The sequence below is a fragment of the Oryctolagus cuniculus genome, chromosome 2, assembly GCF_964237555.1.
Source record: "Oryctolagus cuniculus chromosome 2, mOryCun1.1, whole genome shotgun sequence".
Lineage (NCBI taxonomy): Eukaryota > Metazoa > Chordata > Mammalia > Lagomorpha > Leporidae > Oryctolagus > Oryctolagus cuniculus.
In genome coordinates, this window is record NC_091433.1 from 78606667 (window position 1) to 78735470 (window position 128804).

Sequence of the window (128804 nt, forward strand, 5' to 3'; positions counted from 1 at the left end):
AACAGGCTGCTCTCCCCTTCCCCCTCACTTTTCTTCCCAGGAGCCGGTCCTAAAGCCTGACCTGCCCCTGGAGCACATCATTAAACTCTGTTGGAGAGATGCTATCTCCTAGGGACGGAACAAGCTTATCTCTAAAGACAGAGTGACAGGGAGGGGTGAGGGAGAATTTGAACATTGAGGCTTTGCTAGTGCCCCTGGTTTGTCAACAGTGGGTCACAGCCCTTTGTCCAGTCATGCTTCGCCACAACTATCCATTTCTTCATGCAACCTTGTATGACAAATGTACAAGTTGACTCATTTCTTCAGATCTTCACTCTGTGTGAGGGCTCTGTGTCATGGAAAACCATGTTCAATCTGCTTGCTTTTCTCTGATGAATCTGTCTTTTGTTACAGGGGCCTCAGCCATGAGACTAAGACGGGAAGGAGGGATATGTCTCTTATTCCACATTGCCAAGCACAGGTGCAGTAACCAGGTCACAGTGTTGCACAGACCCTCGAGATATGTCGGCACTTCTTGGTATCTCAGTTCTTCTGGAACCAGAACCTTGTGTGGACATGGACAGTTGCCCATCCATCATCTTTTCCCATTTTCTAACATATTTACCTCTTGCCCATGCAGCCCAGGTACTTCAGGGAAAACTGACCATGCCCCCAACTCAAGAGGTGTGCTCTGGTCAGCTCAAAGCCACCAGTTACTGCATTCCTGGGTCACTTCCTCAACTCGGGAATGTGCAAGGGACCGAGGCGATGCAATTAGGTAGATCTGTCTCTTGCTTAGAATTCGAGGACCGTGGCTCTGTGCTTCTCATGGGGATTTGGTTACCATGGCAGCTGGCAAGCACCAGCTAAAAGTTCACCATGTGTCCCTTTATGTCCTGGTATTTCTCAGCTCTCTTGAAATGAATGACCGTGTGACTGAGTTCTAGCCAGGGACGGTGGCTGATCTGATGTCCTCATTCAAGCCTGACCCCTTGTAAAGGATCTTCCATTTGCTTTCCCTGTCTGCTGGCTGAATGGAGGGGACACCCAGGGTTGAGAGACAGAAACACAATGGAAGAAGCCTGAGGAGCCCCCGGGAGGGCAACTTCCCAGGATCATTGCTTGGCCAGGAACGTGGGACTGAATTGTTGCCTGGACAAGTAAACTTATGTGGTGTTAATTCACCAAAATTTTGAAATTATTGGCTATAGTGTTAGTCTCTTCTGATTAATTCACTTCCTTACTCTTGAATTTTCCTTTTTAGGATCCCACAAATCCCTTGTTTAAAGATGTCTAAGTTGAATTTTGCTATTACCACTTAGAATGTGAAACCGGATCCAGATCCTGCCCTGCACCCTACTTTGTAACTGTGCTGTGGTTTTTTTCAGGTGTACTGTTGATGCTTGTTTGATTCAGCTTATTTCTGGTATCCAATATCACCATGCTTAGGGAGAGTGGATCTCGTTTCGTTAATGCTTAACTAGCAATTGCGATTAGGAGCTTTGCTATTTCTCCCGTTCACTACAATAATACTTTTTTTTTTTTTTTTCACTGAAAATTTCTCTTTGTTTAGGGATAGAATATAATCACCATTGGGTCTGTGCTGCTCCTGGTGAATTACTTGATTATTCCTAATTACTTACTCTGGAGCCTAGCAGCCAAACAGTTTAAATATAGGTAAGGAAAAGCTGTAAATTTACACAGGAGTCATTACTACTTTTATGGGGGTTAAATTTTTCTACGATCAGATCAAGGCTTTACATGCCACGTTCTCATAATTTTACCAGAAACTGAGAGAAGAAGCTGGGAAGAAAATGACAAGGATCTACGGAACAATAACATACTCTGGCTTTATCCTCTGCAGAATGTGTTCTCTAGAGCAAGCAGCCTCTTGTTTTCAGGGTCACACCCTTGTTGCACTACTCATGCACAGAATCTGCAAGCCACTATTGAGAAAGTGCCAGGATTATTCATGCGCAAGCTCCTTCTTTGCACCAACATTTTGCCCAACATTTCTACTATTCTGCCTACTGTGCTACCTGCTTCACCAGTCTACTTAAGTAAAATCAGTACCATAGTCAACACTTTGCAAAAATTTCTTTATGTATTTGAGATGCAGAGACACAGAGAAAGAGAGCTCCCATCAGTTGGTTCACTCTCAACATGTCCACAATAACCAAGGCTGGGCTGAACTGGAGCCAGGAACTTAATCCAGGTCTCCCATGTGGATGGCAGAAATCCAGTTAATTCACCCACCACTGCTGCCTCTGATGGTTCATATTAGCAAGAAGCTGGAATCAGGAGCTGGGATTTGTTTTTTGCTTTTTACAGTAGTTGTTTTTAGATTTACTTATTTATTTGAAAGGCAGAATTATGGGGCCAGTGCTGTGGTACAGCAGTTTAAAGCCATGGTCAGCAGTGTCAGCACCCATATGGCTGCTGGTTCAAGTCCCAGCTATTCCACTTCCCATCCAGCTCCCTACTAATGTGCCTGGGAAAGCAGCAGAGCATGGCCCAACTTCTTGGGCCCTTGCACCCACTGGAGAGCTGGAGGAGCCTCCCGGCTCTTGGCTTTGGCCTGGCCCAGCTTGGTCGTTGTAGACATTTGGAGAGTGAACCAGCAGAGGCAAAATCTCTCCTTCTCTTTGTAACTCTTTTAAAATAATAAATAAATAAACCTTTTTTTTAAAGGCAGAGTTACAGAGAAAGAGAGAGAGAGAGAGAGAGAGAGAGATTTGCCAATTGCAGGTTCACTCTCCAAATGGCCACAATGACCAAGCTGGGCCAGGTGGAAGCCAGGACATGGATTTCCATCTAAGTCTCCTATGTGGGTGGCAGGGGTCCAAACACTTGGGCCATCTTCTGCTGATTTCTAGGTACATTAGCAGGGAGCTAGATCAGAAATGGAGAAGCTGGGACTTGAACTGGTGTCCATGTGGGATGCTGGTGTCACAGGCTGCAGCTTAACCCAATTTGCCACAATGCTGGCCCCAGGACTTGGGATTCTTAACCAATGTTTAACCTAGCTAGGCCAAATGCCCATTGTGCCAACCCTTTTTTTTTTTAAAAAAAAGGGGGGATTTATTAAAAACTTTTCGATACATAAAAACTGTACATATTCATGGACTACAATGTGATGTTTCGATATGTATAGATACTGTATAATATCCAGTCAGGATAAATCTATATATCTCATCAAACATTTAATATTATCTTTATAATGAAACATTCAAAATCCTATCTTCTAGGACTTCTTTTTAAGATTTATTTATTTTAAAGGCAGAGTTAGAGAGAGAGAGCAAGAGAGAGAGAGAGAAAGAGAGAGGTGTCTTCCAGCATTGGCTCACTTCTCAAATTACCACAATGGCTGAGACTGGGCCTGAAGCCAGGAGCCTGGAACTCCATCCAGGTTTTCCACATGGGTGACAGGAGCCAAAGCACTTGGTCATCTTCTGCTGCCTTCTCGGGTGCATCAGCAGGGAGCTGGATCGGAGATGGAGCAGCTGGGATTGAACTGATGCTCACATGGGATACCAGCATCACAGGCAGCAGTTTAACCCACTGTGCCACGACACCGGTCCCTCTTCTAGGATTTTTTAAATAGAGAAATATGCAGTGCATTAAGATTATCTACAGAAAAAACTTTTTAACCTAACTCTGTTTCCTATCTTTTTTGCTCTATTGCATTAAGCATTGAAGTGCAAAAAAATGATTAAGATAAAGTCAGCTTCCTCAAAGAACTCAGAGTCTCATAAAGGAGACAAACATACAGACATTTGATTTTAATAAGAAGTGGGAAATGTTGTGAGAGGATTAAGTATATGGTCACACCACCCTGAACGCACCGGATCTCATCTGATCTCGGAAACTAGGCAGGGTCTGGTCTGGGGAGTACTTGGATGGGACAGGATTAAATACAGAGTGCTTGGGAACACGGAGAAGGGCCATGAGGCTAAAATGAACTTCATATAGGCTTGCAGGGGAAAAGATGCCTAAACTGAACCACAGAAAGCTGAATGTTATTTGAAAGTAAATCCTGTCAAAAAATATAATAAAAAAAATAAAAAAAAAAAAAAGAAAGTAAATCCTGGGCCAGCTCACTAGGCTAATCCTCTGCCTTGCGGCGCTGGCACACCGGGTTCTAGTCGCGGTCGGGGCGCCGGATTCTGTCCTGGTTGCCCCTCTTCCAGGTCAGCTCTCTGCTGTGGCCAGGGAGTGCAGTGGAGGATGGCCCAAGTCCTTGGGCCCTGCACCCCATGGGAGACCAGGAGAAGCACCTGGCTCCTGCCTTCAGATCAGCGCAGCGGCCATTGGAGGGTGAACCAATGGCAAAGGAAGACCTTTCTCTCTGTCTCTCTCTCTCACTGTCCACTCTGCCTGTCAAAAAAAAAAAAAAAAAAAGAAAAAAAGAAAAAGAAAAAAAAAGGAAAAAAGAAAGTAAATCCTTGGGGCTGGCGCCGTGGCTCACTTGGTTAATCCTCCGCCTGCGGTGCTGGCATCCCATATGGGTGCTGGGTTCTAGTCCCGGCTGCTCCTCTTCCAGTCCAGCTCTCTGCTGTGGCCTGGAAGGGCAGTGGAGGATGGCCCAAGTGCTTGGGTCCCTGCACCCGCATGGCAGACCTGCAAGAAGCTCCTGGATCCTGGCTCCTGGCATCAGATCAGCACAGCTCCGGCTGAAGCGGCCATTTGGGGAGTGAACCAATGGAAAGGAAGACTTCTCTCTGAAGCGCCGCGGCTCAACGGAAAAGGAAGACCTTTCTCTGTCTCTCTCTCTCATTGTCCACTCTGCCTGTCCAAAAAAGAGAGAGAGAGAGAGAGAGAGAGAGAGAGAGAGAAGATTGGAATTAAAAGAAAAAAGTAAATCCTTGAGCAGGAAATGCTGCAATCTGATGGTGGAAGCATATGGACAGGCAGGATGGTCGGAGGCATGGGAGGCCGGAGAATAGGAGGGACATCCAAGCTCGACTTTGAATTACTTTTTCCTATTAGAATTTAAATTTCTTGAGTTTAGGAACTTGATCTGTCATGCTCATTGCAGCATATTCAACACCTAAACTGTGCCTCTCTTCCCGGTTTCCTTCTCTTCATATTGCTGAAGCTGTGATTTCATGTTCTAAATTATTGGTAATATATCCTGAACTACTTTCAGCTCACTCATCCTCGTCTGCTGTGCCCAATGTGCTCTCAAATGTATATATTTAATTTTATACAATTTATAATAAAGATATATACATTCTGTTTGGTTCCTTAGGCAATTAGCTACTTTTGCAGTTTCCTGCAAATACATGAAAGAGTGCCATTCATTGAATTGTTTAAACCTGGCGAGTGACGTGGGTTTCTAATCTGAGACGAGAATTCCGATTCTCTACCTGCGCAGCCTTTTTCTTCTGTCTGCTGTTTGTCCAGGCTCTCCCCTGTGCTGCCCTTCTTTCTGGTGATCTTAATGACCTGTCACTGCTTGTTTGCCAGTGCCCTGGAAACTGCATGTGAGGCTTCCTGAGGCCTGGGTTGGAGAACCTCTTGCCGGGGGCTTCACACTGGCTGCTGTCAGACTCTTTCAAGCACCAATGCCTGAGAACCACCTGAAACCCAAGCAAAAGCACAGATCTCCCTAGGACTACACAAGTGTGTACCCAGAGTGCAAATTCACATGAAGACTGGCCTTTGACCAATGCTTCTTTTTCTTTTAAGAATTATTTATTTAGTTGAAAGGCAGAGTGACAAAGAGAGGAGAGACAGAGAGAGCAAGATAGATCACCCATCTATTGACACATTCCACAAATGACCACACAGCCAGGCTGGGCCAGGCTGAAGCTGGGAGCCTAGAACTTCATCCAGGTCTCCCATGTGGGTGTAGGGGCCCAAGCACTAGGGCCATCTTCCACTGCTTTCCCAGGCACAACAGCAGGGCATGCAATTGGAAGTAGAGCCGCTGGGATTAGAACAATTGCCAGCATCACAGGTGGCGGCCTTACCCACTGCACCACAATGTGGCCAGTATTTATAAGGGATAATTTTTCCTCCTGTTCTACTCCGCTCCAAGGTAGCATTGTCTGGGGTATTTTGGCTGTGAGGCGCCAGAATGTGTTTAGTTCTGCTTCCTTTCTGCTGAGGATGCTATGCTTGGTGGTTAAGGGCTACAGGATCATCTTCTGTGACTGCCCCTCCCTGCCCCCACCCTGCTGGACTTTGATGCCCATCCTCTTTATGCCATAATGCTAACAACCTTGGTGAACTTGGTGCTGCCCTCGTTCCTTTAGTGCACATGCAGTTTTGATGCTCCTCTGTTCCCTATACAGTAGTACTCTTGTATCTGAGATCTTGCGTTCCACAACCTGTGTTCGACTGTGGTCCAAATATATTAGAAACAAACAATTCATAAGTTTTAATTTGTACATGTCATTTTCAGTAGTGTGGTGAAATCTTGAGCCATCCCACTCATTCTTGCCTGAGAGATGAATCATCCCTTTGTCCAGAGGTCCACACTATATAAACACCGCCCACCCACCAGTCATATCACCAAGAGTCTGGTCCTTGCCAATGGTGCTGAATCAGAATAATGAAGACAAAGTTTGAAGACAAGAGAATGAGACAGTGTTTTCTACCAGTGAAATGAGGAGGCAGCAGATGGATGTCGAGTGTTGCCATATTCCTGGTGAGGACAGTTTTTAACGGGTTCAGAATGGGAAGCTGTGCTTGGGAGGACATGACTAAGAACAAGTCAGGAATCAGCAACAGGGGCTCAGGAGTAAACAGCCAAACACCTAAACTGGTTGCAGGCCCCAAAACAGGATGTTTTTTATAGCCCTCAAATGTCAGTGCAGTTTCTTGAGAAACATGCCGGAGGAGCACTGATGGCCTGATCTTAATGTGGGTGAAACGTAACAGCGTGTTCTGCATGAGTGAGAAACATTATTTGCTGCAAAACATTATTTGGCTGGAATCTGAAAGAGGTGAAGTATTGCGTTAAGAGATTCTAGTGTTTTATTATTAACCAAATTGAGGCCCATTTTCCTAAAGTCTACAACGAGTAAGGTGTATTGTGCCCTTAGTCACATGCACCCCACTCCACCCTAAGACCGTCACATAGTAGCTGTCTTGGTTATCAGAGGGTATTTTGATACCACAATGCTTGTGTTCAGTTTATACTCCTTTTGGTTAATAATGACCCCAAAGCAAAAGAGTAATGATGGCAGTGATTCAGATGTGACAGAGAGAAACCATGAAGAGCAGGTATTTGACAAAGTAGTTAAAATGCTGTTTGGGATACCACATCTCCTACCAGAGGGCATGGACTCAAGGTCTGACTCTGCTTCTAATTCCAGCTTCCTGCTAATGCACACCCTGGGAGGCAGCAGAGGACAGCTCAAGTGATTGGGTCCCTGCCACCCACCTGAGTGACCTGGATTGAGTTCCCAGCTCCCTATTTCAGCCTGGTCTAGCTTTGGCCGTTGCATGCATTCGGGGAGTGAACCAGCAGATGGAAGATACCTCTCAATCTCTTTCTCTCTCTGTCTCTTTACTTGAGCCATCACCTCTTCCTCCCAGAGCCTGCATTAACTGGAAACTGAAGTCAGGAATCAAACCCTGATACTCTGATGTGAAATGTGGGCATCCTAACCAGCATATTTTTAGAATAAAGATTATCTACTTATTTAAAAGACAGAGTTAGAGAAAGAGAGAAAGAAAGATCTTCCATCTACTGGTTCACTCCCTGGATAGCTAAAAGAGCCAGGGCTGGGCCAGGCAAGAAGCCAGGAGCTAGGAGCTTCTTCTGGGTCTCCTGTGTGGGTAGTAGCAGGGGCCCAGATACTTGGGCCATCTTTCACTGCTTTTCCAGGCCATTAGTAGGGAGCTGGCTTGAAAGTGGAGCAAACCAGGACATGAACTGGTGCCTATATGGGATGCCAGCACTATAGGCAGCAGCTTAACCAGCTGCACCACAATTCTAGCCCCCTAACCAACATCTTAGTCATTAAGCTAAACACCAGTCCCAACTTCTCAATTTTTTCAAGTGATCCGAAAAACCTAGTCCCAATTTCTGGAAATAAGAATTCTTCTGTTAGAAATGTTTGACTTCATAATTATCACAAGGTAGAATAACTTAAGATTTTTTTGCTTTGGGAATCTGACAATAAAAACTTAGATGAGTGGGGCCTGCACTGTGGCGCTGCGGGTTAGCGCCCTGGCCTGAAGCTCCGGCATCCCATATGGTCACCGGTTCAAGACCCGGCTGCTCCTCTTCCAATCCAGCTCTCTGCTGTGGCCTGGGAAAGCAGTAGAAGATGGCCCAGGTCCTTGGACCCCTGCACCCATGTGGGAAACCAAGAGGAAGCTCCTGGCTCCTGGCTTCAGATCAGCACAGCTCCGACCATTGCAGCCATCTGGGGAGTGAACAGTGGATGGAAGACCTCTCTCTCTCTCTCTCTCTGCCTCTCCTTCTCTCTCTGTGTAACTCTGCCTTTCAAGTAAAATAAATAAAATCTTAAAAAAAAAAAACTGTAGATGAGTAAGTGCCTAATTTTACCAAAGGATAAAATTTGTATTATAGTTAACAACATGAATAATTTCCATTTGCATCACCGCCTGTAACACTTTGTGTAACACTCGTGCTGCCTCCCTTCTCCACAGTGATACTCAATGGGCAAGGTGTTCTCAGTAATCATAGACAAGGGCAACACAGATGGGGACAGCTGGTATAGAATCACGTGACCTTGGGCTTCCGTTTTCTGAAGTCTAAAATGAGGAGGTTGAACTTTGACCTCTGAAAGGAGAAGGTCATTTCAGTTCAGAGAGCAATCTGCCTCTCGAAGAGCTGATAATCTGAGCTAATCACATTTCAGCTCTTTTCTAACTATAGAACAGTGACAAAGACAGGTGTGTCCACTTACAACTTCTCCTCAGTCACGACTTCTCCGCAGTCCAAAAAGTAATCGTGGCCACATAAAAAAATAAATCAATATAATGGTGCAGAAAAATTTATCTAAATTTTAAATCAGATGAAAAGGAAAGAGATGAACACACATAAATTTAACCCATAACACCCTATAGTTAGGTTCAATGTTGATGCCAAACTTTCTGATGGCCCAGGCACAAAAAAAATCAAACGAACGTTGATTATTACTAAATTCACATTGTCCCTTGGCCACAGGACACAAGCTCTGGCTGGCTCTGACAAGAATGAGTGACCTCTCTCCCTCGGCCCCTAAACAGCATCAGGGGTATCGTACCCAGACAGAAGAAAATGGAAATGAACCTCTCCTGTCTGCTGATTACCAAGAGAGTGGGTAGCAAGGAACAAGCTCCTTCTATCTTATTGGAATTCTGACTTTGCTGTATGGGAATAGGTCCTATCCTATCTAACTGGATGAAATTTATGAGATTATACTTGCTTGTGTTTTACCAATAATTGCAGAGAATTTCATAAATACATTATTGAAATTTTGGCCCATGTGACTGACAGACTATTGAGAGGATGTGATTTATGTGGAGAATGGACACAGCTGCAGGGCTATTGACTTTAATGACTTATTATTACTTTATTACTCTCTCAGCAAATGAAAAGCGTGCAGATGTGAAAGCACCAATCGTTTCTAATTATTTGAGATACTTTTATGTTGCTATCCAACCCCTTTCCCCAGTTTTATTGCCAAGTTGAAGGGAAAATGACCAGATTATTGTATAGAATTTAAAGTGAACAAATGGGCTTTAAAAATGCTTCATACAACAATTAAGTGGTTGAAATATGATCCTCAGAAATAGCTTCAGAATTCAATTAGGATGGGAAGTCATGTATCATAGCTCCAATGCCCAATGAATATTAAATAACAACATAAATAGACACATAAACAATACGACATACTTTTACAACTAATAGTTTACTGTCACAACTAAATATGTAAAGCCTACTTGACAGATGTATATAACAAGAGAAAAACCATAAAACTTTTTTGTGAAATAATTTTCTCTCTTGATCAAAAAGAAAGCATAAGAAATAAAATAAAATTAAAGTATTCTCTACTTACCAGTCTATGTCCTTCCAATGTGCACAGAAATTTAATATGCATTTGGTTGGTTGCAGTAGTCTATCTATAGAAGGAGAAGAGTTTGATTTTGTTCATATGATCTGGTATGAATACAGGAGTGCTAGCATTCTTACATCTGAAGACATTTTAAAATAAGAAACGGCAATAAATCTTTAAGCTACTCTTGCATGTTAAATTGAATGGGGCACTCTGAGCTCAGAGGAGCTGGCCAGCTGTTCCTTTAGACAGCCTGCACTGAGTGGGAAAATTCAACAGTCCTGTGAATCTCAGGATCGGGGAATATCTTCTATGTCAATGTGCAGAATAGCCTGTGTAATGGATAATCTGTTGAGTGGTCTGGGTTCTTGTTTAATGATTATATCAAAACAAAGTCTAAGTAGTGACATAGAGATTGGACAAGCAATTCATGGTGTTTAGTGATTTACCTGCAGGACACTTGGCCCTGGGAAATAGTCACCTTTAACTCATCTGACTTTAGGAATCAAGATTCTAAGAAAACTATGTGATTACATGTGGATTTGGCTTTGCGCCCCTGTCGCCTACCACTTCCACTGGCCCTGATCGTTATGGTATGTGTGGGTTTAGGGATTTTATAGATAGAAGAGACATGTTGCTATTTTCTCCCACATTTTTATCTTTACATTACACATTTCTGATCAGAAATAGAGCAAAATGTGACCATTTTCTGATAACAGTGCTAAATGATAGAAAAAATTATCCCTAACCTCGCCTAGCTGTATGCACTTATCTATATAATTTAGATAAGTTCATTAGTAATGTTCCATTAGCATCAAATGAAACCCATCATCCTTACCATTACTGTTAAGTTCCTGGAGAGTTTATAATTCCTAATGCCTTTTTGGTTTTCTTCTACTCTCATTCCCACTCTATAGACCTAAATATAGATCAGTAAGAACTGAATGCAGTTTCTTAGGTAGAAATTTCTTATTTAAGGGGTTACACACTAAACCATGAGTTTTGCTCATAGCCTAATCATAAAGTGAGCACAGTGCATTCTGAGAAAAGCACCTGCCAATGAATTTGCCCAAGAGCACATGAATATATTCATTTATTTTCTCAGAGTGGACATGGAGAACTGATTCTCTTCCTGATGTAGTCTAATAATACAGTGATTTTCATACTGGAGTAATTGAGGTTTTTATTTTTTAAGATTAATTTTTATTTATTCGAAAGGCAGAGTTACAGAGAGAGAGGGAGAGAAAGAGAGAGAATATGATTTTGATCTGCTAGTTCACGCCCCAATGGCCACAACAGCTGGAGCTGGTCAGGCTGAAGCCAGGAGCCTACAGCTGCATCTGGGTCTCCCAGGTGGATAGCAGGGGGCCAAGTACTTGAGCATCTTGCACTACTTTCCCAGGTGCATTAACAGGGAGCTCGATTGGAAGTAGAGCAGACAGGACTCTAACGGGCTATCTGATATGTGATGTTGATGTTGCAGGCAGTGGCTTCACCCACTGTACCACTCACCAGTCCCAACAAGATGTTTCAAAGGGACTGGAGCGGAAGTGTAGCAAATTAAGCAGATTAAGTGACTGCCTGCAGCACAGCATCCCATAGGAGTGCTAGTTGGAGACCTGGCTGCAAATGGCCTGGGCACACAGCAGAAGATGGCCCAGGTGTTTGGGCCCCTGCCACACACGCGGGAGACCTGGATGGAGTTTCAGGCTCTTAGTTTCACACTAGGCCAGCCCAGGAGCTCACTGTGGCCATTTGGGGAGTGACCCAGAAGATGGAAGATCTCTGTGTCTTTGTCTCTCCTTCTCTTTCTGTCATTCTGCCTTTCAAATAAACAAATCTTTTAATAAGCCATGTCTTTAAAAGGATAAAAATTCTTTAATGGCTCAAAGAGCCAACGTAGAGAGTAGTATTCTATTTTATAATAAGACTTTTCAGCCGTGAATTACCACCACAAAAGCAACCCCTAGTAAGAGGGAATGATTTTTGCAACTGGACCTTTCCTATGGAAATGTGGTTATGCTTCGAACCTCTCTTATGGTTACTATCTATCCTAAAGTGGCTTAGGAACTTTTAAAATTTCCCATTCCCATTTTCTGGAGCACTGCAGTTGCGCTTGACAGGAAAAAAATGAAAAAACAGCCTTTGTGCTACCAGTACAGGGGAAAATTAAAGTGTACTCCATGCCCCCCCCCCCAAAAAAAAGGTTTATTCTGCTGAATTATGTCAGAAACTCTGAGTGAAACTTTGGAAGACACAGCTGCCTTCTCAGGATGTGGGACATCACCAAGAATATTGTGAGAAAAAGAGTTTACAATCAATGGCTGATGTTAAGAATTGGCAATACAGGTTGAGATGAATCATGTCACCGCCTCAACTCTGATCCTTCAGGAATGACAGCAGCATCTTCTTACTTACAGAGTTCTAGGCAGGGTAGAACTGCATCATGTTTGGAGCAAAAGAGTCAAAAGTCTCTCTCTTGGGGCTGGCGTCGTGGCACAGTGGGTTACGCTGCGATGCCAGTATTCTATTTGGTCCTGTTGCAGCCATTCAGGAAGTGAACCAGTGGATGGAAGATCTCTCTCCCTCTCTCCTTCTGTAACTCTGCCTTTCAAACAAATAAATAAATATTTTTTAAAAAGGAATGCATAAGATGATGTTGAAGATCAAGCCCACAGTGGCAGACAAGAAAAAATAAAAAATCAAGTGTTCCATTTGATTTTACTTTCAACTGTGCTCTCTTAAAAACAAAACATTTTCTTTAGGAATTATGAATATATATCTATTCCAGTAGATGTGTGTGTGTGTGTGTGTGTGTGTACTTAACTCAAGAAAGGAAAAATGGTGAAAGACACATATACTTGTTTGTAAGAGGAAATCAATATGAGGACAACTATAAGAATGCTATAAGTAGTTACAGTTGGGAATGGGAATATGACAGGGGACTGGTGTGGGAGTCATTGCTTCCCAATGTACACGTTCCATGCTTGAAAAATATTCAGCAGAATTGACAAGACTTTTTATAATGATTAAACTTCACTAAGCATTTCCCTGTGGATCTGATGTGTGCACACAGGGAATGCAGAGGAGGGTTGAACAGTGGGACAGGGACACACTGCTCGGCTAATACATAAGATGTCAAAGGTTCCTTCTGATTTGTAATCTCTTAATCACAGATACATCTTAAAAATCAGTAATTGATCACCAGAAGTTAGAAGCAATCAAGACACCCTTCTGTAGGTGAATGGATCAATAAAATGCAGCACATCCAGACAGTATTATTCAGTAATAAAAATACACTATCAGGCCACAAGGACATGGAGGAAGCTTAAATGGATGTGGCTAAGTGAAAAGTCAACCTGAAAAGGCAACATACTGTATGATTGCAAGTGTAGGACACCCAAGAAAAGGCAGAACTATGGAGACAGGAAAAGGCTGGTGTTTGCCAGGATTGGGGAGGGGGGCATGAGGGAGGGACTGATGAACGGGGGGGGATGTTGGGGGCAGGGAAATTATTCTGTAGGACGCTGTAATGATGGATACATGACATGATCATTTGTCAAAATCCATGACTGTTCGATACAATGAGCACATCCTAATTGAGACAATGGATTGAGTTCATAATTATCAACTTGTAACAAGTGGGCTACACTGCTGCAAAGTGGTAATAATAGGGAAACTGTGTGGAGGGAGGAAGGGTTCACTCTCTGGATTTTCTGCACAGTTTTTCTGTTCTCCTAAGTGCTGCCCTTAAAAAGTCCGTTAGTTTCAGAAAAAACATACTATTATTTGTAGATAATAAAAAGAGCAGGTCAGTAATGTAAGATGAAAACTTGGCGTTTCACAACCAAGTCAGAACTGTGATGTCCTAAGGCAGGCTTTAGTCTCACCCTGGCTCTCGGGGAGGGACTCGGTGGACCAGGGTTCTGGTCCTCCGCCGGCTGGACCTGGCGCGCTCTCCACTGCCAGGATCCCTTTGGTTCCCAGCAGGATGCAATGGCACCACTGGGAAGACCCCGCGTGCTGGCGTTTGCCTCGTGCCTGGCACCACCAGCATGCTGGCCTGGTCCCCGGCGTCGCCAAAGCGCCAGGTTCACCTCACCAGAGCCGGGAGGCACCAGGGCTGGCCCTGCCCAGTGCGAGCTGGGGTGCGCTCCCGCACAGGGGGCAGCCCTAGACCCTTGTTGCTGTAGCGGCCAGAACTCAGCAGACAGCCCAAGTCGGTGGGGGCAGCCGGGAGTAGAAGCAGGGTAGGGCCGCTGTGTGCTTCTCCACCTGCCTGGCTCAGCCAATGGCCTTCAACTCACAGTGCACCAGACACACACACAGACCTCGCAGGGCGTCCTGTTCGCCACTCCTAAATGCTGGCTGCGGTGCTTTTAAAGCCTAAAAATAACACCCACTTCCCCGGGGGAAGGTGGGGGGTGGGTATCAGGACTTGTTCTATTTAAGTCGCACAGATTGCTTCCATGCCTCCGTGTCTGAAGTACCGCAGGCTGAAATCTGCTTCTCAGCTATGCACGTGTTGGGAGAGAGATGGAGCTGCCCTGCAAGGCCGTTTGCTCCTATAGCAACTGCAGCAAACACGGTCGGGCCGCCAGGCTGCACAGAGCAACCCTCTGCAGGAAGCCTGGTGTGCCCGCCTGTCACCGTCTCCATCACTGGAGGATCTCCTTTTAGGGCCTGGGAAGGGAGTGCCTGGTTAGAAGGCCTTGAAGAAAAGCCAGTCTGACAAGGGTGTCTCATGAAGACATTAGGCATAGTGGTAACTCAGCTGAAAATTCTTTAAAGCAAGCCATTTTCTTTGGGCTAGAAGCAAGTACTGGAATTCAGAGTTAACCTGAATGTCAGACAGTTGTATGGAAGGGGAAGTACAAGTATTCCCTCTTCCCTTATTTCCATACAGCTACATTACACTTGAACGTATGTGTAATGCCTATGATATAGAATGCATATGTAAGTGTGCATGTATGTCATTATATAAGATCCCACTTTTTCAGACACTTTGCAAAACGCATGCACACTTTATACTGTGAAGTTTATCTTTTTTTTTTTTATTTTATTTTTTGACAGGCAGAGTGGACAGTGAGAGAGACAGAGAGAAAGGTCTTCCTTTGCCGTTGGTTCACCCTGCAATGGCCGCCCCGGCCGGCGCACTGGGGCCGGCGCACCGTGCTGATCCAATGGCAGGAGCCAGGTACTTATCCTGGTCTCCCATGGGGTGCAGGGCCCAAGTACTTGGGCCATCCTCCACTGTACTCCCAGGCCACAGCAGAGAGCTGGCCTGGAAGAGAGGCAACCGGGACAGAATCCGGCGCCCCGACCGGGACTAGAACCTGCTGTGCCAACGCCGCAAGGCGGAGGATTAGCCTAGTGAGCCGTGGTGCCGGCCATGAAGTTTATCTTAAATTCTAATATTACATATAGTGTGGATTCCTCAGGATCCAACCTAAAACAGAAGGCTTAATTTCCTTCTAAACGTAAGGGTTCTCAAGCCTATCAGACTCAATGCTCACTTTTTATAACAAATTTTTTTCAGTGACACATATTATGATACTTTGAAAAACAGTCTATTTTTTAGAGCACTTTTAGGTTCATGGCAAAATTAAGGGGAAGGAACAGCAATCTCCCACACCGCACACCCCACCCCACCTTGACACATGGGCAGCTTCCTCATTATCAACATGCTCCACACCAGAATGGTACACGTTTGTCACTGATGAACCTACATTGACACACTATTATCACCCAAAGTCCATGGCTTCCATAAGACATCGCCCTTCGGGGCAGGTGTTGTGGTCCAGTAGATTACGTTGTTGCTTGCAAGGCTGGCATCCCATATCACAGTGCTGGTTCAAGTCTCAGCTACTCTGCTTCTATCTAGTTTTCTTTTAATGTGCCTGGGAAGGCAGCAGATGATGGCCTAACTACTTGAATTCCTGCCACCCACATGGGAGACCAGGATGGACTTCCTGGCTCCTGGCTTTGACTTAGCCCTGCCCCAGCTGTTGCAGGCATTTGGGGAGTAACCCAATGGATTGAAGATCGAGAATTAGATAGCAGTAGATGATCTGGAATTTCAACCAGCCCTACATTGCAACTTCACCCCTTTCCCTGTCAGTTTGTTAGCGCACCTTCCCAGAATGCACTGGTGTCTCATCAGGGACAGGAAGGAGGAAATGCCATGATGGCCATATGGAAGTTAAACTCCACATGGAGGCACCATGAAAACCCCAGAAAGCTTCGCGCAGTCTTAAACTCTACCCTGTTTGTTTATTCAATTAAAGCAGCATCCCCTATCTCATAGGAGAGACTGACAATGGGAGAAGGGTCCTATTTTACCCTTGCTCACGCCTGGGGATCCTTCTGAGGCCTCCTCCCCCTCTCTCTTCTCATAGGCAACTCTTTGGCCTACTTGTGACAAGTGTCTTTCCATGTGAGGTGGCCACATTCATGCACAAGAGTATGTTTCCTCTCTTTTTTAAATAAATCATGCCCTCACTTGTGCACTACACAGATGCCTCTGCTTTGAATTCTTATCTCTGTAGAGGCAAGAATAAAGATTAAGATATCTAGGCCTAGGCCGGCGCCGCGGCTCACTAGGCTAATCCTCCGCCTAGCGGCGCCGGCACATCGGGTTCTAGTCCCGGTCGGGGCGCCGGATTCTGTCCCGGTTGCCCCTCTTCCAGGCCAGCCCTCTGCTGTGGCCAGGGAGTGCAGTGGAGGATGGCCCAGGTGCTTGGGCCCTGCACCCCATGGGAGACCAGGAAAAGCACCTGGCTCCTGGCTCCTGCCATCGGATCAGCGCGGTGCTCCGGCCGCAGCGCACCAGCCGCGGCGGCCATTGGAGGGTGAAGCAACGGCAAAGGAAGACCTTTCTCTCTGTCTCTCTCTCTCACTGTCCACTCTGCCTGTCAAAAAAAAAAAAAATGAATACGAAGATATCTAGGCCTATAACATAAAGTTCTGCCTTTCAAATAGATAATTTTTTAAAAAAAAAAGAGTTCACCCTTTGTGCTGTATATTCTTTCATTTAGACAAATGTATAATGGAATGTATCTACCATTATGGTATCATACAGAGTAGTTTCACTGCCCTAAAAATCCCCCTGAGCACCACCATTCATTCCTTCCTCCCCTCTAACCTCTATGAACCACTGATCTGTTCACTGTCTTCATAGCTTTGCCTTTCCCAGAACGTCCCAGTCAGGACCATGTGGTATGCAGCCTTTTCAGTTGATTTCTTTCTCTTAGTCATATGCACTTGAATTTCCTCCATGTCATTTCATGCTCATTTCATTTTAGGACTAAATAATATTTCATTGTCTGGATCTACACATATTCATTTGCCTATTCACTTACTAAAGGATATCTTGGTGTGTCTAAGTTTTGGCAAGCACAGACAAATGTGCTATAAACATCCACATGCACATTTTTGTGTGGGCATAAATGTTCAACTCATTTGGATAAATAAAGGAGTATGTTACTGGATCATACAGCAAGTGTGATTAGTATTTCAGCCAACTTTTTGTTGGTATAAATGAAATGCCAGACAGAGGCTACTTATGGTAGAAAGAGATTTCTTTGGGCCCATGCTTCTGGAGGTTCACACTGAAGACTGATCAGGCTCCACTGGTTCAGAATCTTATGGTGGCCTTCTTACTGGTACTGTCCCAAGGTGGTTCAGAGCATCATGTAGAAAAAGATAGGAAGTGTGCATGTTTGTGTATCTCTATCCTTGCAGTCACAGGAATTTAATCATGGGGCTCCACCCCAATGATGCAATCCAATCAAGTTACCTCCCAACGTCCTCACCCTCGAATGCCATAATCGGATTAAGTTTCCAGCTTTTTAGTACTATTAACATAAGACTTTGAAATTTCAACGTCTGCATGAGTTTAGGAATCAAATCATATTCAAACATAGCAATCAGATATATAATAAACTGCCAAAGTGTCTGAACCTTTTGCATTCCCATCAGCGTGAAATGACAGACAATTGCCGTCGCCTCACACCCTTGCTAGTGTTTGATGTTGACAGTGTTTTGGAGCTTGGTCATTCTAATAGGTGTATAGTGGTGTCTTAGTTTTGTTTTACTTGCATTTCTCTGGTGATGCATGATATGGAGTATTTTTGCCTATGCTTATTTGCCATATAGCAAATATACTGTAACAACTTCTTAAATATCCTGAAATGCAATTCATAGTTAATATTATTTACCTATAGTATCATTTTAAAAATCATACAATGCTCCATCCAAAATATAAAGGAGATAGAAAATTAAAGTGATTAATAATGATGTAATATAGGAACTCAAGAGAAGACATAATGAAGTAGGCTTATGTGTACCCTTTTAAGTAGAGTCACCATGGAAATGAAACCTGCAAATGAAGACTGATATAGATGTCTCATTTTGGCAGGTAAAATAACCCAAACCAAGGAGGAAATATTTGCTGAAATGACAAATGACTCTTAGTAAATCAAGCTGTTAACACAAGTATAATCTCCCCCCTTTTTACATTGCTGTTCCATTCGTGGAAATTCAGTGTGTACTGAAGTCACACAAAAGATATTTTCTGTTTATATGTAAAGTGGAAGTGAGTTCTAGTCTCAGACCACCACAAATAGGGTTTTCAATTTGTTTTTCTTGCATAAACATTTGGTGAGATAATCAGAGCTTTAGTGTCTCATGCTAACAGTGCTACCCAAAACATCATGAATTTTACTCATTGACAAGATTTGATCAAAGAAAGGAAGGCAAAGTTGCTGAAAATCAGGCAGGCTGACTTAAAAATCAAAAAGTGCGAAATTGGGATGGAAGGAGGCCTTCCTTGGCACTTAGGGAGAGCAATGAAGTGACCAGTTTATTCACAAAGAGCAAGGTCTCCAGCAACAGCTTTGTGAGCATTTTATAACTGCAGCCGGCCCCTAGGCCAGGTGATGCCTTGGGAGCTCATTCATGGGGAAAACGCGTGATGCAAATACGTGATCCGAATGAACTGAGGGGAATGTGATGTGTTCTCAGCCTATCCATCTCCAAACGCCTGCCTGTCTGCGGAAGCCATGTCGAGCTGGCTTCAGCACAGCAACCCTTCTGGAGGGCGAGGTGCTGCCGGTCGCTTGTCTGTAAGTACAGGCAGATCCTACGTGCCACACCCCAAGTAGCAAAGCGGGGTGTAGGGTAGGAAGGATGAATTGAGAAGTGGGTGGGATAATAATTCTCAATCCTGGCTGTATCTTGGAATTTCCTGGATAGCCTTTAAATCATAATGCTGCCTGGGCCCATCCCATGGCATTCTTTGTTTTTCCTGAGAAATGTTGGCTGACTTACCAGTTTTGTGTGATTGCTTTTATAAGCTATTTGTCTCCAGTAAGACTAAGATTATTTTTTAGAGCTACCTTCTATTGTTTTCTCTTCCACATTCAGGGCTCAGGGTACAGATGGTGACACATCATGTTATGGAACAGAAACTAGGTGACTGCATTTGTCTCTTGATTCTTTATCCCCTCTCACTCACTGCAGATAAAAGGCATTGTTTGTAGTCCATCGCTTTCTCTCTCTAATTTACACTCTCCTAACCTTGCATTTACCATCACAATGCAAGGCTAGTTTCCTATTCCTTTTCCATCTTCAACCCATGTACTATGAAAGTTGTCAGAACCAAAATGGCGTTACTTTTGCCAAGCTCTAAACAAAATGAATAAAATAAGCAAAGCCTAGTGGTTATGAAAGAGGGACTCTCACACATGCATACCTGATAAAAAGGATTATTTACAAAAACTGCTAGAATCACTATCTGGCACGATGGCCATGACAACCTTACACAACAAATACTTCTGCAAGGACATCTGCCCAACAAATGGCTGTTTGATGTTGGATTGGTGCCACCCTTGTTATCGATCCTTGTAGCCAAGGATTATTGTTTCATAATATCTTATGTAACCCTCCTCATTTCCCCTTGAGAAACTTCCCCTTACCTCAGCCTCTTTGAATATTCTTGTAGTTCTCTATGCATGCATATTTACATTGCAATGCTCTGCTATTCCTAAATAAACTTAATTCATCTTTAGAGAATCTTCTCTCTGATTGCCATTTAGTTTAACAGCAATTAGCTTAACTTAATATCTACCCCTGGTGATCTCACTTAATTGGCTAATAGAATGACCTCGGCATCAGTAATTGTTAAAAGCTCATCAAGTGGGACCAGCACTGTAACATAGTAGGTTAAGCCTCCACCCGAGGCCCTGGCATCCCATATGGATGCCTGTTGGTGTCCTGGTTGCTCCACTTCTCATCCAGCTCTCTGCTGTGGCCTGGGAAAGCAGTAGAAGATGGCCCAAGTGCTGCCTCTGCCCCCATATGGGAGACCCGGAAGAAGCTCCTGGCTTCAGATCAGCCCAGCTCCAGCCATTGTGGCCTTTTGTGGAGTGAACCAGTGGATAGAAGACCTTTCTCCCTGTCTCTCCCTCTCTGTAACTCTCTCAAATAGATAAATAAAATCTTTAAAAAAAAAGGCTCATCAGGGATCCTAACGTGTATTTGGCATGGAGAACATCTATCTGGCAACTAGACTCAGAAGAATGAAACATTTTCCCTTTTGTCTATCTGCTGCTTTCACAGGTAATTAAACACATATGGATGCTGAAAAATAGGAGGTTGGGGCCACAATATTATATTAGTTCTGAAATATTGACTAGTTATATGACCTTGAGCTGGTTACTTTATCTCTCTAAGAATTTGGTGTCATTATAGAAAGAGGTTATACTAAATGAAAGATCTCTGTGAGTGAGATCCCAGTGGAAAGAACGGACCATCAAAGAAGGAGGTACCTTTCTCTGAAGAAAGGAGAGAACTTTCACTTTGACTATGACCTTGTCTAAATAAGGTCAGAGTTTGTGAACTCAAGAGGCTTCCATACCCTTGGCAGCTCATGACAAGAGCCTCGGGTGATTACTGACGTCATAAATGAGAGTGTTAAATGTTAAATCAACAATGGGAGTCACTATGCACTTACTCCCCATGTAGGACCTCTGTCCTTAATGTGTTCTACTATGTGAATTAACAGTAAAACTAGTACTCAAACTGTACTTTATACTTTGTGTATCTGTGTGGGTGCAAACTGGTGAAATCTTTACTTAGTATATACTAAGTTGATCTTCTGTATATAAATATAATTAAAAATGAATCTTAGGGGCCAGCGCTGTGGCTCACTTGGCTAATCCTCTGCCTGCGGCGCCGGCACCCCATATGGGCTCAGGGTTCTAGTCCCAGTTGCCCCTCTTCCAGTCCAGCTCTCTGCTGTGGCCCGGGAGGGCAGTGGAGGATGGCCTGGGTGTCTGGGCTCCTGCACCTACATGGGAGACCAGGAAGAAGCACCTGGCTCCTGGCTTCGGATCAGTGTAGTTCTGGCCATGGCAGCCATTTTGGGGGTGAACCAATGGAAGGAAGACCTTTCTCTCTGTCTCTCTCTCTCACTGTCTATAACTCTACCTGCCAAAAAAAAGAATCTTTACGAAGAATGTGATGGGAGATGGAGTAGGAAATGGAATGGTTTGTGGGTGGGAGGGTGGTTATGGGAGGAAAAACCACTATAATCCAAAAGATATACTTTTGAAATTTATATTTATTAAATAAAATTTTTTTTTAAAGAAAGGTTGGACAACACCTTAAAAAAAAGAGGTTATAGTTTAAACCTCTTCCTGCAGCACTGGCATCCCATATGGGCACTGGTTCATGTCTTCTACAGATGTGGGCATTAAAGGAACTGAAGTATGAAAATCACTCAGAGTTTGATAAAAAGTACTCAATAAATGACTGCTATTCCATCATCATCATCATCATCACCACTTTTTAATGGAATAAAAACTTTGAATTGAAGATTGCTACACAACATATTGGACTCCATGAAGTACACATTCAAAAACGTAAATAAGAAGTATTTTAAAATAATTTCACCAGTTTTTTGTTACTACAACTAAAATATCTGAAAGAAGCATCTTAGGAAGGAAGAAGGTTTACTTTGGCTTACACTGTTGGGGTTCATAGTCCAAGATCAGTCAGCCATTAGTTTGGCATCTGATCAGGGAAGTGGATGCAGAACACATGCAGACAGAGGATCACATGATGAGGCAGGAAGCAGAGAGCCACAGGGAGGGCCAACACAGGCTTTATAACCAACTGTCTCTTAAGAGCTACCCTCTGGGGGCAGGGCTGTAGTACACCAAGCCGGTAAAGTTGCCACCTGGGGCACTGGCATCCAATACAGGCATTGGTTCAAGTCTCAACTACTCTGCTCCTGATCCAGCTCCCTGCTGGTGCAGCTCAGGGGCAGGGAAGATGGCCCAAGGGTTTGGGACCCCTGCACCAATGTGGGAGACCCAGAGGAAGCTCCTGGCTCCTGGCTTTAGATAGGCCTAGCTCTGGCCATTGCAGGAGTGGGCCAGCAGAAAGATCTGTCTCCTCTCTCTCTAACTGTGCCTTTCAGATATATATATATATATATATATATATATATATATATATATATATATTACAACAACAACAAAGAAAGCCAGAGTGACCTTCCAAGGGTGAGTTCCAATGACCTAAAGACCTCACCGGGCCCACCTCCCAGACACTATGAATAGCTCAAGCCTCCACCCTTAATCCATTGACCATACACATTCATCTATTAACCATTAACATGAGACTTTTGGGGACCAAGCCTTCAATACCTGGGCCTTAGTGAGACACCCAAACTATCATCCAACCATAACAATGTTTTTTCTTTGAACGTGTGTTGGTGAAGGAGGCACTTGAGATTTTCAATGTTCAAAACGGAGTTTATCCCTAGTCTTCTTTTCCATCCCCAGTCTTGTACCTCTGTCTTCTTAATCCCCTTTCACAAAGCCCATACTCAGATTTATTCTCTTCTAATATCCCATGTCTATGCCTGCTGTCCATTTATGCTCCATAAATGCTAATTCCAGATTATGTAGCCAGCACTCTCGGGCCCTTAGAGGTTTCCACAGAAAGGGTTAGAACCTTCGTGTCTAATGCCCAATCTCCCAGGCTTGTGTAAGGGGATAAAATGCTCTGGGATACTGAGATTGAAGGGATAGGCTGGAACAGTCAGGCTCCTAATCCTTTAAGTCATTTCCTACAGAGGGAGGAAGAAGAACAGTGGACAGCGCTGGCTGTCCTTATTATATCTCTTGAGAGTTGTGCACTGGGCTAAATGACCTGAAATGCTCCTGTGGCCCAGGCTTGACAGACTTGCAGGATTCCTGCATTAACCAAGGGCTGGGTAGACTCAGGGGCTGGCTCCCTCTCCTCCACGCCCAGTCCCAGCTACAACCTCCTCAGCAACCCGATGTGACGAGGCAAATCAAAGGAGAAAGGGGACTCTGTGCTCCCTTCTGAGAGCTAGACCAGAGCAAGTGTCTAATCCCCCTGAACTATCTGTTAGGAACATAATCTGCATGCATTAGAATCCAATAGCAATAAGGTAGGAAGGAACCAATCTTGTAGAAACATACTGGGAGCGGCCGGCGCCACAGCTCACTAGGCTAATCCTCCACCTTGCGGCGCCGGCACACCGGGTTCTAGTCCCGGTCGGGGCACCGGATTCTGTCCCGGTTGCCCCTCTTCCAGGACAGCTCTCTGCTGTGGCCAGGGAGTGCAGTGGAGGATGGCCCAAGTGCTTGGGCCCTGCACCCACATGGGAGACCAGGAGAAGCACCTGCCTCCTGCCTTCGGATCAGCGCGATGTGCCCGCCGCGGCGGCCACTGGAGGGTGAACCAACGGCAAAAAGGAAGACCTTTCTCTCTGTCTCTCTCTCTCTCGCTGTCCACTCTGCCTGTCAAAAAAAAAAAAAAAAAAAAAAAAAAAAAAACATACTGGGAGCTTTTACTCAATGCTAAAAAGACTGAAGAATCAGGCTTAATGCAGAGTCAAAGGAGGGTAGGCAGCAGGCATAGCCACAAAACAGTCCAGCGAGGACACTGTGTCGCTGGACACAAGGCACCATACAATTTGGCCAGGGCTGATGCTGGCATGAGGCAGTGGATATGCTGTGCAGACATGACTGCCTCTGCCTCTGGGACTTGCCGTGGCCCCCCAGCTGCCGCCGCCCACCCATCTACTTCATTCTGCTTCTCGAGGTGCGTAGCCCCGACACTGAGGCAGCTTCACACCAGCCTCATGGAAGAGGAAGCAAATCCCCAAATTACTGAGTCTTAAAACAGAGATCTTGCCCCTATTACAGTGGAAATAAATGCCCTGATCTCTGACACACACAGGTAAGTGTAGAGGATGCTGTGAGGAGTGCTGAGGGTGGAGAAAAGGAGAACATGGTACACCCTCTGGGTGTCAGCATTGGCACCCATGTCACCAGTGTAGGGCAACATTTCCCAGCTAGAGGTTTGTGGGTACTCAGAGTTTTAAGAAGGCATGGTAGGGGCTGCTGTTTTGGTGCAGCAGATTAAGCTGCCAACTGCAAAGCCAGCATCCCATATGGGTGCCAGTTCATGTCCTGGCTGCTCCACTTCCAATCCAAATCCCTGCTAATTCCTGGGAAGGAAGCAGAAGATGATCCAAGTACTTGGGACCCTCCCACCCATGTGGGAGAACCCAATGAAGTTCCAGGTTCCTGGCTTTGGCCTGGCCCATCCCCAGTCATTAAAGCCATTTGCGGAATAAACTAGCAGGTTGAAGATTCTCTCTCTCTCTCTCTCTCTCTCTCTCTCTCTCTCTCGCTTTCTCCTTTCTCTGTAACTCTGCTTTTCAAATAAATAAATACACCTTAAAAAAAAAAAAAAGGAAGACATTCTAGCAACTGTTTCTCTGTCTAGTTTTAGAAGTGATCCATGACAAATACCCCTGTCTAATTTGAGAGATTTTGAATACACATCAACTGAGCATCTGAGGCAACAAGTACAGATCAAATAGAACTGCTGATAGCACAGTCACACCATTGAGCTACTATCCACCGAGCACAGTGAGCCACCATGCTGCTCTTGAACACTGCATAGAATGGCAGATGGCTGATTGTCACCCCAAATCCATTTTCCCTTCTTCTGGGGAAATGGCAAACCAGCTGAAAACTACTTTCAAGCCTTCCTGGCAGCTTATTGTGGCCATGGAGCTAAGTTTTTCTTAATGGAATGCAAGAAGAAATGATGCATCTGGGCCGGCTCCGTGGCTCACTTGGTTAATCCTCTGCCTGTGGCGCCGGCATCCCATATAGGCACCGGGTTCTAGTCCCGGTTGCTCCTCTTCCAGTCCAGTTCTCTGCTGTGGCCTGGGAGGTCAGTGGCGGATGGCCCAAGTGCTTGGGCCCTGCACCCATATGGGAGACCAGGAGGAAGCACCTGGCTCCTGGCTTCAGATCGGCATGGTTCCAGCAGTATTGGCCATTTGGGGGGTGAACCTTCAGAAGGAAGACCTGTCTGTCTCTCTCTCACTGTCTAACTCTATCTGTCAAATAAATAAATTTTAAAAATTTAAAAAAAGGAAATGATGCATGAAAGTTTGGTCTTACTTCCTTAAAACATCCCCCCCACACACAAGTTTTGTGTTTTATTTTTTCTAAAATTGTTTTAGTGGATTTTCATCTCCCCCCATCTTTTTTTAAAAAAGATTTTATTTATTTATTTGAGAGGTAGAATTACAGACAGTGAGAGGAAAAGGCAAAGAGAGAGGTCTTCCATCTGCTGGTTCATTCCCCAAATGGCCACAATGGCTGGAGCTGATCCAATCTGAAGCCGGGAGCTTCTTCCAGGTTTCCCATGTGGGTGCAGGGGCTCAAGTGCTTGAGCCATCTTCTGCTATCCCAGGCCATGGCAGGGAGCTGGATTAGAAGAGGAGCAACAAGGACTAGAACCGGTGTCTATATGGAATGCTGCACCATGGGCAGAGGATCAACATACTGTGCCAAAGTGCCGCCCCCCCCCCCTTTTTTCACATCAGAAAATGTCTGTGTTTGCTGCTCAGTTTTTTTCATATAAGTCATAGCTATAGGTCAGGAGTTCTTAATTGAAGCTTAATGAATACTCAAGAAATTTATGGATCTAATCCAAGTGAGTCTATTAACTTACCAGAGGAAAATTATTTTAATTGCGCTCTAATTAAAATCCAGCATATCCTTGGGTTATGAATGTAGGAAAGTAATATATTCTTCGTGTCACATTTCAGTTGTTGAAGATATCTCAGAATATCATATCAGAATACATGTGCCCTTCATTAGTTTGAATTGTGATGTCCAATGCTCTGAGCCTACATTAGACCTTTCTATCAAATGCATTAGAAGAAGTGCATACAAGTTGGTCTCTGTACCTGCAGGTTTTGCATCTATGAATCAACCATCTGTAGGTTGAAAATATTTGTGAGAAAAATTGTGTCATATCATTAAACAACACAGTATCACATGTATTATAAGTAACCTATATATATAATTAAAGTATATGAGAGGATGTATGTAGGTTTTAAGCAAATACTACATGATTTTGTACAGATTTTGGAGTCTAAGGGTGGTCTGAGGACCAATTCCCTGTGGATATTGAGGGGGGCTGTATATTAGGAATTACACATTTGCTTTTTAAGTATCTTGCTAAGTATTTCAATGACTACCTTTCAATATAACATACCTTTTATAATCCTATGCATTTTCTTTTAGGTATTCTTTTTAAAGTACTCTAAGTGGGGTCCATAACCTGCACCAGAAAAAAAAAAAAAAAAAAAAAAAAAACCATGCACCAAACTGTCAAGAGCACTCTGTTACAACAAAGTTAAGTGCACATGCATTTTGTGCTTAACAATATTTTAACTACACATACAACTTTGTTATTTTATTATTTTTAAAAAATATATATCAATACCATTACTTCAGGAAGCATAAGGTGCTGAAACCCAACAACTTGTTGAGAGGCATTAAAATGATAATTATGCAGATTCCCTTCAAAGAGATCTTTGCAGGTCCATGCATGTATTCAATCACAACAAAGTATTATGTAGCAAACCACATGCAGGTAGTACTTCCAAATGGATCTTAAAACAGAAAGTATAGCATCTATTAAATCTAGTTTGACTATTTACTTATCAAAACTAAACACTACTATCCTTTGAAATATGTTTGTACAGAAATACCTATATTTAGAAGCCTGAAATATTTTTCTTAATTGAGAACTTAGAAATAAAACATGAAATTATAAGACATCAATTTCATTTCTAATATGCTAGAGGCAAGAATTCCGAACCTCAGCTTATTAAAGATATAGCATAAAATTTGCTTATGTGGTAACATACAATTTTAAATTTTAAACCAACTCTATTACATTAATACTTAACCTGAAATCTAAATACCACATGCTTGTTCTTTAATTAATTTTTATAAATTATGTTTTAAAGACACACTAATTTAAATCGTAGCATGTATTAGTTATTAAATGACAAATATCTAGGAGCTGCTGTTGCAGCATGGCATTTTGAGGTATCAGTTGTGCCACCAACACCCTGTATGGGTGTTGATTTGAGTCCCAGCTGCTCTGATTTTGATCCAGTTCCTTGCTAATGGCCTGGGAGGGACAGCGAAGGATGGCCCAAATACTTGGGCCCCTGCCACCCATGTGGGAGACCTGGAGAAAGCTCCTGGTTCCTGGCTTCAGCCTGGCCCAGCCCAGGCCATTGCAGTTATCCGGGAAGTGAATAGCAGATGGAAGATTCTCTCTCTCTCTCTCTCTCTGTATAACTCTGACTTTCAAATAAATAAAATCTTTTAAAAAAAAGAAAATTGTCTAAATGGTTTTCAATATTTTAAATGTTACTAAAGATTATGGAAAAGTGAACTCTAATAATACACTAATTAAAGTATATTTCATACTTGAATTTACTACTGTATGCTTGCAAAAGCAATGGTGTTATTTTAAAAACTCTCTTTGTGCATTCCTGGGGTATGCTACAAAAGAGTCTTGAGGATCAAACAGAGAACTCTAGAGTAATGAAAAGGCCATCACGTTGGGAGGCCAAAGATCAGGTGTGCATTCAGTTGTGCCCACAGGGAGGTCTGGCCTTTGTCCTTGGTTTCTAAGAGGTAATCTCTAGGTCCTTGAAATATCCTGGCCGGAAAGAGTACCTTTGTTTACCTGGGAGCATTGAGCCAAGCTCCATAGCCTATGCTAAGATTGTCATTTATGGTGCAGGTTTTGGGTCACATGGTATCAGATCAACCTCTGGAGTGGCAGAACTAAGTTCAGCTATGCACGTGGTCAGCCATGTCTATGTGACACAGCCCCAGGAAAAGCTCTGGACGTCGAGGCTCATGGGAGCTTTGTTGTTTGGCAGTTCTCCATGTACACTGTCATGCATCAGTGCCAGGAGGATTGAGTGCTCTCCGTGCCTCCACTGGGGAAGGTCAGCTGAAAACTTTATTCTTGCAATTCTCTTCTGGACTCTGACCCATGGCACTTTTTCTTTGGCTGATTTTTATCTGTGTTCTTTAGTGGTTATATAACATCGCGGTGATTATAACAGCTTTTGATGAGTTCTGTAAGCCTGCAAAGAAATTATTGAAACTGTGGGTGGTCATAAGGACCCCCTGAAGGACCTTCCAACACGTTGGTGTCAGAAGCAAGGATAGTCTTGAGGACTTCTGAACTTCACACTTGACTGCCACCAGCCTGCGTAATCACCAAATCTCCACCTCCACAACAGACCGTGCATGTTGGTTCTTCGCCTCGCTCCCACCCTTCTGCCTTCCTTTGTGTCATTTCCCATATTTCCTCCCTCTGAGGAAAGATGAGCATCTGGGAGAGAGGGAGAAGCTGTTCTTCCAGCTCTGTCAGCGGCAGTCCCAGTGACTGAAGGCGCTGGTGGCAGAGCAGTAGCCGGGGCTCCAGCAGTAGCGCAGGTGTGGCTTCTGTTCACCAGTGCTGGGGGCCTGCCCAGCCCAGAGATTGCAGCAGCTTCTAGTCTCGAGGTAACTCCCCCTCCCCTGTTTCACTCTTCCAACTCCTCCAAAACCTCTGTCAACACCACCTGAATTAATTTTCTCTCTGCTTTCAGTTTTCCTGAAAGGACATGACTAATACAAAATTTTCCATCTGTATTATGGGAATAATAGCAATAAAAGCAATATCTGTTGTCTTTATCATACAGACCTATTAAGAGCATTCATTTTTAATGGTTGCTAAGTTAGGTTGTTTTAGGGTTTATAAAGAACCACATATTTTCAAAATATGATGATCATGCACATAAGGGCATTTTCATAAGGACATAAGTGTAGAATAATGATGACTTTTTTTCTGGAACATAGAATAAAACAGAAGATAGATTACACAATGTTCTCACTGTGTCACGATGCATATTACCAGACCAGATTGCCTCTCTTTGAAGATATTTAGACTCTGCTGTCATTACGCAGCAGCCTGGGATGATGGTCAAGAGCTTAAGCCTTACAGTTAAATCATAGCTCCATTATTTATTGGCTTTGTGGCCTTTGGCAAGTAACTTCAACATTCTTGCATTTCCTTATCTTTAAAATGGGAATGACATAGTCTACTCCTGGAATGTTTGTTCCTACAGACTTGAAGATTAGTGCAAGCTGACCTTAATGCAGAAGCAACTCTCCTTCAGCGTTCATGCCATTTTTAGTCCACCCTTCTCTCTGGGCCTCTAGTTTCTCCCCATATAGGTCAGTCAGCTGTCCACAGCCTCTGTATTACAGGGTACATGCCAAGCTCTAGATGGTCCCAGTGGAGTCTTTTTTTTTCCTTTGTTGAAGATTTATTTATTTATTTGAAAGGCAGAGTTAGAGAAAGAGAGAGAGAGAGAGAGAGAGAGGAGAGATCTTCCATCCACTAGTTCCTTCCCAAATGGCCACAATGGCCGGGGGCTGGGCCAGGCTGAAGCCAGGAACTAGGAGTTCTTCTGGGTCTCCCACATGGATGCAGGGGTCCAAGGACCCGGGCCATCCTCCACTGCTTTCCCAGACACTCTAGCAGGGAGCTGCTGGGACTTGAACTGGTGCCCTTATGGGATGCTGGCACTGCAGATAGCAGCTTAATCCATTAGGCCACAACTCCGGCCCCATCTTCGCTTGAGGTGCAGAAGTACACTCTCCTGCCACAGCTGTTTGGTGCACGTGGGAAAGGTCTCACAGAGCACATCTTTCTCAGAACATTTCTTTCAAAAGCTTTTCTATTTCAGCTCTTTTATATTTTGACCTGGCTGAAAGCCAAAAGTTGTGTAACTGGTTTTCAACCAAATCTTCCTTTGCAAATCCTGTGCAGTTGTCTGCCTTACAACTTTGGCCTTCAATATCTATTGTCTTTATGCCTCAGCCAGAACTGGGAGAGGAAGAAGCCCTTTTTTAATACCTTTTTACTTGCAAAAAACTTAATATAATAAATGCTATCAATTATTGACTATAACACAGGACATACAGGTAGGTAAAATAAACAAGTGAAACCCCAACAAAAGAACTACTCACAGTGTCCCCTCTCACAAGTAGCTTCAATCAATCTCATGCTGTGGAACATCTTGCCCAGTTTATTTTCAGAGTAGAAGAGGATTTCATTTGGGATGAATTAGCTGCAGTTTAGCTTAAGCAGAGCAACAGGCTTATGACCTCTTATTCCATATCAATGATGCTTTGAAATTGAGCCCCATGGTGCAAAGGTTTGTGAGGCAGAAGTTTGCCCTCAATGGAGCTGGTGAGTAGGGCCACAGTGCCTCTTAGAAAGCAGGAAGAAAGGTGAGCATCCAGCCCACTCAGCAATACAATGACTACCACTTCCTTCAGCAAATGTAGTAGCTGAGTTGAAGGGTATGGGTCACACTCGTGGAATTATTCTACCATGACTGATTTTTCTAAGTGTCATAGTCTGTTTTGCATTGCTACAACAAAATGCTTGAGGCTGAATATTGTTAAGAATAGAAGCTTATTGGGGCCAGTGCTGTGGCGTAGCAGGTTAAGCTGCCGCCTGCAGTGCTGGCATCCCAAATGGGCATCGGTTCAAGTCCCAGCTGCTCCACTTCTGATCCAACTCTCTGCTATGGCCTGGGAAAGCAGCAGAAGATGGACCAAGTCCTTGGGCCCCTGCACCTGCATAGGAGACACAGAGGAAGCTCCTGGCTCCTGGCTCCTGGCTTTGGATCAGCTCAGCTCTGGCCGTTCAGCCAACTGGGGAGTGAACTAACAGATGGAAGACCTCTCTCTCTCTCTCTCTCTCTCTGCCTCTCCTTCTCTCTGTGTGTAACTCTTTCAAATAAATAAATAAATCTTAAAGAAGAAGAAGAAAAGCTTATTAGCTCACTGTTTTAGAGGTTGAAAGTCCTTGGTTGGGCAACCCAATTTGTTTGGCCTCTGGTGAGGGACCCCTGGCTGTGTCACAACACGGCAGAGATGTGGAAAGGAAAACTGCCATGTGCAGAAGAGATCAGGTATATGGAGGGAACTCACTTGATAACAAACACTCTCATGAGAACTAATTCACTCCATGAGACCAGCATTCATTCCTCTTGAGCACAGTGCCTCTATGATCTGATCATCTTCCACTAAGCTCCATCTCTTAAAGGTTCCACAGTCTCTCAACATGGGCACACCAAGAACCAAGCTCTAGATCATGAAACCTTGCAACACACTTAAACCACAGCCAAACCACAGCACTAGGGAACAGGGCTTTTTAAACCTCAAAATTTTTTATGGACTGGGAAAGACATAAGTTTTTGTTACATAAGTGAGTAACTCTGTTTTTTTTTTTTTTTTTTTAAAGATTTATTTACTGGCCGGCGCTGCAGCTCAATAGGCTAATCCTCCACCTGTGGAGCCGGCACCCTGGGTTCTAGTCCCGGTCAGGGTGCCGGATTCTGTCCCGGTTGCTCCTCTTCCAGTCCAGCTCTCTGTTGTGGCCAGGGAGTGCACTGGAGGATGGCCCAGGTCCTTGGGCCCTGCACCAGCATGGGAGACCAGGAGAAGCACCTGGCTCCTGGCTTTGGACCAGCGCAGCGGGCCAGCTGCAACACGCCAGCCATGGCGGCCACAACACACCAGCCGTAGCAGCCACTTGGGGTATGAACTAACGGAAAAAGGAAGACCTTTCTCTCTGTGTGTGTCTCTCTCTCTATGTCTAACTCTGCCTTTCAAAAAAAATTATTTACTTATTTGAAAGGCAGAGATAGAGAGAGGCAGAGGCAAAGAGAAGTCTTCCATCTGCTGGTTCACTCCCCAATTGGCTGCAACGGCCGGAGTTGAGCTGATCCAAAGCCAGGAGCCAGGAACTTCTTCTAGGTTTCCCACATGTGTGCAGGGGCCCGAGTGCTTGGTCCATCTTCTGCTGCCTTCCCAGGTCACATCAGAGAGCTGGATCAGAAGTGGAGCAACTGGGACTTGAACAGGCAGCTTTTCCTGCTATGCCACAGCACTGGCCCCATGCGTTTTCTTTAGAAAAGGAAATGTTTGCTGGATTTGGAGTAGGAAATGCAGTTGTGGTTATATGCGTAAACTCCCAGCTATAGGAGCCTGGACTGAACACTCGCAGAATCTCTGGGAGCCTCACTTTCCCACTCCGTAAATGGAGATAACAGCCCCTAATCTGTGGGAGCTTGCAGAGCCATTTAAAGGGCTTGGTTGGCAAATACGTGTAAAAATCATAACACTATTATGTCACTCTTATGGAAGGACTTGATGAGGGCACCAAAGTCACCAGTTTTCCTGTATGTTTACATATATCATTTATGAGGGTATATTTCTTTTCCCTTTTTTTCTTAAATTTGAGAGGCAGAGGGACACACACACACACACAGTGTTCCTATGTGCTGGTACACTCCCTAAATGTGTGCAACAGCCAGGAAGTGAATCCGGGTTTCACACATAGGTGGCAGGAACCTCATTTACTTGAGCCATCAATGCTGCTTCCTAGTTCTGCACAGCAGGAAGCTGGAATCAGAAGCTAGATCCAGAACTTGAGTCTAAGCACTACCTGAGGTGGGATGCAGCCGTCCCAGTATCTTAACTGCTAGGCCAAAAGCTCACCCCTAAAGACACATTTTATATTGAGCAAACCAAAAGAGAAACAAAACCCCCAGAAAAGCTGGAGTTTTGTGGCCAAAGAAGAACCTATATAATCACCTAACCATAAGTCTGCTGATTTCATTTACTTTAGTAAACAAATTCTTATTTTTTCAATTAATATGTATTGTAGAACAAATAATTCACTGTTTTATAACAGCATGACCAGCCAGTGCTGTGGCTCACTTGGTTAATCCTCCGCCTGCAGCGCTGGCACCCCGGGTTCTAGTCCCAGTCGGAGCGCCAGATTCTGTCCCGGTTGCCCCTCTTCCAGTCCAGCTCTCTGCTGTTGCCAGGGAAGGCAGTGGAGGATGGCCCAAGTGCTTGGGCCCTGCACCCCATGGGAGACCAGGAAGAAGCACCTGGCTCCTGGCTTCGGATCGGCACAGCGCAACAGCCGTAGCAGCCTTTTGGGGAGTGAACCAACAGAAGGAAGACCTTTCTCTCTGTCTGTCTCTCTCTCACTGTCTAACTCTGCCTGTAAAAAAAATAAATAAATAAGAGCATGACCATCCCTTATTTTGTAAATCAAAGTAATATTTCCAGGAGATGGAATGTGAGCTAAGTTTTCCACAGTTGAGTATCCTATGATTGATCCTGAGAAATTTATTCCTTTCCAATAATGGAACAAATTGTGGGTCCTGCATAGATTTGAATTTAAATATTATGGTTGGTGAGGAGACAGCAAGGGACCTTGGGGACTGAGATAGAATAATAGGAACAACTATTGAGAATAATGAGAGCCAAGTCTTTGGTTGTTTTTTGTTTGTTTATGTATTGTGGAAGAAGAAACTACAGTATGAGAGGAGTTGTTGGGTTGAAACTGATAATGCCTATGAGAACTCAGTTTATTAAGACAGAAATAGTTACATATGAATAGAGTATGTACACTCACACACCTCCTGGCTCTGTGGATCACAGGACTCAGAAGCAGTGACACTCAAGAGCAATGAGTCCCATGGTGCCTAAATATTATTCTTCACTGAAAGGAACCAGGGCTTCTTAGGATCTGACTGATTCTAGGACCAAGACAGGGAAAACAAAGGTGAGCTTGAAACATCTTATTGAACAAGAAAGTAAGAAAATACCCAAAAAATAATGGAAACACGTCGAAAAGACATGGGCACCTGGTGAAAGAGATGCATTTGATCACATCTAGGTCAATTTGAACATCCCAAAATAATTATAGGAAGAGATTACAACCCCTTGAATAAAACATGAAGTTGTGAGTCCATATTGATATAAACAAGAAATATAGAAATATATATAAATAAATGCAATAGGAAAGCATGTGTTTTTAGTAGAATTGCAAGTATAAAACAAATGACAGAAAGCAAAAAAAAAATCCTTTAATGACAGACAGTTAATGATTGTTTATTTGATGATGGTAATGGTGGTTGATTCAGACAGAAATTCACAATAGATGCCAAAGCCTGCAGGTGGGGCTTAGTAAGGTGCAGCATATTGACAGTTTCAGTACACTGCTCCGCAACACAATTATCAATTATAAGGATACATAAGGCTATACAGTGACAGTACTAATTAGAGACACTTGATAGATACCATTCTGACAGTGTGATTAAGGTTGATGTTATGGGTTGAACTGAGTCCCCCGAAACTTGTAAGTTGAAGTCTTAACCCCAGAACCTCAGAATGTGACTATATTTGGAGAGAAGGTCTATAAAGAGATGGTCTAGTTAAAATGAGGTCTTTAGGGTGGGCTCTAATTCAATATGACTGGTGAATTTACAAAAAGAGGAAATTTGGACACAAACGTGCACAGAAGGAAGACCATGTGAAGACACATGGAGAAGTCAGCCAAGGAGAAAGACCTCAAACCTGTGGACACCTGGATCTCAGATTTCCAGCCTCCAGCATGGTGAGAAAATACATTAGTCATTTAAGCCTCCCACTGTGTGGTACTTCATTCTAGCATCCATAGTTGTCATCACTGTGTTGAGATGGGAGAACATCATATTCCTTCTGACGTGATGCAGGAAGAAAACCACAGAAGAATTTCTATGGTCTTTCAACCAGGGATGGATGAGAAGAGTCTATTCAAGAGGAAACATCTGACAGATACACATTGAGGACATCCTCCATAGGAAAGGCTTGTAGTAATTAAAACTGTCAAGATGATGAAAGATCAAGAACAGCTGAGAAATGTTCCAAATTGAAGGAGGCCAATGTGACATGACAACAAAGTGCAATATGTGTTTCTGAAATGAATCCTAAACCAAAAAAGAAGAGATGTTGCTGTGGATTGGATGGTGATTGACGATTGTACTAGTGTCGATGTCCTGACTGAAAGGGTTGTATGCTGATCATGGAGAAAGTATCCTTGTTTTGGGGAGGTTAGCATTGAAGTGTGCAGAAGGCATGGAGCACCTATGTGAAGCTTGCACTCAGTGGTTCAAAAGAGGGTGAGACTAATGAAAGATTAAAGATGAGAAAGGAGAGAGGGAATGAACAGGAGACACACATCCACAACACACAGACACACAGAGCACAAAGTAGTAAAACTGCGGAATCCTGGTGAAGTTGATAGATAAATTCCTTACACTGTTTTGCAACTTTTCTAGAAAGTTTGAAATTATTTTCAAATAAACGTACTAAAGTACTAATAATTTATTTTTATTTTTTTATTTTTTGACAGGCAGAGTTAGACAGTGAGAGACAGACAGAAAGGTTTTCCTTTTTCCGTTGGTTCACCCCCAAAGTGGCTGCTATGGCTGGCACGCTGCTCCGATCCGAAGCCGAGAGCCAGGTGCTTCCTCCTGGTCTCCCATGTGGGTGCAGGACCCAAGCACTTGGGCCATCCTCCACTGCCTTCCCGAGCCACAGCAGAGAGCTGGACTGGAAGAGGAGCAACCAGGACAGAATCCAGTGCCCCAACCGGGACCAGAACCTGGGGTGCCAATGCCGCAGGTGGAGGATTAGCCTAGTGAGCCGCAGCGCCGGCCAAGGTACTAATAATTTAAACAAGCTCATTTTACATTTGTCTACTCTCCTATCACTAATCTAGATGCACAGTGCTCCAGTGATTTCGTATTCTAATAGTCTTTAAATTTTTCTTCCTTTTCTTAACATTGACAAGTCTGAAGCCTTTCTATTTCCAAATACTATGTATGGCATTTCTTTTTCCATTATGGAAGTGTGTAATAGGAGAGTACTTCAAAAAGTTTATGTAAAATATACTTAAAGATGTTTAATTTTGTGCAAAAATTAAAATCAATGCCTGTTTTATCCATGGAGTTTGTGAGGACGCTCTCATTATCTTCTTTTTATGTCTGGTGCTCTAAAATTTAATAAGATATGGCTCAGAGCGGATCTACTGAGCAAAGCACTCAGCAGTCTCTTTTGATTTGACAATTTATATACTTTGGTTCCAGGAGGTTTTCTGGAATTCCTTATCTCCTTCCTTTATTTTCGTTCTTCTTTCTGGAATTCCTAGTATTGAGCTGTTTGATCTTCTAGATGGTCTTACAATTTTTCCATTGACCCTAACTCTTTGTTTTCTTATTCTGCTTTCCAAGAGAATTCCTCCAATAGATCTTCTAGATTTCTACCCATAGAGCTTCCTGCAATGATGGAAGTGTTACTCATCTTTGCTGTCCAATACCTTAGTCACGTGTGACTTTTGAGCATTTGAAATGTAACTAGTGCAACTGAGAGCTAAATTTTTAATTTTATCAATTTTAAACAATTTAGATTTGTGCACATGAGACAACATAAGTATTTGTTTTCTGTTATCATATTCTGGATTTCCACCTGCTCTGTTTATTCCATATTTGTGGTCTGGGTTATTATTTCATGGATGCAATAGTCCCTCATCTGAGAATGTGAGTATAACTGATGCTTGTAAGTCTTGAATAATTTGTTTCCTCCAAGGTGCTTCTTTTGTTTGTGCTTGTTAGTTTTGGCTTCCATCAGATGACTGATAATCCTTGGTAGTTTGCTCAAAACTAAGAGTGGGATATTTTAAAACTTCCTAGAAATTTTGAGCACATGAGTGTCACTCTGGAGTGATGCCATGAGGAAGGCTGGTAGGGAAACCTTGGTTTCCTGTCTTCATGTCTTCAGATTATGATTTTTCTGATTTTACCATCGTGTGAGATTGTATCTGTACAACCACTCTGTTTTTCAGTTTGACAGCATGTTAACAAATTGCATGAGACATTTAATACTTTATTATAAAAGTCTTTGTATTAGGATATTTTGCCCAACTGTATGCTGATGTAAGTGTTCTTAGCACATTTAAGGTAAACTAAGCTAAATTAGGAAATTTAGTAGGGTATGTGTATTAAATGCATTTTTAAACTTTTATTTAATAAATATAAATTTCCAAAGTACAACTTTTGAATTATGGCAGCTTTTTCCCCCCATAACCTCCCTCCCTCCCACAACCATCCCATCTCCCACTCCCTCTCCCATCCCATTCTTCATCAAGATTCATTTTCAATTATCTTTATATACAGAAGATCCACTTAGTATTTACTAAGTAAAGATTTCAACAGTTTGCACTCACACAGACACACAAAGTACAGAGTACTTTTTAGTAGTAGTTTTACTGTTAATTCACATAGTACAACACATTAAGGACAGAGATCCTACATGGGGAGTAAGTGCACAGTGACTCCTGTTGTTGATTTAACAATTGACACTCTTATTTATGACTTTAGTAATCACCTGAGGCTCTTGTCATGAGTTGCCAAGGGTATGGAAGCCTCTTGAGTTCACAAACTCCAATCTTATTTAGATAAGGCCATAGTCAAAGTAGAAGTTCTCTCCTCCCTTCAGAGAAAGGTACCTCCTTCTTTGATGGCCCATTCTTTCGGCTGGGATCTCACTTGTAGCGATCTTTCATTTAGGTCATTTTTTTCTTTTTGCCACAGAATCTTAGCTTTCCATGCCTGAGAAACTCTCATGTGCTTTTTAGCCAGATCTGAATGCCTTAAGGGCTGATTCTGAGGCCAGAGTGCTGTTTAGAACATCTGCCATTCTATGAGTCTGCTGTGTATCCCACTTCCAATGTTGGATTGTTCTCTCTTTTTTAATTTTTTCAGTTAGTATTAGCAGACACTAGTCTTGTTTATGTGATCCCTTTGACACTTAATCCTATCATTATGATCAATTATGAACTGAAACTGATCACTTTGACTAGTGAGATGGCATTGGTACATGCTACCTTGATGGGATTGAATTGGAATCCCCAACACGTTTCTATATCATTAGGGGTAAGTCCGAGTGAGCATGTGCTGAACTGTACATCTCCTCCCTCTCTTATTCCCACTCTTGCATTTAACAGGGATCACTTTTCAGTTAAATTTAAATGCCTAAGAATAATTGTGTGTTAATTAAAGAGTTCAACCAATGCTATTAAGTAGAAAAAAAAAAAACACTAAAAGGAATAAAACAGTGAGTCGTTCCTCAACAGTCAGGAAAAGGGCTGATCAAGTCATTGTTTCTCATAGTGTCCTAAATGCATTTTTGACTTAAGAATATTTTCTATTTACAATGGATTTACCAGGATATAAACCCACTGCAAGTTGGTGAGCATCTGTATTTTCTTTGTGAATGGCCAGATACCCCCAGGGAAGTCTTTCAGTCTCCCACCTACAGGGTAAATGTCCAGCTGCATCCTGGGCTCAGGTGGAGGGTAGTCTCTTAATCCCTTTCCTTTGGAACAAACATCCAGATTCTGCCAGGATGAGGGAGGGTCTAGGGCTCCAATTTCTGCTCAAACTTTTTTTCTCCCAGTCCACCTTATTAACCCTCCCTTTACCTGCAGTCCTGGTTATGCACTGTAGATACCCAAAGAGTCCAGATATTTTTTCCCTTTGAAGATTTTGCTGTGCAAATATGGTTGGCTCTCAGTGTTCGCACCTGCAGTTTGAGATTCTATTTTCTGAGGTCTGTTAAGTCACTTGCCTTTGAACCATCGATTTTCAGCTTCCAAAATGTGTTTGCTGCTCTTTCCATTCCTATTCTCTTCGTTCTTGTGGGCTTACTCTTAAAGCAAAACACGACTTATTTTTGTGGGATTTAAGAGAGAGGAAAATTACTTGCACTTGTTTAATGTCCGTAAGTCCAGACATATCTACCTCTCTGGTCAGGTCCAGTTCCTCTGAGGATGCCGTCCTTCAGGGAATTTTGATGTGACACACATAAGTTGGATACCCTTGTTTACACATGCTTCTTTTCCTGGAGAAAATATGCATTCCAAAATATCAGGACCAAGTTCTTTTCTGATTTTATCCACAGCATCTATCACAACACATACAGTAAGAAGTCTTTATTGAGGAAGTTTGCTGTATACAGAAATGTGTAATCAGCTTCCAAGAAGAGTAGTAATGAGTCTTTTCAAAGGCTGGACACTTATTCACATGTGGTTTATACTGACAAAGAATTTAAAATCAATTGGTATCTTCCAGAACTAAAACCTATAAGCTCCTTCAACAGCATAGAAGCCTGCACATCAGAAAGAGCAATTTGGGGACTGACTGCCCTCTAGTGGTACTTTAAGAAACTAACTTCTTGTACAACCTCGTATCTGGAGTTATGGGTATTTTCTGAAAATTTCCAACTGTACATAAATGACTTCTGCAGTAATCTTAGAAAAGTCCTAATTTACAAATTTACTTTGAGTTTCAGATACCATATAAGACATTAGGAAGATGAACAAAAACACAAATTACATGTGCTGTTAAAATACAATCTACTTATAATGCTTGCTTTATCTATCTTCTCTCTTAATATGACTCAATTAGATTATGACAACCACAAATGAATTAGTTATAATTCACATGGTTAGCAAATATTTGAATTTCTTTATAATAGAAAGCTCATTTTCTTTTATATTGGCAAATCCCAAATTGAGTTTCTGCTCAACTTCAAAACTAATCTGAAACACAACACAGATTTAAGTATGTTTATTTAAAAAATGTACAATGTGAAATAAATTTTCTTGGATATTACTTTAAATTTTAAACATTTTTTTAGAGGTAGAAAGAGAAACAGAGACACAGCTTTCCTGTCTATTGGTTCATCTCCCAAATGCTTGCAACAGCCAGGATTGGTAAAGGTTGAATCTGGAATCAGAATCTCAATCTAGGTCTCTCTAATCAGTGGCAGGAGTCCAATCACTTAAGTTATCACTATGGCCTCCCAGGGTATGCATTAGCAAGAAGCTGGAGTCAGAAGCAGAGCCAGGACTCAAACCCAGGTACTCCAATACAGACTGCCAGAGTCTCATATTTTATTCTTAAGAAGTTTGTTGTCTTTGTCAGCAAGGTTACAAATTCCCTACTGTGAGTAGAACAGAGGACCTTGTTTGTTTTTTGTGATCAAAAGTAGATAGGATATGGTTTGCATCAGGTCATATAATAGTTCCTAAGCCATTGCATAATACTGTAAAGTAAGAAAAACTATTAGAATGAGGAATTATTTTACCTCCAGATTATATATAACTATCTGAACTGAATAAATTAAGCCTCCAAATGCTTTGCATAGCAAAGGAGTCCGTGAAAAGAAAATATAAGAGAAATGAATATTATTAGATGTAAGTCATAGAAGAAAAAGATGGGAGACAGGTCCCCTTCCTGTCACCCAACAGCAGAAACATTGTGCATCACATCAGTCAACCAATTTGGCCCTCACATCTTCTAAGTTCCTGTCCCGCAGGAAATAGTCACTTCTATATGCTCCCCTGTGCTCTTGCCCTCCTCATCCTTCCTATACAGGTATTCTTGTTGCAGTCTTCCTGCTCCTGCTTCTATTGTTTTATACTGAGAATATCATAGGCAGATAATTTTGTTTTGGGCTTGTAAGTGCCTAGACCAAGAAGAGTCCTATTTGAACCTGATGGCAAAGCTGGAACATCACCCAGAGATTGTAGACACTGAAGTGTATGCAACAGCAGGAGGGGACCTGGGGGTTGTCTCCAATGGGGTATGGATGAGTTTGCTTTAAGAAAGAAGGGTGTGTACAGACAAATGGGTTCATCAGGAGTGTGGCAGAAACTGTTAGTTGTCCTAATATTTGGCCCCCTTTTAGGAACAACAATGGGTTTTCAACTGTCCATAGTTCATTGTTCACAGAGCTGAGAAAACATTTTCCCTGGCCTCTTGGGTAACTAATGTGTGGTCATGTTACTAAATTCTAACACCTAAGATATAAACAGAAATAATATGTATGATTTGAGGTTCTGTTTTCCAATGTTCCCATCTTTCCACAGACACATAACCTGGAGCTGTCCTGAGCATGAGGACAAGGACAGCACTAGCAATGGTGGAATGATAAGATAGAAGAACCCTAAACCTTTGACATTTTTGTACTTCAGAGTCAAACATTAACTTCAGAGAGAAATAAACTTTTATCTCATTTAAGTCATTGACATTTATGGCCTTTTTAAACACAGAGTTAGATCTTTATTCTAAAACACAGGCTTAGGGAAAGGGTTTGGTGTAATGGTGAAGACACCGCTTTGGATGTCCATGTCTCATACTGGAGTGCTTGGGTTTGAATCCTGACTCTATTCCCAATTCCAGCTTCCTGATAACACGCACTCTGAGAAGCACAAGTGATAGCACAAGTACTTGGGTCCCTGCCACCCTGCGGAAGACCCAGATTGAGTTTTGGGTCCTAGCTTCTACTTGGCCAAGCTGTTTGGACATTTAGGGAGTGAACCAGTAGATGGGAGAATCCTGCCTTTCAAATAATAAAATAAATACTAAAATAGAAAAAAAACAATAAACATATGCCAAGGAAAGAGGCAAATCCCATTAAGGGTGGAATCTAACAAAATTTGGGAGTTGAGGGGGAAGACTTCTCTGGAGGAGAAGTTTAGTCTTCTCTATAAACAATGAGAGAACTTAGCTTGGAAAAGGCCTGAAGTGAGAACTAGTATGTCACGTGAAGATGTTAACGGTAGAATAAGAAAAATGGTTCAATCACCACAGACAGGCACAACCCATGTCATTCTGGGCCTTCTTGGCACTAAGAGAAGTGAAGAAGGTGAAAAGTCAAAAGTTTCCATTTTTGGTCCTGATCAATTGTATGGAAATGGATGAAAAGCCCATTTTTTTGAGAAAAGAGACAGCAGAGATGTGGCAGGTTTGGGCGGAAGGTAAGATTTCACTTTGAGTGTGTCGAGTTTGAGGTGTTTCTGAGTAGACAGTTCTGTGGATCCAGTGCTCAGCATTAATAAACTTTGGAATCTTTTGGCAAGTAGATGGTAAATAAAGCCAGAGGAATGGATAAAATCACCCAAGGAGAAAGAATGTAAGAGTAAAGAACAGGCCTAAGATCCAGCCCTTAAAGAATTCCTGGCCATTGCGGCCAGTTGGGGAATGAACTAGTAGATAGAAGATCTCTCTCTCCTTCTCTCTCTCTGCTTCTCCTTCTCTGTGTAACTCTGATTTCCAAGTAAATAAATAAATCTTCAAAAAAAATGAGTGAATATAAGAAGGGGGACTGACCAGGAAGATGGAGGAGGAATGGCCAGACAGAAAGGAGGGAAGCTAGGCGAGTGTGCTGTCATGGAGACCATGGGAGGAGAGTATCAATAAATAGACTGGCCAATACGGTTGGATGCTGCTGAAGGGTCAAGTAGGATGAGCCCTAAGAAGAGCCTACTTAATTAACCACATGGAGACAAATGTGACCTTGATAGAGAAGCAAATACCAATAGACTGTGGGGGTAGAATCACATTTAGGCAGGTTGTATAGTGGTTGGCTGTGTGGAAAAAGGGGTATTTTTTTTTTCAAGAGATTTATCTCCAAAGAGGAAAAAAGAGATAGTCCAGTAGCTGTAGGAGATCTGAAGCTAAGGGAGGTGCTTGGTTGAGCTTTTTTTTTTAAAGGTTTATTTATTTATTTGAAAGTCAGAGTTACACAAAGGGAGGAGAGGCAGAGAGAGAGAGAGAGAGTGTGTGTCTTCCATCCGATGGTTCACTCCCCAATTGGCTGCCAGCGGCCGGAGTTGCGCTGATCCAAGGCCAGGAGCCAGGAGCTTCTTCCAGGTCTCCCACATGGGCGCAGGGGCCCAAGGACTTGGGCTGTCTTCTACTGCTTTCCCAGGCCATAGCAGAGAGCTGGATCAGAAGTGGAGCAGCCAGGTCTTGAACCGGCACCCATATGGGATGCTAACGCTTCACAGCCACAGCATTGACCCCCTTGTTGGGCTTTTTAAACCATAAAATTTGGAGCCGTCACCATGATGTAGCGGGTAAAACCACTGCCTGCAGTGCCGGCATCCCATATGGACGCCAGTTCGAGTTCTGGCTGCTCCACTTCCAATCCAGCTCTCTCCTATGGCCTGGGAAAGCAGTGGAGGATGGCCCAGGTCCTTGGACCCTTGCACCCACGTGGGAGACTGGAGGAGGCTCCTCCGGCCATTGTGGCCAATTGGGGAGTGAACCATCGGATGGACCTCTCTCTCTTTCTCTCTCCTCTCTCTGTGTAACTCTGACTTTCAAAACAAATAAAAAAAAATTTTGAGTAAACATCAATAAGACCAAAGAGAAAGATCCAGTTGCAACAAAAAGATTGAAGACACAGAATACAGAAGGGGCGATACTAATTCGAGATTCCTGAGAAGGTAGAGGGCACTCAGGGAACATTTGCTCATATTCGATTCAAAATGAAGATGGGTAAAGAGTGGCAGGTGCTCTCATGTACCCCAGAAATCATTAAATAAGATAAACATACTACTGTATCTCTCAGTAAACCAAACTTAACACACAAAAAAAATCCATGATTAACAATATCAAAATTTTAAACAAACATGAGATCAGGTTTGGTCTAGACAGATTAGGACAAGAAAGCTAACAGTTTTCTTTTGAATTTTTTTTCCTTTAAAGCAGGAGGTGAGGTTGTCTGGTGAGAGTAAGCAGGGAGGAAGATCCAAGGTTGGAGGTAAGAGGAGATGAAGTTTGCTGAAGGCAGGAAGGGAGAGAAACACTGGAGTTTCCGGGAGAGAGCGGCACCCAAGTCAGGCTGATGACCATTAGTTCGTTGTGGCACTGATCTGCCTGTTATGTGATCTCTAAGGTCCCTCTCAGAACCCTAGATAAGAATTAGGGAGGGGCCGGCGCCGCGGCTCACTAGGCTAATCCTCCGCCTTGCGGCGCCGGCACACCGGGTTCTAGTCCCGGTCGGGGTGCCGGATTCTGTCCTGGTTGCCCCTCTTCCAGGCCAGCTCTCTGCTGTGGCCAGGGAGTGCAGTGGAGGATGGCCCAAGTGCTTGGGCCCTGCACCCCATGGGAGACCAGGATAAGTACCTGGCTCCTGCCATCGGATCAGCGCGGTGTTCTGGCTGCAGCGCACTGGCCGCGGCGGCCATTGGAGGGTGAACCAACGGCAAAGGAAGACCTTTCTCTCTGTCTCTCTCTCTCTCACTGTCCACTCTGCCTGTCAAAAAAAAAAAAAAAAAGAATTGGGGAGGAAGACCGATTTGTTATAATGGGGAATTTTGGCAGGGAAAGAGGTTTAGGATACTTGCAAGACTAACCTGGTGAGAGAGAACATCAAAACATGAATGAAATATAAGCTAAATCACATGTGAAATTACAGCTCCAGAGTGAACACAAGTGCTTCAGGCTATGGGCTGGGTTATGTCACCCCCAAGATTTTTTTGTTAAAGATCCAATTCCCTGTATCTCATGATAAAACCATATTCAGATATTGGGCCTTTAGAGGTAATTTATTTTAGTTCATTAGGGTAGGTCCTGATTCAATATGAGTGTTGCTGTAAGATTTTTGAACAGTTACAAAAGCAAGACCACATGAAGACACAGAAGAAACATGGCCGTCTACAAGCCAAGGGGAGGACCCTCGGAAGAAACCACCTTGATCTCAACTCCTATCATCCAAAATTGCAAGAAAAGAAGTTTCTGTCATTGAAGCCACCCACTCTGTGCTACTTTATTATGGCTTCTCTAGCATACAAATGCACTATTTCTCTTAATTTCATAGGAATAATAATGTAGCTGCAGGGTTTATTGGCTACTTCTGTTTCCCATGAACTCTGGAGAAACTGGAATTAAGAGAAAACATGGATTTAAGAAATTGACGGCAAAATGACAAACTTCTTGAGAGTTTGAGGCAGTTCTGAAAAATTGTGAAAGGTGCATGTTGGAGAAGGGGGCCTCATGCTGGGTTAGTGTGCAGCTAGAAGCAGCGTGAGAAGGCCTGAAAGAAAGCCAGAATCTGTAGCAATGTTCCAAGCCTGCTGGTGTCTTACCTAAAAGTGGAAGCATCAGGACACATAATGGGGAGGGGTTACCACAGTCATAGGAAAGTACTGACACTGATATCTCTTGAATATTCCAAGCATCTTCACAGCTCAAAACTTTTTCACATGTTGCTTGATCTTCCCGAACTTTTCTCCTAGACATTCTCACAGTTTGCTCCCTCACCTCTTCAGGTCTTTGCTATTTAAAATTGCAACTTCCTTCATACCTGGGCACTACCCATTCCCCTTCTTTGTTATACTTTAATCCATATATAAACATTTTACTTCTTTTGTTTATTGTCTGTATTCCACTTTTTTTTTTATTCATGTAAGCTTTTTTTTTTTTTTTTTTTTTTGACAGGCAGAGTGGACAGTGAGAGAGAGAGACAGAGAGAAAGGTCTTCCTTTGCCATTGGTTCACCCTCCAATGGCCGCCGCGGCCAGCGCACCGCGCTGATCCGATGGCAGGAGCCAGCTACTTATCCTGGTCTCCCATGGGGTGCAAGGCCCAAGTACTTGGGCCATCCTCCACTGCACTTCCCTGGCCACAGCAGAGAGCTAGCTTGGAAGAGGGGCAACTGGGACAGAATCCGGCACCCCGACCGGGACTAGAACCCGGTGTGCCGGCGCCGCTAGGTGGAGGATTAGCCTAGTGAGCCGCGGCGCCCACCATTTCTTAAATATAAAGTTATCCCTCAATGGTTCAGGGTACTCACCCTCCTATCCCATGGGTACAAAACTCCCTGGGTGCTTAAGTTCCTTAAATAAACTGACATAATACTTACATATAATCCATGCACAACCCTCCATATACATTTCTAGTTTACTTATTATGCCTAATACAATGTAAATCCTATGTAAACAGTTGTTATATTGTATTTTAAGGAAGTAATGGCAAGAAAAAGTCTGTAAATGGTCAGCACAGATGCAATTTTACTTCTAATATTTTTGAGCTGAGGTTGAATTTGCTGACGCAGAACTGTAGGATATAGACGATTGTCTATAAAGTCCACTAGGCAGAGTTTTTGTTGTTTTTCACACTGCTCATTCTTGGCACAAAGAAGGTGCTCAATAAATATTTGTTTAATAAATGAATGTTTTGTATTTTAGCATTCTTGTAGATACAAGCAACGGCACTAAGGCATAAACTCATCATTTTCAATGTAGATTTTCAGTCCTTTTAAATTTATTTATTTAAGAAGTAGGGAGAGAGAAAACAAGATAGGAACTCAATCCAGGTCTCCCACTGGATAGCAGGAACCCAACTGCTTGAGCCATCACTACTTGTCTCCCAGGTCTGAATTAACAGGGAGCTGGAATCAGTAGGCAGAGCAGGTTATCAAACCCATGTACTTCAACATTGGACATTAGCATCTTACCTGCTAGGCTAAATGTCTGCCCCTAATTATCAGTCCTTAATAGTGTATCTTCTTGGCCAGTGCCGTGGCTCAATAGGCTAATCCTCCACCTGAAGCATCGGCACACCAGGTTCTAGTCCTGGTCGGGGCACCGGATTCTGTCCCAGTTGCCCCTTTTCCAGGCCAGCTCTCTGCTGTGGCCAGGGAGTGCAGTGGAGGATGGCCCAAGTCCTTGGGCTCCTGCACCTGCATGGGAGACCAGGAGAAGCACCTGGCTCCTGGCTTCAGATCAGCGTGGTACGCCGGCCGCAGCGGCCATTGGAGGGTGAACCAACGGCAAAAAGGAAGACCTTTCTCTCTGTCTCTCTCTCTCTCACTGTCCACTCTGCCTGTCAAAAAAAAAAAAAAAGTATATCTTCTTTATCTAAAAGTTCAGATATATGTAGCAGACCAAAAAGCTCAGGATCAACTTTTTTACTTTGTAAAGTGACTCTTACTAACCTGTGTGATATGGCAATTGAGGGAAAAAGTATCCTCCAAGAAAGAGAGATGTAATAAGTAATTCTCAGTAATTATGTGTCAGGACTCAAAGTCTAATTGTATGAAGAAAAAGTGAATAAATCTTGCCCTGGCAGTTCAAGAATTGTGCCTTAAAAAATCTTTATAACAATTTGAAAATTTAAATTTTTTAGTTTATAAACACAAAGACTGTACTTATGCTAGAAAAATATAGTTCATCTTAGAAGGAACAGGTCATATCAGAAAATATCTGTGGTGGATTTCCAATCATGTCACTTTTTCTTGAAGGGAATTATATGTCCTCACCTACTGCCATGCAACTTGAAGTGACCCTTTATGAGTTAACTATTCCTATAATAAAGCTGAATAACAAACCACCCAATGGCTTACCATAATAAGCATTTCTTTTTCTTCCTCACAGATCTACAGGTCAGTTGTTTAAATGAGGAAGTTTCTTCAGTCCTCCTAGGGTTCCTGGCTAGGTCTGAAATAAAAATTGACAAAGACAGACAACAGGAGAAAGCATTACATATTTATTTAATCAAGACTTTATAAAAACATGGAAGATTTTAGAAATGAAGACCCAAAGACCCTGGGAAAACTCCATTTCATGCTTAGATTTGATGAAAATGGAGTCTTGTAGAGATGTGATTGGACAAAAAAGGTATGATCTAGTAGTAATAGATTGTGAGGGAAAACACAGCAAGGCTTGTCCAGATTCTTCTTGGCCTCTCTATTGGGCATTCCTTCCTCTTTGGTGTAAGGTATGACCCCTTCTGGAATAAGGGTCTTATATATGATTTATTATCTGACAAGGTAGCTTTGAGAATTTTTTTAGGACCAGCTCTGACACAGAAAGGCGAGGGAAGGTTAGAGTAATATTTCAAGGGAGAGAGAGGTAGAGAGGTTCTAGTTTCTATGACTCACTTTGGGGATAGAGATTCTGATTTCCATGGCTTGCTTCCACAGAGAGAGGAGCAAAATGGGTCACAAAGATCTTGCTTTTGAGCCTCTTTCCTTCAGTTCAAAGTATGCAACATGTCAAGCACCATACTTTGGGGTCCTGTTTTCTGAGCCCTGACAGCTGGGATGGTACTATTTCAAAAAGTGGGCTTTCTGGGCTTATCTGCCTGAGTACCAGATTGATAGTATTTTTGATTTTTTTGGTTTGGGCTTTTTCTCTTAAAGTTGTCATTTCATTATGTGCAGGGCTTGCATATTTTCTAATGAGAAGTCTATGAAAACTCTTATTATTGTTTCTACAGAATGTGCCTACTCCCACACCCTAGCCCCAACTGCTTTGAAGATTTTCCTTTTTATCACTTTTTTCCACCAATATGGCTATGACATGCCCTAGTAGTTTTGATATTTATCCTATTTGGATTTCTTTGACTTTCTTGGGTTTCTAGTTTACAGGTTTCATCAAATTTAGAACACTTTTGTTCATTACTTCTTCAAATAATTTTTTGTCTCACCTCACTCCCTTTCTTAGGTTGCAAGTACATGGCAAACAATAGGCATCTTTGTGTTGTCCCATGGATCTCTGAAACTATTTATTCATTTTTAAGTCTTCTTTCTCTGGGTTATTTGGATTTTCTACTGCCGTCTTCAAATTCATTAATCTCCCTCCCCCATTCCACCATGGTGCTTAATGTTCTATCAATCCCATGTGGAGAATATATCCATTTTGTCTGATATATTTTTCATCTCCAGAAATTCCATTTGCTTCTTTCATTTTAATTTCTCCAGATTTTTCTCATATTTCCCCCTAAATCCTTGAGCATACTGAACACATTTATTAGGAGTATTTATAGTCTTTCTCTGTTCATCCTATTACTCTCACCATTTCTGGTTATGTTTCCATTGACTGTATGAGCTAGTTCTCTACCTGTTGGCACACCTGCTGATTTTTGATAGGATGCCTCACATTTTAGTATACTGTTGAGTCCTGGATTTTGTTGTAGTCCTTTATAGAGTATCAGGCTGAGGGGTGGCAGGAAGTTGGGTTATCTACTGAACACTGATCCTTTTAGGGCTTGTTCCCAGCTTCTGAAGAGTTACAGCAGTTTGTACTCTGGATCCCGCAGCCGAGGGCCAGTTTACCCACTACTGAGGCGAAACTGCTGCTGAGGTCTCTACTGCAGGTTCAACAGTCTCTCCACTCTGGTTACCATGAACGCAAATGATTCCCAGCCCTCTGTGCGCGCTGGTCATTGTTTGCCTTACTGCTCCCCTCTAATTACTCTTGCCTCGCCAGTTTCACATGACATTCGTGCTGATTTGTAGTCAATTAAAGATTCAAATGTACTCCCAAGCAGATTTCGGAGGCTCTTTTTCCAATAACTTCCCTCCTCTCCAGAATCCTGCTCCCATGCTCCCACCAACTGGGTCTCCCCAATTCCCTGAAGTCCAAACTGGCTCATCAGTGATCCTCGCCGAGTTTCTCTTCCCTGCATTACAGACTGGAGGCTGCCTCACAAAGCCAAGGCTCCTCTTGTTCCTACCCCACGCCGGCAAAACAAGCCAGCGCTGCCCGTTGTCCAAGGTCTGAAAAACTGTTTCAAACTGCGTTACTTTGTTCAGCTTTCTGATCGCTTGTTACATCACACCAAGTCCCACTCTAGTTCCTCTTGCCCAGAGTGCAAGTCTTCAGTGCGTTATGAAAAACAGGAATTGTTTCGTGAATGCTCCTTGTTATGGTGGAAAGGCACCTTCCTCTACGATATTGCCTCTTTTTTCCTTATCAAGGAACGCCGGCTACATAATCTCCGACTACCTCAGCCTGCGCCACCTCAGCGCCCGCAGTCCACGCCCGCCCGTCTCCCGCCCGCGCCTCTCCCGCCTTCTCCCTCCCTCCCGGCGCTTGTGCGCTCGCGCCGCCCAGCCGGCTCACTGCGCCTGCGCGGCGTGGGGACGCCAGACGCTCCCGGAAGTGGGAGGTGGCCGCGGGAGTTTGTGTGGCTGCCGCCGCGGGAACTAGAGCCCCGTAATTTTTCAACAGAGAAAGGCGGGGTGTTTCGGGCTTGGCGGCCTGAGCGTGAGAGACTGTCCGGCTCCGGCCAGCTTTCTTCTGGCGTGAGGGTCGGCATGGAGGACCCACAGAGCGAAGAGCCTGGCGGCGAGGCCGTGACTCCCGCGCGGCCGGAGTACGGGCAGGAGCCGCAGCGTCGGAACCTGGAGGTGAGGAGGAGTCGGCCGCGCCAGCAGCCCCGGACTCCGGTTTCCCTTTCTGAACGGGGGTTCCTCAGAAGCGACACCTGCGTCCCCTGGGGCCCCAGCCCCGGCTCCGGGAGCCTGCGGCAGGGTGGTTGTCATGGAGCCCCCTGGGGCCCGCATTACCCTCCGTGCCAGCGTCCATAGGGCGAGAAGTTCCGAGAACGGGGGTTTTTCCTAAGTTCCGAGTGGGAATTCTACCCTGAGCATTCCATAGATCCGCCGTTCCCGTTGTCCTCCTGTCGGGCCCTTCCCGGGAACTGGTGGGGTCGGGGTTTGAAACGTGGCGCCGCGCGCCCCGGCGCGGTCGTCTTCCCGCACACGCGCAGGCACGCGCACCCCGGGCTACCCGCTTCCTCCCAGCGTCGGCTCAAGGGGGCTGTTGGCGCTTCCATTCAGATCTTGCCCCTTTGCCACGGTCTCACGTAGACATGCCATCCGAGCACCATGGGGTTGGTAAATAAATGTTTTTTGGCCTGGCCCTGGTGGACTACCCTGCTTGCTGTAAGAGAATTGCGAAACGGTCCGCAAACTTGCGTATTGTGATTGTTACTGAGCGGCGCTGCGGGTTGTCAACACTGCTGCTGCTGCCGCCGCCGCCTCTCCGACTGTGCCACTACTACTGGTGTTTGCTACTCTAGCACCAAGAGGCTTCCTGCCTTCGCTCCTTCCATCCTAGGGTGATGTTTTTAATGATGACATGGCTTTGGCCCACCCCTCCTCCCTCGAAGTCCATTGGCCGCCCCCGCAGGATCTAGCTCCTGCCTTTGTTGCTAGGAATGGCATCTCACACAATTCTTCCCTTCGGCTTTCAGTGCCCCTTGGCCTCCTCCTCCTAGTCCCTTAAGGTGGTCGAGGGGTCTTTGCGTGTTGCCTTTGCCCTCTGTGCTTCGCTCTTCCTCCATGCCTTTGTTGTCTTCAAAGAGGCCTTCCATGTCCTTTATTAAAAACAAACAAAAAGAAACACTCTTCCACATCACCTCCCTCTTTAGTCTGAGATTTTGTGAGTAATATGTAAATCAGTTTTCAAAGATTTATAAAGAGAAATGTGTTTGATGATGCCTCATTACATTTGAAAGTCTTGAAGCTTTGAGAGATAGTGACTCAAGGCCTGAGACTGGGACTGTACTGTGTTCCAGATGGGTTTCAGTGACTGTCATATTTGTTAAAAACTCATTAAGGGGAGGGCGTTTGCTTCAGACACTCTATCCCTAGGGTTGGAATCTTGGCTCTGGTTCCTAGTCCAGCTTCCTGCTAATGCCCACCCTGGGAAGCAGGACACGATGGCTCAAGTACTTGTCCCTGCACTGACACGTGAGACTGGGATTGAGTTCCTGGCTCATGGCTTTGGCCTGGCTCAGCTCTGACTATTGTGGACATTAGGGGACTGACCCAGTAAATGGAAGGTATGTTTTCTCTCTCTCTCATTTGCCTTTCAAGTAAATAAAAATTAACAAAAACTGAATATTAAAAAAAATAAAAACTTTTTGTTAGATGCTCTTAGTAAATGATGATACAATTGGATTTTCCATCCTGATTATGATTTTTTTTTTTTGTTGGAGTTCAGATAGTAAATTTCCATCATATCTAATGTCAGTTGTTTCTGTAAACTGATAAAAGCTATTGCATTTTTATATCTTTTAACAATTAGTTCAAATTTCATCAGAGATCTTCTTTTGGAAGAATATTAATCGAGATAAATCTTAAGTTTCTTTCACTGCAAATACAGAGGTTTTGTGTTTCTTTTTAATAACTAATGTATAGTGGGGTTTTTTTGGCAATGAAATAATGGAAGCATTTAAAACATTTTTTTCAAGATGTTCTCCACACAGATAAGTGGTTACTCGGTAGCTTATTGTTAGAACATGTTTCTTCTATCTTTGAAACAACAGATTGTGTTCCTTAAAAATAAATAAATAATATCTTCAAAAGGTCAAGCTGCATTCCCTTTCTCAGTAAGAAAAGGACAGCAATTTTGGAATACCTCTATATTTGTAGCAGAAAATATGCAGCTCATCTTTAAGTTCAGCAGCACTTTAATGTACTTTACCACAAGATAAGCGGCAGACCTCAGGTGTCAAACATTTTCATGGTCAAGTCCTATAAGGTAAAAGATTCTCTTATTTAAGATAATTATAAATCTGTGCAGCTGGATTCATGAAAACTGCAAAATGTCACAGTCTGTGGAGGTGAATATTCCTCTCTGTATTATGGAATCTGTTTCCACTTTTTCTCAATATGTGGCCATCACGTATAGGGCATTTTAACAGATGGACATGGAAATGGGGTAGATGCCACTGTCATAAATTAATTTAGGAAATTGATTTTGTGTTTTTGCAGATTAATAATATATGTGGATTTTGATGAGCATCCTTCTTTGGGAGTGTTAGTATAGACCTGAAATTTGGGAGGAGATACTGATTATAGGGCATCATGGCTGTGCCCAGAGCTTCTCTGAAGGATGAGGGTAGAGTTGGACCCAGGAGCAGAAGCAGATTTTTCTTTTTACGAGTCATGTATACATCATATCAAGAATAGTTAGAAGTGTTACCACGGGCAATTTTTGTAGCTATAATTTTATATAACAATTAACCAGGTGAATCAGAGAATTGATCCAAAAAGTTGCCTAAATGAAGAGAGAAATGTTTTGATGGAAAGACTGTTCCTTAATATTGTCCTAAATTTTAACCTGACTGAACATTCAATGTAAGTTTAGAAATAAAAGATAAATTACTATGATCAAATTCTAATGATAAACAGCCATTTATTTATAGCCATTCTGGGAATGGTATTAAGAGCCTGAAATACATATTTCATTCTTACAGTGATTCCACCCAAATAGCATTACCATTGCCAAATACCATATGAGGCAGTTATCATTTGTTTCATAGACAAGAAACTGAAGATCAGAGGCTAATAAGGAACTATCATGGGATATGCTACTAGAATATGGTCAGCTGGAGCTGTATGCAGAGTTGACTTTGACTCTATCACTAGTCCTCCTTTTAGTTAAGTGCATTTGAGGAACCTGAGACTCAGAATAGAGTGGGGTCATAGTATCTGCGGTGGGCACTGTTTATCATGTAGCATGAATAGGCCTCAGGAGTTAAAATGTCTGTACTATATAAACTATATTGTGCCCCCCCCCCTTTTTCTTGTAGAAAAAGCAACGGTGTAGATTTGATGGCCAAGAAACAAAAGGATCTAAGTTCATTACCTCCAGTGCAAGTGATTTCAGTGACCCAGTTTACAAAGAGATTGCTATCACGAATGGTTGTATTAATAGAATGAGTAAAGAAGAACTCAGAGCTAAACTTTCAGAATTCAAGCTTGAAACAAGGTAATTAAAAGCAACTTTTTAAATTATAAAAGTAGTACATGCTCATCTTAGAAAATTTAGAAAACACTGAGAAGTTAAGTTCATCTGTAATCCTACCATAAAGAGCCATTATTATTACAATTCAAATAACCATTATTTACATTGTTGTATGTTAATCTTTGTGTGCAGCTCTGATTATTTGTCAGGATTTTAGATGGTAAAGTAGGATTGCTATAGTTAAGAATATTTTAATGGTCTACCATTATATATAATGGTATATTATAGAGAGTATAGGGTTATCTAGCTCATTGTAACAAGTGTGTTTGAATAATTATATCTTATTAATGAGATTGAATGTTTTTAAGTTTTCTTTTTTTTTTTTTTTTTTTATTTTATTTTTTTATTTTTTTGACAGGCAGAGTGGACAGTGAGAGAGAGAGACAGAGAGAAAGGTCTTCCTTTGCCGTTGGTTCACCCTCCAATGGCCGCCGCGGCCGGCGCGCTGCGGCCGGCGCACCGCGCTGATCCGATGGCAGGAGCCAGGAGCCAGGTGCTTTTCCTGGTCTCCCATGGGGTGCAGGGCCCAAGCACCTGGGCCATCCTCCACTGCACTCCCTGGCCACAGCAGAGGGCTGGCCTGGAAGAGGGGCAACCGGGACAGAATCCGGCGCCCCGACCGGGACTAGAACCTGGTGTGCCGGCGCCGCTAGGCGGAGGATTAGCCTAGTGAGCCGCGGCGCCGGCCTGTTTTTAAGTTTTCTTTTGACCATTTGTATTTTTTTTATAGAGGGTTTGTTTGAAACCAGATAAGTTAAAAAAAGAATTTTTTTGACCAGGAAATTTGGCCAGGGTGGGGGGATTTGCTTTTAAAAATAATGCAGAGTGACAGTATGATAATAAGCAGATGTTTAACTGTGTTGAATGAAAAAACAATAGAGCTTAGTCAACTGTGTGTATCATTAAAGAAATGTACATATACTTAAATTTTTAATATTTTTTGTGAAAGAAATTTTTTTAACTTAGGCATGTAGCAGAAATGACTTGGAACCCAGAAAAATACATACATAGATTTCTGATAAATAGTGGAACTGCCAGCCAGACTGTGTAGGAAAACCATTATTGTTTCAGAGCATTCTCTAATCTTCATTGTCTTATAAAAGTATTTTTCCTCTTCTAAAGCTTTAAAATAGAGCTTCACTACTTCTCAGAAGAACATATGCATACTTTTTCCCTTCTCGATTGTCTACATCATAACTTTTTTTTTTGTTAATATTTATTTATTTGAAAGTCAGAGTTACACAGAGAGAGAGGTCTTCCATCCGCTGGTTCACTCCCCAATTGGCCTCAATGGCCGGAGCTGCGCTGATCCAAAGCCAGGAGCCAGGAGTTTGTTCCGGATCTCACACGCGGGTACAGGGGCCCAAGCACCCTGGGCCACCTTCTGCTGCTTTCCCAGGCCATAGCAGAGAGCTGGATCTGAAGTGGAGCAGTCAGGACCTGAACTGGCGCCCACATGGGATGCTGGCACTGCAGGCGGTAGCTCTACATGCCACACCACAGTGCCAGCCCCTACATCGTAACTTTTAACAAAAATTTTGACCTCATTTTCCCCTGCCATTTTTTATTATAAAGGTACAATCTGTAGCATACAGAAAATTCTCTGAGCAAAATTTGTGTCCTTCCCAGGTGTGAAGATCAGTTGCTTGCTGGCTTGCATGGGAGCTAGTGATCTAGATGTATGATTGTGTATTTATTGAGCAAGCCTGTGTTGAATTCTAAGCACTACTTTAGGCATTGAAGTTATAAAGGTAAATACAGATGTGTTCCCCACTTTGGAAATCTCACAGTCTTACAGATAATCAATATAGAGTGGCTGGTGCTATATTGGAAGTCTGGCCATGTGCAGCATAAGAAGAGACTGTGTCTCAGGAATATAGGAAAGTTACATTAGAATTGTGCCAAACTGAAAAGTCAAAAGAACCTAGAAACTTTTTTGTTTTTTAAAAAGATTGATTTGATTTTTTTGAAAGGCAGACAGGGTGAGGTGGGGCTGGGGTGGGAATCAGTCTGCCATCTGCTGGTTCACTCCCAGTTAGCTGCAATGGCCAGGGCTGGGCTGGGCAAAGCCAGATGCCTAGAAGTCTATCTGGGTCTCCCATGTGGGTGGCAGGGGCCTAGCATTTGGGCCATCTTCCACTGCTTTCTCAAGTGCATTAAAAGGAAGCTGATCTCAAGCAGAACTGCCAGGACTCGAACTGCTGCCTGGCGTTGTAGGTTTCGGCTTAACCCACTTTGCCACAGTGCTGGCCCCAAGAACTCAAACTTCCAAAATTTCTGTATGTTTTCTGCTTCATGATCTTGCCTTTTTCTCAGCTGTTGTATAACCATAGTTACGAAACATAACATACACCCCATATTCAAGCTATAGCTTAAAACACTTTTTTTTCCAGTAGTATATGATGTACCAGTGTACCTTTGGGCAGTAGGAACATTTGAGGAGAATACTGAAATGATAGTTATAGCTAGGTTGTAAAGGAACTCTATGCTCTCTTGTAAGCAGAAGGGATCCACGAATAATAAAAATAAGTAACAGTAAATTGGCTTTAGTGCTCTATTCTTAAGATTAAGAATGAACTGGAGAGTTGTGATGGAGGAGGCATTTGCCATAGTTCAAGAAGCTAATGGGAGCCATAGCAAATTAAGGAGAACCAAATTCTGAATATTTTTCTGAGTTGAAATTGCCAAAAAATGGTGACTACTCAGTGTGGGAGAAACAATGGAAATCTTAAAGGTGATGGATCTCCATTCTAAGCAACTAGTTACCTGATCATGCTGCCATTGGGTTTCCAGGCAACCCTTTAGTAAATATTGTTTCTCCAAAAGAGAAAAGTAACATGAAGTGATGTAAACATGTCACATGATACAGAGGTCACTTACAATGCTTTAATATGAAAGAGTGTTTTAATGAATTTCTTCTTAGGTTTTGGTAATTTGGAAAGTTTCAAGCAAGTAAACATACAAAGACATTTTGTCTTTTTTTTTTTTTTTTAGATTTATTTTATTTATTTGAAAGAGATACAGAGAGAGGGGTCTTCCATCCGTTGGTTCACTCCCCAGATGCTACGGCCAGAGCTGTGCCGATCTGAAGCCAGAAGCCAGGAGCTTCTTCCGGGTCTCCCACATGGGTGCAAGGGCCCAGGCACTCGGGCCATCTTCTGCTGCTATCCCAGGCCATAGCAGAGAGCTGGATCGGAAGAGGAGCAGCCAGGACTAGAACCCATGCCTATATGGGATGCTGGCACTTCAGGCCAGGGCTTTAACCCGCTGTACCACAGTGCCAGCCTGGACATTTTATCTTAAAACAACTAACTGCTTGATTATTAGTGTTTTCATGAGTAGGTTTCTTTTTCAGTGCTTCAGTGGTAGTTTAGAAAGGAAAACAAAAGGCTAAGAAATGTTTGTCTCTAACTGGCAATGTGGCCCAAATGCTTTAGTTGATACTACACATTTATTACTATTCTGATACTTTTATTTTTACTGCCATTTTGTATTTGCAGACTTCAGCCAAGTAATACTGAAGAAATAAGCACTGGTTTTGACTTAATTTTTTGAAGAAATACTTTTCTGTTTGAGAATGTGATTGCTATTTCCAATCATTGTTGCCCATGTAGGAGGACCTTTCCCTCTCCTACACCATTTGTGGAATTTGTTTTATTTTTATTAAAAAGTATTTATTTGAGAGAGCAAGACAGATCTCATTTCTGATTCCCATCCCCAAATACTTGTGACAGCCAGGAATAGGCTGAGGATGAAGCCAGGAGCTGGGAACTTGATCCAAGTCTCCCACGTGCTTGGTACGAGCCCAGTCACTTAAACCATTACTGCTGCCTGCAAGGACCTGCATTAACAGAAAGCTGGAGTGGGGGCCAGAGCTAGACCTCCAATGAGGTGTTCCTATCTGGAACATGAATGTTTTATCCCTTTTTTTTTTTTTTTTTTTTTTTTTTTGAACAGGCAGAGTTAGACAGTGAGAGAGAGACAGAGACAGAGAGAAAGGTCTTCCTTTTTCCGTTGGTTCACCTCCCAAGTGGCCGCTTTGGCCTGCGTGCTGCGCCGATCCAAAGCCAGGAGCCAGGTGCTTCCTCCTGGTCTCCCATGCAGGTGCAGGGCCCAAGCACTTGGGCCATCCTGCACTGCCTTCCCGGGCCACAGCAGAGAGCTGGCCTGGAAGAGGGGCAACCGGGACTAGAACCCGGGGTGCCGACGCCGCAGGCAGAGGATTAGCCTAGTGAGCCGTGGTGCCGGCCTATCCCAATGTTTTAATCAGTAGACCAAACACTTGTTCTGTGGAACTTATGTTTTAAAAAGCTATCTGCAATATCGTACATCATATTCTCCCCATAATAAATTAAGAAACCTATTTTCAGTTTAAGAACCTACTGAGTATGGTAGTGTTCCTCTGTATGAAGTTTATACCAGGATATTATAAATTAGTTTTCCTGGTTAAGTAGCTTATAGACATCTAACCTTATATACCAGGCTCATAATACTTTCATATTTGTGCAGGGTGTTTTTTTTGGTTGTCCAACCTACAAAAGCCAAAAGAAACAATAGGTACCACAGGGCGTTCAATTTACCTTCATTTTCACATTTTGAGATTTGTGTTTGGCCAGTAGAATATATATCATCAATATTGGTTTTAGTTTTAATATCATCTTAATGTATAAGGTAATATGGCTATGTTGGTGATACGTATTGACAAGGCTTATGGTTTCAAATGCTATTATATATTGGAGAAAATTCTGTATGCTTCTAAACTAAGGTATTTTGAAGGAAAATGTTGATGTATTAAACTTTTCTTTTTAATTTGACATCATACACACACATATACACAAATGTAGAGCTCCATCTACTGGTTTGCTCCTCAGATGCCTGCAATGTCCAGGGCTGGGCCAGAGTTAAAGCTGGGACCCAGAACCAATTCAGGTCTCCAGTGTGAATGACACAGACCCAATTACTCGAACCATCACTTGCTGCCTCCCAGAGTACACATTAGCAGGAAGCTGGAATCAGGGGCTGAAGCTAGGAATTGAACCCAGGAATCAGGGGCTGAAGCTAGGAATTGAACCCAGGAATCAGGGCTGAAGCTAGGAATTGAACTCCAATATGGGATGTGCGCTTTTTAACTGCAGTGCCAAGAACTGCCCCCATGTGTCTTTGTTTTAATGAGTTCTTTGCTAACTTAGCCGTGAGTGTTACTTTCCTGACATTTATCTTGAATAGCATTTGCTAAATTATGCTGTGACTGTCAGTATTCAGCCCAGTACCAGCAGGTAAGAAATTTGATTATTGACTGTAAAATTTACATAAGTAAATTTTATTCTTTTACTTAGAGGAGTAAAGGATGTACTGAAGAAGAGACTGAAAAACTATTACAAGAAGCAGAAGCTAATGCTGAAAGAGAGCAATTGTGCTGACAGTTACTATGACTACATCTGTATTATTGACTTTGAAGCCACTTGTGAAGAGGGTAACCCACCTGAGTTCATACATGAAATAATTGAATTTCCTGTTGTTTTACTGAATACTCATACCTTAGAAATAGTAAGTGAAATGCTGTATTTTAATTTTACTTATAGCATCAATTATTCTGGTGTTCACAAGTAACGTGGAGATCTCATTTGATGTTTTAACTAGATTTAGATTTCTGAAGTGGACTTTTTGCTCTTGTGAACTTTATATTGATTTGATTAAAAGAAAAGCTATAATAAAGCAATTTGCATAGATACCTTTCCCAAAAGTAAAAATTATGTTTTCTTCTGCCTACTTCATACATCTGGGTAAACATCAGAGTCTTCTGTAGAGTAGAAGAAAAACAGAACAAATTAATGCCTGGCCCTAGACCCAGAGATTCTTATTCAGCTGTTCCATGATAGGGCCCCTGACATTAGCATTTCTTTTAACCTCTCAGTTAGTATGTAGTCAGAGTGGAGAACCACTGCCTGTGGTTTTAATGAGAACACTGATCTGTATTTAAGAATGATAATTTACAAAAGTCACCTTTCAGTATAGAACTGGCCATCTTTCTGGTGGAAAGTTTACAGGGGAAACAACTCCTGTAACATTGAGTTCTAAACCATATACTATGTTGTTTGTCCATTATTCTGGAAATCATAGTGGGAGTTCCCCAAAATACTTATGTTTCATTAAAAATTTTGGGTGATGTGTTACTAACATTTTATCTTACAGAAGTCACTTCTGTAGTATCCCCAGTTGCCACCAACACACTGGGAGTAGTTATAAAAAGGCCTGGAGCATTAAAATGGGTAGGTTATAGCATAACCTTAGGCTGTTAGCATAGCCTTTTAGTTATATTGCTGTTCATCTTATTATATTTTCTCATCCAAAGCAGATGAAGGGTCATAAATTAGAAAGAGAAATGACAGCTATGGAAGCAATATTGCATAACTCAATAGATTTCACATCTTCTGTCTTACTGAATGACATTGTTCTACAAATTCTCCCTCATTTAGACATTATTGTTATTTCTGTTATTTTTCCTATAAATAGAAACGTTTTTCATACTATGTAAGTTCACTTCATCCCACGGCACAGCCTTCTACCCCGTTTCTTTGTTCTTAATTATGGCAAAGTTCTTCAGCAAGTAAGTTATATAAATACTTCTCTGTTTCCTTTCTTCCCATTATCTTAAACCCATACCACTGTGGGTTTACATTCCGTTAAGTTTAAGCTATGTATTCAATCCTGTCATTCCACTAAAAATCAGTTATTAACATAATCTTTGGCTTTTGCCTAAACCCTGGTAGAATTAACTACTTTTTGTCTTAAAATACTTTCTTCAAGTCACTGCTAATACACCTTGTTCTTTGTGACATTTCTCCAGCCTGTCTGAATTTCCCCTTTGTAGTTTCCTTTGTTGTCTCCTCTTCTTCCCAACTTAATAGCAGATGCCCCTCAGCAGACTCCTAGCTCCTCTTCTCTGTATACATCCCCTCCCTGGATGATATTAGCTAGTTTGCTAGCTTTTAGAAACTGTCTTTGTGCTGTTGACTTCCAAATATACCTGGGCATCTCCAACCTGCACCTGTGTCCCAAATCCAGATTGCTTACTAGACATTTCTACTTGGACACCTAAACAGACACCCTAACATGTCCCTAATCGAATATACCCACAACCCATTCTGGCATCAGCCTTCTCCATCTTCAGGGATGGCAGCTCTATATTTCTGATCTGATTGTTCGCTTCAGAAACCTTGGGCTCATCCTTGACTTCTGTTTCTCTCGCATTGCAATTCCAGACCACCAGTGATTCTAGTTTGGCTCTGCCTTCAAAATACATCCAGAACCCACCTGCTTAATGGAACTGCTGTGAATCCCGACTGAGCCCCAGTCATTTCTTGTCTATTGACTGCGTTCCCCATCTAACCAATTTCTGATTGTACCTTTGTTTCTTTTAGCCAAAATAATCCTTTAAAAATTCAGCAGATCACTTCAGTCTTCTGAAAACTCTGTACTAGCTTCCCCGTTTAACTCAGAGTAAAAGCCATATTCTGTATATGATCTGGCTTCTTACCTCTAATTGCTTTCTCTCCTATTACTCCTTTCCTCGTTCTGTCCATTGAAGCATGCTAGCCTGCTTGCTGTTTCTCAAAAATACCAGGCATGCTCTAGTCCATCACTTCTCGGAACTTTAGTTCTCTTTCCCTAGAAATTTTTCTGGCTAATTCCTATTCTCCTTCTCCCCCTGTCCTACTTTCTTTCCTCCCTCCCTATCTTTCCCTCCTTTCTTTTCTTCCTTCCTTTCTCTTTCCTTCCCTTCCTGTCCTTCCTTAAATTTAACCTCTGAGTAAAGCCTAGTTGATGATCCTATTTGTAGCTTGTGCATACCCTCTTACCTGCTTTGCTTTTCCTTTACTTTTTTTTTTTTATTTTTTATTTTTTATTTTTATTTTTGACAGGCAGAGTGGACAGTGAGAGAGAGAGACAGAGAGAAAGGTCTTCCTTTGCCGTTGGTTCACCCTCCAATGGCCGCCGCGGCCAGCGCGATGTGGCCGGCGCACCGCGCTGATCCGATGGCAGGAGCCAGGAGCCAGGTGCTTTTCCTGGTCTCCCATGGGGTGCAGGGCCCAAGCACCTGGGCCATCCTCCACTGCACTCCCTGGCCACAGCAGAGAGCTGGCCTGGAAGAGGGGCAACCGGGACAGAATCCGGCACCCCAACCGGGACTAGAACCCGGTGTGCCGGCGCCGCTAGGCGGAGGATTAGCCTAGTGAGCCGCGGCGCCGGCCTTCCTTTACTTTTAATACCCTCATCACCTTTTAACTGTGTGATTTTAAGTAATAAGTAAATTTTTTTTTTTTTTTGACAGAGTGGACAGTGAGAGAGAGAGACAGAGAGAAAGGTCTTCCTTTGCCGTTGGTTCACCCTCCAATGGCCGCCGCGGCTGGTGCGCTACGGCCGGCGCACCGCGCTGATCCGGTGGCAGGAGCCAGGAGCCAGGTGCTTTTCCTGGTCTCCCATGGGGTGCAGGGCCCAAGCACCTGGGCCATCCTCCACTGCACTCCCTGGCCACAGCAGAGAGCTGGCCTGGAAGAGGGGCAACCGGGACAGAATCCGGCGCCCCAACCGGGACTAGAACCTGGTGTGCCGGCGCCGCAAGGCGGAGGATTAGCCTAGTGAGCCGCGGCGCCGGCCAGTAATAAGTAAATATTTGTTCAGTGAATGCGTAGTTCTTAGAACATTTTTATTCTGTTAAAAGTGACTAAAATTTTATTAATGATATTTAGTATTATCTGATTATCTGAGAGTAAGTGCAATATATTTATGGAGTATTTTATGTTTAAAATTAGAAAATACTTAAAAGAATATACACTTTATAATAGCTAAGTAGGATTCTTAAGTGATTTGGTAGGTAAAGATCATCTAACCTTTGAAGTTCAGGTGTTCTTTGCTATTGTTTTCTTTTTTATGATTCTTAGCAATCAGTTATAGTTCATTTGCTTGATAGTATGTGAAAAGCATGTATTCTTGTGGTATATAAACATTTACGTTCTTTTTAGTGTTTGCCACAAGAAATATTCTTTGTCTTTTTCTCTGTATCTATCTAGGATTAACAATTGCTACCTTTAAATCTTTAGACTTTAAAATTGTTCTTACTTTTTTTTTTTTTTTTTTTTTTGACAGGCAGAGTGGATAGTGAGAGAGAGACAGAGAGAAAGGTCTTCCTTTTGCCGTTGGTTCACCCTCCAGTGGCCGCCATGGCTGGCGCACTGCGGCCGGCGCACCGCGCTGATCTGATGGCAGGAGCCAGGTGCTTCTCCTGGTCTCCCATGGGGTGCAGGACCCAAGCACTTGGGCCATCCTCCACTGCCTTCCTGGGCCACAGCAGAGAGCTGGCCTGGAAGAGGGGCAACCAGGACAGAATCCGGTGCCCCGACCGGGACTAGAACCCGGTGTGCCGGCGCCGCTAGGTGGAGGATTAGCCTATTGAGCCGCGGTGCTGGCAAAATTGTTCTTACTTTTTAAAAAGTGACTGTTGAGGTTTAGGAAGTCGATATTAGGCTGACTTCCTAAAGAAGACACTTAGATAGGAGAGCCTAGTGATGATGACACTGGCCTTATTTAAGTCACAGTGTACAACAAGAGCAGTGGGAAAGCTTGGAGAAGTTAAAAATTGCTACAGAAATGGAATATTCTCAGCCTTTAAGCTATCATATATCATAAAGTTTTGACTGTTAAATTTTGACTGTCCAAGAGTAAATGAATAAAGACTATCCAAGAGTAAAGTGCAGCAACTGGAGCTAATTTATTGCAACTGAAGACTGGCATTTCTTGAAAAGAATTTATTTATTATTTCTACTCTTTGTATCTTGAAGTAGAGGTTTTATTAATAGGCTATGTGGTTTTATAATACACAAAAGATCAACATTTTTCTCTCCAGAAAAATGTTTACTTAAATTTTGGTATGAAGCCTAAAAAATTTTAAACTGAATGTAATTTTTTAAAATTTAAAAGTCAGAGTGTTTTGCGTGTAGGAGAATTATCCTTACAAACTCTGGAAGGCTCTGTGCTGTACCCATCAATTTTTTTTTCCCCAAAGAAATCTTTTATTTAAGAATACGAACTTCATGCATTTCATAAATACAACTTTAGGAACATAGTGATTCTTCCTGCTGTACTTGCCCTCCCACTGATACTCTCACCACTCATCCTCCTCTCTCCTATTTCCAGTCTTATTTTTTACTAAGATCTATTTTCAAATAACTATTCACAGAAGATTAACTCTATACCAAGTAAAGAGTTCAACAAATTGTATGGAAAAAAAACTGTTCCTCAACAGTCGAGACAAGGGCAGTTCAAAGTCATTGCATCTCGAAGTTAATTTCACTTTTTTTTTTTTTTTTTGAGAAACTTAATTAACTTTAAAGAAGAACCCAAGAATGATACTTCTTTTGTAAGCACTTAGACATAGCTAAAACTTATGAGACATAAGAATATCCTCCACTTAATACACTAAAACAAAGTAAATCTTTGAGAACAAGTTTTGCTATTAACTCTCATACAACTCTTTGAGATCAGAGGTCCTGCATGGGAAGTTAGTATATTGACTGTTGTTGCTAATTTAACAATTAGCACTCTTAAGTATGATCTCAGTGATCTCCCAAGGCTCTAGACATGAGCTGCCTAGGCTATGGAAGCCTTCTGAATCCACAAACTCCTTCAGTATTTAGAAAGGCCATAAACAAAGTAGAAGTTCTCTCCTCCCTTCAGAGAAAAGTACACCCTTTGATGACCACTTTCCACTGGGGTCTCACCCAGAGGTCCTTCATGTAGGACCCTTTTGCCTCAGGAGCACCTATAAATTTACAACCTGGCATGACTGAATTTGTCATATATTGTGTGTCATGTATCTTAAGTCATACAAAACACTTTAACCTTCTCTCATTCCCATTCCCTTGTAGGAAGATACGTTTCAGCAGTATGTGAGACCAGAGGCTAACACACAGCTTTCTGATTTCTGCATCAATCTTACTGGAATTACTCAGGTTATGATTTTATATTCTTTATTTTTTTCTAGAATTTGAAAGATGTTTTGATATTAAATGTTTTAAATAGATAACTTTTAAAGCTTCCTATTGTTGTGGACATTTAATCTGTTATTTTCCTGGTCTGGTAAAGATCTTTCACATATGTTAAGAAAGTATGTAAAAGCAATTGTTACACCTGGTAACATCTTTCTCAACCTTTCCTTTTAAGGAATTGTAATAATGAATCTATTAAAGGTTTCATTTGTAGAATAAACAGGGAAGTAAGTGTTGTGAACTTTGGAGATATTTTAGAATGTATCTGTTTACAACCTGACTCTATATTTAGCTTAATTTTTTCTTTAGATCTCTGGTAGTTTGTTGTATTTTGTTATAGTAGGTCCTTTTATTTGGTTACTTCATGCATTCATTCATTCCACACATATTTGACTGCCTATTCTAATATATGGCAAGGTTCTACAGAATAAGAAACAGTCAAATGAGTCTATCCTCAGCTCATTTACAACTTACAAGTCATGATGACCGACAGTAAGTTGATGGGTTACAGTATGGTTCAGAAGACTGACACGTGAGTGTTGTGTTATATTATGAGCAACTGTAAAAAGGTCTTGCATTTATGATGGAGAGAATGGAGGGCTGTCCTGCAGAAAGCTTCCTCAAGTTGGAAACTTTGGCCAAGTCACAATAGATTAGTAGGCAGAAAAGAATGGGTATTGCAGTTGTGAAACAGCAGAACTATAAGCAGTTAAAGATAATTGTGTGTGTGTGTGTGTGTGTGTGTGTGCGCTAGTAAGAAAATGGTTGGAGTAGGCAGAGGGAAGCCAGATCGTGAAGGATCTTGTGTATCTCTGTCCTGAAAGCCTTGGAGAATGTGTGAAGTCTTGAAGTGTGAGAGTGATGTGATGGATCACATTTACATTTTAGGAAGATAGTCTGGCAGCAGTGTGTGTGTGGAAAGGTGTGAGACTTGAGATGGGGAAATCCTTAGGGAGCTCTGGCTTTCAGTGAGAGGAGATTCCCCTTTCCCCCAACCCTGAGAATCAGTAAGCTCCTAGACTGATGCCTGTGAGAAGAGAACTACTGAGAATAACCTTAAGCCTTGATTTTGGGAGGACTATACTTGTATACTTCAATTGCAAGCAGTTCTTAATACTTCACTTTAATATTTAATTGTCATAAAAATGAAGTGTGGGTAACTCTAAGCCAATGGAAATGAGGAATTTAAGACATTATAGATAAGCCTTGCTCATACTCCAGCTTATGTTTTGGTATTTTGTGGGACACCATGTAGCTACTCTGATTTTTATGTATGTTACTTTTATATCCTCAGGATCAGGTAGACAAAGCTGATACTTTTCCTCAGGTCCTAAGGAAAGTAATTGACTGGATGAAATTGAAGGAATTAGGAACGAAGTATAAATACTGCATATTAACAGATGGGTAAGTATTTATGAAAATTATTTGTTTTAAATCTTTGTAATATTAAAAATGTCCTTATTCATTTTATAATATCCACAAAAGCTGTTTATTAAGGGCCTAGAGTTACCCCATAGGAAATAATATTTTCCTTTTGCATTCTTATTCCTCCTTAGATTTTAAATCTTAGGTTGAAAGAGAAGAGAGAAAACAATGATAGTCTAATCCAGGACTAGCAAAAGATAAATATTAATATATAAAACTAAACTGATATGCACTTAAAATATCATAACACTTGCTCAGAACAGTCTTCAGCTTGGCATTTAGGATTCTCTCATCTCATCCCACCCTACCTGCTAAGCCTAATCCACCTACCATTGTTCCATTCTACTCTAGTCAGCTGACCCATGATGCACATGGTTTATCCTTTCTCTTTGTACTTGCTTACTTCATGCTTTCTTTACCAAGAGGCACACTTCCTTGACATCATTATTCAAGGACCACCTGTGTTTTACCACACTGCTCACATTGATCTTTTTTTTTCCCTTAAAGTCTTGTAACCTCCATGGTATGTATTATTTATGTTACATTTGACAATATATTCTCATCTAAGCATTATGTTTAGAAGACATTTTTGCAAGGAAATTAAAAATTCTTTTAGAATAAGGACTTTTATTACCTGATAATCTTCCATACTTAATGTAGTGTTAAGCTCAAAGTATATGCTCCAGAAACATTTCTTAAATGTAAGGCTAAATGGGAAGATCACAGAGATTAAAACAAGAATTAAAGGCATCATGCCAGGGCAACTCCTGTACTATAAAGTCATTCAGATTGAAGAAGAAAGTCCTAAACTTGGGTTTCAGGCTCTGGGCAGATTGTAACCTAAAGCTAAGATGTCACCAACATAGAGGACTTAGAAATCCTTACAGTCAGAGAAGAGCATTGAATTTAATCTCATCATGATTGGGTTTGAAAATGGAAATTTGAAAAGATATTGATGGGCCTTTTTAGAAATCTGTCATTGATTTTAAATGTGAACAAGCAACATTCTTGCTCAAGTACGTAAATGTTTCTGTCATAGTGTAGTATATGTGGTTCTGTGAAAACCTGGCATTTTGGGACAGAACATTCAAAACCCATGCGGTTTTATAACAAGGCACTAACAAGAACTGATTGATTCCTTCAGAACAAATTCAGACAATCCATGCAAGCAGCTCAGGGGAGGTGAAGGTTGCCTCAGAAGATATTAGAAATGTGCAGAAGCAATAGGATCCTGGGGACAGACACTTGTTTCTAATTTTCTTCAAATACACTTGGAAGTAACAAATACTTTTGTTAGCGGCAGCTAAGTGGAGGGTTTTCTATTTCCTGCTGAAAGTTATAATTTCTCCTGCTATTATTCTGGTTCCCCTTGCCTAAGAAGAGCCACATATGAATCAGTACAGTTTCTACAGTACACAGTGTTATCCTTCCTAACTATGGTAAGTTAATGGGTCTTGTAGAAATGAGTGCTGTAGGGCTGGCGCCGCGGCTCAATAGGCTAATCCTGCTCCTGCGGCGCCAGCACACCGGGTTCTAGTCCCGGTCGGGGCACCGGATTCTGTCCCTGTTACCCCTCTTCCAGGCCAGCTCTTTGCTGTAGCCCGGGAGTGCAGTGGAGGATGGCCCAAGTGCTTGGCCCTGCACCCCAGGGGAGACCAGGATAAGCACCTGGCTCCTGCCATCAGATCAGCGCGGTGCGCCAGCCGTAGCGCGCTGGCCGCGGCAGCCATTGGAGGGTAAACCAATGCCAAAAGGAAGATCTTTCTCTCTGTCTCTCTCTCTCACTGTCCACTCTGCCTGTCAAAAAATTAAAAAAAAAAAAAAAAAAAGAAAGAAAAGAAAAAGAAATGAGTGCTGTAGAAGAATAAGTTTATTTTAACTACTTGGTACCAGCTGCTTTTGTCTCAAATTTAGGTCTTACTTAGTTTTGTTTCTTACTGTACTTCAAACCACCCTCAAAGAATTTACCAATATGATAAGCCTGCTACTGAATGTAATTTGGAGTTATTTTAGAATTATAGAAAAATATTTATTAAGATAGAAGTCTACTCAGATAATCAGAACCATAAAAGCAAACTGAAACTAAGAATTCATTTATGAAAACAAATTTGATATGTCTAACTTTCATGGTTTTTTCTTTTTAAAGTTTATTTTTGAATTAGTGTTGTCAGAAGTGAGATTAATTTTCTGAACTCAGTGTTATGTATGGATATGAGAAGAGCTGACGTATGCCTGTGTGTCAAGAAAAAAAACAAAATGGAATGACTTAAAACCTTCATTTGTAATAATGGTATAGCATTTACTTTATCCATTTTTCCCCCTGTTTTTGATGTGTAAGTTCATGGGATATGAGTAAGTTCTTGAACATTCAGTGCCAACTCAGCAGGCTGAAATACCCTCCTTTTGCGAAAAAGTGGATCAATATTCGGAAATCATACGGCAACTTCTACAAGGTAAAATTTCTATGTTTACAGATTATACTGCTCTTAATGATAAATTTGTTTTATTTTACAGGTACATTTAAGTTTTGATTTTCTAGGTGTTTTTCATAGGAAAAGGCTATTGGACTAGTTGTTACTTTTCAGATTCTAGATTAGTTTATGTTCAGTTAGATAAGCCTTTTTTTCTTATTTGACCTGTGAACTTTTTTTTTTTTTAAAGATTTTATTTTATTTATTTGAGGGGCAGAGTTACAGAGAGAGAGAGAGGGAGAGACAGAGAGAAAGGTCTTCCACCTGCTGGTTCACTCCCCAGATGGCTGCAACGGCCAGAGCTGAGCTGAGCTGAGCTGATCCAGAGCCAGGAGCTTCTTCCGGGTCACCCATATGGGTACAGGGGCCTAAGCACTTGGGCCACCTTCTACTGCTTTCCCAGGCCATAGCAGAGAGCTGGATCAGAAGTGGAGCAATTGGGACTTGAATAGGCACTCATATGGCATTCTGGCACCGCAGGTGGAGGCTTAGCCCATTACGCCACAGCACTGGCCCCAACTTGTTAACTTTTTTTAAGGATAGATTACCTGTATATACTCTTCTATTTTATTTTATTTTATTTTTAGATTTATTTATTTATTTATTGAAAGTTACAGAGAGGGAGAGGCAGAGAGAGAGGGAGGTCTTCCATCTGTTTGTTCACTCCCCAAGTGACCACAACGGCCAGGGCTGAGCCAACCTGAAGCCAGGAGCTTCAGGGTCTACCATGTGAATGGCAGGGGTGTAAGTACTTGGGCATCTTCTGCTTCTTTTCCCACACCATTAGCTGGGAGCTGGATCGGAAGTGGAGCAGCCAGGACTTGAACCGGTGCCCATATGGAATGCCGGAGTTGCAGGTAGTGGCTTTTTCTGCTATGCCACAACGCCAGTCTGCTGTATATACTTCTAGAAACAGATGAACTATATCCATGTAGTTAAAACAACTGGAAGTTTATTAAATGTGTGGATTGCTGTGGAACAAATGTTTCCACTGATTTTTAATTTAATTTTTTAATCAAAGTTAGTACCTTTGTGCAATCTAAATTTTAAGAGTACATCATGTACAACAAATGAGTCTTCTCTCACAGCCCTTAATGGAACTTACTCCTATTCTCTTATGACAAACACTTTGAAATATTTTTTAAACTGTGTGTTCTAGTATTTACCTTTATGTTTCTAAATTGTGTTTTTATACTATTTCTTTAATTTTCCATTTGAAATATCTATTGAATTTCTGTAGTGAGAGATGAAGTTTTAGCTCTATTGTTCCATCTTTCTTGCATGTCTTTCTCTTTCCTTGTTAGTCCTCATTGTTGAGCATTGTATTCACAGCTTTCCCCTAGATTTAAGAATTGCTTTGGGGCCAGCGCTGTGGCATAGCAGACAAAGCTGCCGATTGCAGTGCCAGCATCCCATATGGTTGCTGGTTCAATTTCTGGCTGTTCCACTTGCAGTCTGCCTTCCTGCTAATACACCTGGGAAAGCAGCAGAAGGTGGCCCAGGTTCTTAGGCCTCTGTACCCACATGGGAAACTAAGAGAAAGCTCTTGGCTCCTGGCTTTGGCCTGGCCTGGCTCTGACTGTTGTGCCATTTGGGGAGTGAACCAGCATATGGAAGACCTTTCTTTTTGTCTTCTCTCTTTCTCTGTAACTCTTGCCTTTCAAATAAATAAAATAAATCCGTCAAAAAAAAAAAAAAAAAAAAAAGGAAAGAAAATCAGAGTCTCAAGATACAGCACAGATGGCCTGACTTTTTTTTTTTTTTTTTTTTTTTTTTTTAAGATTGATGGATTTATTTGAAAGAGTTAAACAGAGAGAGAGGAGAAGCAGGTCTTTCATCCACTGGTTCACTCCCCAGTTGGCAACAATGGCTGGAGCTGCACCGATCTGGAGCCGGGAGCCAGGAGCCTCTTCCAGGTCTCCCATGCGGGTGCAGGAACCCAAGAACCTGGGTCATCCTCCACTGCTTTCCCAGTCCACAGCAGAGAGCTGGATCAGAAGTGGAGCAGCTGGGACTCAAACCAGCACCCACATGGGATGGCTGCACTGCAGGGGGAAGTTCCACCTGCTATACCACAGTGCCAGCCCCAACAATGACTCTTAAAAAAAATTTTCTTTAGTTTTCTTCTTTTTTTTTTTGTTAATTTATTTATTTGAAAGGCAAAGAGAGAGCTCTCATCTTCTAGTTCACTTCCCAAATACACTAGCTAGGATGAGGCAGGGCTAGGCAGAAGCCAGGAGCTAGGAATTCCATCCAGATGGCAGAAACCCAAGTACTTGGTACCACCAACTGCTTCCTCCCAGATGCACTAGTAGCAAGGTGTATTGGAAGTGTGGAATAGCTAGGGCTGGAACCAGACACTCTGATATGGGATGCGGGCATAGTGAGAGGTGACTTAACCTGCTGTACCACTGTGCCCACCCCAAGTTGACTTCTTTAAGTGCTTACTTATCTCATTACTCTACATTTAAACTGAAAATTACTTCTCAGTACTCAACACACTCAGGTAGTCTGTTGGTTTTTCCTTTTTTCCCCCTAGATAATGTGTTCCTGGAGTCTTTAATTGTGTTCTAATCGGAGCTATTTGTTTACTTCTGTGTCATGTGCTAGATCCTGTGTCATCTTCTTAACCCCTTTATAATTTTATTTTAGTGAAGTATATCCCTAAGGTAGTTTCATAAAAAAAGACTTTTCCTTAAAAAAAATTTTAAGCATTTTTTTAAACTGAGAAATATACATGCAGAAAAGTAGGGTGTAACAGATTGATTCAAAGTGAATTCCCCTGTAAATTACCAACCACTTAAATGCCTTTCCTTTTTTTTAATGCTAACCATATTCATAATTTCATGGTAGTCATATTCCTGTTTCTACTTATAGATTTAATATTTATTTATTTATATATCCTCTTGTGGTTTAGTTGTGTCTGTGTCTGAACATGATACAATTAGCATTACATTGGCTATGTTGTCTATATTGTTTTCCTCAGCATTGTGCCTGAGATCCATTCCTGTTATGTTATGTTACTGCAGTTCATTGACCTAATTGCCCTGAAGAATTCTGCTGTGTGAATCTGTTACTTTGTTGATCTGTTCTACTCTGGCCATTTGGGTTGCTTTTAGTTTTGAGCTTTTATAAACAGTGTTGCTATAAACATTCTTGTACAAGTCCTCTGGTGCCTTCTTGCAGTGGTTTCTCTAGGGTGTAAGCTATGCCATAAGCCAGGTCGTAGGATGTGTAAATGCAAAGATAGTTTTCCCAAGAGGTTATATCATGTTGCACTCTAATCAGCAGTGTATGCGTTTCTCAGTTGTGCCATATCTTTGCCAGTATCTGATATTGCCAAGTATTTTCTGTGTTAGTAAAGCTGGTGGATGTGGGATGTCATCTCATTGAGATTCTAACCTACATTTGCCTTATGATTTATGAGTTTGAATGCAGCAGTTTTGTATGTTTATGAACCACCTGGGTTTCTTTTTTCTGTGAAGTCTTTTTTTTTTTTTTTTAAGATTTATTTATTTATTTGAAAGTCGGAGTTACACAGAAAGAGGAGAGGCAGAGGCAGAGAGGGAAAGGTCTTCCATCTGCTGGTTCACTCCCCAATTGACTGCAACAGCTGGCGCTGCGCTGATCCGAAGCCAGGAGCCAGAGCTTCTTACGGGTCTCCCACGTGGGTGCGGGAGCCCAAGGACTTGGGCCATCTTCTACTACTTTCTTAGGCCATAGCAGAGAGCTGAATCAGAAGTGGAGCAGCTGGGAGTCGAACTGGCGCCCATATGAATTGCCAGCTCTGCAGGCCGTGGCTTTATCCACTACTACGCCACAGGGCCAGCCCCAAAGTCTCTTTTTAAATCTTCTTTCCATTTAAAAAAAAAAAAAAAAAGGTAGTCTGTTCTTTTGTTATTTTGGATACCAGTTCTTTGTTTATGTTTGATAATTCCCTCCCTCATTTTTGTGACTCATTTTACTTTCACTGATTTTGTGATCTTTTTAAGAAAAGCATTTGTTATGGAAAATTCAGATATATACAGAAATAGATAGTATAATGAGCCCACGTGACTGAACAGTTATACACTGTGACTTAAGTTATATACTTGTTGTCTGTGTTCCCCACCTACTTTTCTTTTTCCTTCAGAATACAGACATTTTGTCATGTGATTTGTAAATATGTCTTAGTATCTATTTCCCAAAGATAAGGATTTTTATTTTAGAAACAAACAAAATAATGTTTTTATTTGAGAGGTAGAGAAAGCATACACGAGAGCACACATACTCCCTTCCATCTGGTTCACTCACCAAATGACCACAATTGTTGGGGCTGGGCCTGAAGCCAGGAATTAAGAGATCAGTCCATGTGGATGACAGGAACCCAGTTAACTTTAACCATCACTGCTGCCTACCAAGGTCAGCATTAGCAGGAAGTCAGAGTCAGGAGCTAGAACTCCGAGTGTTGAACCCAGGTACTCTGATGTGAAATGTTGGCATCTTAATTGCTAGGCTCAATGTCGGCTTATTTTTAGAATAATTTGTTTTTATCTAAAAACAGAAACACCACATCATTATCAAGTCTAAAACAGTAAACAATTCCTTAATGTAATCATAAATACCATAAATATTTTTTTTAATCTTTCATGTGTTAAATCAGGATTAAAATAAGGTTCACCCATTTGCAGTTGATTGCTAGTGTCTTATGTAAGTTGCTTATCCATCTCACTTTCAACTCCTAGGTTTTTTCTTGTTTTTAATTTGAAAAAACTACTAATTGTGTTCTGCCTCTGTTCTTTGTGTTTCAAGTAAATTTCTACTCAAGTTTATGAATTTGCTTACTGTTAAGTTCTTTTGTTGCTACAACTCCTAGATGGTAATGCAGTCTTATATTAGGGCATTCTTTCTTCAACCTACAATTTAGAAAGAATGGGTAAAATTTATTAATAGTTAATACAAACTTAAAATAATTCTCATTTGCATAAAAATACCCACATTTTGCAAAGTAGAAATAATAAGGCAGTGAGATTTCCAGTATCTGATATTGCCAAATATTTTCTGTGTTAGTAAAGCTGGTGGATGTGGGATGTCATCTCATTGAGATTCTAACCTACATTTGCCTTATGATCTATGAGAATGACATACAGTATTGGTAGGTTGTTTCTAGGAATTTGTACAACTGTATTGGAAAAGTTATTTTCAGAAGCACATTTTATAAGTGATATTTAGTGGAAGGCACGGAGTATATTGCAGTGCTGTCACCTAAGGTAGTTATTGATCTTTATCGTGGCGCTTTTACTTCATTTACTTTTGTGGTTCTAATAACTGCATGAGTAAACAGTGCGGGTGTTAGTCCCATTTTATGGTGAAGAAACTGAGGCTCTTTAGGGTACATAGGTGACACAGCTGTACGGAATGTGAAACTCAATGTCGCTCCCCCTCTTCGTGGAGGAGCGACACTAAACCCTGCCTAGGTTTCCTATCCGAGTCACGGCACCATTATGTCGCTCCCCGTCTTCATGGAGGAACGACACAGGACCCTGCGCTGTTCTTTTGTCTGCTCGGCCCTCCCCGGGTTTGCTGCTGGTTCTTCCCGGGTTGGCTACCGACCCTTCCACCTCGGAAGGGCAGTTCCCCCTAGCCACTTTCCCCACTTCCGCGGGGGAGCAGCACACCGCCGGCCAGCTCTCTCGGGGGCTGCACAGGTGTTCCCCTTAGATGTTCCTCTTAGATGTTCCCCTTAGATGTTCCTGGTGCATGTTGTCTCTCTCCTCCTTTATAGTCCTCTTCCACCAATCCCAACTCTGCTACCCACACGTGGAGTATGCTGCTCTCCTCCAATCAGGAGCAGGTCCTGCTGTTTATTGGTTGAACTGGAGGCAGCTGTGTAGAAGCTGTTACTCCCTTCTCAGCGCCATATTGTGGGAGAGCAGATGCATAGAATAAGTCTTAATTCCAGTAACTTAGTCTAGTCCGAGTTGCTCCCAGTTGCTCCCCACAACTCAACAGATCTCCAGAGCGATAGACAGAGACTAACCGTGGTCTCCAAAGTGTAGGAGCATTTTGGAATTTGGGGAGTGTGTGAGATTTTGGTATTTATCAAAATTGAGCAAGTTTTTAAATAGGCATCCCCTTTCATTCTCAACCTTCATTATTTTTAATCAACTAAAAAGGCTTTATTCCTTGTATCCAAGGAGTGAAATAGAATAATACATTATAGAAAAATGCCGAGCAAGGGCTGGTGCTGTGGCAGTGAGTTAAAGCCCCAGCCTGCAGCACCGCCATTCCAAGTGGGCACTGGTTTGAGTCCCGACTGCTCCACTTTCGATCCAGCTCCCTGCTAATGTGCCTAGAAAAGCAGCGGAGGATGGCCCAGGTCCTTGGGCTCCTGCACTCACGTGGGAGACCTGGAAGAAGCGCCTGGCTCCTCCTGACTTTGGATTATATCAGCTCATCTCTGGCCATTGCAGCCATTTGGGGAGTGAACCAGTGGATAGAAGACCTCTCTCTCTATTGCTACCTCTCTCTGTAACTCTTTGAAATAAAAACAAAAAACAAAAAAACAAAACAAAAAAAAGTGCCATGCAAAATAATTAGTTTAGGTTTGAAAAAGTTATATCTTAGTGTGGTTGTTTAGTGCAGGGGTTAGGACACTACTTGGAATGCCCACATCCCATGTTGAAATGCCTGGGTTTGAATCTTGGCTCAGCTTCTGCTTCTAACTTCCTTTTAGTGCACCGCCTAAGAGGCTCAAGTAGTTGGATCCCTGCCACCTACATGAAAGATCCAGGTTGACTTCCTGACTCCTGGCTTCAGCCTGGTCCACTCCAGACCAGTGCTGGAATTTGGAGAGAACCAGAGATGGAAGATCTCTCATTGTCTTGCTGTCTGTATACCTTTTTTTTTTTTTTTTTTTTAAATTTATTGTATTTATTTCAGTGACAGAGAAAAAGGCTTTCCATCCAATGGTTCACTCCTCAAATGGCCACAACACCCAGGGCTGGGTGAGGCTGAAGCCAGGAGCCAAGAACTCCATCCAAGTCTTCTACTTGGGTGGCAGGGGACTAGGTACTTGGGCCATCTTTGATTGCTTTCCAGGCACATTAACAGGGAGATGGCTTGGATACAGAGTAGCCAGGACTTAAACTGGCTTCAGTGTGGGCTGTCAGCATCACAAGTAGCAGCTTTACCTGCTGCGCCCAGGACTGGCCTCTGTCTCACTGCCTTTCAGAAAAAAAATAACAATAACAAAAAGGGTAGATCTTCAACTTTGAAGGCCAGAACAGTGTATTCCTTTAAATAAATGATTTGTTAAATCATAAAATTGCAAAGACTTTAGATGTCTGAGGGTTGTGTCTGTATTTTCAGCTAAAAACTCTGAGATTTTTTTAAAACTGAAAATTTGAGTTATTTACCTCATTTGACCAGGAGTATTACCTTCTACCTTATTTATCTATTACTGTTCATTTTCAATTTCTTATTTTTCCAACTTAACTATGGCTTATATTGCAGTTTAAAACCCTAAAGAATTATTTACTAAACTATTTATTTTCCAGGTCCCTAGAAGCCAAACGAAACTGACAATAATGCTTGAAAAACTAGGAATGGATTATGATGGGAGGCCTCACAGTGGTCTTGACGACTCTAAGAACATCGCCCGAATAGCTGTTCGAATGCTTCAGGATGGATGTGAACTCCGAATCAATGAGAAAATGCATGCAGGACAGCTAATGACTGTGTCCTCTTCCTTACCTATAGAGGGCGCTCCGGCTCCACAAATGCCACATTTTAGGAAGTAGCCGCATTTCTGACTGTGGCGCATTCTAATCTGAGCTGCTACCAAAGTAGCAGATGATTACTCCTTGAATCAGTCCTACAGTGCAAACTTTAAGCACCTTAAACATTTAAAATCTTGTTACAGTTATAGATGGCTATAGTTGTATATGTGAACAAATTTCGTGAGAGGGCATATTGAACTGTCACCAGCACTTTTAATATGAGCAGTGATTGTTACACAGTAACAGTTTCTGCTTTGAACTGAATTTTACAATTTAAGATGTCCAAGATGTGTTCCTTTTGGTTTTAAAATGCAAAATTTTATTGGCTCATACCTTGAATGTCATATTATTGATGTCAAAATACAGAATATATTTCTACATTAGCATCATTAAATAATTTCTTAAGATGCATAAAAGATTGGAAGATAGACCTTATCTGATCTTTGGATTTTGAGAATATCATGGTCCTTTTTTGAATTTTATATGAGAAATTCAACTACAGTTGTCCCACAGTATCCATGAGATTGGTTCCAAGACCTTTCATGGATACTAAAATCTGAGGATGTTCAGGTCCTTATAGAAATGGCATAATATTTGCATATGAGTATAACCTATACAATCTTCCTTATACTTTAAGTCATCTCTAGATCACTTATAATATCTAAAACAATGAAATGCTGTGTATGCTTAGGCAATAATGGCAAGAAAAAAATTCTGCACAGGCACAACCATGATAGGCACACAGACCAGAGGAACTAGATGTGAGGCAAACAATGCTTGAATGAGCGCTGGAATGAGACTAGGGATCTGAGAGAGAGTTGGAGGCCACAGTGGGTGTTGTTACTTTATTTGGGTGGATTTGGCTTGGTGCTGAATGTATAGCAAATTCAGGTTTTGCTTTTGGATTTTTTTCCTCCTGAATATTTTTAATATGCAGATGGTTAAATCTGGGTGTGAAGCCTATGGATACAGAGAGCCAACTGTATATGTGGTGAATTTCTTCCAGTACTTGATGTGCATATCTGCCTGTGTTTCTTTTCAACTCATGATTGGAAGACTTGTGATAGATTAGAGGATTTTGTTAGAGACTTAGTTGGCGATGAGATAAATACACAGTCAAAAGGCTGTTTAAAGGACTGTCGTAAATTCCGTAGCTCACGTTTGGTAATACGTAAATAAACCAGTAGGTTTTTTTTTTTTAATTATTTGATTGCTTGGTTCCCCTTTTCCTTATGACGTATCTGCCCAAATTTCTAAATGAAAGTATACTGTGCTTTTAATAAAATTAAGGGGCACCACTTAATTTTAAATTTGTATTCAGTATTACAGGTGAGGTCAATAAAATCAAATAATGCTTTCTATCATATCTTATGTTTTTATTAAAAACTCCGTTGGCCACTAGTGAAATTAATAAAGTGCTTGTTTGGTTTTGTATAGTATGTGGCCCCCAAAAACTGAAGTTAGTTTTTAACTAATTTTAAAAACCAAGTGTGTTTTGGAATTGATAATTTTTTTTTTTTTTAAAGAGATTTATGTATTTGAAAAGCAGAGTTAAGAAAAAAGAGGGAGAGATAGATCTTGGTCACTCCCTAAATGTCCGCAATGGCTGGGACTGGACCAAGCTGAAACTTAGAGCCTGGAACTCCATCCAGGTCTCCCATATGAGTGTAGGAGCCTAAGAACTTGAGCCATCTTCTTGTGCTTTCCCAGGCACACTAGCAGGGAGTTGGATCAGAAGTGGAGCAGAGGCTGGCGCTGTGGCGTAGTGGATAAAGCCGAGGCCTGCTGTGGGCCTGCTGTGGTCTCCAGTTTGAGTCCTGGCTGCTCCACTTCTGATCCAGCTCTCTGCTATGGGTTGGGAAAGCAGTGGAAGATGACCCAAGTTCTCGGGCACCTGTACCCAGGTGGGAGACCTGGAAGAAGCTCCTGGCTTCAGATTGGCACAACTCCAGCTGTTGCGGCCATCTGGGGAATAAATCAGCAGATGGAACACTTTCTCTCTCTGCATCTCTGTAAGTCTGCTTTTCAAATAAATATTAAAAAAAAAAAAAAAACAAAAAAAAAAAACATGGAGCATCCAGGACTTGAATCAGCAGCCTATGGGATGGTGGCACTGCAAATAGCAGCTTAACTCACTATGCCACAATGCCAGTCCAGAGTTCATAAATTCTTATGTAGAGGCTGAAAATATGTATTTGTATCTTTGATTTTTACCTGTATGCCATCAATTTGACAATCTCATTAACATTGCCTGCTTCTTTTAATTATATTATGATGCTACTTTATTTTAATGTTTTATATTGTCAAATGAATTTCCAACTCTGATACAGAGGAGAGAAGTACGTGTTTTTCTTGGCATGAAAATTCTCTATATAGGGCTGTAGGTTTCCTACATGAACCCATGAATTTCTGCCTTTGAGTACTGATTGTATAATCAGTCCAGATGACATATAGGTAAGAGAAGCCACAAGGGCATAGGATGTCCTTAGACATACTGTGTGGACTGTAGTAAAACAAAGCAGTCCGGGTGTTTCAGATGTATGCAGTAAACTCCTAGGGATGAGAGGGCTGTTTGGTGAGGTGTCTGTGAATCAGATGGCATATGCAGTGTAACGTGAAATATTATTGGAAGTTTTCCTTCTGTGAAGTCTGTGCCAGGGCAAAGAAGTAGAAAGTAGCCAGTCCCAGATGAAGGATGGATGCCAGGAGGTCTGGGCATGTTCCTTGGGTGATTTTTCCACACAGCTACCTTACTGTGGGATTCAGATCCATGCCCTAGCAAAACTGCAGTTGTCTCTCACTTGCAGAATTACTCATGAATAGCTGAAACCACAAGTGGAAAATCTGATGCTGACAAAGAAATACTACATTGTTCTCTTTTGTTAAGTCAGGCTACTAATTTCTTGGCTTGTCTGTCTTTTTGCAAGTACCCAAGTACTGGCAGGATCATTTCTTTTTAAGACCTTCAGTATTATAAGCTCTTAGCACTCTTTTGGCTCAACCAAGTTTACCTGACATTTCTTGAGCATTAGTAAAGCATTTTAATACCTTGTTTAATAAGCCTCATGTAGGAAAGAAGCATTATGTCCATTTTGCAGATGGAAAAATTGATGTACAGAGAGGATCACTTGGCCAGAATTGCGGGCAGTCTGACTTGAGCTTGGCATTTTAGCCCTGGTCTATTCTGTTTCCCCTTGTACATGGCAGCTCATTGCTATTAAAAAACACATGGGTTGTCCTGGGTAGTGTAAACCCCTTCCTATGTAGTGTAGAGGTGTTTAGTGTCTGGTTCACTAAATGTTATGTTCTGGGAAGTAGTTTGCTGTTCATTCTTGGAATGAAGCAAAATACTTTCACTTCAAGTGTAGCAGTGTCTATGGCTTTTGGAAATGGGCTAATTGGGGAAGGAAATGGATCCTTTGAAGTTTTTCCTTCTGGGGGACATATATTAAATTTTTATTTGACACTTAAATCAGGACAGCATGTCTAACAAAGCAATTACTCTTTCTCTAGCATTCTAGATTTTCTGAACTATACCACGGTAGTACATTATCTAGTTTTCCCAGTGTCTTGAATCTGTAATGTGGACAGAGGCCAAAAGGCTTAAGGTTAGCTGAGAAGAGGTTGAAGAGTAGATGCCATCACTTGATATTCCCTGAGGGATTGGTTCCAGAACACCTTCCTCCTCCAGGGATACCTAAAGGATGCTCAAGTCCCTTATATAAAACTACCTGCGCTCTGGTCTACTTCAAATCTCTGCCTTCTTTGAAATAAATGTTTAATGTAATGTAAGTGCTACACAAGTAGCTAGCTGTTAAACTGTATTTAGGGAATAATGACAGTGAAAAGTCCACATGTTTAGGACAGACACAATTTGTTTTTTTCCAGATATGTCCAATTCACATTAGATTGTTGGATTCTGACATGGAATGCTAACTGAATTCCTTTAGATTTTGTATCAAGACTTGGGTTTGGAGCTGGTGAGTCTGTTTTTGTCCTTCCAAATGAGTGTTCTCAAGATAAATTTCTTCATAGGATGAATTCTGATCAATCATTATGAAGTCATAATAGTACAATCAGTAACAAGTTGAGGATACAAGTTCTTTCCTCACTGCTTTGTTGGATAAGAACAAAATTGAAGAAAGCATATGATTTTCTCTTTGCTAGTGCAGTGTGCCACAGTATAGTTCATGTTGTCCAGTACTTCAGAGATGGTCCCTTCCCCTTCAAATGTCCATTCTTGCTGACCTTGTTTCTTTGAACATAAACCTGGTTTTTTTTTTTCCCATTTGAATTTATTTTTGTCAGTGGGATTGATTATCATAGTTGCATAGACTTGAAATCATATGCTGTCCGCTTGCTCCCCTTTTTATTTAAAATAGTGCCCTTTGGTTATTGTCCAGTCACATTATCTTCTCCAGTCTGTGCTTTCATCCTTGCTACCCAGACTATTGCTAAAATCTGACTGTTTCCTCTTGCTCTCTCAGTGTGTTTTATGTTACCCTAATAGGATACCATAGACTGAGTAATTTGTAAAGAACAGGGATTTATTTTCAGAGTTCTGGAGGCCAGGAGGTCCCGTATGAGAGCCTTCTTGCTGCCAGATAAAGTGTCAGATGGCATATTGCATGAGAATACAAGAGAACATCAGCTCAGACCTGTCTGCCTCTCCTTACAGACACTGGTGTGCTTATGAGAGCCCCAACATCATGATCTCATCTAACCTTATTACCTCCCAAAGGCCTCACTTCCAAATGCCATCAGATGCGTATGAACCTGGAGATTGTTTCCAACATGTGACTTTGGAGGACATTCAAGCCATAGCACTTCCGCTTCCTGTAGGCTACTGTCAAGGAAGTCTTTCAAAATGTTGCTTTGCACATTGATCTCAGAAACCTTCCTACTTCTCGTGGCATGAAACTCAGCTCTGCATTGGAGTTTAAGACCCTCCACCCCTGGGCTCCAGCTACCTTCCGATTTTTAAAGTAGCTGTCTTCTCAGAGCTAATCACCATCCCCCTCTCTGTCAATCATGCATCAAACCTACACCATACTACTTCTGTTCCCAGGAAATTAGCCCATCAGTCTTGCTGTCTTGGATGTTTTTTGAAGATCCATTTTGATTCCAGCGTTCTTTCCAATTATGCTGACTTCTGGCAACAGAGCCCTCTGCTCTTTATACGTCCGTTAAGCTCATTGGGCCCCTAATTTGTACTTGGGGAGATTCGGAATTACTGTTTTCCTGTTTCTAGGAGTGCAAATTCTTCAGGTGTAGGTTCTTATATGTTGTAACCCTGAAATGTAACAGGTACTGAATGCTTGGTTAGGAAGTAATTAGTACTGATAAAATAGATTCCCTGAGATCAGTACTTTTTCCTGAAATTGTAAAGGGCAGAAAGTCTAAGACTTGATACTTAAGAGTTTCTGTTTGAGCAGAATTCCAAGTGTGAGTTGTCTCTTCTCATATTACTCGTGAATTTTTAGAAGCTCTAACTGAAATGTTTAATCCTGTATATGCTTGGCTTTCCCTCTAGGTGCCAGGAAAAGCACACAGATCTTGAGCACTGTTTCACAGTAGTCCATGCTACACATTGCTGATAAAAACTCCGCTCCTAGTATCTTTGGCCTTGAAAAGGTCATTGTTCACCTTCCCTCTTTCAAGAGCAGTGATTTTCAAACTGTTTTTGCATAAACACACACTCATATTTTAAAAATAGCGCTAAGAGGAAATTGTATTCTTTGGCACATTTGAAGTTGTTTCCAAGTTTAATTATTGGCCGAAGATAAACTATGTAGCATAATACTAACGTAGACATTTTAAGGCAAAACAGGCGTGGTTCTTTATATATCCAGTGGAGTCTAAATACCATAGAAAGTTATCCACTTACTAGAAAATGCAAAAAGATAATTAAAATTTTATATCTTTTCCTTTTTTACCTCAAACTTGTATTTCCATTGCAGTCTTCCCACAAGATTTCATCCCAATGTAATACAGCAAAACTCCATTCTAAGGTTTAGATGAAACCAAAAGAATTGAATTGTGAAAATATAGGCTCATATTATCGATGAATAATGGGGAGAAGAGGTATGTTTCACTTTGTCCTGTCACATAAGGAAGAAACATAAAGATGATGAAGCTTAGGACACAAACTGGCCATTCCCTAAACTTAGAAAGTCCCCATTGTTCACATCACAAGGTGTCACTGCCTGGCTACCCTCCTCCTTTCAGCCTCTTCCCTGTATCCCAGAGGAGCCTAGACTTCGAGCTCCTGTGTTTAAGAAGAGGGCTTGGTGGGCCAATTGCACTAGATCTGATTTTTTCCTTCTTGGAGTTTATTGTCAGGGTATTACTAAATATTTTTATGCCTGACAATCAAATCATCATGTCCTCATACATCTTTGCTACAAAAGTATATACGTTCAGAAATTCTTAATTTATTGTCACCTTAAGGCTGTGTTAAATTTCTTTTGAGTTATTAAAATTATTTTATATATTGGACCAAAATATAAAAAATTGTGATGTTTATTAAGTGAAGTTTGTAAAATTTACTGAAATTCTTTAATGAGATTAATTTCCTCAATTAGTTTATGTATCCTTGGGTAAATATGACACTGACAGAATGAAAGCAGGTCCAGCATCAATTGTTTTTCTATTCATATAAACAGAATGGAAATAGCTTTTCTTTTTTTTTTTTCTTCCAAAGATTTATTTATTTATTTGAAAGTCAGAGTTACACAGAGAGGGGAGAGGCAGAGAAAGAGAGAGGTCTTCCGTCCAATGGTTCACTCCCCAGTTGACTGAAATGGCTGGAGCTGTGCCGATCCAAAGCCAGGAGACAGGAGCTCCTGTCTCCCACGTGGGTGCAGGGGCCCAAGGACCGCAGAGCAGCTGGGACTAGAACTGGTAACCATATGGGATACCGGTGCTTCACTCCAGGGTGTTAACCCACTGCACCACAGCGCCAATCCTGGAAACAACTTTTCTAAAGCAGTTCTACTCAGTTCTTTAAATTCTGTGCCCATAATCACCTTGTGATCTATCATCAAAAGTGATTTTTTTTTAAATCATTCTTCAGCTAACAGCATGATTAGTTTCTTGTTCATTTTCTGTTGACAACAGAATTGAAAGTTGCCTAACTTTTAGAAACATTTGTTACTTAGAATTATTCATTCTCAGGTTTGGGAATGTAGTCCCAAAAGATGTTATAAAGCCCTCAAGTAGGGGCCGGCACTGGCGCAGTAGGTTAAGCCTCTGCCTGCAATGCTGGCATCCTATTTAGGCACCGGTTCTAGTCCTGGCTGCTCCTCTTTTGATCCAGCTCTGCTATGGCCTGGGAAGGCAGTAGAAGGCCCAGGTGCTTGGGTCCCTACACCTGTGTGGGAGACCTAGAAGAAGCTCCTGGCTCCTGGCTCCAGATCGGCGCAGCTCTGGCCCTTGCAGCCATCTGGGGAGTGAACCAGCAGATGGAAGACCTTTCTCTCTGTCCCTCCTTCTCACTGTCTGTAACTCTACCTCTTAAATAAAATAAATACAATCTTAAAAAAAAAACCCTGAAGTGATTACTAATGCTACCTGTTATTTATTCTTCAGCTTAGAAAAAATTTGTCTAGTATATTCAAAAAAAGTTGGGTAAATCCAACCTGTTACTTTCAAAAGACCATTGCTAAAATTAGTACTTTAAATATGTTTTAAACATACATTTTATCAAAACCTTGTATCTGCAGATTCATTCAGTTGTTGATAAATATACACCATCTCATTAATTCAATAACTGAATCAGACTTGCTTTGTCAGAATAAAAAAGTCGAACTTGAAAATTCAAATGAGTTAATTTTTAAGACTATACTAAAAATTAGGCCGGCGCCATGGCTCACTAGGCTAATCCTCCGCCTTGCGGCGCCGGCACACAGGGTTCTAGTCCTGGTCGGGGCGCCGGATTCTGTCCCGGTTGCCTCTCTTCAGGCCAGCTCTCTGCTGTGGCCCGGGAGTGCAGTGGAGGATGGCCCAAGTGCTTGGGCCCTGCACCCCATGGGAGACCAGGAAAAGTACTTGGCTCCTGCCATCGGATCAGCGCGGTGTGCAGGCCGCAATTGGAGGGTGAACCAACGGCAAAGGAAGACCTTTCTCTCTGCCTGTCAAAATAAATAAATAAAAAAGACTATACTAAAAATTAAAAACATTACAGAACATCTCTTGTAAAAGATTACTGAAAACAGTGAAGATTTAAAATTGTGAATTTAACACAAAAAGCAGTATATTCTCATTTAGTTTCTAGTAAGTCACAATATCTTGCTAAAACTATTATTTAGGAAGTAAGTAGGTTGGTCAGAGTCAAGATAGTCTCTCACTGTTGAGCTAAGGTAACTTTGTTTTAGTATAATTAGGAATCAAGTAGAACACAGAATTAATTTTGTTGTGATCAAATTTTTCTTGCTGAATGTTATATGCTGGTGAAAACTAACCTGGCAGCTAGAAATGCATTTATTTCTTTTAATAGTTGGTAGTAAATATTAATTCTTAAGACTGAATAAATTGATAACTGACTGTATCTGGAGTAAATGTTACATGATTAAGACAGAAATTTGGTCATTAGGTTTTATTCAGTACATCATGAAAATGTTGGTAGTCCTACAATCAGCATTGCTAAGCTCTTGCTTTGTCCAAATGTTCTGTTCTTTTTAGTCAGTGATTGTCCTCAGGATGAATTTTTAAGTAGCTGAAAATTACTAATGAGAAAAGCTATTAGGAGCATTCGGTACTTCTTAAAGATGCTTGTGGCCTTGCTCTCTACTCCCATCAAGAGTGATACGCTTCTTGGCAGAAATCTTGTAGCTGGACGTGGCCAGTTTGCCAATTAAAAATCGTTTCTTCTGCTCTATCACTTACCCAAATTTTGAACGTCCTAACAAGTCCCCAGACATCCCCGTTTGTAAATTCTCCATTCCAGCAGTTTAGAACGGAGTCAGGAGGTCTTAACGCCTTAAGCTGTCTTGAGGAGATGCGTGGGAGGCTCCCAGCCTTGTGCTCTGTAGACATTTTTTGAGATACTCTAAGGATTAGACTTCCCCCTGTGAAGATCTCTGATCCAGAGTGTTGGAAATTACAGTTGTTGTTCCTGTATGTTTGTATCTGCATCAAAATATTATAATGTGATTTTTTAAAATTCCCATTAAATAGTATTTAGTGCTTCCTATGTGAGCACTTTGAGGATTGCATCAATCTTGGGGAGGGGAGAGCAAAACAGACCTGCCCTTGTCTCACTAACGTCATAAAGCCTGTCCATCAACCAGCCAACACCACGGCTTTTCAGTTCCCTGTGTCTGATAATGTCAAGAACACCTGGGTTCGCATTATTCCCACCTCTGCCTCGTGCTTACTCTGTCCCAAGCCGTGTTGAAATTGCATGCATCCCAGGTGCAGTGTAATGAGACAGTTTGCAGTGCAGACAGCTGAGCCACAATCACTTGCTTGGTTGAGTGTTTCAGCGATTACTGCATTCTCTCTGGCTTGCCCGAAACGTGTAAAGTGGAGAGCGGCAGAGAGCAGTGGACACGACGTAGTCATTCTGTGTGTATAGTGAGGAAAATACAGGGGCTGCAAACAGTAACTTCCTTATGCTTCAGGATGTTCAGGAAAGACAGTAAAATGGAATAAAAAATCATAACATAGATGCCAAATGTTACATTGCTCACCAAAGGCAACTTCTTGTGCTCCATCATTTAGTGGTTTGGGAAGAAAGTAGGAAGGGCAGTTTTTAAAAACTAGATGTAGGAAAGTTCCAGCTTTACAATTTAAAACATTTATTATTTCTGTGACATAGCAGGTTAGGCTGCTACTGCTGTACCACCGTCTTATATCTGGGTGCAGGATCGAGTCCAGGCTCCTCTTTATTTATTTATTTATTTATTTATTTATTTATTGACAGAGTGGACAGTGAGAGAGAGAGAGAGAGAAAGGTCTTCCTTTTGCCGTTGGTTCACCCTCCAATGGCCGCCGCACTGCGGCCGGCGCGCACCGCGCTGATCCAATGGCAGGAGCCAGGTACTTCTCCTGGTCTCCCATGGGGTGCAGGGCCCAAGCACTTGGGCCATCCTCCACTGCACTCCCTGGCCACAGCAGAGAGCTGGCTCCAGGCTCCTCTTTTTCCACTCCAGCTTCCTGTTAATGCATCCTGGGAGGCAGCAGATGATGTCTTCAGTATTCAGGTCCCTGCTATGCATGTGGGGAACCCATATGGATTTCCAGGATTCTGGGTTCAGCCCGGTCCAACCCTCGCTGTTGTGGGATCTGGGGAGTGAGCCAGTAGGTGGAAGAGTTTACTCTTGGGCACACTCTTCCTTTCTGTCTCTATCACTCTGTCTTATTAGTAGATGAACATAAAAGCCATTTTAAAAAAGACCAGTAGGAATCTTACACCTTAGATACCATAGATTTTTATTCTGTAGAAAGGTTATTAATCCATTGAAAGACTGTACACCACCACACACACACACACACACACACACACACAAACTCCACCTGGACTTCATCACCCAAGGCTGGGAGCAAGTGTACATTGCAAACCTGCCAGTTCCCTGTTCTGTGTGGGTGCTCATGGGGATGCCCCATTTGTTACCTGCAGGCATGGGGTGGCTTTCTAGGAGGAAGCCTAGATTGATTGCCCTTTCATCCAGAATGAAAGTTCATGAATGAAACTGGAGGAAAGTATTGCATTTTCTGGAAGCAATGGCTGGGCCTGCTTCAGTCAGTTTCTTTTTGTTCCAAATGAAGGGCCATATACTTGCCTGGCACAGGTGTCGTGGACTCTACAAGTCTCTGGGTTAGTTTATGACATCCTTGAGAAAAGGGGCTTGGCTGCTGTTACCTTGCCATCTCCTTGTCTCTTAGAATAAGTCATGTTTCCTTCTGCTCTTCTAAGTATATCTCTTTAGGTTTCAAGCTTTTGAACCATGCTTGAATGTGGAAGAGGTACATAATTCTGATTTATCTCTAAAACTTTATTTCAACTTCTCCAACTTGGAGTTCATGCCTTTCCTGAAAGCCCTTAGAATGCTTGTGTCTTCTGGAAGACCAAAGATGCATGGGTTCTTGTGAGATCTGTTCAGATATGTAGGTGATGCATCTGGGAGAAACCTGTGTTCAAAGTACCCTCCCCACACCAGCCAGTTTCAAGTCTGGCTGGCCTGTCTCCTGTGTGACTACTCTTGAGAACTGTGAGTAGCTCTGTAACCCTGTCTCAGCAGAGACAGCACATTCTCAGACCCTACCGTGTAGGGGCCATGCCTGGAACAGCACAGCGGAGATAGAGTCTCTAGGTCAGGAACATCTTTTATAGAAAATGAGTATGACTGTGGAGACGTCTTTCCAGCAGCCTTGGTAGGCAGATGAGATGCAGATAGGCCTGGACGCATGTTTTGTTAGCAAATTTGAAATACATACTTCTAGAAAACCAGTATGTATTTGATATCCCATAAGGCTGGGTGCTTCTGGAAGGGTCCCCCCCCCCCCCACATTTTTGAAGTTCAGTCAAGTGACACTGTATCTGTATTCTGTTCAATGAGTAAGCAGTTCTTATTGAATATTTCATTCTAATGGGGAAAATAGGATGTCCATATGGGGAGATCGCTAGTAATGTAAAGTAAATTTTAAAAGGAATCTAAAAGTGCACCAGTGTTTATAAGAGGGGAAGTCAGATCTGGGTTCTGACCCATACTGGTGGTATGGCCTGTGCAAGTTGCTTAATCTTTGTGAGCTCCCAATTTTCCTTGTAAAACTTACTTAATTGGGCTGTTGTAGGAGTTAAATGAGCTAACATCTGAATCATGACTAGTGAATTACAGCTGATTTAACCAGACTATCTTAGTGTGAAACACAAAACATTTCCAAAACTCAACTGTGGTGCTAAAGGCTGGCCTGCTTGGCAGGGTGTAGAGGATGCAGGGCTGCACGTCTAGAGCTCTTTAAATTCTCTATGATTAGGCATGAGAGCAATCCCAGGTCCTGGAATAGTATTGTGGTTGTTCACAAAGACAGAATGACTTTGGCTGAGGGACAGAAGGGAAGCCAGAGGCCAGATTCGCAGACACATCACTGCGTGGCTTTGGTAGAAGGCGAGTTCACACTGGCCCCCATACACATGGATTTAGGTAACAGATTGTCAGTTATCAGTAATGAAGTGGAGATGATGGAGAAGTAAAGTGATTATAACCCAGGATGTGGTCATAGTACACAGAAGACACTGTAGGAGCAGAAGGAAGGATTAGTGCTCTGAGGAGTCAAGTGGGCGTCTATGTGCAAACACAAGGTAAGGCTTACCGAACAAACCAACATTCGAAAGAAGAGGTGATCGTTTACCCAGCAGCAGAAAAAATGTGTTAGAAAAATAAAAACCCAGAAATATAAAGCACAACTTTTTCCCTAAGATGTAGAATTTTCCCAAGGCAATTCTTTTCATCAGTGTCACCAGATAGATAGACAGACTGACTCACTGACTCACACTGACCCACACCTGCATCACTGTGTGGCTGACACAGTATCAGGTTTCACAGGATGAGACCTGTGCTTGACATCTTGTCTAAAGTCGAGTCCTGACCATGAAACCTTTCAGAGCAGTGATATGAAATCCAACTCAGAGCAGGCTTCTCAGATTTCTACTAGACTGGTTCAACAGCTGTGGGCTAGGGACTCCCCAGCCCACTCATGTGTATTTGCACTGAGATGAATTGCTTGCTCCAGCCCTGTAGTGAAAGTCTATAAATAGTAGCTTAAAAGATAGTCTCTCAGTGGAAAGATTCATGGATACCAGAGGCCTTTGTTTCAGTGGTTCTCAAATCTAATTCATTATCAGAATCTTTAGGAAAAACTTTAATGCAGAGTCCCAGACCCCACTCTTGGAGATTCTAGGGCAGGGCCTGGATATGTGTGTTTTTTGTTTTTTTTTTTTTTTGTTTTGTTTTGTTTTGTTGTTTTTTAAATTTTTGACAGGCAGAGTGGACAGAGAGAGAGAGAGACAGAGAAAGGTCTTCCTTTTGCTGTTGGTTCACCCTCCAATGGCTGCCGCGGCCGGCGCGCTGCATCCGGCGTACTGCGCTGATCCGAAGCCGGGAGCCGGGTGCTCCTCCTGGTCTCCCATGCGGGTGCAGGGCCCAAGCAGTTGGGCCATCCTCCACTGCACTCCTGGGCCACAGCAGAGAGCTGGACAGGAAGAGGGGCAACTGGGACAGAATCCGGCGCCCCTACCAGGACTAGAACCCGGTGTGCCAGCGCTGCATGGCGGAGGATTAGCCTAGTGAGCCACGGCACCGGCCTGGATATGTGTTTTATAATAATAAAATGCTTCTTTTTTTTTTTTTTTTTTTTTGACAGGCAGAGTGGACAGTGAGAGAGAGAGACAGAGAGAAAGGTCTTCCTTTGACGTTGGTTCACCCTCCAATGGCCGCCGCGGCCGGCGCACCGCGCTGATCCGATGGCAGGAGCCAGGAGCCAGGTGCTTTTCCTGGTCTCCCATAGGGTGCAGGGCCCAAGCACCTGGGCCATCCTCCACTGCACTCCCTGGCCACAGCAGAGAGCTGGCCTGGAAGAGGGGCAACCGGGACAGAATCCGGCGCCCTGACCAGGACTAGAACCCGGTGTGCCGGCGCTGCAAGGCGGAGGATTAGCCTAGTGAGCTGTGGCGCCGGCCCAATAAAATGCTTCTTACAAATGGGCTGGAAACCTTGGTTGAATGGACAGTCACTGAGCATTTGCCATTGCCATTGGCCATTGCTGATGGAATCTGACCAATCAGGTTTTTTTTTTTTTTTTTTTTTCTGAATCTAAAAGACATTAGTCACTCTGAGCACATCTCCTGAGTGGGAGTGATGAGTGCTGTTGTCTTAAGTGACAGTGACATTCCTCCTGGCAGACAGGCAGTAAAAGCCAATTACCAGAGAGACAAAAGCACACATGCAAAGCCGCATCAGTGAGGCGTGGCAGAGAGGCCCGGGGAGCTCTCTCGTTCCCGGTGCCTTCCCAGAGCCTCGCCACACTCCTCTCCCGGATGCTGTGAGATGTTCCTTTATCCTTCTAATTCCTCTCCATGGCTAAGGCCAGCACAAGGTAGTTTCTGTTACTTGCAATTAAAGAACCCAACGACTATGAGACTGACTGAAACAGCATCCCCAAAGAACAACCAGGGCGTACACTGGAAGTACACTAGGGTATGCAGTATTAGCTTTCTTCTCAAACAAGTCTAAAAGTGGGCCCAGCTCAGGGAAGGAAGAAACAAAACACTCCTGTTGAGTAGTTTGTTCTTCTATTAAGCTGATACAAGGAGCACCCCTTTATGAAAAAAAGAAATTAAACACATTGTATTGACTGGAAGAAATGAAAGGAAGCCGGGGAAGCTACATGTGCAGTGCCCAGATTGGCCTCCCCGCGGGAAAAGGAAACACAGCCAGTTCTGTGGTACAGGCGAATTCTGAAGCAGAGCCAACTTCACTCACACTGATTGCAATCTGCACCTTCTACCTCACCCTCTGAATCAGCCTGGGGCTGGCAGAGGGCTCTGAACTCAGCTGGAAGTTTTGACCGGCTGAGTCTAGCTTATGGCTGAAACAACACTGTCCGAGAAACAAATAAAGCATAGCTGTTCCCAGATGGGAAAACAGACAGGCTGCTCTTTCCCAAAGGGAGGCATCCTTGCCAAGCCAGGATGCCCTTAAGGGCTTCCTGCACAGGGCGCTTCAATATTCTACTCTTGAACAGGAAGAACGTTCAAGCTCCTAGCCACCACCACACACCCAAAAGCCAAGCAGAGACATTCAGCTAGCCGAGGGCCTAGGATTTTATAGCAGCATCTTTCAGGGGGCATCATTGGGCTCATTTAGTGGCTGCTTGCTCCACTAAGAAGCCTGAGACACGAGATGCCACTCGGGTGACCCTGTGGCCACAGAGCAGCCCAGAGCCTGGCCGGCCAACTGGTTGGCAGATCCTGCCACTGGAAGGAGAGATGGGAAATGGGCCACCCAAAACACAGATTGCATCTGCCATGTCATTACATCCAGAGCATGGGTCTTCAAATTCTTTCCCTGGAACCGTAAGTGTTCTGCAGAGCACTCTGGGAAGAGGGGCGGGGTCTGTCTGCGTGTTTCCTCACACCCCTGGCTTCCTATGGAGCCGTTCACCTTACCTGTTTATTGGTTTGAAGAATGGACTCACAACTCCTAATGCCTGGTGCATGATTGTGAATGAACTCACAATACCCTACTGCCTGGTGCATGAGTGTGTGCACGTACACACATGCCAGGTCCCCTGCAAGGTGTTTCTGATGCTTTTGCTGGAGCCCTTTAAACAAGTCCAAGAGGGACATTCTGTTATCTCCGTGACACACTTGAAGAAAGGAGTCAAGTGTCTTGTCCAAAGTCACACAAGTAGGGACACCCAGGTCCCTCGGCTCTGGAGCCCTATCTGACCTTGTGCTCTGGGGAGGCTCACTTGGGTAACAGGATCAGAAGAGCTCAGCCTTTCTCTAAAGCAGGTGCTCTAAGTTGCTCGCATGTTGGAATCACCCAGAGAACTGTCAGGAGCAGGGATACCAGGCGCTGGCCCCCTGGAAACCTGATTTCATTGATCTGGGAGCAGACTGGGGTGTGCTTTTTAAGGATTTGAGGAGCTCACCATTGGCAAGGCAGTGATGGGAATTCAATAATTGGAATTACATGTCAGCACTGATTTGCGGGTGTCAAAGACAGGAATTTCCCTGTTGGCCAGTTGCTCGATAGTGTAAAAAGTGTACTTTAAGAAAAAAACAAGCAAGCAAAACTCCTGCAGCTCTAGTGGAAGGTGCAAAAGATGTTCTCTTCCCTCCATCTCCGCCAGGGCATTGTAGGGAGTGGCATTGTTTGTGAATTTGAGTGTGCCAGGCGGTCACTGTTTTGGTGGGGTGGACATGCAGAACAGCTGACGTGTGGAGGCGGCTTGGGAGAACTTGGGAAAATGGATCAGTGGAAATCAGGGCCAATTACCTATGATTTGGTCCCTTAATTTTTTTTTAAAGATTTATTTATTTATTTGAAAGTCAGAGTTACACAGAGAAGGAGAGTCAGAAAGAGAGAGAGGGAGGCCGGCGCCGTGGCTCAATAGGCTAATCCTCCACCTTGCGGCGCCGGCACACCGGGTTCTAGTCCCGGTCGGGGCACCGGATTCTGTCCCGGTTGCCCCTCTTCCAGGCCAGCTCTCTGCTATGGCCAGGGAGTGCAGTGGAGGATGGCCCAGGTGCTTGGGCCCTGCACCCCATGGGAGACCAGGAAAAGCACCTGGCTCCTGGCTCCTGCCATGGGATCAGCGCGGTGCGCCGGCTGCAGCGGCGGCCATTGGAGGGTGAACCAGCGGCAAGGGAAGACCTTTCTCTCTCTGTCTCTCTCTCACTGTCCACTCTGCCTGTCAAAAAAAAAAAAAAAAAAAAAAAAAAAAAAAAAAAGAGAGAGGGAGAGGTCTTCCTTCCACTGGTTTACTCCCCAGTTGGCCACAATGGCTGGAGCTGTGCCGATCCAAAGCCTGGAACCAGGAGCTTCTTCCAGGTCTCCCACACAGGTGCAGGGACCCAAGGACTTGGGCCAGCTTCTACTGCTATCCCAGGCCATAGCAGAGAGCTGGATCAGAAGTGGAGCAGCCAGGACTCTAACCGGTGCCCATATGGGATGCCCGCACTGCTATGCCACAGCGCCGGCCCCAATTTTTTCCCTTATAAAGCTGGTCCAGGACCAGGATAGAGGGAGATATGTGAGTGCTTGCTTTGGGCACAAAATTTCAGGGACGTCAAAAACTCAATCACCCAGGTAAATAAGGCTTTAGTGTCATCTCTAAAAACAATAAAATCGTGGGGAAAAAAAAAATCCATGCTGAGCAAAGTGTCAAGAATTTAGCTGTGTACAGCACCTGCCAGGGCTGGGATTGCGGTCAGGGAGGGGATGAGTCATGCAGGTGTGGGATGGGATTGTGGCACAGCTGGTTGGGCTGCACTTGGGATGCCTGGATTCCTTATCAGAGTGTCTGAGTTCAGTCTCGACCCTGCCTCTGATCTAGCTTTCTGCCAGTGTGTGCTCTGGAACGCTAGCAGATGATGGGAGACCCAAATTGACTGTTATAGGCATTTGGGGAGTGAGCCAACAGATGGAAATCAGTTCCTTTCGTTCTCTCTCTCTCCTTCACTCTCTCTCTCATAAATAAAAATAAACATTTAAAATGGGGTTTTGACATTAATTTTGATTTTGTAAAAAATCACATTAAACATATTGCATTAAATTATTTTTTTAAATTGTGGGCCCAGCAATCATGCCCTTGAGAGGAGTCAATAGCTAGCATTTGGCTAGTTGGTCCTACTGATTGAAGGGGACGGGGATCCCAAAAGCATCACAGTGTGAGGTCTCCCAAAAGCCTGGTGGGAAATCCACCCGGTGGAAAGACTTCAACGGGGAGATAACCTGGTGACCAGAGCCGGCAGGTGAGGAGAGAGGGAGGGTGGAAAACCGGGCACAGAGGGGGTCAGCTGTGTGGTCAAGAGCTGCCTGGGGAGTTTCTGTCTCTGCTGACTCATTTGGCTGGGATGGGTTCTGGTCTGGAACACGCAGGTCACCATCATGCAGGATTGCTCACTCTCACCTTGCTAAGGCAACCTGTTTAGCCTCCAGCTCCCTCGTCTGTAAACTAGAGCTAGCAAGATGTGTTGAGGCTACACGAGGCCACATATATGTGGCATTGGATAGTACCTGATACATATTAAGTGCTCAAAAAAAAAAAACTAATTCTATTATTAGATTTTCTAAGTCTGTTCTAGTCGTCTTATCTTCTTAAATCAGTTCACATTGGAAATATTTCACTGCTTGCTGATAACTCACCAGAGGGTAGTAGGTCAGTCCATTTTGTTGCTTATTAATAAATCTGGGAAACTGCCACTCACATGGATTAGAGTTACTGAGGCAGTGGACAAGCCTGAGTTCTGGTCTCAGCTTTCGTACTTGTTAGCTTTGTGAACCTAAGTATATCCCTTCGCACCTCTGGGCTTTTTATTCATTCCTCATAAAATGAGGGTAAAAACAATATAAACAATCCCCATGGCACTCTTGATGTAGGGATCAAAGAGATAATGGTGAAAAAGTCACAGATGGTGGCACACTGACAAGGAAATTTCCTGTTAGCCTGTTTTTTAAGATAGCTCATTTTTTTTGCCTGGGCTGCTCCCCCTGGTTCTGATACTGAACTTTAATAATCCTTGGATGTGGATTCTTCCTTCAGAACTTGAAAAATGATAGTGGAATGGATTAGTTGAGAGGGGCAAAACTTGGAAAGAACTGTAAGTGATTTGCTAAATGACTACTTTAAGCCTGGTGCTAATACATGACTTTCCCAAAGGGTACTGGGTATTTTTAAGAAGCATGACTAAGGGAAGTGTATCCCTTCTGGTCCTACCTAGAACTACTCCTGTCATTGTTCTGAGACTGTATATGTTGATCTTCATCAACACTATGGTTTGAACGCAATGTAGACCGATTTTCATGTACCTCTTTAAGCTCCAAAGTAATAAGTTAACAGTTCCAAGAGGGTAGAAACTTAACCCAATTATGGTCTTAAGCTGTGGGGTCAATGAGGTTGTTGGGGTGGGGCCCCTTAGTAGTAAATCCTAGTGGCTTTCCAAGAGGAGACGCAGGCACACACTCCCTGTCTTGCCATGTAGTGTTCTACATCACCTTGGGATCCTATCACCAGAGGCCAAGCCAGTGGGGCCTACCCAATCTTGAACTGTGAAACTCCATAGCCGTGAGGTAAAATAAGCCTTTTCCTTATGAACTTAGACTGTTTCAGGCATTTTGTCACAGTGATGAAAAGCTAATATAGTCGATGTTCAAGGTAGTTCTATACCTCTGTATCACTTTTCTTCCTCAAAGCTGGTGCATTCTCTCATGAAAACTTTGAATCTTTTTGACTGTAATTGCCTACAACTCAAACTTTAAATGCAGAGTTGTTTTCCATAGTCCAGAGAGAGTGAGTATAGTGTAATGATTAGAGCATGGGCTTGCTAAATAAGTGGCCTTTCTCAGCACTGTGGCACAGCAGGTTACGATATGGACACTGGTTCAAGTCCCAGCTGCTCCACTTGCTAATGCACCTGGGAAAGCAGCAGAAGATGGCCCAAGTGCTTGAGCCCCTCCAACCTTTCAGGAGACCCCAATGAAGCTACTGCCCGGCCTAGCCCTGGCCGATGTGGCTTTGGGGAGTGAACCAGCGGATGGAAGCTTGCTCTTTCTCTCCTCCTCCCCAATCTGCCTTTCAAATAAATAAATAAATCTTAAAAAAAAATAAATAAACAAGTGGCCCTCTGCTGTTAAATAGAGGCACATTGGCTCCAACTCATAGGCTTGTACTGAGAAACGAAAGAATTGATGCTGGTGTTTGGCACAGTGGTTAAGAGGCCATTTAGGATGCCCACATCCCATATCAGTACCCGGACTGAGTCCTGGCTCCTCTGCTTCTGACCTGGATTCCTGCAAATGTACACTTTGGGAAGCAGCAGAGCATGGTGAAGTAGCATGGTCGCCTCCACCCATATGGGAATTCAGATTGAAACCTGGGCTCCTGGCTCTCGCTGACACAGCCCTGGCTGCTGCAGGCATTTGTGGAGTAAACCAGCAGATAGAAACTCTCTTACTGCCTTTCAAAAAAAATGAAAATAAAAATTATTTTAAAGATTTATTTACTTATTTTGAAAGTCAGAGTTACAGGGAGAGACAGAGAGAGATCTTCCATCTGCTGGTTCACTCCCCAGATGGCCACAGTATCTAAGGCTGGGCCAGGCTGAGGCCAGGAGCTTCTTGCAGGTCTCCCACATGGGTGGCAGGGGCCCAAGCAATTGGGCCATCTTCCAGTGCTTTTGTCTGGCCATTAGCAGGGAGCTGGATTGTAAATGGAGCAGCTGGGACAGCTTTCCTTGCTATGCCACAATGCTGGACCTGAACATAAATAAAATTTTTTAAAAAAGAATTAATGTTATAAAGGGCTTAAAGTAGTGCCTAGTTGGTAACCTCTCTATAACATTAGCCGTTGTTGCATTGGCTCCTGTTTGTGTTAGCTCTGATTACCCTTACCTCTGTGCCGAGCTGCAACATGAAGCTCCTCCGTGAGTTCCAGCTCGTCCCGTCGTGTGCACCTCTTGGCGATGCTTTGGCCTCTGGGTTCTATTTGCTTACTTTGGCTCTTCGCAGTGTCAGTGGGAGGGGTTACAGAGGTAGCCCACTGGCAGGAAGCCTTCCCTCCTGGTTCATAATATTAAAACATCTCTCTCCTCACCCCCAGCTGGTTGCAGCCACAGACAGTTCTGTCCTCCCGCAGTCCCAAGTTCATTGTGGATGGTCTGCAACAGCGCTGTATGAGTTGCAAAGAGTCAAGTTCTCAGTAGTCGCTATTTGACTGGTATAATTAACGTCCTGTTATTTGTGGTATTTATTTATAAGCCATTTTTATAAAATGGAAGCGATTAGTTCTCTTATCTTAAAGCAATTCTATGTCATAGTTGATCAGCTAAGAGGTAGAGGTCGCTGTAAGTGTGAAGTTCTGGTGTTTCCGAACATGGGCATTTTGGACCCTGGAAATACATACAGTTTTTGTTTGCTAATTATACATCAACAAATACTGAAGAAAACTTGTAAAATGAAGTAGGAGTTGGTAAATAGTCTTGTACTAATTTATTTTAAAATGATTGCTGCTAAGAAGAATGTATGTTTGATGTATGGACTTAGAAAATGTGGGAAAATATTTCTAAAATGAAGAGCCACTTATTACTGCCCAAAGATTATTTGCATCCACCTTCTCTTCTGAGTTGGAAACAAGTACTTGCATGTGTAAACCATTTGAGAAATGACCAAGCATTTTTATCATATCTCTTCTGATCGGCCCCTGAGGTCTGTGAGATGGGCCGTCTGATTCTACCTGGGAATTCAGCCACTGAAAGGCTGATGCGTGGTCATGCAGTGCTGGTGAGCAGAAGAGCTAGGCTTCATCCTGGAGTCCTTATCTCCTAACTCTCTGCATGGTTGCCAAACATAGAAGAGCAGATACCGTGTGATTCATTGATACGAATTTCTCAAAGCGATACAGCTGAACTATGGGAATGGAAATCAGAACAGGGGTTGCCTGGATGGCAGGCAGGGAGGCGTTGAGGAATAACTGGGAAGGGATATAGGGAAATCCCTGGAGTAGTGGAAATGTTCTATGTCCTGTGTGGGCATTTGTCAAAACTCACTCAACTGTGTACTTAAGATCTGTGTGTATTGGTGCAGGAAGATTTTACCTTAATTAAAAAAATGCTTTTCTACTTTAGATGATTTCCTTTTGCTACTCTAACAAATTACCCCTAATTTGGTGCCTTAAACATGCATGTATTATCTCACAGAGGTCAGAGATCTAAACGGGGTAAACTTAAGGTGTTGGCAGGGCTGAGTTCCTTCTGGAAGCTCTAAAGGAGAATCTTTCTCCTTGGTTCAAAGAGAGGAGTTCAAATGACTCGTAAATATCAAAAAAAGGGTTCAATCCCATTGTTAATGAAAACAAAGAAGATTTTTTAAAACACAATGTCCACCGGCACCGTGGCTCAATAGGCTAATCCTCCACCTTGTGGCGCCGGCACACCGGGTTCTAGTCCCAGTCAGGGCGCCGGATTCTGTCCCGGTTGCCCCTCTTCCAGGTCAGCTCTCTGCTATGGCCCGGGAGTGCAGTGGAGGATGGCCCAAGTGCTTGGGCCCTGCACCCCATGGGAGACCAGGAGAAGCACGTGGCTCCTGCCTTCGGATCAGCACAGTGCGCCGGCCACAGCGCACCGGCCGTGGCGGCCATTGGAGGGTGAAGCAACGGTAAAAGGAAGACCTTTCTCTCTGTCTCTCTCTCTCTCACTGTCCACTCTGCCTGTCAAAAAAACAAAACAAAACAAAACAAAAAAACCAACAATGTCCAAAACCAGGATGCATAAATTGTGATATAGTCATATAATGGCCTACCTTACAGATGTGAAAATAAATGAACTGCAAATATAAAAAAATGATTTAAATATGTACTCAAATGTAATATTGAATGAAATTAATTAATCACAAAAGACTACAAACGAGTATTGCATGACTCCACTTATATGGGAGTTAAAAGACAAAATGACCACTAACACCTTGCATTGAAGGATACACCCTTGGGTAGTAGAACTATAATAAGAGATGAGGCAGTGCTTGCCATGAAAGTGTTAAACCAAAGCTAGGGACCTCAGCAATGAAAGGGTTTCTTGAGCTGTTACAGAAGCAAGCCAGAAAGGGGATCAGGTGCTGACACAAGTTCTCACAGTTTCCAGTGGCAAGGCTAGGGGTAGCTGGAAAAGTATCTGCTGAACCTAGAGCTAAAGGTATCTTTCAATAACAGCACGGTATGCAAGAAGGCATAGGTTGTACACCCTGAGCCTGTGTTCGCCATAGATATGAGGGAGGCGATAACATGGAGTGGGGAAAGCTATGGGATAGGAGGCCGTGCGTCAGAAGCGCTTGTCACTTCTGGGTTGACGCTGTGAGCAGGATGGGGGGGTGCCAGGGTCCACAGTGGGGTTTGAGTCAAGGTTTACATACATTCAGGAATGTGAAATAGTCTCTGTGCTTTCAGATCTGTAGCTCGCTGAGTCACATCTCCCACATGCCCTTCCTCCATCCTCCAGGCCTTGTAATTAAATTTCGTACAACTCAGAATTTTTCTCTTACCAACAGAACAATAAGGAAGCAGTGTGGGGATGGGGAACACGTGGTGTGTGGGAGGAGGATGACAGGGCTTTTGGGGTGTTGGCAATTTCTGTTTATTGATCTTTGTAGTAGTATATGTGGATTAATCTTAAAATAATCATAATGTCATATGGTTTTTGTTTGTGCACTCCTTTGTATGTATGCTCTGTTTTACTATTAGAAAATTAAAAAAGAAAAAACTGGGAGCAGGTATTTAGCTTAATGGTTAAGGTGCCTGTGTTAAGTTCCTGGTCCCATCTGCTGAGTCCGGCTTTCCACCCATACAGACCCTGGGAGGCAATGTTGATGGCTCAAGTAATCGGGTCTGTGATACCCCTGTGGGTTCATTTACAGCTGCTGGCTCCCACCCAACCCAGCCCCAGTTGTTTTGGGCAATTGGGGAGTAAACCAGCAAATGGGAGCTCTCTCTGTCTCTCTCTCTCTCAAATAAATAAAATAATTAATAAAAAAAAATAGAGCACCATGATGATTCAGGACAAAAAGGGAAATCACAGCTTAATAGGAGCATTCAAGGATTCAGGATGATATCGGATTAATTAAATATTAAATTTAACTGTAGTGGTAGAGTCAAAAATAAACAAAAATGGAGGCCACAATTTGGATAAACCAAGACTGACCACTCATAACCACATAACCCAAGCTTAAGCTATCCTGGTTTACCTTGGAATGCTACCCTAAACACACAAAAAACACAAAAGTAAGCTTTTTGTCTTTGTCAGCATGATTCAATGAAATGCAGCCAATCAGTTAGAGACAAATCAACTGAAACAGCTCTATTTGCCTTGAAAAAAAGAATTTGTGACAGTCGATCATGAAAAAGGTCAAAACACTTCCTCCTTTATGCTCTATAAATTGTGCTGTAACCACTATAAAACTGAAACTTTGTGTCTTGTTTGGGTTTTCAGGCCTCTCAGTTCTTGAGCTATTCTCTTGAATGCCCATAACCTCATAAAACTCTAACTTCATCTGTAGTTCCAAGAGGCCAAGGAAAAAAAGGGAAACATTGTGCTACATTGTTTGTACAGTCTGATAAAAATAAGCATGAGACATGCATTTTTTTCTGGCACTAAATTTTTTAAAAAAAATTTATTTATGTATTTATTTGAGAGGCAGGGAGACAGATACAGATAAGGGAGTGGGGGAGAGAGATTCCCATCTGCTGGTTCACTCCCCAAATGCCTGCAATGACTGAGCCTGGGCCAGGCTGAAGCCAGGATCTGGGATCCAGGTCTCCCATATGGGTAGCCCCAGGGACTCAATTACTTGAACCATCAGCTGCTGCCTCCCAGGATGTCCGTGAACAGGAAACTGGAATCGAGATCACAGTGCTGAAACCCAGGCACTGTGATACGGAATGTCTGTGTCTCAAGCAGCATCTCACTGTGCCAAATGCCTACCCTCTGGCTCTGAATTTCAGACAGATTATTATGCACATTTTATAGGGGTAAGAACAATGTGTTCAGTTGCATATTTTCTGAAGAGCCATAAAATGTTGCTTGAATGAGAACACAACATTAAATCTTAACCTAGTGAAAGCATTTTTGAGGAACTGATTGGACACAGTACTCTGCTTTTCTGGGGCAAGGACATAACCATGCTGTAGAAACTTCGGACTCCAGCAGTTTCTTTCCTGCAATTCTCCCATAGCCACACGGAGGACCAGCCTCCAACACACGAGTCTTTGGGGGTCAGACCACATCCAAACCATCGCAACCAGAAAGCACATTTCAGAGCCACAGTATGTTGGAAAGCCTGAGCCGTCTTTGTCCTAACTCCTGACACAGAGCTTTGAAGACCCTTGAAATTTCCTGAGAAACGGGTGGGGCAGGGTACGGGGAGTCTTTCATTATTCATGAACCCTTTCTAACTGTACTTGGGTTTATGCTAATAAGGTGATTGAGGTGGGCCCTTAGATAATTTCAAGGGAGAGGCTGGCCACATTACAAAGAATGATGGGGCCTGGGTTGTAGCATAGTAAGTGAAGCCACACAGTCTGCAATGCCGGCATCCCATGGGGTGCTAGTTCGAGTCCCAGCTGCTCCACTTCCAATCCAGCTCCCTGCTAATGCACCTGAGAAAGCAGTGGAGGATGGCCCAAGTGTTTGTTCTTCTGTACCCAGGTGGAAGACCCAGAAGAAGCTCCTGGCTCCTGACTTTGGCCTGGCCCAGCCCTGGCTATTATGGCCATCTAGGGAGTGAACCAGAGGATGGGAGATCTTTCTTTCTCTGTCTCTTCCTCTCTCTCTGTATCTGTGACTTTCCTCAAGGGATGAAGGAAGGGAGGGGATGGAATGAGGAAGGGGGGGAGGGAGGGAGGGTGGGTCTGTCTTTAGAGGATTGAGACTATACCCTTCAACTTTCAGGGAGGGGCAGGGGACTGGAGACAGAGCTCAATTGCTAGGGCACATAATTTAATCAAATGTTAGGTGAACTCTGAACAGTGAGCTTCCAGGAGCTTTTGGGTTGGTGAATTCGTGATGTGCTGGGAGGGTGGCCTGGCTGGAGAGGGAATGGGAGGTCCTCACTCTAGCCCCACGCATCTCTTGCATTGAGTTTTCTTGAGTTGTGTCTTTTGTCTAAAGCTGTAATCAATAGCACAGTACCTGGCTGAGTTCTGTGAGTCATTCTAGAGTATTATTGAACTAGAAGGGGGGTCATGGAAACTCCTGAACTTGGAGTCTGCCAGAGAGATGCATAGGTGGCCTGCTGATCCCGCTTGCATTGGTGGTTTTGGGGGGCCCCTTGATCGTGGACACTGATGCTAACTCCAGACAGTATCAGCTCTGAGTTGCAGGAGCCCCACTGGGTGTCAGGATTGCTCTGGAGGCAGTGGCTGTAGGAACCACCTCAGTAAAGCAGCTGAGCACTCCGTCCTCTGGCGCCTCCAGGAAAGCACTTTTAAACCCTTGACGACAGAGCGGATCTCTCTGCAGTGAGCGGAGACATATCTGTGAAGGGTGAGCAGGCAACAGCCATGGCATTCACAGTTCTGAACCCTGATGTTCTTGGCACTCTGGGGAGAAACAGTGAAAAAGAGTTTGGGGATAGAACACCTGCTGGGTCTGGGAGACAAGATGCCCACAGGCAGGAGAGCAGGACAGACTCCATCCAGCTGTGGGCTTTAGGGTAGGGGATGTGGCACTCCCTGAACTCAGAGAGCCGGAAACCCAGGAGCACAGCTCGGCCCTGGCCCCACACGTTTGTGTCTGACCTCCCTCATATCCCTATTCCCTCACCAATTGCTGTAGGGGGTCCTGGAGCATCCTGTCAGGACTACTGCACATTGAGAAGCTATTAACGAGTCATTGAAAGCAGAACCAAGTTGGTGAGCCATGTATATATAGTTCACTTTCCCATGTTATTGGTGTCAATCTTTAGGTTGCCTTGAGTTTGTTTGTTTTTCTTTCTTTATTTATTTATTTATTTATTTTTGACAGGCAGAGTGGACAGTGAGAGAGACAGAGAGAAAGGTCTTCCTTTTGCTGTTGGTTCACCCTCCAATGGCCGCCGCGGCCGGCGCACTGCGCTGATCCGATGGCAGGAGCCAGGTGCTTCTCCTGGTCTCCCATGGGGTGCAGGGCCCAAGCACTTGGGCCATCCTCCACTGCACTCCCGGGCCACAGCAGAGAGCTGGCCTGGAAGAGGGGCAACCGGGACAGAATCCGGTGCCCCGACCGGGACTAGAACCCGGTGTGCCGGCGCCGCAAGGCGGAGGATTAGCCTAGTGAGCCGTGGCGCCGGCCTGTTTTTCTTTTTTTAAAAAGCATGTTCACATTCCACCTGACAACAGAAGTTCCAAGCAACGTATCCTTAGGTGACTTCATCATTGTGTGAGCATCGCAGAGTGGTTGCACAGCCCCAGGTGGCCACAAGGTCACGCTGTCCAATTTTATGGGATCACTGTCCTATACACAGTCCATCCTTGACCAGTGTTGTTCTGAGGCCCGTGGACTGTTCAGCTGTAAGAAAATTTCTGTCCATATATCTTTTCCACATTTCGGATAAATTACCACTGGTCAAAAAACTTTCCAAAAAAGCTCTATTGTCTACAAGTTAGTATCCAATAGTCATTTTTCTTTCTTCCTTTTCCTGCATTGCTTTGTAATTTCTTTTACCTTTGCTAACAGAGTGGTTGAAAAATAGTCTTTTTGCTTTGATGTGTACTTTCCCTGATGACTCTGGAAGTGGAACACCTTTTCCCTAAGTGCTTGTGACCCACTCATGTCTTTTCATACACCTGGCTTAGCTCTGGACTCTGTAACTCCCTTCACAACTCAAGAGTTACAGAACCAGGCCGGTGAATGTGAATCAAGGACTAGCCGAAACTTCAGCAGTCACACAGAAAACCCGGCACATGGTGGGAGACCTGATCCCTTTCCAAGCCCAAGCCTAGAAATCGCACTTGTTAACTAGTCTGTGGTTTACAAAACAAGAGCTAGGTGAGGCGTCTGTATTCATTCATTCCTTCAGCGCTAGGCACAGTGAAAAATAAGAGACACAAATCCTTCCCTTTACAGAGTGCACCTGCCAGTGAGGCGAGATAGAAGCAGAGGTAGTTAAGTCTGTTATTCAATCAGAAGGAGGAAGAGCTGTGGAATAAATAAGAGCCCGGGCAGAGGGGTGGAGCCAAGTGAGATGGTGACGTCTGAACAGAGCCGGGGATGTGGCGAGAGTGTGCCAAGGATGGCCCGAAGCAGATTACTTCCAGGCAGAGATCCAGCCAGGATGAAAGTTCAACAACAGCAAGGAAGACAACGTGGCCAAAATGGAGGGTGCAGCAGGTGGAGGAATAGGAGTTACGGTCAAAGGGGTGGATCTTGCAGGGCCCAGGGGCCATTGTAGGGATTTAGGATTTTCTCAGAGAGGGTTGGGGCATCAGAAGGTGTTGCGATCTGGCTTGTGATTTGAGGGAATCACTCCGGCTAGTTGTGGCATTAAAAACAGACGTCAGGAGGCCAAGGCAAAGCTGGGGGACGAGGCAGACTGTTACAAATCCCTGAGCCCTGCTTGGCAGTGGAGGTGGTGAATGAGAAGCCCAGGATCCCGGTGGAGCTGATGGGATTTCCTGGTGCTGTGAATGTGAGGTGTGGGGAAGAACGGAGCTAAGGGCCATTTCTTTTTAAGATCTGATAGAGGCCGGCGCCGTGGCTTACTAGGCTAATCCTCCGCCTTGCAGCGCCGGCACACAGGGTTCTAGTCCCGGTCAGGGTACCAGATTCTGTCCCGGTTGCCCCTCTTCCAGGCCAGCTCTCTGCTGTGGCCCGGGGGTGCAGTGGAGGATGGCCCTGCTTGGGCCCTGCACCTGCATGGAAGACCACGAGAAGCACCTGGCTCCTGGCTTCCAATCAGCGCAGTGTGCCAGCCGTGGCGGCCATTAGAGGGTGAACCAATGGCAAAAGGAAGACCTTTCTCTCTGTCTCTCTCTCTCTCTCACTGTCCACTCTGCCTGTCAAAAAAAAAAAAAAAAAAATCCGATAGATTGGTCTGTGCACAATGAATGGCCCCTTCACATTCCTGAACATTTCCAGAGTTACCAGGAGAAGCAAACTGACTCCTGGAGAGAGTGCTGGTCTCTAGGGCTGTGAGATGCTGGCCATGAGTGGTTTTCTCCATTTGAATGAGATGACAAATGAAAGTGTTAATGAGATTGTGACATTTGGTTTTCTTTTTAACTTTATGTAATTAAATAAAAATACGTATTTGCTATTTAGTCATCCACTTTTTTTTAAAGATTTATTTATTTATTTGAAAGTCAGAGTTACACAGAGGAGAGGCAGAGAGAAAGAGAGAGAGGTCTTTCATTTGCTGCTTCACTCCTCAATTAGCTGCCATGGTTGGAATTGTGCCAATCCGAAGCCAGGAGCTTCTTCTGGGTCTCCCATGCGGGTGCAGGGGCCCAAGGACTTGGGCCATCTTCTACTGCTTTTCCAGGCCATAGCAGAGAGCTGGATTGGAAGTGGAGCAGCTGGGACTTGAACCAACGCCCATATGGGATGCTGGCACTGCAGGCAGCGGCTTTACCCACTACACCACAGTGCCAACTCTATGTCATCCACTGGTGTAGCTTATATAGTAATTGTACCTGACGACTTCTGAACTCACCAGTTCTTCAGTGATTTGATTTAGTGTTCACACTATGTTGGATTTGGGCCCACTGAAAGAGTAGCAAATTAAAGGCAGAAAAAAATCAGATGAATTATTTTGGGTAGATGTAGGTCATTTTGTTACTTGAGATATCTTCAGTTATGAATGACAGCCATTGTTCTTAAAGAAAGGGGTTTAACATTTAAGTATTCTATTTTCATATCTAAAAGTTAAAAGAGGAGCAGGTGTTTGGCACAGCAGTCAAGACACCTCTTAGGATGCCTCTATTCCATGCTGAAATGCCTGGGTTTGAGTGCCAGTTCCATTCTCCATTCCAGATTCCTAATAACATGTACCCTGGGAGGTAGTGGACTCAAGTATTTGGGTCCCTGCCACCCATGTGGGAGACTGGGATTGAGTTCCAGGCTCCTGGCTTTGACCTGACACAGTCCTGGTTGCAGCAGGTGGTAGATCTCTCCCTTTCTCTGTCTCTTTCTCTCTCGTCCTTTCAAACCAACCAACCAAAAAACAAACAACCAACAAATAAAGGAGGACATGGCCTTCCCATTGCCCCGGTCTCGTTTCCTTAGGTTGAGAAGCTAGGATGCATCTGATTGATTGTCAGAATTGCAGCAGAGCCAGGAAGGGATGCCAAGTCAACAGACTACAGGTGTCTTTCTACCTCGTTTTGCCTCTGTCATGTAGGACTCAATGTTTCTGTGCAAATGACCACCGAGGGTTATGCTGTCTGTACATCAGATATCACTCCTTCTTCAACCACCTCTTTCTCTAAGCAAAAGGTTTCTACCAACCCTGGAACAATTCCACTTAAAGCCCCACAACTGAAAAAGTGGAGGAAGCAGAGGACATATATGTTCAGATCCGCATCTAACTCAGAATTGCCTTTCTTCTGAGCCTTTAATTTGCTTTTATGAAGTTCAGAATTTTCCCCCAGATAGTCTGGAATCTCATATGTGGTGACCTGAGACTACTCATGTTTAAAGACATGTTTCTGGAAGCCCCAGCAACAACTTACATGGCTACTCTGCTCTTCAGGAAGGCTGGGAGAAGCAGGCTTGGTTTTGTGCTTTGTCGTGTAGGATCTCTCATCAGTGGTGAGTGCGAGGCTGGACTTGGTGAGGACACTGGCCGTTCTGCCAAAAGGACCTTTTTTTTTTTAATGATTTGTTTGGATCTAGTGCAGTGGCGTAGTAGCCATTGCGTCCATTTGCGGAGTGAACCAGCAGATGGAAGACCTTTCTGTCTCCCTTTTTCGGTAACTCTATCTCCCAAATAAATAAATGAAAAAAAAATTTTTTTACAAAAGATTTATTTTATTTATTTATTTATTTATTATTTTTAACAAGGAACCACACAACCTAATTCTGGGACCTTTTTTTTTTTCTTTTTTATTTGAAAGACAGAGTTACAGAGTGGTAGAGACAGAGAGAGAGGTCTTCAATCTGCTGGTTCACTCCCCAATTGGCCACAACAGCTGGAGCTGCGCCAATCCAAAGCCAGGAGCCAGGAGCTTCTTCTGGGTCCCAAGGACTTGGGCCATCTTCCACTGTTTTTCCAGGCCTTAGCAGAGAGCTGGATTGGAAGTGGAGCTGGGACTCAAACTGGTGACCCTATGAGTATGCTGGCGCTGCAGGTCAAGGCTTTAACCGGCTGCACCACAGTGCTAGATCCCTATTTTATTTATTTGAAAAGCACAGTTACAGACTGGGGGGCGGGGAGAGACATAGAGATATCTTCCATCTGCTGGTTCACTCTCCAAATGGCCGCAGTGGCCGGGGCTGGACCAGGTGAAGCCAGGAGCCAGGAGCCAGGAGCTTCTTCCTCGTCTCCCACATGAGTGCAGGGGCCCAAGCACTTGGACCATCCTCTGCTGCTTTCCCAGGAGCATTAGCAGAGAGCTTGATCAGAAGTGCAGCAGCTGGGACTTGAACTGGTGCCCATATGGATGCAGGTGCTACAGGTGGCAGTTTAATCTGTTATGCCACAATGCAGGTCCCTGCAGGGATCACTCTTTATTATGGTAATCATCATTATTGCTACTGTTATTATTAGCTGAAAGATGCAGGGGTCAGGGGAGTGGGTAGTTCACTATCCAAATGCCCACATGGCTAGCTGGGCTGGGGCTGCAGCTAAAAGCCAGGAACTCAATCCAGGTCTCCCACAGGGGTAGCAGGAGCATAGCCAATTGAGCCATTACCACTGCCTCTGAAGGTCTGTGTTAGCAGGGAGCTGGAGACAGGAGTCAGAGTTGGGAATCAAGCCTGTGGACTGTGCTGTAGGACTGTGGCATCTTAATTGCTGAGCTAAACACCTGCTGCCTGCAGGGTCCTTCCTAAGTACCAACGCAAGCAGCTGCCTGCTTCCCTTCAGGCTCCATCCTATCCATACATTGCTTTTCTCTCTAGGACTAATGACCATCTGAATTTATCTTCCTTACTGACTTATTTACTGTCTTTCCCCATCTTCATGGGATGAAAACTTTCTGAGAGCAGGGAGCTGGCCTGAGTGTAATATATACCATCAGTGCACTCTGAGACCTGAAGAGTGTTTAGCATGTGGAGGTCACTCAATTATTTATTAGTGAAGGACTGTAGGTTAATGGGTTGAATACTTATAAGGCTTTGGACCCATGTTATTAAATCACCTCTCAGTCATCAGAATTCACAATCTCATCAACAATGTCTACGAGGATCTTTTCCCTGGAGTCTTCTTTAAACCTGCAAATTATTATAACAATAAAAAAACCTTGTTGATATGGTAGGAAAAATAAAGTCTTATTATTTTAATTTATATTTCTTTGCTGCAATGTATTTTAGAAAGATTTTTATTAGACTAGATTATTTTTTCAATGTGTACAACATTTTAAAATTTTATTTATATTTGAAAGGCAGAGTGACAGAGTTCTCCCATCTACTGGTTCACTTCCCAAATGCCCACAACAGCCAGGGTTGGGCCAGGTTGGAGCCGGGAGCCTGGAACACCGTATGGGTCTCCCATGTATGTGGCAGGGACCAGGTACTTGAGCCATCACCTATTGCTTGCCAGTTGCACCTTAGTAGGAAGCTGGATCAGATGCAGAGGCAGGACTGAAACCCAGGCTCTCTGACATGCAATGCAGGTGTCCCACACAGTGGCTTAACCTGCTGTGCCACAATCCCTGCCCAAGATTATATATATTTTAATTATCATAACCTAGCACATAAACTTGACAGCCAATAAAAGTTAGTTATGTTGAATGCCTCCTCATTAATCTTCCCTGAGAATGCATGGTAGATTAATGACTTCCATACCGGCCTGTCTCAGCTGTGAGGATCAGACATGTATAAAAGCATTTTTAGAAGTAAAAACAGAAGACAATGGGATTTTTCCTCAAACAGCCTATTTAAAGTAAAGATCCCTAGCTGTACTGGCCAGATATTGGCAGTGTTCAGAAGTACCAGTGTAGGTCAGAAAGGAAGACGTTGGCCCTTTTCTCAACACTTCTTCATCCACAAAGCATTCATAATGAATACACACAGGACTCATTGCTCATAAGGATCAATGAACTCACTTAATCTGTGGCTCTCATCCTACAAGTGCAAACCAAACGAGAACACTTGGCTTCAGTCACAAGTCTATAAATCAAGGTTGAATTTTTTGTTTGGTTCTGTAAGCTATGTAGCTTACTTGGGATGATTTTTGTTTTAATCTCCTTCCCTGGGCATGTTGGAGACCCTGTGAGGAGGGCTGCAGGGGGTGTGTGCAGGGTAGGAGTGGGGAGTGAACCTTGCAAGGGCACGCTGTCTGCCCCGTCACTCGGCAGCTCCCTAGAGATGGTGGGTAACTGGGCATACTCTTTGCTCTTCCCAGTTCTTCTGGGTGTTTTGCTCTGTTGATTTTCTGGTGCCTGTAACCCAAAGCAACATAACTTTCTTTGCATGTTTGGGGAAGGAGCTGTTGCTAAGCTTATTGGGCTCATAAGGGAAGGTCCTTGTGTTTATACAGTCTAACAGGGGCCAGTGTTCTAAGCAGAAGATTGCCTGGTTATAGACATCTACTTATCAGTTTTCCCTAACCAACTTAACCAACTGAATGATAGCCAGTTAACACTTGATAGAGTTGTGTCTCCGAGGAGCTTTGGCACTTGTTAAATACTTTTCCTTTTCTGGAATTTGTAGACTAGTTATTACATTTGGAAGTAGAGGGCACACCCATCATAAAATGCCTGGCCTTTAAAAGCTCCCTCTTTGGAATTCAATGTAATTGCAAGCAGCAAGTGCTTATGAGTGTTATGTGACAGAGTTGGGGGACACCCAAGAAGTAGAAGTCCTATAAAGGATGCCCTAATCATGGGCAGGCATAAAAAAAAAATCCTTTCCAGTTTTCAGTCTCCAGCTTGTCCTTCTGAGAAATGCTTTTTCCAAATAGGACGGGAAAATTGACTTCCACCGTTAGTTCCCTGATCTGCAGGAAGACGGGAGAGTGTTCCCCGAGCATTCGTTCTGCAGCTGATACCCTCCACTGGGTGTTCCAGCTGTAACACGTTCCTTATGCTCACAGTGTGAGGGCTCCGATGGGGCAAGGCCCCGCAACTCCGGGCACAGTGGTAGGTATTTAGAGATTGACAGAAGGGCAGATGCTCCTAGGAAGAGGAGAAACGTGGAATGTAATGAGTTTGGGGTTCCTCGCAGTTCTTTCTGTAGCATCTGATTGAACCTTCCCTCTGGGCATCTCTGAGGTTGCTATGGTCAGGCTGATCCTCACATCACATTCACCCTTATTTCTAGTGGTGGGCAGGCTTTGTTTTGCTTTGGTTTTTGAAGTGTACAGCCCAGTGTTGTGTGTGAATTCACAGCTTTGTACCACACTATGGTCAATTTCATGGCCTTTCATCACCCCAAGAATAGGCCTGGGGTACCTTAGCTCTTACCTACCAATCCCTAGCCCCACTAGCCCTCAGCAACCATGAATCTTTTTTCTTTCTTTCCTTCCTTCCTTCCTTCCTTCCTTCCTTCCCTCCCTCCCTCCTTCCTTCCTCCTTCCTCTTTCTTTTTTTTCCTTTTTTTCCCCTCCCCTCCCCTCCCCTCCCCTCCCCTCCCCTCTCCTCCCCTCCCCTCCCCTCCCCTCCCCTCCCCTCCCCTCCCCTCTCTTTTCTTTTCTTTTCTTTTCTTTTCTTTTCTTTTCTTTTCTTTTCTTTTCTTTTCTTTTCTTTTCTTTTCTTTTCTTTTCTGTCTTTGAAGCCCTTGTGACTTGGTCTGCAAAACAAAACTGCATCTCACTCTGACACTATTTTTGATCAGCTTTTCTCCCAAGTATTCGCTTGATGTGTGCTCTCCTCTTCCGCCAGTGCAGTAGGGGACAGGAGGACCCACTGAAAAATGCAGTGACATAGAGAGAAATCAGGGCCTGGGCCAGCACAGGGCCACCTGGATCCAGCTTTGCAGAACCAGCCTGATGTCTTCTCACGGAAACTGACCTGCAGGGCGTCAGCGCTCTGCCTCTTCCGCAGGACAGGACCGACAGTCTCACTCCTCCCCCGCCTTCGTGCTGTGGTTTCTTTCGTTTACGGCCCTCTTCTGCAGGCTGGCCTTCAGGGTTTTCCATCTGTATTCACAGCCCTCGTTAGGGAACAGGTGCATAATCCTTGCTCTGGCTTCTGCTGTCAGTCATTTCAATGTCGGTTGCCTTCTCAGCCATAAACTTGATCACCGGGCTTTATTTCTTTAGCTTTGTCCTTGGCTTTGAAAGCACAGTGAATCAATATTACTTATCTTTGCCAAAGGCAGTATCTTAACCACGTCGTGGTAGCATTAATCTGTCAGATCATCCCAAAGAATCAAGACGCTATATATTATAAAACTGAATCTTCTTCTCTTTGAATATTGTCCACCCTTTTATTAAAAGATCTCAACTTATGGTCTTGAATACTTCCCAGAAGGGGAAGCATGAAAAAAGATGTATATGTTTTGGGGGACAGGGGTATCAGGGAGAGGGTATCCCTCATCCTTAGTGGGCAGGTTAGCAAATAGAGCATTGTAGAGGTGTGTTGAACCAGTCCTTTATAAAATAGCAAGTAGGGGTGAGTGTTTGGTACAATAGGCAAGTCCCCATTTGGGACACTCACATCCCATATCAAAGCTCCTGGTTGGAGTCTGGGCTGCTCTGCTTCTGATCCAGCTTCCTGCTAATGTGTACCCTGGGAAACAGCAGATGATGTCTCAACTACTTGGTTTCTTGACGCTCACCTTGGAGATTCAGGTGGAATTCCGGGCTCCTAGCCTCAGCCTGAACCAGCCCTGTTGCAGGCATTTGGAGAATGAAACAGCAGATGGGAGGTCTCTCTCTGCCTTTCAAATAAAAGGGGGAAAATATATGCATACACACGCACACACACACACACACAACAACAGAAAGGTTTTGATGTTTTCTCTCAGTTTTCCAGTTCATTTTTTAAAATAATTTTTATTATATAATGTGAACAAATTTCATAGGTACAGATTTAGGAGCATAGTGATACTTCCTCTCACCCACACTCCTTCCTCCTTCCCAGTTTTTTGTTAAAAAAAATTCACATTCAGTTTTTTTTTTTTTTAAATATTTATTTTATTTGTTTGAAAGAGTTACAGAGAGAGGTATAGACACAGAGAGAGAGGTCTTCCATCCGCTGGTTCACTCCTCGGATGGCTACAATGGCCGGAGCTGCACCCGTCCGAACCCAGCCCAGGAGCCAGGAGATTCCTCCAGGTCTCCCACATGGGTGCAGGGACCCAAGGACTTGGGCCATCTTCTAGTGCTTTCCCAGGCCACAACAGAGAGCTGGATTGGAAGAGGAGCAACCAGGACTTCAACCGGCGCCCATATGGGATGCCGGCCCTTCAGGCCAGGGCTTTAACCTACTGCACCACAGTGCCAGGCCCCACATTCAGTTTTTGTTTTGAAGCCTCATTATGTCGGACTTTTAAAAATGTCACTGAATAATTATATTCATCTGGTATGAGAAATTGTTGGTATTAGAAAGCCTCACTTTTTGGTTGCATTAAGTTAAAAATTTTTAATGATTTTGTTCCAATGTACTGTTGTTAAAGGACAAAATTACAGCAATTTAGTTGGAAGATTTTCATTGGCTTTCTTTTCAATTCTAGACTCAGGCAGCATGTCATTTCATAAAATAGAATAAATGTTCTCTTATTTTTTAAGTAGCCTTAGACATAGTTCAACTGTTCTCCCTCTTATGCAATCACATTTATAAAGACTGGAGTGAAAATATATAATCCAATAAAACTTCTGTTTTGGAATCTTTCACTTCTTAGCAATTCACTTCATGAAAGGATCAGATCGCATAAAACCTTGTAAAATATCTTGGTTCAGTTGACATAGTGCTTTGTTTTTATTGTGCCTGCATGTATATGGGTATTTCCTATAGTAGGGCCTTTTCTTACATTTCTGAAGCCTTAGTTCTTAGAGCACACAGTCCTCTGGGTTGGTGTCAGCCCCTCTAAGGAGGTGCCAGGATCCCCCGGTGTGTTTTTAATGTCCCCAGCCACAGAGCAAACTTGCCTCCTCTAGCACCCCAGGGAAGTGATGCCCAAGTGTCAAGGTGCCATCCGTTTTCTTGCCTTGGTCTGGGCCAGGCCAGCTCAGCAGGTTTCTTCTGGAAGCCTATTTTTCCTTTCCCGAATCGTGTCTGAGTGAAACGCCCTATATGGCAAAGATTCCCTGCTCAGTGATGAGATGCCAGCACGGGACATTCTTTCTCGTGAGTCACAGTCAGTAAAAGTGGTTTTCTCGGTGACTCTGAGTGTGCCTGCACGCCCGGCAGCCTCGGAGGAAAATCGTCTCAAATCAAAACATCTTGTTGCATCATTCGAGCTCCAACAGACCTTTCACTTTTGTAAGCAAAGTGAAATGTGTTTCCACACAAACCGAAAACCCCATCTGTCCTTGTTTTTCCTTGGATACATATGTTGGGTTTGCTTATATAGCAGGAGACAATGAGGGAGACGTGGTGGAAAATATTTGCAGCATTGAGGAGCAGCTACTGGGGAGTTTTGTGAGCAATCAGAATGAGACGTCCAGAGGTATTTTACTCGTGGGAGCTTCCACAGGTAAAGATCAAATGATGGTGCTTGCTGGTATGCACAGGGCACGGTGGACACGGGCTTAACGCGGGCACACCGGCTGCTGCTGGAAGTGAGGGTGAGCAGCGCTGCCTTTTGGATGTGAGGGGCTTGCTGCAGCCTCAGCTGACCCCTAGTCAGCCACACACGAGCTCGCCCTCCAAGGTCAGGGACAATGGACATGAACTGAAGGAGCCTGATGTAATGATCGTCCAAAGTGACCTCTAATGTGTGTGAGAAGGAAAAAAAGCACTTAAGGAGAAAAATGCAAGCAAGCCACGTGACACACATTTCCCACAAATAACAGGACCGGCCCCCATAAAACTCCATAAGGGGAGCATGTACAACACGTAAGATTCAACTCCAAATCAGTGCAAATCCAAGCCGGAATGAGATGAAGGATTTAAATATGATCAAGATGCCAACGTGTAAATGATACCATTGGCAACTGTGTACCCACTAGAACTTGGACTTGACCTTCTCTCAAATGCTCACAATCAAGTGAGCCAGTGAGAAAATAAGCAGAGGCAGGCTAGAGATTAAATGCCTATTCTTCTGTCGGTAGTTTGTTTACATTACTCAAGTGCCTTTGGTAATGCCAGCTGCTTCTCTTTCTTTTCTTTTTTAAGATTTATTTTATTTACTTGAAAGACAGAGTTACAGACAGAGGTAGAGACAGAGAGAGAGGCCTTCCATACGTTGGTTCATTCCCCAGATGGCCGCAACAGCCGGAGCTGCACCGATCCAAAGCCAGGAGCCAGGAGCTTCTTCCGGGTCTCCCACGTGGGTGCAGGGGCCCAAGGACTCAGGCCATCTTCTACTGCTTTCCCAGGCCATAGCAGAGAGCTGGATTGGAAGAGGAGCAGCCAGGACTCGAACCCGCACTCATATGGGATGCCGGCACTTCAGGCCAGGACAAAGGCAGAGAGACAGAAATACAAAAAGAGATCCTCCACCTACCGACTTACTCTCCAAATGCTCACAATAGACAGTGTGGGGCCAAGCCAAAGCCAGGAACTCAGAACTCAATCTGAGTCTTCCACAGGGGTGGCAGGAGCCCAGGTATTTGGGCCATCACCTGCTGTCTCCCGGGGTGCACATTAGTGGGAGTTGGAATCAGAAGTGCAGTTGGGAACTCAGGCATTCTGATGTGGGATGTGGGTGTCCCAAGCTCCATCCTAACTGCTATGCTGAACACCCACACCACCTCTGTTTACTTTATTTATTTTTTAAAAGATTTTATTTCTTTATTTGACAGATAGAGTTATAGACAGTGAGAGGGAGAAACAGAGAGAGAGGTCTTCCATCCACTGATTCATCCCCAAAATGGCTGCAACAGCCGGAGCTGTGCCCATCCGAAGCCAGGAGCCAGGAGCTTCTTCCAGGTCTCCCATATATGTTCAGGGACCCAAGCACTTGGGCCATCTTCTACTGCTTTCCCAGGCCACAGCAGAGAGCTGGATCAGAAGAGGAGCAGCTGGGTCTAAAACCAGTGCCCATATGGGATGCCAGCACTGCAGGAGGAGGCTTGACCTACTGCGCCACAGTGCCGGTCCCTCCTGTATACTTTAAAGTATCTGTTGGGGTAACATTGTAGCGCGCAGTGGGTTAAGCTACTGCTTGAGATGCCTGCATCCCATGTCTGAATGCCAGTTTGAGTCCTGGCTACTCCTCTTTGCATCCAGCTCCCTGTTAATGTATCCAGTGAGGCAGCAGATAATGGTCTAAGTGCTTGGACCCCTGCCATCCACATGAACGATCCAGATGGAGTTCCAGGCTCTTAGGTTTGACTTGGCACAGCTTTGGAGGTTGTGGGCTTCTGGGGGGTGAACCTGCAGATAAAAGATTTCTTTTTCTGTCACTCTGCCTTTCCAGTAGATGAAAATAATTATTTAAAAAGTAATATATATATATGTATTATCTCTGGATTACTTATCATAACTAATACAATGTAAATACTAGGTTATGTAGATGTATTGTGTTGGGGTTAATAACAAGGAGAAAATGTCTGTGCATGCTCAGTACAGACACAATTTTTTTTTAGTATTTATGATCCAAGGTTAGTTGAACCTGTGGCTGAAAACCTTGAAGAACTGGAGGGCTGGCTACATGTTCAAACTCCTTTTCCTGCAATTCACAGCTTTCTGTGCTTGTAAACTTCTTTTCCGGCTGCATCATTAGGTTGACCGTCTCGTGGGTCCTCCAGTTCTGAAACCTGGCAAGCATTCCCCTGCCTCCTTCCCCATCTCTCAGGGCCTCCACTCCCCACGCAATTCCCAGCCTGTTCAAAGTCTTTACGGACCAGCAAATTTTTTCCAGAAAGCCTGCTCCATCCAACCCTCCCTCTTGCCAGCTGAATGCACGACTTCCTTCCCATTGTGTGCCTGCCCAAAATACTCTGGTGTCCTTCCGACCCGGACGGCCCAGCCTGTCGTCCCTAACGTTAGGTACGAATCGAAAGCGTTTTTCACAAACATGGCTATTATCTACTAGGGAAATTATATCTCCATTTTGCTTTGGGAATTTAAGTAACTTATCTATATTCATAGAACTAAATGTCGGTAGAACTAGAATTCAACCCCAGGGTTTCCAAACCCAAGTTCGGCACCCACTTTGCCATGAACCTCAGTCATGAGGTTCGGCTTTTAAAAATACCACTGGGAAGTGTGACAGCAATCTCAAATGCTAAAATGCCGCCCAGATCAAAGGAGGGATTTCTCCATTAGAACACAGAGTTCTAAAAGCCATGAAACTAAGCCATTTTCATCTTTGCATGTAAATGCACATTCCCAGGCCCACCCAACCCTGCTGAATCAGTAACCCCAGGGGCGGGGTCCCGCAGGCTTTGTTCTAACCAGCCCTCCTGATATCTACACGCTCAAGTCTGAGAACCAGGGCTGTAAGAAAGGATTATCCTCCTTTTGATGGGGCCTTTGTCCTCCAGAGTCTACAGGGGATCATTAGCAAGTACACAAACCTCAATTATCAGAGGACCCGACAGCTTCTAGTGCTGAGTGAGTGAAGATTTTATCGGGCTAAAAAAATTTAAAGATTTAAAGACTTAACTGGCAAGATTATGAGCTCTGAGGGGTGTTGTCTTACCTGGAAGGCAGGTGTCAAGTTGAGCCTTAAGTTTAGAGGCAAGAAGACAGGACTTTGGAAGGGAAATTCTTCATGGGTGTCAGAAAAACTCATGGGGAGGGGATGAAAGATCTCTTTTGGAATTTTAATTTGGGAAATAAATGACATTTGAAAAAAGAGGATATTTACTGGAAATGCTGACAGCGGGCTCTGGTGAAAGGGTGGAACAGCTGGGGAGGAGAGTCCAGTGAAGACAGCAGTGCTGGCCGAGGCACTGGGACGAGGGCGACGCTGGTGTCTGGAGAAGGGCGTGGACCTGACTTCCCGGGCAACACTCATGCAGATTCAGCGGCTTTAATTTGCCCTAAACAAACGGGTTGTTCTCAGGAGGACAACAAAGACTTGTAAAAGGTTCCCGTTTTCTTTAAGCTACTTTTAATAATCCTGAATGTCCATTGTTGCTCTCTGCCTTAGTCTGTTTTGTGTTACTGTAAGAGAATAGCACAGCCTGGGTGACTTGGATCATTTGTAAAGAAAAGAAACTCACCGCTCACAGCTCCGGAGGCTGGGAAGTCCACCGTGGAGACGCTGAGCGCTGGCCAGGGCCCTTGTGCTGCAGGGTCCCCTAGCTGAAAGCTGACGGGCAAGAAGGCAAGGAGGCCCCAAGCTGCTTTCGTAACAACTCGCTCCTGTGACAACAGCATTAATCTATTTAGGAGGGCTCTACCACTGCTCAAACATTGTTGTATTGATTAAGTTTCCAGCACACGAGCTTTGGGGGATTTGTTCAAACTAGAGCATCTCATTTATTATTATTATTATTATTTTTTAAAGATTTCTTTATTTGAAAGGCAGAGTTACAGAGTGGCAGAGAGAGAGAGAGAGAGAGAAAGGACTTTCATCCACTTGTTCACTTCCCAAATGGCCGCAATGGCTGGAGCTTAGCCCATCTGAAACTAGGAGCCAGGAGCTTCTTTTGGGTCTCCCATGTGGGCGCAGAGGCCCAAGGACTCAGGCCATCTTCCGCTGCTTTCCCAGGCCACAGCAGAGAGCTGGACTGGAAGTGGAGCAGCCAGGACTTGCACCAGTGCCCATATGGGATGCCAGCACTGCAGACAGCAGCTTTACCCACTAGGCCACAGAGCTGGCCCCCAAACTATAGCATTTTTTACTTGAAATGTGTCTATAATGAGCTGCCTAAAAAGAGGAACTCACTAAAACCTCAAATGACTATATCCCAAGTAGTCTTCAACTTGCATGGCTATGCGCCACAAGTCTCCAGGAGCCTTCTGGTGTCAACTTCCATTTACTGTCTTGGGAACTTGACTTGAGTTACCGCCTACTTGTACATTCTGGGAAACCCAGCACCCATACTCTGGTCTTCCTGTAAGTTTTAATGGGGTTCATGTCCTTTTAGTAACCTTGCTACTATCTTATTTGCCGTGGGCACTTGGGTTCTAGATGTTTCTTTGAGCTCAAGCAGCTCAGAACTCTGGGTGTAGAATTCTCATTTTTCAGTGATAATCATTTCTCCCCTCCCCTAAATACCACTAACTCAACCCTTGTAAGCAACAGGTTTTTAATGAGAAGACTTGGGGGAAAGAACATTGTCTAGAATTCTATTACTTAAAACCAATGCAGTACTGAAACATGTATTAGTGGGTTACAATGTCTGGAATTTTCTTTAAAAGAAGCAATTTTCTTCAAAAGAATCCATGAGGAAGGTGTGAGGAAAGGGATATTTTATTTTATTTAAGCTTGCTTAGTTGAAAAAAAAAAAAAACAGAGTGACAAAGAGAGAAAAGAGAAAGAGAGAGAGAGAGAGAGATTCTCCATCTACCAGTTCACCCCCCCACCCCAAATGCCTGCGACAGCTGGGGCAGGGCCAGGCTGAAGCCAGGAGCCAGGAACTCCACCCGGGTTTCCCACATGGGTGGCAGGAACCCAAGTATCTAAGCATAGTCTCTTGCCTCCCAAGTGCAGCAGCTGGGAGATGGACCAGAAGCAGAGTAGTGGGGACTTGAACTGGCATTCCATAAGGGGTGGGAGCCTCCCAAATGGTAGCTTAAACCAACTGTGCCAAACTTGCCCTGAAGGGGTATTTTAGATGGAACAAGATTGGTTGAGAGTTAATAATTGATGAAGCAGTGAATGGTACATTGGGGTTCATTATACTAGTCTATTTATTTTGGTATATGTTTGAAATTTTCCAGAAGTAATCATTTTTCAAAAACTGGATGCTTGAGATTACTGTGCTGGAGTCTCTTGCCGATCCTTGGCATAGGCATTTTCTCTGGTATCTTTCCCTCTGACATGTTTGCTAGGATCCCCCTTCACCTCTGCCATCCCTGTCTTTTACCCCTTTCTTTCTTTATGTGGCTCACTGAACCCTTGTCTTCCCTACTTAAGGGAGTACTAAAATCATCATCATTGTTACCACTATCATTTCCTGTTTCCAAGGCAAAGCAAGCAATTTAATTTTTCTTTGTCTAGACTTCTCATTAGCTTACACTGGAAAGACCAGGAGCCTACTTTCTTCTTTTTCTTTCTTGCCTTTCCTATCCAAATATTCTCATTAATGTATCTGAACAAAGGGAGTCTCTCCTCATGAAGAATTCTGCCCTCCTCTTAGTCCATCTGAATCCTGCAGCCAGTTTCCTGAATGCCCCTCCACCCTACAATTAAAACTTGAATATTTGGGGGCTGGTGCTGTGATGTAGTGGGTTAAGCCTCCACCTGCAGTGCCAGCATCCCATGTGGGGACTGGTTCAAGTCCCAGCTGCTCCACTTCTGATCCAGCTCTCTGCTATGGCCTGGGAAGGCAGGGGAGGATGGCCCAAGTGCTTGGGCCCCTGCACCCGCATGGAAGACTTGGAAGAAGCTCTTGGCTCCTGGCTCCTGGCTCCTGGCTCCTGGCTCCTGGCTCCTGGCTCCTGGCTCCTGGCTTCATATCAGCCCAGCTCTGGCATTGTGGCCATTTGGGGAGTGAACCAGAGAATGGAAGATCTCTCAGTCTCTGTCTCTGCTTTTCTCTCTCCATAACTCTACCTTTTGAATAAAACAAATAAATCATTTTAACAATTTTGAATATTTCTAATCCAGAGCAGAATGGAAAGTGTGAATGTGGACATTTCTCATGACCCCAAGAGAGGGATGTGGTCTCTATCTGAACCTGCCATCATGAAGAAGTTCACATGAGGGTTAACTCCTGATTATCTCTGGGTTAGAGAGGAAGAAGGATGGAAATCCCCACAACCCCCTAAAACTCTTTTCTGTCTTCGTCTTCTTTCACACTCTCACTCCTTTTACCGGAACTTGTGGCAGGCAGCCTGTTGACTCACAATGTGTTATCACTTCCTTCCTCTGGCTCACTTCCAGTAGACATGCTAATGCGTTGCAAGGGACAGTGGACAGGCAAGGACGGCAGGGCCTTCCAGGCTCAGGCATCTGGATGTCGAGCATCTGGAACCAAGAATGACAAACTGAGCGAGTTAAGCTGGATGAGGAGATAGCTTCTACCTTCTAGCATAAAGTCACTCTTTGCTTCCTTTGAAGTACAGATCTGCAGAGCCCACCTGTGTGTGAAGGGCGCAACAGTAGGAGTGGTCTGCATGTCTCAGGGGTCTTAACTTCATCTGTGTTGGAAGGATGTTGAAAGAAATTGGTAGGGTGCTTAAGACTGGGTCCCATATCTTAAGAGAGTAGGCTCTTGTTTGGAAACATTTAGGCTTTTTCTCCTAGACACTTCTCTTCAAGGGCCCAAAGGGCAGGTGGAAAGTCCACACTGAAGCTGTCTAAAGCCCTGGAGAATGCTTTTCCAGGAACATACAGAAAGATCCAGGTGAAATACCCAGAGGGTCATAATTCCATGTGTGCAGTCTAGTCAGTTTCAGGTGAGGTAAGTTATGGAAGAATTGGGGAATGGCAAGGTGGATGAAATCTTCCAAATTTATAAAACATAGAAATAGGGTTGCCACTACAATATGCCACTAAAATACCCACATATTTTTGAATTTCAGCTAACAAGTGCATTTTTAATGTAAGCATGTCACAAATATCATGTGGGATATACATTGAATAAAATTATGTATTTGTGTTTATCTGAAATTCAGTTTTTCCTGGGACCCTATATTTTTAAGTTACTAGAAATCCTGAGAAGTTGCAGTCCCTGTAGAAGCCCGGTTGGTGGAACCTTTTATTGCTCCACTGAATGTAAAAAGCGGCCATGGTGCATCTGTGAGAAGCAAACGCAGTGACTGGTATGAGTGCCTTATCTTGACCTACTTTCAGTGGAAAATATAACCGCTTTTTTTCCCTCTGGGAATGCTGTTAAAACAATGGTTGTGCTATGGAAATAACTCCCATCCAGATGTCGTTCATTCCTCGGAGCCTGCTTCTTGGGGACAACCATCTGGGGTTCAGAAATCACTGTTTTTCTTTCTGCTTTTGATGCCTTTTAACATTTTACTTTAATTATTTTATTTGAGATAATGCGTGTGAGAGAGAGTGAGAGAGAGAGCAAGAGAGCTCACCCATCTGCTGGTTCATTCCCCAAATGCCTGCAACTGCCCCGGGCTGGGACATAAGCCAAGAGCTAGGGGCTCAATCCAGGTTTCTTCATGTGGGTGGCAGGGACCCAACCACTTGAGCCACCACCTGCTGCCTCCCAGGGTGTGCATTAATGGGAAGCTAGATTTGGAAGCAGAACAGAGACTCATACCCAGGCACTGGGGTATGAGATTCAGACTTCTCATCCAGCTGCTAACTCCTATGATGAATGCCCAGCCCTAAAATTTTAATTCTTCACTCAGAAAAATTTCAAATATGAAGAAAGTATGATGAGTTTGTTTGTACCCATCACCTGGCCTCAGTGGTCACATTCATAGCCAATTCTGCCTCATCTACATCACCCAACCTCTGCCCATCCCAACCCCATAGCTTTGAAACGAATCTCAGAAAACTTGAACTTTATTGCTTTATAACTTTCTACCCTTCACTGAACCTTTTCCTTCCCAGTGGGAGAACTGACTGGATAGTGGATGCCCAAAATCTGAGCTTGGAGCCACATTTCTTTAGTTCCCTGCCTTCCCAACGTAAGATCCAGAAGTCTACCTTTCCTACTTCTCTTGCCCCCACAGCTCATACATAAGTCTTCAGTTTTGGGGAAATCAGACCTGTGTGGTAGATCTTGGCTGTGGCTCTGCTTGGGGGAAGCCGGAGAGCAGAGGGTGGATGTGCTCAGGCCAGCTCTGCCGTGTTGTTGGGGCCTCTTGCTGGAAGGTGGCCCAGGAGCAAACTCCTCAGCCTTCCCACTGACCCGGGAGCACTCACCTAGCCTAGTGAATCTGTTCCCTCACACACCAGCCAGGGAGGATTCCACTGACTTTGGTTAGGTGGGCTAACTGAAGCAAACATCTATCATTTTTACCTTCCAAAGAGGCAAGAGAGGAGAGTTACAACCAAGCATTTCAGCCACTCAGAACAATGTTCTGAACCGCAGAGTTTGGTAATTTATCAAGCACTTTAGGCTCATGGGACTGTCCTAGAGTAGTGGCTCTCAAAGTGTGGTCTCCCCTTCACCAGCACATCAGTATTACCTTGAAACTTGTGACTTCAAATTCTTAGGTCCACTCTCAAGACCTAGAGAATCAGAAACATTGAGGGTGGAGCCCAGTAAGCTGTGTTTTTGCAACTAATGCCATCTGGAGGGTTAGAGCTGCCCACTACCTGCTTTTGTAAATAAAGTTTTATTGGAACATAGTCACCATCATTCATCTACACTTCGTCCCTATCTGCTTTTGTGTTACAATGGCAGAGTTAAGGGACTGTGACAGAAGCCGTCTGGCCCACAGAGTATAAAATATAAAATATTAGCCCTCTCTAGACAAAGTTTACTGACCCCTGATTTAGATTCCCTCTAAATGTTGAGTCAATAAAAGTCAGGGAACAAGTTAGTAAGAGTTACACAGGAATGCCTGACAACTCATTTATAAGTGTAGCTGTTGAGATTGGTTTCCGTGGAATGGTAGTTTCTACTTTTAGCTGAGATCTATGGGATACAGACCAGCTATTTCTAACTTCTGTCAGTGATGATCTTTGCTGCTAAGGACTCAAATGTAACAGACTCCTATGTGGTTAAAGTACTTAAAAAAAACATAGGTACACACGTGTTTATGTACCAGAAGACAATATCTCAAACAACCAGAATAATCACAGAAAAGAGAAGGAACAAGGCCTAATTTCCCTCTTAATATTATGGCAGTAACTCCAGTCCTGTTAAGAACCTAAATTTTGGGGCCGATACTATGGCATATAGGCTAAGCATCCGCCTACAGCGCAGGCGTCCCATTTGAGCAATTATTTGTGTCCTGACTGCTCCTCTTCTGATCCAGCACTCTGCCTATGGCCCAGGAAGGCAGTGGAGGATGGCCCAAGTGCTTGGGCCCTGCACCCACATGGGAGACCTGGAAGAAGCTCCTGGCTCCTGGCTTCAGATTGGTCTGGATACGGATTGGTCTGGCTATGGCCATTGCATGCATTGGGGGAATGAACTAGTGGATGGAAGACCTTTCTGTCTCTCCCTCTCTCATTAGCTCTGCCTCTCAAAACCCAAAACCTAATTTTTTAACAAAAAGATTTGTTTATTTATTTGAATGGCAGAGTTACAGAGAGAGAGAGATAAAGACAGATCTTCCATCTGTTGGTTCATGCCCCAGATGGCCGCAACAGCCAGTACTGGGACCAGGCCAAAGCCAGGAGCTTGGAGCTTCTTCCAGGTCTCCCACATGTGTGGCAGAGGCCCAAGCACTTGGGCTATCTTCTGCTGCTTTACCCAGGCCATTAGCAGGGAGCTGGATTGGAAGTGGAACAACTGGGACATGAACCAGTGCCCATATGGGGCACCAGCATCACAAGTAGTAGCTTTACATGCTACACCACAACATCAGTCCCAAGAGCCTGAATTTTTAAAGAGATTTACTTATTAACTTCTTTCCTTATTTATTTGAAAGGCAGAGTGACAGAAAGTGAAGGATATACACGCAGACACACAGGCACACACAAAGATCTTTTCATTGATTTTTTTTTTTAATTTGTTTATTTATTTTAAAGGCAGAGACAGAGAGAGGGTTTTCTATCCACTGGTTCACTCCCAGATGGCCACAATGGCCGGAGCTGAAATGACCCAAAGCTAGGAGGAGCCAGGTGCTTCTTCCGGGTCTCCCACGCGGGTGCAGGGGCCCAAGGACTTGACCATCTTCTACTGCTTTCCCAGGCCATAGCAGAGAGCTGGATCAGAAGAGGAGCAGCTGGGACTTGAACTGGCACCCATTTAGGATGCCAGCACTGCAGGCAGTGGCTTTACCCACTATGCCACAGCTCTGGCCCCTCATTGATTCGTTTTCCAAATGCCCACAATAGCTTGGGCCAAGAGCTTCATCTGGGGCTCCTCTGTGGGTAGCAGGGATCCAAGTACTTGGGCCTTTATCTGCTACTTTCCAGATAAATTAGCAAGCTGGGATCAAATTGGCACTGTAAAATGGGATGTGGGCATCCTAAGTGGCGGTTTAACACTCTGTGCGCCACACCCACCCCTGATTATAGTTTCTAAGATACCTCTTGGAAACTCAGCAGTGTTCAAATATAACTTCTTCATGGAAAAAGAAGTAGCTGTTCTTATCCATTCCTAGTGTAATAGCTTTTCTTGAAGACATGTTTACAATGCATATCGGAAGCCTTAAAAATATACATTCTCATTAACCTAGCAATTCCACTTTGAGGAATTCATTCTAAGAAACTAAGTAAGGGTGTGGTCTGTGATACAGCAACAAGCATGTTAGTTATAATAGTGAAAATATGAAGGTAGTCTAAATGTCCTACCTAATCAATTTGTTGAATCATCTGTAGTATACACAAAACATGAAATATTTTATGGCCTTAATTAAAATGATATTATAGAAGTGACATGGATAAATACTCATACTTTGAATGAACAATAATGCCAAACTATTTTATTTTATTTTTCTGAGATGGACTTAGTATTGTTTAGACTGATCTATATGCCTACATTGTCATCTACAAGGGTATACATGGAAATTCTCAAAATGGTTGCTGTTGGTGGTAGGGTTATGACTAGTTTTGATATTACTGTAGCCTTATTTAAATTTTTTCACACTAATCATGTAGCCCTTATGTAATTATAATTTTTTTAAAAGATTTTATTTATTTATTTGAGAAGTGAGATGGAGAGACAGAAAGAAAGGTCATCTATCCATCTGCTGGTTCACTCCCCAAATGGCTGCAACGGCCAGAGCTGAGCTGATCTCAAGCCAGGAGCCAGGAGCTTCTTCTGGGTCTCCCATGCAGGTCCAGGGGCCCAAGCCCTTGGTCCATCTTCTACCATTTTCCCAGGCTATAGCAGAGAGCTGGATCGGAAGAGGAGCAGCCAGATTAGAACCGGCACCCATATGGGATGCAGGCACCACAGGTGGGGGATTAACCTACTGTGATACAACGCCGGCCCCTAATTATAAATATTTTAATGTATATCTACACACATCTGTTCGGAGGAGGAGCAAAACACCTAATTGGATATACCTAGGCACCTGCTTTTGGCCCCAAATGACATAAATGTCCTCCTCTTGCAGCTAGATGGGGCATCAGGACCCACAAAGGTTGCAGAGAGAGAAAGAGGCCGAGACAGGGAGGTGTGTCACATAAGGACCCCGTGCTGCTCTCTTAGTTCCTGGGTAAGCTGAGCAGTCCTACCCGTGTGCCTGGGATGAGGGATTCCCAGGATATAAGACTTTTAAAGCTATCTGGGGAAATCCCAGACAAACTGGGACCAGCGGCCACCCTCTTCCTGGCAGATTTGGACAGTGACTAGCACTAATGCAAGTACCCGGATGTTCCCCTCTGACTCATTTTGCGGCATGCAGTGTCTTGAGAGGTTACTTATGAAATGGCTGCTGACCTCTGGCCTCCTGGCCAGGAAAGTCTGTGAGGTCGGTAGGCTGGAATCATACTTACAAGTGACTCGCTGACCCGGAAGGAAGCAGATCTCATTGTAGGCGGTGACACCTTGTCTTCTTCCCTGCAGTTGTTGTATGCCTTTGTTCTGCGTCTGAGCCTCTGTAAGTAAAATGAAACAAAGTGTTATCTGAATAATGCAGGGCCAATTAGCCATTCAGTGACTAAATTCCCCACTTCCGATATGATTAGACACCGAACTAATTAATGTTGCTGAAATTGCATGCATTGTATTCTGTTAGCTCAATGGTGCCTGTGACGTCCTTCTTATTATCGAAGTGAAAGAGGAAAGGGATCCGAGAGGAAATCAGCAAACCACAGCTGGTGTGGAAAGGCCACCCGTGATGCAATCGGCAGTGTGTGTAAACTGCTGGGAAATGCCAGTGAACGTCTCTGTGTGCTGCCCATGCACATATTTGTAGGCGGTGGGAGAGATGCCACAGCGGCGGATCCATGCCAGTTCAACACGTGGAAGCCGTGGTCTTGTCTTGATGCCAGTCATCCTGCATTTGAAGGTCGTACACCTTCTTTTCTGCCAGCTAGTCAGGAGGTGTTCTCCTGGGTCATCCCAGAGAATCTGTCTGTAGTCACATGCACCCCATTCCCTGTGGATCCAATGCTAGCATGCTCTCTCAGGGATGTGAGGCTGATGTGGGTGCATTTCCCTTGCCAGGTCACCTGGGAGAGTCTGTGGGCTTACATGGTGCTCCTTCTGTCTTCCATCCCAAAATGCAACATTACCTTAGTTCCCCGACCACAGCATCAACCTGTGCACTCGGGGGTAATGGCCCCACTTTGACCATTAGCCAGACGGAACTGCAGCTCGACCACTTCCCAACTGTGAGCTCTTTGGCAAGTTATTTCCCATCACTAGTGTCAATTTCCTCAAATGGATGGGGAAAATAGTGTCAGTCCCACCTCACCCTCATCTTTCCCCGTCTCCTCTGAGCTTCTCCTGGCCTCCTATCTTGCCTGTAAAGCATGCTGTAAAGTTGATCCAGACTGTGTTCCAAGCAGTCCCCACCTTATGGTGCACAGTGCGTTAGCTTTGCAAGTCTATAATGAAATACCCAAGGCAGACTAACTTGGAAAGAAAAGAGGTTCACTCAGCTTACAGCTCTGGTGGTTCGAGGGCTGGCATCTGGTGATGGTGTTCTTGCTGGCAGAGTCTCAAGGTCACACAGGGCATCACGTGGCGAGAGACACGTGTCTATGTGTGTCATTGTGGTCTCTCTCCCACTTTGTGTAAAGCCCCCAGGATACAATCATGGGGGTTCCATCCTAGGAACTTCAATTATCATTATAATCACTTCCAAAGGGTCCACCTCTCAACGCCACGGTCAGATTCCCAGCTCACGATGGTGATTGCATTTGAGCACATGAATGGGAGACTCTGAAACCTTAGCAACAAACATGGAGCCTTGATCTTCTTCCACAAGGGAGCTTTGGAGTCCTTTCTTTTCTGAGCAAGGCTTTAACTCAGAGCTGTGCAAAGTAATGTTCCGTGGACCATCAGCATGCTCTGTGTTTCTCCAGGTGTTTGAAAACCCAAGACAGAGAAAGTGTCCTTACCTTCTGTGAAGGGGAGGCACAGGGGACGCCCCCAATTCCGAGTGAGGTCTCTTGGTTCCACCCGCAGAGCTCGGGGAAGTTGCTTTCTCCTGGTCACCATGGAAGTCGTACCCAGAGCTCCAGCAGCACAAAACAGTTAGGGTTTACAGAGCCAACGTGAGCCCGTGGGCTTTTGTTGTTTGTTTTGTGCCCTTGAGAAAATCAGGGGGTTAGGCTGCAGAGTCCACGTGGTTTTCTGGTGAAGAAATAAGAGGTGTGGTGAGATGGGTCCAAAGGTGCCCGCTAGTGGGATGATCAGGTGGAGGCAGAGTGAACGTGAGCAGTGAGATAGATTCCCCGAAGTCAGGTGGAGGAGCGAATCCTGACTTGACTGATGGAAACAAGGGTGTGCCACCTTCCAGCAGCACAATGAGATCGCGATGAGCATTTTTTTGAATGGCATCCGCCTCACTCTGCGTCATGCCTCCCACTCCCACGTGCACCCGTGTGGGCATGCAGCAGACACAGGCACACACAGGAGAGTTGGTGATGAAAATCCCACCTTCTCTATGTAAGGAAACCTGATCCAAGTGCCCAGGACACTTGCTTGACCCAGTTATCCAGAGGCGCAAGTGCTTCATGCTGCTCTTTATGTTTTGTGAGACAGAAGTGGGTGATGGAGCAATGGGAGGAGGGCTCAGTACACCCAGATGTGTTTTACTGGTGGGAGTACACATTGCTGTCAGTTTGTTAAAAAAAAAAATCCAGGTATGTTAATGCCATTAAAAGTCCTCACTTGTTGATCCAATCATAATAGTTTTTTTTTTGTTTTTTTGTTTTTTGTTTTTTTTTTTTTTGGACAGACAGAGTGGACAGTGAGAGAGAGAGAGAAAGGTCTTCACCCTCCAATGGCTGCCGCGGCTGGCGTGCTGCAGCCTGTGCACCGCGCTGATCCGATGGCGGGAGCCAGGTGCTTCTCCTGGTCTCCCATGGGGTGCAGGACCCAAGCACTTGGGCCACCCTCCACTGCAACCGGGACTAGAACCCAGTGTGCCGGCACCACAAGGCGGAGGATTAGTCTAGTGAGCCGCGGCGCCGGCTAACCAATCATTCTAGTTCTAGGAATCTGTCCCCTGAAGTTCGTGTGTTGGAAACCTAATCCCCAGTATAGCAGCTGAGAGGTGGTCTGGAGGACTTTGCCCTAGTGAATGGGTTAATGCGTCATCACAAGTCAGTCACTGCAAAAGTGGGTTCCTATTCAAAGGATTAATTTGGCTTCTCCCCCCCCTCCCTCCCACTCTCAAGCTCCCTTGCCTTTCCACTTTCTGCCAGGGGGTGACACAGCCCAGCCATCTTTGCCAGATGTGGGTCCCTTGATCTTGGACTTCGCAGCTTCCATAAATATAAGAAAGAAATCTCTGTGCTTTATGGATTGCTCAGTCTCAGGTATTCTGTTATAGCTGCAGAAAACGTATGAAGAATTTAGCCACAAGGGGTAATTAGCAAGGTAGACCAGAATGGATACTGAAGATGCGCACCATAGCGTTTTTTATTATCGTAAAATATTGGGGAAATATCTGCATAGCAAAGATGGGAACTAAATAAGTACATTCAGAGGAGGGAACTATGCAGTCAATGAAGGTGATGTTTCAGTCATATTCATTCTTTAAACAGAAAAGAGAACACATGCATACCAT

The 128804-nt window shown here is 43.5% G+C and overlaps 1 protein-coding gene and 1 long non-coding RNA gene across 5 annotated transcripts; one reads left to right on the forward strand and one right to left on the reverse strand.

Moving 5' to 3' along the window:
• Positions 1 to 5045: 5045 nt before the first annotated feature.
• Positions 5046 to 50052, reverse strand: LOC127487303 (uncharacterized). Of its 2 annotated transcripts, none has more exons than XR_011386335.1 (3): positions 48086 to 50052; positions 47549 to 47642; positions 5046 to 10068 (listed from the first exon to the last, which is right to left on the reverse strand). It is a non-coding gene; the product is annotated as an uncharacterized lncRNA (long non-coding RNA). The 2 variants fall into 2 exon arrangements; XR_007914053.2 differs by lacking the exon at positions 5046 to 10068 and adding an exon at positions 37490 to 39250.
• Positions 50053 to 50070: 18 nt separating this feature from the next.
• ERI1 (exoribonuclease 1) lies at positions 50071 to 77812 on the forward strand. 3 transcript variants are annotated; one of them, XM_002720827.5, is made up of 7 exons: positions 50071 to 50338; positions 53533 to 53711; positions 59084 to 59294; positions 64673 to 64756; positions 66087 to 66196; positions 68556 to 68670; positions 76227 to 77812. In XM_002720827.5, the coding sequence occupies exons 1-7, from the start codon at positions 50246 to 50248 to the stop codon at positions 76467 to 76469; spliced, it is 1035 nt and encodes a 344-aa protein (XP_002720873.1). In that variant the 5' UTR covers positions 50071 to 50245; the 3' UTR covers positions 76470 to 77812. The 3 variants fall into 3 exon arrangements, with proteins under 3 accessions (XP_002720873.1, XP_051688476.1, XP_051688475.1); XM_051832515.2 differs by lacking the exon at positions 50071 to 50338 and adding an exon at positions 51477 to 51777; XM_051832516.2 differs by lacking the exon at positions 53533 to 53711 and having other exon boundaries at positions 50097 to 50338.
• The last annotated feature ends 50992 nt before the right edge of the window (positions 77813 to 128804 follow it).

Coding starts and splice junctions, on each gene's coding strand:
- ERI1 (XM_002720827.5), top strand. CDS start 50,246: ATGGAGGACCCACAGAGCGAAGAGCCTGGCGGCGAGGCCGTGACTCCC. Junction 53,712..59,083: donor GAATTCAAGCTTGAAACAAG/GTAATTAAAAGC, acceptor TCTTTTACTTAG/AGGAGTAAAGGATGTACTGA. Junction 64,757..66,086: donor ATCTTACTGGAATTACTCAG/GTTATGATTTTA, acceptor TTATATCCTCAG/GATCAGGTAGACAAAGCTGA.